General features: G+C 43.0%; 1 protein-coding gene across 1 annotated transcript; it reads right to left on the reverse strand.

Moving 5' to 3' along the window:
* Nucleotides 1-35,429: 35,429 nt before the first annotated feature.
* Nucleotides 35,430-110,916, reverse strand: LOC115082080 (vomeronasal type-2 receptor 26-like). Its single transcript, XM_029586345.1, has 6 exons — nucleotides 110,702-110,916; nucleotides 91,995-92,286; nucleotides 62,507-63,304; nucleotides 47,313-47,540; nucleotides 42,570-42,696; nucleotides 35,430-36,334 (listed from the first exon to the last, which is right to left on the reverse strand). The coding sequence occupies exons 1-6, from the start codon at nucleotides 110,914-110,916 to the stop codon at nucleotides 35,430-35,432; spliced, it is 2,565 nt and encodes an 854-aa protein (XP_029442205.1).
* Nucleotides 110,917-119,734: the final 8,818 nt, after the last annotated feature.

Consider the following 119,734-nt stretch of genomic DNA (forward strand, 5'->3'; position numbering starts at 1 on the left):
GCCATCCTGACTCCTGGCTTTGTCTCCAGTTCCGCTGTCTACTGTCTACCAAGACCACTGAACTGTTCCTCTGATTACGCTTCACCAGTAAACTGCCTAGGTCTGCTTGGTCTCCAGACCTGATCCACCTCACAGCTATGAGTCATGCTGAAGGCCTCCCTTCAGTGAATCCAATTCACCCTCTAGCCAGCTCAAGGGTCCACAGACTCAACAGTTTGCAAGGCCATGGACCCGGTGGACAATCCAAATGTTCAGGCCATCTGTGACATGGCCCAGCAAATTCAGCAGCAGCAACAATGTCTTGACATACTGGCTGCTACTGTGGAGAGGCTGGCTAACCGTTTGGATGCCACACCACTGCCAGCTCCAATGCCTTCTGTGCCAGTTCTAACTCCTGGTCTGTCTGCTTCACTTCACCTTTCCACACCTCCACGGTATGCAGGGGATCCGAAGCAGTGTCACGGTTTTTTGAGCCACTGCTTCATGAGGTTCACCCTGCAACCTGCACATTTCCCTTCAGATCAAGTCAAGATGACTTATATACTGTCCCTTTTGGATGGATGAGCCATGACTTGGGCTTTGCCACTCTGGGAGCAGAGATACTCTTTGTTAACAGACCTACAACTGTTCATTTATACGTTCAAGACTGTGTTTGATGAGCCCGCTCATGTGGCTGCCACCAAATTGTTGCACCTTTGTCAAGGAGGACGCCCTCTTGTGGACTAAGCTGTCAAGTTCCGCACACTTGCAACAGAGTTGGGTTGGCATGAAGACAGCTTGTGCTCATTGCTTGGGGCCTTCCCAAGAATCTTAACACCTTGATAGAGCTCAAAGGATGGATTGATCGTCGGATACAACAACGTGTTCGAGAGGTCAAGCTGACTAAGAGACCAGTTTCCTTAGCTCCTTCCTTCTCTCATCTGTTGCTTCCTTCCATAGAGGCTACTACTACTCATGGTGAAGAACCCATGTAGCTCGTATGAAGTCCCTTGACACCCGAGGAGAGGAGGCACCACTGTTTCCTAGGCCTCTGTTTGCACTGCAGAGGGAAGGGTCACCTGCTGGCACAATGCGGTGAATGGCTGGAAAACGCCAGGGCCTAGGAGTCATCAGGGAGCTGACCCTAGGCTGCACCAATCCCACTCCTCAATGTACTGTCCCCGTTAAACTTGAATACCATGGGGGTCATTCTCTACCTTGGCGTTTATCGACTCTGGAGCAGGAGGAAACTTCATCCTTGCTGACATTGTTCAACAATTGCAAATTGCTGTCCAGCCTCGCACTCCTCCACTTCGGATCTCATTTTTCCATGGAACTCCCCTTCCATGGTGTATTTCTACTAGAACAATTCCCCTGAATCTTCGCACTGGAATCCTGCATGCTAAAGAAATGTTGTTCTTGGTGCTAGAAAAGGCCATTCATCCCATCAACTTAGGCTTACCATGGCTTCAAAAGCACTCTCTGGTCATCCAGGGATACCCTCCAAATAGCGGGCTGGAGTCCGTACTGTTTTTCATCATGTCTGGCCACAGTTCCGCGACCCTGCATTTTACTTCTTACTACATCTCTATCGTTTCCTGACCAATATCTGGAATACATAGATGTATTCTCTAAAGAAAAGACCAAACTCCTTCCAGAACACTGACCCTATGATTGTGCCATAAATTTGCTGCCGGGCACCACACCTCCCAAGGGGGCGTGTATACCTCTTATCTCTCCCTGAAACCCGAGCCATGTCCAGTTACATTCAAGAAAATGTGGACCGTGGCTTTATCCGACCCTCCACTTCTTTTTGTGGCAAAGAAAGATGATTCACTCAGGCCCTGTATTGACTATCGGGGTCTCAACACCATCACTCAACATGACAGATATCCATTGCCACTTATTCCAAAACTCTTAGACTGATTACAAGGAGCCAAGCTCTTCACTAAGCCTGATCTCAGGGGCTTACAACCTCATGAGAATACGACCAGGAGACAAATGGAAAACTGCATTCAACACTCAAGATGGACATTACGAGTACCTGGTCATGCCCTTCAGCTTATGAAATGCCTCTGTTTTCCAAAACCTAATGAACAAGGTAATACGAGATATGCTGCACACTTCGGATATTGTATATCTGGACGATGTACTGATATTTATTTATTTATTTATTTATTTATTTATTTATGGTTTTTATATACCGATCTTCTTACATTATATGTAAATCAAATCGGTTTACAGAGAACAGTTGAATAAGCTTGCTTGTGGGCAATTACATATAACAAAGAACTTTTTTGAGTAACATATTGTACAACTTTTTGAGTAACATTTAAACATAAGAGCAAAAAATACATGGCTAAACATAAACATAAGAACAAGATATACATGGCACAACAAAGTCTTATATGTCTAAATCCAAGGGGAGAGAAGAATAGAGGGAGGGGGGTGGAGGGGTTATATAGTTGGAGCGGAGAGGATGTATAAGAGTTCGTTGAAGCAGCTTCTTAGAAATCATGGAAATGCTTGGCTGAATAGCCAGGTTTTCAGTTTTTTCTTGAATGACTGGTGGCAAGTGACTTGTCTGAGTTCTGGTGGTAGTGAATTCCAAAGTGAAGGACTTGCTGTGGAGAAAGCCCTATTTCTTAGTGGAGTTTTGGATTGAGGGATGATAAGGGTGTCTTGGTAGGCTTTTCTGATTGGTCTTGTTGATTTAATGGTACGGAGTTGATGGGTGAGATATGTTGATGGGTGAGATATGATATGTTGATGGGTGAGATATGATATGTTGATGGGTGAGATATGATATGTTCTAAAGACTTTGCTACACACCGCCAACACATCCGAAGAGTCTTACAAAAACATCAAGACAATCGCCTCTTCACCAAATTGGAAAAATGCCAGTTTGAGCAGGAGTCTCTGCCGTTTCTGGGATATATTGTGTCTTCTACAGGTTTCCACATGGACCCTGACAAGGTAGCAACAATCAAGGACTGGCCTCAACCAATTGGCATAAAATCAATGCTGGGGAGCGAGAGAGAGGTGAGAGGAACGTGAAAAGCCTTGCCTGCTGCCAAGTTGGAGAGAGGAGAACACCTGCGACAGAGCACGACCAATTGGCTGACATCATCACTGCAGGACCGCGGGAACTTCAAAAACCCGCGGCTGAGAGGTCTGTTTGGGGAGCGAGAGAGAGGTGAGAGAGAAACGCGAAAAGCCTTGCCTGCTGCCAAGTCGGAGAGAGGAGAACACCTGCGACAGAGCGCGACCGATTGGCTGACGTCATCACTGCAGGACCGCAGGAACTTCAAAAACCCGCGGCTGAGAGGTCTGTTTGGGGAGCGAGAGAGAGGTGAGAGGAACGCGAAAAGCCTTGCCTGCTGCCAAGTCAGAGAGAGGAGAACACCTGCGACAGAGCGCGACCGATTGGCTGACGTCATCACTGCAGGACCGCGGGAACTTCAAAAACCCGCGGCTGAGCGGCGGCAGCAGACGCCGGCGTGCAGCCTAAGCGCGCGCGCGGCTTTGACCGGCTTCGACCGCCTTCAACGCTACTGACTACCTCTGACTGTTTCGAGTTCACTCGATTGACTCTGCCAAACAGGTAACTTTTGTGAATTCTTATGGGGAAAAAGCGCAAGGCTAGAGTCTACACCTCCTCTCCAGCCCCAAACAATATTGGGCCTATGGATGCCCACGTCAATAGGAAATTGCCACAATGGACAGTGAGAGTGCCACTTTGAAGTGTCCCTGAGTCCAGGCAATGGCCCAATTACACCTCCACAACCCCAGGAACTTCAAAAGTGGAAGGTCTTATCGAGGATAGTCAAGCAAGTGCGAATAGGGAAGAAGATAACTCTCTTCTTCCAGAAAGCCCTTCGGAGGGAACATATCAAAGAACTGTAGATAGACCTACACTAGGAGCTCCATGTAAGATTCTGTTGAGCCCTAAAGAGCCATCAGATATTACGTTGAGAGACTTGTGGAGGATGTTAGTCAGACTAGACTCTAATGTCTCAAATGTGAATGAATCTCTTACTTCTTTAGTAAATGTGAATAAGTCCTCAATTGATGAACAGGGGAAAAAGTTGTTTGAATTGGAATCTGTTGTGAAGCTATGTCTAATAAGGTGCAAAATATCCAAAATGCTGAAAATATGCATATTGTAGATAGTTTATCTACATTCAGAAATTGAAAATATAGAAAATATGTTACGTATTAAAAATCTACGTTTAGTTAACTTCCAATAACGAGGTTATTGTCACCATAGAGATGTTTAGGAAGTTCTAATAGAAAATCTTGCCTATGAGACAGACAAGATCCCAATTATATCTAAGATCTTCTATTTCCCCATTCAGACTAGAAATCCAATAGTTGGAGATCTAGAGAAAAGTCCAGGGATTTCCTCTTTTTTAGAGGAATCTTGGATATTATTAATAAACAAGCGACTTTATTTGTTTCTTTCTCCTTGAGAGAGAGAAGGATCAAGTATTAGAAAAGTTTTTAGGAACAAGGAATGTGCCTTTTGTGGGCAAAGAGTATACATATTTCCAGATGTCTCGAGGCCTACCCAGGCACGTCGAAGACAGTTTCTTACCCTGAAAAGTAAGGTCCTAGAGATTGGGGCTACATTTTATTTAAAATTTCCTTCAAAATGTTATATACTTTTCAGGGAAATAATTTATTTTCTCAGACCCCACACATTTGGAGACATTCCTTGTAGATAAATCTGAGACAGAGAGAGTATAGTAACATCATAATTAAGGCCTAAGTAAATCCATTGACATCCTCTAGCCTTTCAGAATTATTGTTAGGTTATATGATTTATAGTTTGCTCCCCCTTTTATAAGTTCTTGTTCAACATATGTTTGATTTTCAGAAATTGATATGGAAAATTGTATTGGATGTTGTATAACAAGATTTCCTTTTTATTTTGAGATTATGGAAAATGTATACAAAAATTTTCAATAAAGAGTAAATTGAAAAAAAAAAAAAATCAACGCTTCCTTGGATTTGCCAACTTTTACCGGCAGTTCATACCGCAATATTCGCAAAAAGTGGTTCCACTCATGGCTCTTACCAAGAAGGGAGCGAATGCCAAGGTTTGGCCTCTGGCAGCACAACATGCCTTCCAGAATTTTAAAGAATCCTTCCTTCTAGACACTTGTTTACACCATCCATATCCACAGCGCCAGTTCATTGTAGATGTGGATGCATCAGATCTAGCTGTAGGGGCTGTCCTTAGTCAAATATCCAACAAAGGCAAGCTACTGCCATGCTCCTACTTTTCTCGAAAGTTCTCACCAGCCGAGAAGAATTATGGCATAGGAGACAAGGAATTACTGGCCATTAAATTGACATTTGAAGAATGGCGCCAGTGGCTGGAGAGGGGCCCAACAACTATCATCGTTTACATGGATCACAAGAATCTGGAATTCTTGTGTCGGGGTCAACGCCTCAACCCAAGACAAGCCCGATGGTCCTTATTCTTCAGCCGTTTCAACTTTTCCCTTCACTACATACCCGCTTCTAAGAACGTCTGGGCAGATGCCCTATCCCGTACCACAGAGACAGAGGACACATCTAATTCCCCTCAATACATCCTAGATCCAGCCAAGGTCCTCATTGCTGCTACGGATGTAGTTCCCATAGGTAAAACTGTGGTTCCTATCTGCCTATGAAGAAAGGTTCTGTCATGGGCTCAGGATTCCTTGACTGCAGGACCCCCTGGTAAAGCTCGGACCTTGGAACTATTAAACAGATATTACTGGTGGCCTCAAGTCAAGAAGGACATTCACTTGTATGTCAGCTCCTGTCCCACCTGTGCTAGGCAGAAACCCTTGCCTGGTCATTCCTGGGGCCTTCTACAACCATTGCCCTTTCAAACAGAGCCATGGACTCATCTCTCCACTGACTTTATGGTGGACCTATTGCCTTCTGATGGGAAGACTGTGATATGGTTCACAGTTGACAGATTCTCCAAGATGACTCACTTTGTGCCCCTACCCAAGCTGTAGACCACCTGAACTAGCACAACTTTTCACCCAACATATATTTATAATTTATATTTTTATTAAATTTAATCAAATTTAACAAAGCATTGCATACAAGATTTCAGATAAAGTATCATTATACTTCAAGAATTGTTAATCAGGTAATTTCCATTCAATATCTGAAAAATATTATAAGAAAAAGGGAGTCCAATACACAATGGAGCAGTATTTTAAAAGGAAATAAACAATATTATTTTAGCTAAATCACCCTATATAGTGATTCCTGCAGGTTATTTATATATCCGGACTTGAAAGCATATTCAGGAATGTCAGTCCAGATACGTTCGTAGCTACACTGGATCTTGAAAAACATATCTTGCATCTTGAAAGATCAATACGCATTTTGAGGGATATTGTAAAATACATTTTGCTCCCCTACTTATGGCTTCTGGACGCATTTGTAGGAAATTCCTCCTTCTCTCTTGCGTAACCTTGGTTATATCAGGATAGATCCACAATCTATATCCATGAAACATCAAATCTTGATTTTTAAGGTAATTTCTCAAAATAGAATCTCTTTCAGAGATAAAAACAAATGAAACAAATAGAGTTTCCCTAGTTGTTATTACAGTTTCCAGAGTCATTTCAAGGAGTGCTGACACGTTCAAAGATTCTTCTTTCCCCATTTGAATTAACTTCACTTCTTTTTTCTTCTCCTTAGGACTTGGAAGGTAATACATTTTAGACAAAGCCGGTATGGCCTCGTCAGGAAATTTCAAAATGTCTTTAACATAGCTACGAAACAAGTCTCTTAGAGATAGCCCTTTAACTTTGGGGAAATTTAATACACGAGATTAAGATGTCTAAATTCATTTTCCAACCTCTCAATTCTTGAATGATTGATTCTGATTTTACCAGGTTATTTTGGATTTCTTTAATGTTCTCAGTTCTTTGCTCATTCTCAAACATTCTTTTCTCCAAAGTATTAATTTTGGTATCAATATGTTGGAGAATTTCTCTTAATAATGAAGACATATTCTTTATAGAGGAATCCATAGTAACAAACATATTGGAGATTGTGTCCACATTTATTTCTTTAGGTTTTAATAGAGAATGGATACTGGCAGCTACTAACTCTGGCTCACCTCTCCCTGTTGCTCCAAGCTCTCCGTCTTCGCCATCGACCTGGTACTTCAAGGCAGCCTGTTCCCTGGAGCCTCGATCCTCTAGGATCACCGAAAGGGACGCTTCTCCTGCGTCCTTTCTCGGGACCCCTGCTTTAACCGGCGCCATTTTTTCTTCCAGCCACTCTATTGTTGTTGCAGTTGGATACTGCAGGCGAGGTAGTGGACCCTTGGGCTGGCCCACCTAGGAGGACAGGGTAGGCCGGGAGGTGGAGCCACAGGCTGGCGGTGTTCACCCGGGAACCAGGAGCCCCCCAGGAGGAGCCCGTAGGGTCGTGGAACCTTGGGACTTGGGGAATATGCTCAAAGTCCAGTGGCAGGTAAGGCCTAGGCTGGGAGTGTAGTATAGGATAAGATAGTCAGTGGACCGGCTGTACAGGCCGAGGGCCAGCTGATGACAGGGCAGCGGGTGGCAGCGGGAACTGTAACTAACCGGACACTGAGGCAGGGTCTGTAGAATGCTGGAACTGGAGCAGGCTGTAGACTGGAATGGAGTCTGTAGCAGGCTGTGGACTGAAGCAGGCTGTAGGCTGGAAAGGAGTCTGTAGCAGGCTGTGGACTGAAGCAGGCTGTAGACTGGAATGGAGTCTGCAGCAGGCTGTGGACTGGAATGGAGTCTGTAGCAGGCTGTGGACTGAAGCAGGCTGTAGGCTGAAGCACGCTGTAGCGAAGTCGGGAACAGACCAAGGTCAGAGGCAGGCGGCAGGCTGAAGCGAAGTCGGGAACGAACCAAGGTCAGAGGCAGGCGGCAGGCTGAAGCGAAGTCAAAAGGCAGTCCAAAGGTTAAGTCAGGAACGAGGAACAGACGAAGCGCAACTCAGAACTACTAGGCAGTAGTGAACCTCGTTGCAAGGCAAGGAGAAGGAGTCCGGACGCCGGTTATATCGGGCTTAGGGTGTGGCGTCATCAGCACAGGCGAGGCCAGACTTCCGGGAGCTGTGCGCACAAAGTGGGCGTCCTCGCGCGCGCACGAGGCAGCGGGGAGACGGGCAAGCAATGGCGGCCGCCACGTGGAACTGGCAGAGCCGCCGGAGTCCCAGCCACGCGGAACGCGGCATTTCCAGCAGCGGAGGTAGGCACTGTTCAGAGCTAGCGAAGGGGAAGCGGCAGAGACCGCAACAATTGTGGCTTCTGCTGAAGAACCGAGAATCTCCGATGGCTGATCCGGAGCTTCCGGAGCGCCAGGACTGAGGGATGTTTCCGCCACTTGAGACCCCATGGTCTGCCCCACCGAGGTCTCCGCGTTTCCTCCTGCCGGCTGAATCCTGCCAGGACACGCAAACAAAGACTCGATCCTCGGTTGCCTGGAATCCAATGGGGTAGAGGTAATATTTAATTTAACCTTTGCTTTCCGTTTCATGTTTGGCATAGGGAAAATCTTTTCAGGTAAATATCCAAATAAAAGCAAATGTTCAGTCAGAACCGGAGAACGAGATTTGTGCGTCTCAACTATAGGGCGGCCATCTTGGACTCCACCCAACATATATTTAGTGCACATGGACTTCTGCTTCACATCGCCTCCGACCGAGGCTCACAGTTTACTGCCAAGTATTGGAAAGCCTTATGCAAAAAGTTCGGGTTTCAGTTGGACTTTACTTCTGCTTTCCACCTGCAGGGCAATGGTCAAGCAGAATGCACTAACCAGACTTTGAAAGCTTTCCTCCGTACCTTTGTAGAAGACAAACAAGATGACTGGGTGGCCTTGTTACCCTGGACAGAATTTTCGTATAACCACCACTGTCATTCAGCTACTGGTCTTTCTCTTTCCAACTGGTTTACGGGAAACAACTCAAGCCTCTTCTGTCCCTGATTCTGACAGTACCATCTCCGGTGGTGCAACTTATGGCCCAACAGCTGCGAGATCTTTGGGGATCCACTTAGACCAAGTTGCAACAGACAGTCGCTTCCACAAAAAGACATGCAGATAGGCATCGGTGCTCTGCTCATGTATTTTCCCCCAGAAACAAGGTCTGGTTAAGCACCAAAAACATTTGTTTGCAAATCCCCTCCATGCACCTCGCTTCTAAGTATATTGGTTCATTTGTTATTACGGAGCATTTAAGCACAGTTTCTTATCGTTTACGCCTCCTGTCCACCCTAAGGATTGACAATGGGGTAGATTTTCAAAGGGTTAAGCGTGTAACCCCCGAAAACCTGCCCCTGCCTGCCCCTGAATGCACTGAGCCTATCTTGCATAGGCTTGGAGGCGCACGCAAGCCCTGGGACACACGTATGTCCTGGGGCTTCAAAAAAGGGGCATTCCGGGATGGGGCCATGGGTGGGGCGCTGGACTGGGGGCATTCCAGGGGTGGAGCCATGGGCAGGGCCAATGTCTCTTCCATTGCGGCCCTGCTGATGTATGGTGCGCCGGCAGCCAGCGCGCGCAAGTTACACCTGCCCAGAGGCAGGCATAACTTTGACGATAAAGGTTGGGAGGGGGTTAGATAGGGATTAGGGGTGGGTTAGGTGGGGGAAGGGAGGGGAAGGTGGGGGAGGCATAAGGAAAGTTCACTCTGAGGCTGCTCTGATTTCGGAGTGGCCTCGGAGGGAACAGAGGAAGGCTACGCGGCTCAGCGCATGCCAGCTACACAATTGTGCACCCCCTTGCGCACTGTGACCCTGGATTTTATAACATGCATGCGGCTGCGCACGCATGTTATAAAATCAGGCGTAGATTTGTTTGTGCTGGGTAGCGCGAACAAATCTACGCCCGCGCGTATGTCTGAAAACTACCCCAATGTGTTTCATGTGCCATTACTCAAACCTCTGATCTTGTCGGTCTTCCACAACAAACCACCTTGACCTTCCAAAACTGTGGCAGAAGAGACCATTTATGAGGTATGAGAGGTCTTAGACGTACACGTCAGAGCAAATGGGAGTATCTACTCTCCTGGGAGGGTTACGGTCCTGAGAACACTTGGGAACCCGCCTCTAACATTCTGGACAAGAACCTTCTCCACAGGTTCCATCAGGATCATCCTGCTAAACCCAGACCCCTGGGGAGGGGGCGTAGGAGAGGGGGTACTGTTGTGGTCCCTGTCCGCGGAGGTCCATGGCTGGTCTCCCTGCCTACCTCACAGCTGCTCTGCCAATCGCGGCATCCTCGGGGCCCATCCTGGCCTGTTGGGGCCTTCCCGTGGAGCTCCCTCCACGAGGGAGATGCCACCAACTCTCGGCCTCTGGTCCCGCCCCTTAGGCGTGCGTGCGCAGGGTCTGTAAATTTAAATGGACCAGTGCGGGAAACTCAGCTCCGCCCCGAGGGATGACGTCAGACGCCTTCTACTATGTAAACACTGCTGGGACTCTCATTCTTTGCCTTGCAATGGGTCGTCTCTGCTGAGAATTAACTTGCTGTTCCTGACTTCTGCTTGTTCCTGATTCCTGCTCCATTCCAGCTTGTTCCTGATTCCTGCTTTGTTCCAGGTTGTTGAGTCCTGCTCTATTCCAGCTTACTCCTAATTCCTGCTCTGTTCCAGTTTGTTCCTGATTCCTGCTCTGTCCTCTCCTGCTCCTGTTTCCTGCTCTTCCATTGGCTTGTCCTCCTGGCTCCTGACTTCAGTACATCTACTGGTATTCCTGCTTTGCTGCCCGCCCTGACTCCTGGCTTTGTCTCCGGTTCCACTGTCTACTGCCTGCCAAGACCACTGAACTGTTCCTCTGATTACTCTTCCCCAGTAAACTGCCTAGGTCTGCTTGGTCTCCAGTCCTGATCCACTTCCCAGCTATGAGTCATGCTGAGGGCCTCCCTTCAGTGAATCCAATTCACCCTCTATCCGGCTCAAGGGTCCACAGACTCAACAAGCATGAATACAGCATGGGCAGCTGAAGACTAGATTTTCATCAAAGCGCCATGCAGACATCACATGATACATGGAAAGTATGAGTACTGCATACAGCTGAAGAGCAAACCATCAGAGCTCCAAGAAGGTGTCACACTGATTTATGTAAAGTATGAAGACTGCTTGGGCATCTGAAGAGAAGCATAAAGATGACAGTTTTAGAAATAGTATATTGAATCCAATAGATCTGCAAATATGTAACATAACATCAATATGAAGTGGAAAACTGAAAACAACATTTATTCTGGGATCAAAAATGTAATTGAGCGAGGTATTAAAGCTTCTCAGGAAATCTTTCTTATTTGTACTTCGCTGGATGACTTCCCACAGTGTTGAAGGGGTGAAGTACCTTTGGTTTGTTTTAAATGAGCTACTTGCAAAACAAATCAAAAGAAACAAATCAAAGAAAATTATTTTTCACTCAGCTCATAGTTAAGCTCTGGAATTCATTGCAGAGGATGTGATTACAGAATTTAGTGTAACTGGCTTTAAAAAAGGTTTGCATAAGTTCCTAGCAGAAAAATCTATAAACTGCTATTAAATAATAATCAATAGTAGCTTGAACTCTATTTAATGTTTGGGAACTTGCAAAGTACTTGTGAACTTGGATTGGCCACTTTTGGAAACAGGATACTAGGCTTGATGGACTGACCTAGTATGGCCGAGCGGACCAAGGCGCTGTGTTTCAGGTCACAGTCTCCACTGGAGGCGTGGGTTCGAATGCCACTTCTGACATTCTGTGTAGCTTTTAAACAGGATTTCCCTGTCCATGATGCATGGAATCCGTGTTGGAAATCATGGAGCAGCAATGAGAGGGCAGGATCACCTTGCTGTAGGCTGAAATGATCAGTACGTTTGGCTTGGAAAATTGGTAGACATTCCAGTGGAAACACGGAGAGGAGAGGATCACCTTGCTGGTGGCTGAAGGAATCAGTAAGTTGTTGCTTGGGACATTGACATTGACTTTTTTAAAAGTATTGGGGCAAAGTTAACTATTTGGGAATATTATTTAGTGTGTTTGTGTGTTTGTGCCTTTAATAGTCAGTCAGATGGAATAAAACAAGTTAGACTGTTTGCATTTTTAAATAGTCAGTCAATAAGGTAGCAGTAGGTAGTGTGTTTATTTTTTAAAAGTCTGCCTGACTATTAAAGTGTCCTCCAGACTTTTAAAGAGCTAAGTGTTTTATTTAATAAATAACTGAGTGCATTGTATTGAAAAACAAAAAAAAAACACAAAAAAAAAAAAACCCAACAAAAAGTAGCCAGAAGCTAGAAATAAGCTAGGAGCAGTATATACCAAAGTAAAAAAGTTGAATAGTTCAGCTCAGTTACTCACCTTGGAAAGGTGTTGAGGTAGTGTGATTAGGTTTGAATAGGGAACAACATTTGTTAATCAAGGGAGCTGTGAGTGACTCAGGCTGACTAACTAAAGTTAGACTGTTTGTAATTCCCAACCCTCCCACCCCTCACCCACCCACCCCAAGCTCATCCCTTAATTTATAGGCAGGTGCCACTTGCACATAAAAAACCCAAAAATAAAAAACCCCATCAACAAAAACTTTATTGAGAATTCGATCAGACCCCAGTAGGCCACTACCAGACATATAGTGAATTCACTAATACATTTAAAGGAACTTAGACACATTCCTACTCCCATAGCAACCTAAAACTTAACTAGGAACTGATCAAAATTGAGATGAAGGCAGCAGTCCAGCAGCAAGAGGGGGGCTTCCCAGTCTTTTGCATCGAGTGTCACATGTATGATTTTTTACCCACCGGTGAGAAGTTGTACATGTGCACGCGATGCAAAGAGCTCCTGGCTCTCAGAGAACGAGTCCGATCTCTGGAGGCTAGAGTGGCAGACCTGGAGGAGCTGATGGAGACAGAGAGGTATATAGATGAGACCTTCAGGGACATAGTAGTCCAGTCCCAACTTCAGACTGGCAGCCCTGGTGCTGCCTTGGAGGAAGAAGGTCTCATAATGGGAGAGCACCAACCAGATGTAGCAGGAAAGGATCCTGTAGCAAGGACCTGCTCTCTAGGTGATGCATTGTCCTTTCGCACTGAGGATATCTCCCCAAGGCCTACTGCCCAGGAGGGAAGGGTTAGGTCGGCCGTCATAGTTGGTGATTCGATTATTAGGAATGTAGATAGCTGGGTGGCTGGTGGGCATGAGGATCGCCTGGTAACATGCCTACCTGGTGCGAAGGTGGCGGACCTCACGCGTCACCTAGATAGGATTTTAGACAGTGCTGGGGAGGAGCCGGCTGTCATGGTACACGTGGGCACCAACGACATAGGAAAATGTGGGAGGGAGGTTCTGGAAGCCAAATTTAGGCTCTTAGGTAGAAAGATTAAATCCAGAACCTCCAGGGTAGCATTCTCTGAAATGCTCCCTGTTCCACGCGCAGGTCACCAGAGGCAGGCAGAGCTCCGGAGTCTCAATGCGTGGATGAGACGATGGTGCAAGGAAGAGGGATTCAGTTTTGTTAGGAACTGGGGAACCTTTTGGGGAAGGGGGGAGTCTCTTCCGAAGGGATGGGCTCCACCTTAACCAGGGTGGAACCAAACTGCTGGCGCTAACCCTTAAAAAGGAGATAGAGCAGCTTTTAAACTAGAACAAAGGGGAAAGCCGACAGTCGCTCAGCAGCGCATGGTTCGGAGAGATGTATCTTTAAAGGATACTAATGATGCATTAGAATTAGGGCATCCCGACAGTGAGGTTCCAATAATTAGAAAAGTAGTCCAAATGCCTGTAACTAAAAAACTCACCTGAGCTAAAAAATTCTAACTTATCCCTATCAATTAAAAAGCAGAATAAAAATACAATCAAAAAACAAACTTTGAAATGTTTGTATGCTAATGCCAGAAGTCTAAGAAGTAAGATGGGAGAATTAGAATGTATAGCAGTAAATGATGACATAGACTTAATTGGCATCTCAGAGACATGGTGGAAAGAGGATAACCAATGGGACAGTGCTATACCGGGGTACAAATTATATCGCAATGACAGAGAGGAGCAGTCGGGAGGAGGTGTGGCGCTTTATGTCCGGGATGGCATAGAGTCCAACAGGATAAACATCCTGCATGAGACTAAATACAAAATTGAATCTTTATGGGTAGAAATCCCTTGTGTATCAGGGAAGACTACAGTGATAGGGGTATACTACCGTCCACCTGGTCAAGATGGTGAGATGGACAGTGAAATGCTAAGAGAAATTAGGGAAGCCAACCAAATTGGTAGTGCAGTAATAATGGGAGACTTCAATTACCCCAATATAGACTGGGTAAATGTATCATCGGGTCACGCTAGAGAGATAACGTTCCTGGATGGAATAAATGATAGCTTTATGGAGCAATTGGTTCAGGAACCGACGAGAGAGGGAGCAATTTTAGATCTAATTCTCAGTGGAGCACAGGACTTGGTGAGAGAGGTAACGGTGGTGGGGCCACTTGGCAATAGTGATCATAATATGATCAAATTTGATTTAATGACTGGAAAAGGAACAGTGTGCAAATCCAAGGCTCTCGTGCTAAACTTTCAAAAGGGAAACTTTGATAAAATGAGAAAAATTGTTAGAAAAAAACTGAAAGGAGCAGCTACAAAAGTAAAAAATGTCCAAGAGGCGTGGTCATTGTTAAAAAATACCATTCTAGAAGCACAGTCCAGATGTATTCCACACATTAAGAAAGGTGGAAAGAAGGCAAAACGATTACCGGCATGGTTAAAAGGGGAGGTGAAAGAAGCTATTTTAGCCAAAAGATCTTCATTCAAAAATTGGAAGAAGGATCCAACAGAAGAAATAGGATAAAGCATAAACATTGGCAAGTTAAATGTAAGACATTGATAAGACAGGCTAAGAGAGAATTTGAAAAGAAGTTGGCTGTAGAGGCAAAAACTCACAGTAAAAACTTTTTTAAATATATCCGAAGCAGAAAGCCTGTGAGGGAGTCAGTTGGACCGTTAGATGATCGAGGAGTTAAAGGGGCACTTAGAGAAGATAAGGCCATCGCGGAAAGATTAAATGATTTCTTTGCTTCGGTGTTTACTGAAGAGGATGTTGGGGAGGTACCCGTAATGGAGAAGGTTTTCATGGGTAATGATTCAGATGGACTGAATCAAATCACGGTGAACCTAGAAGATGTGGTAGGCCTGATTGACAAACTGAAGAGTAGTAAATCACCTGGACCGGATGGTATACAGCCCAGAGTTCTGAAGGAACTAAAAAATGAAATTTCAGACCTATTAGTAAAAATTTGTAACTTATCATTAAAATCATCCATTGTACCTGAAGACTGGAGGATAGCAAATGTAACCCCAATATTTAAAAAGGGCTCCAGGGGCGATCCGGGAAACTACAGACCGGTTAGCCTGACTTCAGTGCCAGGAAAAATAGTGGAAAGTGTTCTAAACATCAAAATCACAGAACATATAGAAAGACATGGTTTAATGGAAGAAAGTCAGCATGGCTTTACCCAGGGCAAGTCTTGCCTCACAAATCTGCTTCACTTTTTTGAAGGAGTTAATAAACATGTGGATAAAGGTGAACCGGTAGATATAGTATACTTGGATTTTCAGAAGGCGTTTGACAAAGTTCCTCATGAGAGGCTTCTAGGAAAAGTAAAAAGTCATGGGATAGGTGGCGATGTCCTTTCGTGGATTGCAAACTGGCTAAAAGACAGGAAACAGAGAGTAGGATTAAATGGGCAATTTTCTCAGTGGAAGGGAGTGGACAGTGGAGTGCCTCAGGGATCTGTATTGGGACCCTTACTGTTCAATATATTTATAAATGATCTGGAAAGAAATACGACGAGTGAGATAATCAAATTTGCAGATGACACAAAATTGTGCAGAGTAGTTAAATCACAAGCAGATTGTGATAAATTGCAGGAAGACCTTGTGAGACTGGAAAATTGGGCATCCAAATGGCAGATGAAATTTAATGTGGATAAGTGCAAGGTGATGCATATAGGGAAAAATAACCCATGCTATAATTACACGATGTTGGGTTCCATATTAGGTGCTACAACCCAAGAAAGAGATCTAGGTGTCATAGTGGATAACACATTGAAATCGTCGGTTCAGTGTGCTGCGGCAGTCAAAAAAGCAAACAGAATGTTGGGAATTATTAGAAAAGGAATGATGAATAAAACGGAAAATGTCATAATGCCTCTGTATCGCTCCATGGTGAGACCGCACCTTGAATACTGTGTACAATTCTGGTCGCCGCATCTCAAAAAAGATATAATTGCGATGGAGAAGGTACAGAGAAGGGCTACCAAAATGATAAGGGGAATGGAACAACTCCCCTATGAGGAAAGACTAAAGAGATTAGGACTTTTCAGCTTGGAGAAGAGACGACTGAGGGGGGATATGATAGAGGTGTTTAAAATCATGAGAGGTCTAGAACGGGTAGATGTGAATCGGTTATTTACTCTTTCGGATAGTAGAAGGACTAGGGGACACTCCATGAAGTTAGCATGGGGCACATTTAAAACTAATCGGAGAAAGTTCTTTTTTACTCAACGCACAATTAAACTCTGGAATTTGTTGCCAGAGAATGTGGTTCGTGCAGGTAGTATAGCTGTGTTTAAAAAAGGATTGGATAAGTTCTTGGAGGAGAAGTCCATTACCTGCTATTAAGTTCACTTAGAGAATAGCCACTGCCATTAGCAATGGTTACATGGAATAGACTTAGTTTTTGGGTACTTGCCAGGTTCTTATGGCCTGGATTGGCCACTGTTGGAAACAGGATGCTGGGCTTGATGGACCCTTGGTCTGACCCAGTATGGCATTTTCTTATGTTCTTATGTTCTTATGTTCTTATGAATCAGTAACACTGGAGGTTCCTTCACTCAGTTTTGTAGAGATTATCCAACTGGTTCCTACATAAATGCAAGAGGTCAGATGCATGCATTGCTGACCAATCCAACAGTCTTCTAAATAATGCCTCAATAATCTATATTTATTTATTTATTTATTTATTTATTTTACATTTTTATACACCGCAATTCATGTAGCAAAGTTACATATCATTTCGATTTACATTATAACATTAACATGCATAAAAGATTGTGATTACATTGCACAATCTAACAGCAGTTGACCTAAAACTTTAATGTATATTGTCCTTTAGTGTGAATTTATGCTTCACTCTCCATGAGAAATCCTCATGCCACAATATTTTTAAATATTCACCTGAATGTGTCCTTGCAGTGTCCACTTCACCACTGTGGGAAATCATTCAGCAAACTCCAAATTAGAAAGATTTCCTGAGAAGCTTTGGTACCTCACTAGATGACCTTTTTTGATCCCAGAATGAATGTTGTTTTCAGATTTCACCTTCATATTGATGTTATGTTACATACTTGCAGATCTATTGGATTCAATTTGTTATTTTAATGTTATTTCTTAGACTGCCCCCTAGTCCTTCTATTATCTGAGATAGTAAATAACTGATTTGCATTAATGTGTTCAAGTCCTTTCATGAATTTGCAGACTTTTATCATTTCCCCCTCAGCCGTCTCTTCTCCAAACTGAACAGCTCTAACTTCCTTAGCCTTTCCTCACAAGGAAGCCATTCCATCCCTTTTTTCATTTGGGATGCCCTTTTGGGTGCAACTATATCATTTATTAGATGCAGCGACCAGAACTGCACACAGTACTCAAGGTGCAGTCTCACCATGGAGTGATATAGAGGCATTCTGACATTCACTTCCTAATAATTCCTAACATTCTGTTTGCTTTTTTGACCACTACCCTCCTCAATAGTCACAAATTTAACCAGATAGAGAGTTCAGGTAATACAGAAGCACAAACCCAGCCTGATCTTTTAAACAAGGTTTTCAGGATATCTCTAATAAATATGCATGAGATGTGTTTGCATGCACTTCCTATGTATGCAAATATTTATCACACACATTTAGACGTATCCTAAAAACTCAACTGGCTGGGGAGGGTGGGTCAGGACTGGCATGAGTTCCCTGTCTTACACATAAAAATGTGATGACAGAAAAAGTCCATGTAGCCTATGTCGCCTGCCCATCCTCAGCAATTATTTTAAAAATGACTCTGAAGGGACTGAGACTCAAACCTTTGAATCACTTTAGCCTGCTCTGAGCTCAATGCATTATTCATTGCACCACAGAGATTCAAAAGGATCCTTTCCCTTTCTGTGACTTTGGCATCACTTCTTTGATTGTTAAATTAAATTGTAATTAGTGCAATGGAACATTTGCCTATTGATTTAAGCAGCACATTTAAATGAACACCAATTCTATTTCCAATCCTCCCTCCTCCCCCTAGCTGTCCTTTCCTCTTTCTTCCCTTCCCTCTGCCCTTTCCCTAAATGTTAAGTTACAGTTCTATTCTATATATTGGAATTCCTCATCACTGCTTTGATGGCAGCAAGGCAGAAGATCTGAGACTGCAAATGGATCAACGACCCCCAGGCTCTCTCCTGGAAAGTAGCAGGAGTCATGGAGGGCACTGCAGGACAGACACTGCACCTCTCATATGCAAGCCTTGGGTTCCATCTATGAGGGTCATTTTCAAAGAAATTTACCCAGCTAAAAGCAATTTAAACAGATAAGTTGGCTTTCTGATATATTTCCCCTCAGAGTGCTGCTGAAAAACATGCATGGGATCCAGGGGCATTCTCAGGGCAGAGGAGTTAAACCGCACACATACTTGACATTTTGAAAAGTGTGTGTGGCATTTTACCCATCTCCCTCAACCAAAGCAATAGCAGATGCAAAAGTACATGGCTGTCTTAAAAAATTATTCTAAAGTGCACAGGCTAAAAGCAGCAGCCTACCTTGCAACAGTGCTGGCTGTTTGCAAATTCTCCATGTATGTGCATGAGGCTGGGATCCACATTGGGAATTATCATTCAGGAAGAGGATTCTGAAGTCATTGTAGACATACATTGAATTCCTCAGCTCAATCAATGACCAATTATGTTCAGAAAAGAAAACAGAATATTAGGGATTATTTGGAAAGGTTTGGGGAAGAAAACTGAGAATACCCCAATGCTTCTGTTTCACTTTTATGATGTGACCTAATCTTGAGTTTTGTGTTCAGTTTTGATGACCAAATCTCAAATATGATAAAGCTGAACTGGTAATAGTGAAGAGAAGGAGAATAACAATTATAAAGAGGATGGAATCGCTCCCCTATGAGGAAAGGCTATTTATTCAGCTCAGAAAAGAGATGAGAAAGATATGATAGATGAATTATAAAATCACGTATATTTATGGACAGATTAATAGGAAACATGTGTTTACCCTTTTGAAACTGTGCTAGGACTAGGGGATGCTACATGAAATTAACTTGTAGCAGATTTAAAGCGAGTTCTTATTTTTTCAGTCTATGCACAATTAAGCTATGGAATTTGTTGCTGAATGATGTGTTCAAGGCTAGTAGCTAACCAGGGTATAAAAAAGGTTTGGACAAAATCCTTGAGTGTGGGTTCATTAACAATTAATTATTAGCCATCTAGAGTTGGCGTTCACCACCTCTTATTTTTGGAGTCAGCAGCACGATGTGGATTATCCCATTAGGATCTACCAAGTAATTCTAATGACCCAGACTGGACATTTTCTACGAAAGACTCCTGGGTTTGATAGACCATGGTCTGATCCATCTTTACACTTCCTATGCTTTTATGTTCATCCCGTAGTGTGCATCCTCCTGCTATGCAGGCTCCACACTAAATCCTCCTACATGGACAATCTTCTGCTACTTTGCAGTTTGTCTTTCTATCATCAATAATCATGCTTACATACAAATGCTAATTAATAATTCTAATTTAGAAATCTGGTAAGGTTGATGCTTTACAATTTAAGTCCTTTCTTTTTAAAAACACAATCTCAGTTTTATAGTTGACTTTTTAGAAGGTTTGAAATCTTTGCATAACCGTCGAGCCACTTCCCTTCTGTATTTCTAAGCTGTTGCTATTCTTTTGCTCATGTTCTGTCAAGGACTTGCTTGATCAGATTTTTAGGCATCCTGAATCACAGTTCAGATCCTGTTTCTCTAATCCTTACTCAGTTCTAATGTTTATTGGGGTGCAGGGGTCAATGCATGCGGTTCCACCCCATAAACGTTAAATAAAAAAGGAGAAGTTGCTTACTTTGTGGTGGATGGGATCTGAGGGGGACACATTTATTTTTGGACATGATAGTGAAGCAGTCCAGAAATTATCCAGTTACTGTAGAGCATCCTCATTTCAGGATTATAATTGTAGCAAAGAATAAAATGACAAGCACATTCGGTATAAGAAGCATTTGCAAACTATATCTGAGAATAAATCAAATTGGATAACTTTAAGTATAGATCTGAGTCTATAGTAAGGAAAGTTCTGATCACTTACCTTTGTGGACAGTGGCTTCTGCATCTCTGGTAGAGGAGCCTGATGAGTGAGGAGTGTTTAAGCTCATTGATTTTCCCATTTGGGATATGATCCCTGGATATGCAGTACTTGTTAATTGTCTTCTGAATATTTTGACAAATTATGGTCCATTTGAGAAGAATGTCATCATAAATGAAAGCTTTTGAGAGTTGGTGTAGTACACACATAGTCCATTCCCTCTCGAGACTGGAAAGGAGTGCTCCATGGAGTAAACTATTTCCAAAGGCATGCTTTGTATTATAAGGGTAATTTAAAAAAAACAAACTTTGCAAATAGCTATTCACCCAAGCATATAGCATTGATTTATAAACCCTCTGTATAGGTTTGGGTCACCACTGAATTGAGGAGGTGCCTGTAGCAAAACTGATGACCTCTGCCATGCTGGCTGCACCAGGGGGCTGGATGTCAATGCTGGAGTGGCTGGAGCAGGACCAGAGTCCAGGTAAGCATAGAGTCACTTGGTTGAGGCCACCAAAGTCTCAAGATATTCCTGCTGCTGCTGCTGCTGCTGCTGGATCATGAGGGCTAGGTCCAGAATGGCCTGCAGGGTGGATGCCTCAGCTAGATCCATGGCCTTGGCAACCTGTTGTGAGTGTGGACCCTTGGCCAAAGATCCCCACAGGTACCCAGCATTGGAAGATGAGGCCAGATGGGAAGCAGAGGCCAGGAGGAGCTTCACCATTACCAGCCCATGTTCCCCACAGGTTGAGCCCTTGGGTGTCGAGGCCTGCTGCACTTACATGGGCTCTGAAAGAATGAAATCATGAACACAGCCAGATGAGGTGTGTGGCAACCAGGAGCCAGTGGTCCAAGGCAGGCAGTCAAAGATGTTGTCAGATTTTGTCCAGAGGTCAGAGGCAGGTGGCAGAAGACATGGTCAGGACCAGTCCAGAGGTCAGAGGCAGGCAGTATTCATAAAGTGTTGAAAGACTGCTAGGGCATTGCATAGCCCAAAGGGCATCACTGTATATTCGTAGTGACCATCCCTCGTATTGAATGCGGTTTTCCAGATATCTTCGGGTTGGATGCATACCAGATTGTAAGCACTCCTCAGATTCAACTTGGTGAAGATTCTTGCCCCTTGTAGGCGATCAAATAGGTCACTGATGAGAGGCAGGGGATAACGGTCTTTGTGGGTTATGGTGTTGAGCCCTCTGTATCAATACAATGGCATGGACCGCCATCCTTCGCTTCACGGGAGAATCAGAAGTACGAATGAAGCCTTTCTCTAGTTCTCCTTGATATACTCAGACATAGCTAATGTCTCGGGGTGAGACAATGGGTAAGTTCTGCCCTTGGGAGGTGTCATGCCTGGCAGAAGCTCTATGGAACAATTGAACTTGCATAACGGAGGCAAGGTATCCACCTTCTGTTCGAGAAGACGTCTTCGAACTCAGCATACTGAGTAGGCAAACCAGATAGAGTGGTAGACTTCATATGGAAACATAGAAATGACAGCAAAAGAAGACCAAATGGTCCATCCAGTCTGCCCAGCAAGGTTTTACACTTTTTTTTCATACTTTTCTGTTATTCTTGTCCCTTTAAATAATTTTTTTGGTTCTATTTCCCTTCCACCCCCATCATTGTAGATAGCAGTGCTGGAGCTGCATCTAAGTGAAATATCCAGCTAATTTGTTTGGGGTAGTAACCACCATAATAAGCAAGCTACTCCCACGCTTGTTTACCCAGCCTGTGCAATTCAGTCCTTCTTGGTTGTTTGAATATAAATCCTCTTTTCTTCATTCCCCCTGCTGTTGAAGCAGTGAGCTGCACTGGATATGAATTCTAAGTGAAGTATCAGGCTTGATTTGGGGTAGTAACCGCCATAACGAGCAAGCTACACCCATGCTTATTTGTTTTACTCAGAGTATGTAATTCAGTCATTGTTGGTAAATGTCTGAATAAAAAACATATTTTCTTCATTCCCCCTGCCATTGAAGCATGATGGAGACTGCAGGGGAGACTTGATGTAGACATTTCTTCTGGCATCGTGAACCACACTGCACCAACTGCAGGGAATGCCAATCGAACTGAGGTTCGTGGACCTGGAGTCAAGGCAGCCCCAGGATGACTGGATGTGTAGAACATTTTAACATATAGAAGGACATATCCTCCTCATGGAGAGTGCCCATGGTAAGATAGACAGCCACTGTTCAATGAGTGATGAGTCCTGGAAAGTGTTCCCCTTGAATAGAGGTGATGGGAAGACTCAAGTCCAATGGTTGAAGAGGGATATTCAGAAGCTTGAGGATGTCATCCATGATGAAGATGCCACTTGCTCCTCTTATCGCAAAAGCAGTGGTGGCGAAGGAGTGTGCCTCGATGCCCAGAGAGACTGGAATCAAGAGTTGAGGGCGGTGACAGTTGCGCCTAAGCTCGGGACCCCCGCTGGGCTCAAGCATTGCAGTTTTCTGGCCAAGCCAGGCAAAACTTCCGAAGATGTCCCTAAGTGCCACAGTAAAGGCAAAGACCCTCCTTCCTCCGATGAAGACGTTCGGTTGGAGTCAGTCACCCATGGATTACCTCCATAGGTTCCACCATGGAATACAGTGGTGATGCTGGAATCTTGGCAGGAGGACTTGAGACACGCATGGGATGCGGTGTTGGAGAGGGGGAAGCGTTTACATCTAGACACCTTTGCCAGAGACAATGGTCGATCTTCCCGGTGAGGGAAATCAGGTCCTCTAGAGATATGGGAGTCTCACGGACAGAGAGTTCATCTTTGAGAGCACTGGAGAGTCCATCTAGGAAGATGGCTTGCAGACAATCTTCTTGCCACCTGAGCTCAGTAGCCAGGGTCCTGAACTCCACCGTATACTCAGAGAGAGTCTGTGACTCTTGATGGAGGTGGAGTAGATCATGGCTGGCTACAGCTTGGTGACCTGGGTCTCCAAAGGTCTCCTTAAAGAGTGCAATAAACTCAGACAACTTGGAAAGCATAGGATCAGATATTTCCCATAAGGGAGAGGCCCATGCCAGAGCCTTCCCTTCCAGGCAGGAAAGGATGAAGGTCACCTTGGTTATTTCCTTCGGGAACAAGGATGGCTGCATGCAAATTGCATGAAGCACTGATTGAGGAAGCCACAATAGGAGTGTGGGTCCCCATTTTATCGAGGAGGTGCAGGGAGTGCCAAGGATGCTTTGGATAGATGGAGGCTGATATGCCCATGGGATTGGCCAGGGCTGTATCTCGCAGCTGGAAACGGAGCTCTTCCACCAAAGAGGCCAGCGATTCCAAAGCCCTGTGATGTTCCTTGACTGTAGCAGCCAAACCCTGTAGGGCCCTGGAAGTGGGAGACTCTGCTGAGTCCATGGCCACCTGTTGTGCTTGGAGGCAGTCCCTTGTCCTGGGGCAGCAGAGAACAACTCCCTGCTAGGGACCAGGAAGCAGCTGCCCCCAGGGGGCAGAGCACAGTAGGAGATAGAAGTTAGGATGAGCTTCACCACTGGAAGCCCAAGGTTCTCCCCCCCGGGGTGGAGCCCGTAGGGACCCGGGCCACTTGGACTTAGATGGGCCTCCCGGAGAGGTAGTAGAGAGGTGTGCCAATGATCAACAAGGGAGCATGGTCAGGCTTCACACTGTTGGTCTGGAGAAGCAAGGAATACACAAACAGCATAGATGACAACAAGGTACAAAGCCAGAATCAGAAGATGTGGTCAATCAGGCAGAAGACAGGAAAGTCAAGAAACAGGCCTAGGTCAGTACCAGAGAGACAGTCCAAGGGTACTATCTGGGAAGATGAACAGACAGACACAGGAACAAGTCTATGAATGCAGAGGCAACCTAGCACACAATACAATGCTGACGTTGATGGTAATCCTGCCAGGCCATGGATCTCCAGCCACTGTGGACTTGGAAACTGGACAGAATGGTAGAACTCAGGAGTCAGGCAACAGGAGTGAGGTCCAGGGTGAGCAATTGAACAGGACACTGATGTTCCAATTAGCCTGGATGTTCTTGGAACTCTTGAAGTGGGACCTTGAACCCACAGGCTTGGAATCAAATGTTCTTGGCTTCATGGATGTGGAGGCTTGAACCCATGAACTTGGAATCAATTTTTGGGAATGCCAGTGTGGGGGCTTGAACCCACAACCTTAGGATCAAAGTCTCTTATTGACTCTATGGAAATATCAGAGTCTCTTCACCTTAGCCATTCTGCATCTGCTTGCATGACAAGGAAGTGCAAGCAGGAACTTCCTTATGTAGTTCCTTCAATCAGGGCGCACCATGGAGCTAGGACCTGCCCCTGGCCCTACAAGAGGGCAGGCAGTCCACACGCGCGCCACGTTGGGGCGTGGCTAATGCCATGGGAGATGCTGAACTCCGGCTTGAGGCCTGGTACTCAGTAGAAGGCCTGGCGACCACCACCGCGAGGCACCGAGGCCTGGAGAAGCTCGCAGCTGCCACTGGGGAGGCCGACCTGGTACCTGCAGAGGAGCCAGAGAGGTGAGCAGCCCCAGACCGGACACAAAGCACAACATCCACTCTGTTACAGATTTTGATACAATCAGCAAAAATTCAAACCTTCCCTGACAGTCCTTCTACTATGTCACTCACACAAATGTTAAAAATTACCAGTCCAAGGACCAGTCCCTGAGGCACACCACTAGTAACACCTCCCTCCTCAGAAAAAGCTCCATTTAGCATATCCTTTGTAGCCACCCATTCAGGCAGTTTCTAACCTAGTCAGTTACTCTAGCTTCCATGATATTTACATGCAATGGGAACACACAGGACTGACAGCACCAGGCACTGAGTCCTCTTCTTTTCAGCTGCTGTGGGCCTTGGGGTTTCAAGAGTTAATGTAGAAGGCCAATATGATATTGGGGTTGCTCAAGCACCCACAACCATCATGGAACTGTATCCAAAATGTCTCCATTTTATAGCTTATAATTTTTTTCCTTGCCCTCAGCTAGGCCATCTTCATCTACATCTCTCTGCAGACATTAAACTGGCTACAAAAATGTCAGATTAACCTCACATCAGTTTCTGCAGTGCTTTCCTGTTCTGGTGGCTCAGACAGCAATGAAGTTAGTCAATAAAGGATATAGGAAGGCCACGTGACAGTGGTAAGCACAGTAGGTTATCACTGCCACTGACAGAGATGTGATAAATTGCAGGAAGACCTTGTGAGACTGGAAAATTGGGCATCCAAATGGCAGATGAAATTTAATGTGGATAAGTGCAAGGTGATGTATATAGGGAAAAATAACCCATGCTATAATTACACAATGTTGGGTTCCATATTACGTGCTACAACCCAAGAAAGAGATCTAGGCATCATAGTGGATAACACATTGAAATCGTCGGTACAGTGTGCTGCGGCAGTCAAAAAAGCAAACAAAATGTTGGGAATTATTAGAAAGGGAATGGTAAATAAAACGGAAAACGTCATAATGCCTCTGTATCGCTCAATGGTGAGACCACACCTTGAATACTGTGTACAATTCTGGTCACCGCCTCTCAAAAAAGATATAACTGCGATGGAGAAGGTACAGAAAAGGGCTACCAAAATGATAAAGGGGAATGGAAAATTTCCCCTATGAGGAAAGACTAAAGAGGTTAGGACTTTTCAGCTTGGAGAAGAGATGACTGAGGGGGGATATGATAGAGGTGTTTAAAATCATGAGAGGTCTAGAACGGGTAGATGTGAATCGGTTATTTACTCTTTCGGATAGTAGAAAGACTAGGGGGCACTCCATGAAGTTAGCATGGGGCACATTTAAAACTAATCGGAGAAAGTTCTTTTTTACTCAACGCACAATTAAACTCTGGAATTTGTTGCCAGAGGATGTGGTTAGTGCACTTAGTATAGCTGTGTTTAAAAAAGGATTGGATAAGTTCTTGGAGGAGAAGTCCATTACATGCTATTAATTTCAATTAAAGAATAGCCACTGCCATTAGCAATGGTAACATGGAATAGACTTAGTTTTTGGGTACTTGCCAGGTTCTTATGGCCTGGATTGGCCACTGTTGGAAACAGGATGCTGGGCTTGATGGACCCTTGGTCTGACCCAGTATGGCATTTTCTTATGTTCTTATGTTCTTATGCTCCCTGCTTGACTTCTAAAAGGATATGTTTGATTTTTCTGTTCTGTCAGTCTTGCATATCATCCAATCCTAACTTTCAAACCTATCCATGGTACAGGATTTGCATGTGTAAGTAGACACATAAAGATGAATGCTAGTGTTCTGTACACTGTGCTGCAGAAGCTGCATAGTTTAAAAAATCCCTCCTAATTCTGCTCTGAAAATATGTGTGTATGTATCAGTATGCACAAAGCAAAAAGAGGCATACTTTATCTTCCAATTTTATAAATATATGTGTGCACAATTTTGGTGCTTGAAAAGATTATCATTCCAATCTAATCAATACAATTGGCTTAGATCCTAAAACATTATTTAATATAGCCAAAGGCTTAACCTCTGTCAAATCTACTAAGCCGGTCCTTCCTGAAACATTATCAGCCAAAGCCTTTCTTTCAATTTAAAAATTGAAAAACTGTTTAAATTTCATCAGTGTTCCTGACTGGTTCAATTCTCCTCCAACTTCTCCAATTTCAATCTGGGATACTTTTCAGTATGCCTCTTCCTTTGAGGTCAATCAGCTTACAACCAAATCCAATACTACTTTTTGCCTTCACTTCTTTTGTTCCTCTGCCCTTTTTAAGGCTATAAAGAAACTTTATCTCCTATCGTTGCCCAATTAATCAATTCTTCTTTAACTGAAGGTATCTTTTCTTCCTGCTTAAAAAAAAAAAAACCACATTGTATGTCCACTGCTAAAAAAACACATCTTGATCACAATGACCCCACCAATTACAGACCCATTTTACATCTTCATTTTTTTACCAAAATTCTTGAGTCTTTAGTTCTTTCTCAGCTCATTGATTACCTTCAAAAACATGATATTCTTCATCCATAACAGTTTGGTTTCCATCATTTTCTTAAAACTGAACAACTTCTTCTCCTTCTCTTTCACAGATTCTCTCACAGATCCACAAAAGAGGCATAGATGCTGGTTCAATTCAACCTAGTTTCTTTGGATATATCATTCACGTTTGACACTACCAATCATCATATTCTTCTCTATCATCCACAAGAATGTGGTATTTCTGGTACTGTTCTTTGATGGTTTCAATCATTTTTATCTGATCATTCTCAGCAAATCAGATTTCAAAATGAACTTTCTTCTATTTCTTCTATCAAACATAGAGTTCCCCAGGGTTTAGCCCTATCATCTATGTTGTTCAGTGTCTACCTAGATCCTGTTTGCAAGCTTCTTACTACTCTTACTGACTCTTATAAACTTACACTGACAACATTCAATTCATTATTCATATTCATCCCTCCTGGAATGAAACTCTCATTCACATCAGTTATTGTTTCACTGCTATCAGCAGGTGGAGTAGCCTGAAGCTAGAGGCCACTGGAGCTTCATCTATACCAGCCCATGCTCCACTCAGGGTGCACCTTTGGGTGCTGGGGCTAACAGGACTTAGGTGGGCCTGAAGGTTGGATGTCGAAGGCAGGTAGTTCAGCCTAGAGCCAGTAGCCAGCAGGTGGCATAGTTCTATCCTGGACTGGTCCCAGTACAGGAACCTAAGCACTGAGGAACAAGGGTTGACTTGAAGTGATTGAGCAAAGAAAGGACAAAGCCTTAAGAGTCCATGTCCAGAGGATAGGGACGGAAGGTTCGTTGTCGAACTCAGGTGAGGGCTGGCAGCAATCAGGGAGTGTAGCAAGCAACATAGAAGATCTGGACACAAAAGAGTCTTAGCATAGCATAGCCTTCTTTGTGCCCTAACAATGGTTAGGGCACAAAGAAGGCAGGTGTGGTCAGTCGTAGCAATGGTCGAGGCGTGGAAAAGTCAGGCATGATCAGACGTGGCAATGGTCAAGGCACGGAGATGGCAGGCATGGTCAGACGTAGCAATGGTCAAGGCACAGAGAAGGCAGGTGTGGTCATCAGACCTAGCAATGGTCAAGGCACAGAGATGGCAGGCATGGTCAGATGTAGCAATGTTCAAGGAACGGAGAAGGCAGGCATGGTTTGACATAGCAATGGTAAAGGCATGGAGAAGGCAGGCATGGTCAGATGTAGCAATAGTAAAGGCACGGAGAAGGCAGGCATGGTCAGATGTAGCAATGGTCAAGGCACAGAGAAGGCAGGTGTGGTCATCAGACCTAGCAATGGTCAAGGTATGGAGATGGCGTGGTCAGATATAGCAGATGTCAGGCTTGGAGAAGGCAGTCAATGTCGGACGTAGCAGAGGTCAAGCTTGGAGAAGGCAGGCAAGGTCGGACATAGCAGAGGTCAGGTTGGAGAAGGTAGGCAAGGTTGGACGTAGCAGTGGTCAGGCTTGGAGAAGGCAGGCAAAGTTGGATGAAGCAGAAGGCAGGCTTGGAGAAGGCAGGCAAGGTCAGATGTAGCAATGGTCAGGCTTGGGGAAGGCAGGCAAGGTCAGACGTAGCAGAGGACAGGCTTGGAAAAGGCAGGCAAGGTCAGACATAGCAGAGGTCAGGCTTGGAGAAGGCAGGCAAGGTTGGACATAGCAGAAGTCAGCACCAAAAATCAATCAGAGTGTAGATGAGACGAACAAGGAATCAGGAACTTGAAGACAATCAGGAACACAGGACGAGGAAGCACGGAGGCAATGAGTATTCAGAACCAAACAGGGAACCGAGGAGACCTGTTGCAAAGGCAAAGCATCCATGTGAGGCCTGAACATTTATACGTTGAAGGATCTGATGTCAGCATCCGGGTCCGTGGCCAGGTTCCCGCCATGGGCCCTTTAAAAGAGTTACTGATGCTAATGGTGTCTCTCCACGAACCCCGCGAACCCCACGAACTCCACGAACCTCTCCACGAACCCCGCGAACCCCGCGAAGAGGCCCAATGGATGGAGGCATCCTGGATGGAAGTCCTGGGAACTGGAGCAGGACCAGAGGCGTTAGTGGGAGCCCGAGGTCAGAGCCAGTGGCCCACTGCCACAAGCGATGGAGAGCTGGAGCTTGAGGGTTGCTTAGAAAGGTGAGAGGGCCGCACCACGGGGCTGCCACGGGTGGCAAGCATAACAGTCTTGGTTAAAGTATAATAAACTGTCACTAAACATGCCCAAAACCATCTTTCTCTTTCTAGCCCATTCAAGCCCATTAAAGAAACTTTCATCTGCCTCCACAGTCATTCTTTCACAATACAAAAGCAAGCAAAAAGCCTAGGTGTCATAATTGACAATTTTCTTTCTTTCAAACCTCAAATAAAGCAAATCATTCAACATGGCTTTTACAGACTAAGAATCTTTCTTGGTCTAAGAAAATTGCTACATCCTCCAGAATTTTGAACTGCTCTCCATGCATCTATCTTCCCCATCTTAGTCTACTGCAACAGCCTCTATATTGGTCTTCCTTCCTCCACAATCTCTCCCATGCAGTTTTTGATGAACTCAGCTGCACATCTCATCTCAGGTACAAAACGCTATGATCACATCACTCACTGAACTGCACTGGCTATTCCTGAAAGAGTCAAATTTAAAATTGGTCTTATCATTCAAAAACTTATCAATGATATTTCATGTTCCAGGGCAAAAGCAATTCTCAATTTTTATCAACCAGTTCATAAAATTTGCTTGTCACAACACTGCTTCCTTGATGTTTCTTCCACAAAGGTCGCTCAACTGCACACAACTCATGAATGGTCTTTCTCTGTTGCAGGACCCACTTTCTGGAATTATTTACCTCTAGAAATTCAGCAGTGTGAATCTGTTAAAACACTTAGGTCTCTTCTCAAAACGTTTTTATTTCAATCAAGTAATTTTTATTTTACTTGACTGTTTTTGTATTCAGTTTTATGTTATTTATTTGTTTTTAATGAGTGTACTTTAGTCAATATGATTTTTGCTCATTTTTTTTTACCTTTTATTATGTCTGTCATTTCTGTTTGTTATCTAGACCTTCTTGTGATTAGGCGATTTATAAATTTAAATACATCTAAATCTAAATATTGATACATTTGTAGTGGTAATTATTTTATAAAGCATACATGTATATCATTTTGAGTATGCTTACTTGCACGCATACTTACAATAATCAGTTTATTGATACCTCCTTATCCAGTCCACCCACACCCTAACGCACTTCACCCTGAACCCACATTAGTTCACCCAGTCCTCCCACCCAAAAACTGCGCACAAGCATAGTTTCACTTCCATAAGACAGCAGGTGTTAATATAAATGAACTAGTTTAATTATGCATACATGTATATCTCTTCCAAAATAGAAAACAGTGCATGTACTTCTGAATCCCTTCCAGAATGCACCTAGACCATCTATTTTTCCCCAATAAAATCAACACATGAATAGGAAAATGTATACATACACTAGATGTTTTTAAAACAAGACGTTTTTAAAACAGCATATACATGCATACATGCTACTTACACTTGGATGTGCTATTTTATGCATAGAACCCCACTGAAATTCTCTCCTATGTGGGTAAATATCATGAGGGGAATAACCCTTTCCATGGAAGGATAATCTAATTTGTCTAAAAGAACTATAGGCTAGTAGTAGTTTGTATGTTCTTTGGCCAGAAGGGAAGTACATTGAAGTAGAGGATGCATTGTATCTTCGAATGATGAATTATCAGACAATTTATTTACAGTTTTATTCAATTTCATTAATCCATGTCTTTCTATGAAAATGTTCAAAATGCAGTACAACATAGTTGAATTAAATATACACAAACATAAAATAAACATAATTAAAATACTTTAATTAACAAATGAATATACCATCCATACAAAAAATGTATACAAACATAAAAGGCCATAATCTAAAAGATAAGGTCTTCATTTTGTAGAATGGTGAGAGGGAAGTTATCCAAATAATGTTAACCAGCTATCTTTATTCCATATATTTGTATCAGGACAAATCTCCCACTGAACATATTCATCTAAAGTTACCCAGATAAATTTATGTGTGTAGCTTTACTGCTCCTCTGTTTACTCCACATTTTAATTAGCTTGCAGACATATTTTGCTGCTCAATATTTGTGTACTTCACCAAATATATTAGAGATGTGCAGAGGGACCACATACATTACATTCGGTATTCATATTCGTCGGGGGGCAGATACGTTGCATTCAGCAAGGGTGGGCCCCCAATCCATTCATGCTTTCTATTCTTATTCGTTTCCCGGCTAAAATTTAATTAACTATAACCCCCTACCCTCCTGACCCCCCCCCCCCCCAAGACTTGCCAAAACTCCCTGGTGATCCAGCGAGGGTCCGGGAGCCATCTACTGCATTCACGCCATCAGCTGCTGGTATTCAAAATGGCGCCAATAGCCTTTGCCCTTACTATGTCACAGGGGCTACCGGTACCATTGGTCGGCCCCTGTCACATGGTAGGAGCAATGAACGGCTGGCGCCATCTTGTGCTCCTACCATGTGACAGAGGCTGACCAATGGCACCGGTAGCCCCTGTGACATAGTAAGGGCAAAAGCTATAGGGCCATTTTGATTACCGGCAGCCGACGGCTCGAGTGCAGAAGATTGCTCCTGGACCCCTGATGGACCACCAGGGACTTTTGGCAAGGGGGGGTCAGGAGGGTAGGGGTTTGTTTAAATTTGCTCCTTTAGACGGCAGAATAATTTGGTGAAGATTTGTTGTATTCGTGGGAAATCATGATACATTTTGCGACGCAACGAATACAACAAATATGGCCCTATACGTTGCGGATTGCCAATATGTTGCAAACGAATGCACACCCCTAAAATATATACAGTTCATCACTTTCTGCTCTCTCAGCAATCTACTTTTATACCTTTTTGAATACCCGTAGTCTTAACAGGGTTTTTCAACCAGCACTGGAATTAAAACATCCCATAATATCAACAACTTTGTAAAGGTACTTGGAAAAAACACAAAATATACTTGAAAACATGAAAATAAATGAAAATATTTTAAAAATCCCAAAGTAGATCTTTTTGTTAACAGACATTGCCAAAACAATCAGTGCTCTGTATATTGGGAGACTTGACTTTAACATCCCAATTCATCTGTCACCTTAATAAAATGCACAAAATAGTAGGGATGTGCAATCGTTTTTCCCGAATTAGGCAATTTCAATGAAATTGCCTAATTCAGAATGGTTTGGGAGAACTGAAAACGATTGAATTTTTCCCGAAATTTCTGAAAAAATTCATTTTTTAGTTAGTTCGTGCTAACTCCCTGTTAGTGCACAGTAACTCTGCCAGGTTAGTGCGCACTATCGGGAGTTAGCGCACACAAACACAAATATCGGGTCCCTGAAAAAAAAAAAACGAACTGTGTGAAAAATGAAATTCCCATTGGGGGGGGGGGGGGGCCGGCCTGAAATGAAGCCTAACAAGATATTTTTACCCAAAGCACATCTCTACAAAATAGTCCCATCTAAACAGGGTCTTCTTCATATTAATCTTTCAGGATGGTCACAGTGGGTCTTTGTTCAGGCCACATCTTTAACTTCTGTTCATGGGAGGTATTGATTTGAGGGGGGAAGAAGGTCACACAGTTCCCAGGCTAACTCATCTAACGCTGGGACCTCTTCTCCTCTCCTACATAGTGTGACTAAGCCACTGGGATTGATGGAATTAATCCAGCTGGAAGAAGGATCAACTTCTGTGGCCCCTGGTGCTGTTTTGGATTCAATCCTGATAACTACAATCACTCTACATTTAACCAATTAAAGAGAAGACTGTGAAGGAACTTTCCAATCCCCCTATCTACCTTTTCCCCTCTCTTCCCAACCCCTAACCTCCCATAACTCTTAGACATTTTTTTGTTTTACAACTCACTTCATCTTCCGAGGCGAAGTAAGTTGTGCACACTGGCTGGCTGGCAGCGTGCAAGTCACTAGGACAGCACAAAATGACACTGTTCTAGCCGGCACCCGCCCCGCCCCCTGTATCACCCAGACCCCACCCCCAGCCTGCCCCTTTCTGCTGTGTACCTGCAGATACACTCATGGCTGGGCCATTTTGAAAATGCACTCAGCACGCACTCGGCCCATCCACGCACATATCTGTCAGGATTTCCATACGCTGGCATTTTAAAATCAACCTTTTATTGTCTAAGAATCCTTCCCCTCAGAGAAAGGGAAAGTATCTTCAAGTAGCAAAAAACAAGTATTAGTGAGAGGAAAAAAATTAATTTCTTCAAAAATGAGAAAACTCCACACTTCTCTTTAAAAACAACAATATTCCATGTCTTCTCTTTCACTGTTTACTGGGCATAAAGTCAAATAAAGCCAAAGAATTCAACCCTAATTTTAGAAACTCCTCCAAATATCCAACAATAGAAAAACTTTGCATGTCTCAAAAATCTACCAAAAAATCCTTTCTTCTTAAAACTCCCAAACTCTCAAAACTACAAAAATCTCCTGGCTCAGTTCATAATGAAGCAACAAGGACCCTTCAAATGTTCTTCATTTTATGTAAACCGGATTGATTTGTAGTCCCTACAAGAACTTCGGTATATAAAAATTAAAAATAAATAAATAAATAAATGTAGTCAGTCCACCAGGGGAGCAGAAAAGCCACTGATTAATCTTCTTCAGTTGGAAGAAATACCCTTTGCACATGCTCAGGGGTCATTAATATCTCTGAGACACAGCCCACAAAATGGTGGGGTAAATACAGGGGGAAGACCCCAAAATGCAAAAAGAACCACCTTAGATCCTGTTAAACAGAGCATAAAAATAGAAGCAATGGATACAGCCTGCTCCTATTATCAAGCAATGAGGAACATATGAACCCCAAGTTCTGCTGCTGATGCAAATTATCCATGGTCTCAGGGCAGCACAAATTGTGCCTTTATAGCTGCATTTTCTCCTGTTTCCCTCTGCATTATGCAGAGTTTGTTGTTTTTTCTGTTTATTGATTTTTCACTATCAGCATTTCTGATATATTTGTATTTTGAATGTACAAGAGGAAATGTATTTCTGTTTTTCTGGTATTGCATTGCCTACACAGTCTGCCTTCTTATGGTTTCCACTTTAGTCCATGTGTGCATATTTGTGTTGAATAATTTGCATTTAGTGTGGGACTGTCTGGGTTCTTTGTGCATGACCTAGATGAGGTGGTCTGCTTGAGTGTAGGTTTTTCTGTAGGGATTTGTAGCAAACTCCTTGTTCTGCTTTCCAATCTGCAGTTCCCATTGTGAGGTGTATGGGTGATCTAGGGTGCATTCCAGTATTTTTATTCTTGCCTTTTTATAAAATAGGTTGTTGAATTATTGCTGTTCTGTTTAGATGTAATAGGTTTGTCACATTTGTGGGATTTTTTTTTGTTTTTGTTTTTTGCAGGATTTTATATTACTTCACATGCAGTGCCTGGTAATAAAGGACATTTGTCTCTGTTACTGAGATTATACCAGAAATGTAATATTCTGTTTTATATGGTGAACTGTAAGGGAAAGCATCCCGTTTAGCTCTTTACCCATTATTAAGAGTGATTTTGTGGGTATGGAGAATTTGTTTGCAGAAGTGGAGGTGCAGGATTTCTATTGAGTTGTTTCCCATTCTCTATAGAATGTGGTTAATGATAGGCACCAGACCTCAATCTGAAGTAAAAGGAATTTAAACATTTAATCAACAACAACAAAAAATGAAAATGTAAATCTTATTTTGAGTATGTTATCTCATTATATTGAAATGATATTAAACATTGTCCTCTTCTCATCTATTTATTTACTTTTTACTTTACAGATAATTAATTCTACTGTAGTCCTTGTAACAATGTATGTGCATGTTGGTTGCTGCTACTAAAATAATATTGAATATGTAAAATAAGTTTTTAATATGTTATTCAATAAGTAAATGTTATTTTGAAACTGAATAAAGATATCTTGACTATTAAAAAAATGTATAAAAATTAATTATGTTTTAATCAGTGATGAAGTTTCGGTGCAGAATACACATCAATCAAGTTGGAGTGCCCAAATAATTAAAATAATGCCATATTTCACTTATACAAATATTAATCATTCCAGTTTTTTGATAGATACTTTCTGTTGTTTCTGTCAGGCCTCAAAAGAATAATATAGCACTTGGGGATAAAAATGCAGCCCAGCAGTCCAGCGCTGGAGGTCAGGATAGCAAATATCTCCACCACCACCATGTACTTGCCCCTGGTGCTCAGATATGTTGGGATGAAGGACACCCAAACACTGCAGAACACCAGCATGCTGAAGGTAATGTACTTGGCCTCATTGAAACTTTCAGGTAAATTCCTTGCTAGGAAGGCTATGAGGAAGCTGATACCAGCCAGAAATCCCAGGTAACCCAGAACACAGTAAAAAGCAATTATTGACCCTTCATTACATTCAATTAGAATTGTTCCAGTTTCTGACTGCATGTTAAGATATGGGAATGGGGGAGCAGTGCCCAACCAGACACAACACTGTAAGACTTGAAAGAGGGAGCAGGAAAGAACAATAGAGTTTGAGACCCTGGAACCCATCCATTTCCGGAGCTTGCTTCCTGGCTTGTTAGCTTGGAAAGCCATGACCACAGTGATGGTTTTTGCCAATACAGAGGAAAGAGAGATGGAGAAAATAATGCCAAAAGCAGTCTGTCGGAAAATACAGGTCACCTGCCTGGGACGGCCAATGAATATCAAGGAGCAGAGGAAGCAGAGCATTAGGGAGATGAGGAGAATATAGCTTAGGTCTTGGTTGTTGGCTCTCACTATGGGAGTTTCTCGGTAATTAATGAAGATTCCTAGAATAGTTGCACTGATGAAAAAGAAGAAAATACTAAAAAAAGTCAAAGCTATCCCCAAGGGTTCTTCATAGGAGAGGAAGGTAATCACTTTTTGGATGCAGGCATCTTTCATTTCATTTGCCCATTTGTCTTCTGGGCACTTGGTACAGGTGTCAATATCTGAGAAGAAAGAATATTGTCTTAATACTTCATAGATAGCATCAATTTTAGGACAATGAATGAACATATTTCTCTTATATTTAAGAATGCTGTTGAAGTATAGTTTAGAATATCACAGAATTTTCAGTGCTCTGGTATTTCTAAGGCTTAAATATAGAAGCATCATTCAACTGCCATGCACTTAAGCCTTCACTTCTGAGTTAAATCACAGCTGGGTCATAGCCTAACCCTCATATCCCCACCTCATCAGTCTTGCTTGCTTCTTCACTAGAGCTTCTAACCACTCCTTAGGAGTATGGAAACTGTAACTTTGTTGCAACAGGGGTGGACAGTGAAGAAGGGGACTTGGAGGCTGGGGTCACAACAAATTTGTGTTACATAGCTGCTTTTTCTGTAGAATTAACAGTTCAAATTTTAAAAAAAATTCACCAATCACATACCATATAACCATTAAGAGAGACTTTCAAAATTCATGCTGTAAATAGGGAAGTCTCTAAAATGGCATTATACCATTTAAACAATTAGTCACTTTCATTTAGAAAGCATATTTTTTGATGCAAATAAAAGTTCTTGTAAGCAAAGTCTTTGATATCAAGGAACAGAACTTATCCATAATAGTCCAGTGCAGAAATGTAACTTGACTGTAAAGAAGTTGTTCTCTGGCCCTTTCAGGTTAAGTGTAATATTTGCACTTTTGTTCATCTTTGACCTTCCTGCAACATAACTAATATAACTCCAGGAGCATGAGAGAAATATAATTGGCCTTAAATCAATGTTGCAGCAACATTTTGTAACATCTGCAAGGCTTTAAGCAGTTATGCTGGGAGACCAATATACAAAGCATTGCAATAATCAAGTAAGGGCAGCATTAAAGCCTGTGCAATGATTTGAAAATCCTCAGGGAATACCAGGGATTTAAGATTATGTAAAACACATGCAATTTAAAGAACCTGGTGTGGATAACAGTTTTAATGTGTTTCTTGAAAGAGAGGGCAGGGTCAATGAGAACAGCTAGACTTAACAACTGGAGATACTGGCACCACAATTTATTTTTTTTTTAATATGGATAGCCTGATGAGGCTGATTCAAAATATTACATTGAAACACTAAAATATCAGTTTTGTGAGTTTAGGAATAACTTGTTGTAAGTCAGCCTACAGAAATGCAACAAGCAACCAGTACATTTATTTATGTTCTTTTTTATACCGAAATATAGCTGGGTGCCTTCATTCCGGTTTACAGTGTAACAAATTCATTACATTGAACAGATATAAATTATAAATTATAGTACAATACAAAGAGCAAATATATATATAACATCTCAGCAAAAGCAGAGTATAACATGTTAGAATACCATAAAGGTTTAATTTTGCATAAATTTATTGTACAGAAGTGTTAGGGTTCAAGATGATGGTTGAAATTGGTAAATATATATTATATCATTCTGTGTATGATTGTCTAAACAACCATGTTTTTAGTTCTTTTTTTGAAATTTTTGGGATCTTTGATGGAACTTAGGTATCCTGGGATAGAGTTCCATTCTTTTGGTCCGGCTATGGTTTCTTCCCATGATGTCCTCATCTGGATATATAAGTTTCTTCCCATGATGTCCTCATCTGGATATAAAATTAAATGTCACCAGCATACAACCAGTATCCTGAACAGAGCCCAGCTAAATATATGCAAACTGGAGACATCTAGATGTCAAATAAAATATCAGAGAGAGCTGATCCCTGCAGGACATGGTATCCAGGGGAAGAAATGGCAAAATATTTCTTCAGGCTCTTTCCTGTTGTTGATGTCCAAAAAAATAGGAATGGAACCAACTGAGGACAAGTGTGAGAGATTCCACATGCCTTGAGTTGGTACAAAAAGATCTGTTGATCAATGGTATCAAACACAGATGAGATATCCAAAGCCATCAGAAAATATCTATTGCCAGCATTAAGACCACATCTGAGACCATCAATTAAGACTAGTAAAATCTCAGTGCTTAAGGCCTTCCTAAAACCAAATTGTGGATGGTCATTAAGAAAGTTATTAAACTGTTTTAAGAACAAATGATAAAGCAGTTTAGAGATAAAGGAAAGGGAGGAAATTGGCGAGTAATGTGCAAGATCAAAAGGTTGGAGAGTTAGCTTTTTCAGTAAAGGTCTTACTGATGCCTATTTTAAGGCTTGAGGGACATGATATTCCCTTAAGAGCAGTTAATCAGCAATGTCAATGAAAGAGTAATAGTATCTCTAATTACTTTTAAAGTACCTACATTGCATGGTTTTAGAGGATAAAATTTGGGATTTAAGGTGGAAATGGCATATGAAACTTCACAAAATCAGTCCCAGTTAACATCACCATGGTTTGTCTACTGGCATTAAAAACTAGGTTGGAACATTGATAAAATGTGTTAAATTTTGGCAGTCTTTTCTAGTAAAAAAGACATAAACTTAGTGCCAACAATAGTTACTGGTTGAGCTATCTGAATCCAGCTCATGGTGGAAGTTAAGGTTCAAGCAATATCAAACAGAAACTTAGGTCTATTACCAGCAACTTTTAATTATGCAAAAAACAAAATTTTCAACATTACTATCTATTAGAGATGAGCTTCGTTTTTTACTGCCAGGTCGTTTTTTGAGTCGGACGCTTCGGGGTAAAGTTCGTTTTTCCTCGGATAGGTTTTTGGAAAAACTAAACGGGGAAAACCGAAACCGGCCCAAAAAACAATGCAGGAAGATGAAGCTCAAAAAACCCCACCCCAAGCATTAAAAGTTACTATAAAACCCCAATCATATCAATCCCTCCCCAAGACTTACCAACATCCCTGGCAGTCCAGCGGGGTCTCGCGAGCAATTTGTCCCTCCGTGCCCGGCGTGCCTGCCTCGCTCAAAATGGTGCCGATAGCCTCTGACCTACTATGTCACAGGGGCTACCGGTGTGATAAACGATTGCACAACTCTACTGTCTATATTCATTCCTAGCAATTCTTATATAAGGCATGAAGGAGTAGCCTAATGGTTAGAGCAGCAGTCTACAAAAGCAGGATTCAAATACCACTGCTACTCCTTGTGACCATGTGAAAGTCACTTTATCCTCCATTACCTCAGGTACAAACTTACTGGGTCATTCATAAAAATGCGTTATGATATTAATGCATGTGTTATTCTTCATAATGCATGGCACACATGCAAATTTTTGGAAGGTTGGGATCAGGCAGGGGTTGGATTTAGTTAAATGAGGAGTATTATTGCAAGGTTTTAATGCCAGAAATAACACCTTTTTTCCTGGTGTTAGGCTGTGCGATATGTCCAAAAAAGGCCATAATGCAATTTGCGATAAGGTTTTTGGAACGGCATTTTGACCATTTCTGGGCTTGGGGGAGGGGGAGGGAGGGAGGGAGAGTGAGAGAGAGAGAGAGAGAACCTCTGGGGAGTGCCTCCCTGTGTGCACCTATTTATATCTCTATAGGAGGGCCATCTATAGGTTGAGGTGAGATGGTAGTGGTGGTTTAGGGTTTAGGGGCTAGTTTTGCATGTAGAGTGAGACATATGAACAGCACAGTACACCTTAGTGAAGATGTGATATCATTTGGAGTGAGGAAAGTCTCACAAAGATGAAATTATGTACTATGTTATCTCATCCTAGCTTGATGGTACCCTGTTGTAGAGTCTATCAAGCTAGGGTGAGAGAACATAATAGAAATTTCATCTTTGTGAGACTATTCTCACTCCCAGTGATGTCAAATCTTCACCAAGATGTGTTGTGCTTTTTGTACATCTCACTCTACATGTGAAACTGGCCCATAAGGTCAAAACTGCCATTAACACCTCACCTCAACTTATTAGATGGCCCTCCTATACAGATTTAAATACTTAGCTGCTATAAGCACCTTGTAGGTTCTCGTTCTTTCTCTCTCTCTCTCTCTCTCTCACTCTCTCTCTCTCTCTCTCTCTCTCTCTCTCTCATAGTGAAAGATGCAAAAAAATAGGGATTATTGCATGGTGTGCTAAATTTACCATATTACTAAGTTACCACATAGCGTAGTAATTAAAACATTTCCATAAACACACCTCTTTTTGTTATTAACACTTTTTGCTGAATCTGTTAGTTTGTGAGCATCCTGGAGATAGACAATATCTACTATACTTAAATATAATCCACTTTGAAGTGCCAAATAACAGAATTAAAAACAAGTATGTCCAGGGATTCAGATCTAACTTTATGCCATGTATATTCATATTTAAGTAGCAACCGTCTCAATGCATGCACGGAGCTCAGTTGAAAACCAGGGTCTTTAGTCAAAATGTGATTTTTAAAGCTTTTAAGAGGTGCAGATTTATCCAGGGCATTGTTCCCAATCTTGCTTCAAGATGAAATTGCAGCACCAGCATTTCCTGGATCATACTTCTCAAGTTCAGGGGCAAGAGCTTCCTATAAATGATCAGTGTTTACAAAGCCTCTTTTCCTAATATCAGTATAAATATAATTTGATATCTGTAGTGACAACTGACAGGGACAGCAGAATGAAATAAGATGATGGTTAGACCAAAGGAAGATCTGACACCAAGGCATTGGGAAAAGATACTTACGAATTAAGAATTAATGAATACCAAATCCAGAGTACGGTTTAATTTATGAGTGGACTTATTGACAATTTGTTTCAAGCCTAAAGAGGTCAATGCTTCCAAAAAATGTTCACAGTTAGTGGACAAAGACAAAGGGCCGGATTTGAAAAACCCTACGCGTAAATCCTCTGAGGGGTTACGCATGCCGGGCCTATTTTAAAAAGGCCCGGCGATGCATGTAAAGCCCTGGGATGCGTGTAAGTCCCAGGGATTTACTAAAGGGGTGGTCCGGGAGAGGGAAAAGTTAGGGGAAGGGGTGGGAAGGTCAGGCTAGAGGGAGCGGGGAAAGACAGCGTGGCTCGGCGCGGGCAAGGTACACAATTATGCACCCCCTTGTGCATGGTGACCCCGATTTTATAACATGCGTGTGCCTGCATGCATATGTTATAAAATCACGCGTCCATGTGTGCGCGCTGGGTAGTGCGCACACATGGACGTGCTCGCGCACCTTTTAAAATCTACCCCAAAGAGTCAATATGTAAAATGAAATCATCCAGGATAATCTTACTATTTAAATCAGATTTTGAATTTAGCATTTTTTCAAAGAATACAGAACAGTTGGGATTTAAGAACCTTGGGGGGGGGGGGGGGGGGCGGGAGGCATATGTCAAGCAAATGCTGAGCTCTATTGAAGATAAAACCAACATCTCTCCAAGAATTTCATGATAAAATTTCCATATTACTAAATCCACCAACAGATCCCTTAGCAAGTAGGTGGGAGACCAAAACAAAACTTGTGGGACATAAATGGGTCAATAATGGCACATCTGTGTCAAGCAAGATTCAGTAATACAATGAAAATCTGGCATTTCCACAATTATCAAGTCAAAAAGTATAGAGACTTTTTTCTTTACAGATTGGGCATTTATGAGAAATATAGTCAAAGCTGCATGTGCTGATAGTAAACTAGAATAACATGTAATCAGTGTTAAGACAAGATGAAGGCCAAGATGACCTACCCAAGATTGTTGAATACAACCCTCCATACCTGCCTTGCCTATGACAACTACACTCACATAGAGGTTGTTAGAATCAGTAGGAATGAAAGACGGATCATCAATTAATGGCTCTCCACAACTCATCATGAACAAAGGAGCACACAAAGGAGCTCCTGTCATCACCACTTCCACAGTACCACTAGCAACCTTTCTGAAGGAAAGGCTTGTGTGTTATTTGTCATTAATACATTTTAGGCATTTGAATATCTTGATCTTAAACCACCTTTCTTTCCTCTTCCGTAGGTCTCTTAGGTCTCTGAGTTCAGACCCTTCATTTCTGATTCACCTTTCATCCAGTGAAATGCCTCCTTTCCAAACACAAATAAGATATTGCCATACAACACATAACTTACAGTATTAAGCAGCTAAGGTTCAATAATGCAAATTTCTGGAGCCACAAAAATGGATGGCTAATAGGAAAATGATGGGCCTAGCCATTTAATCTCAAGTTGCAAAGAAAGAAAGATATTCAGCCTAATCTGGGGAATAACTGGACATTCCCCATAGAAGCTGTGTCTTCTGCAAAATCATTTGTACACCTCTGAGTTTAACAGGGCAGGAGCTTTTATGAATAATCTATATCCATGGGCACTCTGCAGGTTACATTATATCACTCACCGATTTGATTGGAGATCTCTCCTTCTGAACAGGGAATGCAGTCATAGCAGCAGATGGGCTTTCCTTTCCTGGTTAACTTCCTGAATCCAGGAGAGCAGCTCTGACTGCATTTGGATTGAGGAGGTGTCTAAATATGGAGAACAATATGGAGAACTTGATAACATTGAGCTGTAGATTTTAAAAAGCAGTGTTTATGAGTCAATTTAAAAATGTTAGTTTTTTGAGCACATGACCCAGGAGCTCAGCAGTACACCACAGTGAGGTTTGAATCATATTTCGATTAAAAAATTATATATATATATATGGAACAAAATTTGACATGGAATCTGGGCTTCAGGTTTATTTATAAATGCCTTAAGTATCGTGCTTCTCAATTGTGCAGGATGCACCTTACACAGTGGTAGTAATGACGGCAGAAAAAGACCAAATGGTCCCCCAGTCTGCCCTGCAAGCTTCCCTAGGTAGCAACTGATACTCCATGCAGGCTACCCCCATGTTTCTCTTAAAGGTATTAACTGCTGTTCTGTGCAGTTATCCCAAGCTTTATGATAACCCATAAAACTTTCATCTAGCAACATTTTTTACAGGGTGATGATCTTCCTTGAAAATTCAGACAATGCTGCTTGCTGTGCTTTACTTAAGAACTTATGCCTGTGTTTTTCCCTTATGCCTTAAAAATTTTTAAATTATTATTAAAATTATTAGTGTGAATCAGCAGCTCTTTCCATTATCTTTAAAATTCCTCTCTGGTGGTAAGAAGCAAAGTATAAAAATTATGGCATTCAGGTGATTCCTGTATTGCCTACTTTTTTACTTCAAAGTTCACCTGTTTACCTCATGGAGATGAAATTAATGTTTTTTATAAAACTGGAATCAGAGGTAGAAAAACTCGGCCCCTGCACTGCATTCCATTTTCTCTGCACACACAGTAACTGAAGTTGGGAAATGATAATTTTAACAAGAGGAGGGTGTCCAACTCCGCTACACAAGAGGCACAAACAGCCCTGGTTTTCATGGTATCTGTAATGAATATGTATGAGATAAATGTGCATGTGCTTCCTTCATTGAATTCAAGTCTATTGCTTGTATTTCATTGTGTAAATCCAGCAAATCAGGCCTGTTTGTGCCTCTTGACACCAGAGTTGGCCACATTTGAACTAGTAGATTGAGAAAAGATAAGCTAGAACAATGAATTCCATCCCCCTTCTGGGGGATCCCAAACAGTCAATTCTCAGGATCTTTGCAATGAATATGCATGATATAAATATGCAAGCAATGGAGTCAGTGAATGCCAATCTATCTCACACATATTTATTGTGGATATATGGATAACCTGACTGTGGGTCTCACAGGAAAGGTTTGGGAGCCACTGAGCTACAAATCACAGAACATCACATTTCTATAGAAATACTTTACATCAATGGAGGGATGGAGCTCTGCATGGCATTTCCTGATAAAAAGATTTAAAAGACTAACTGGAAATAACCTGACTGGAATAATTTCTATTGGAGCAAAACATAAAGTAATTGTATGCTTCAATAAAGGTTTTATGGAGATGGTGGAGTTTGTTGAGATTATCGTGCAAATGTTTAAATAACTGCCCACCTTCTGTCTAATGCAATCTCCACTTCAACATCATAATTTTCTCTGCTGGGAGAATTCTTATCTCTTGTCATTCTTTCTCTATTTATTTTTATTTGATTTATATTCCACTTAAAATAGGAACAAAGTAAATAAAGGCAAAAGTAAAAGACAACAATTAGATAACAATTAAATCAACAGATACAATTTAAAACAAGTACTAATCAACAATCATTTTAAACAAACAAGCAAACAAAAATTTTTCTACTGCAATACCTTCCCTCTTTACTCCTTCTGCAGTGTCTCCAATGAAGAAAGGGGCAGGATTGATTTCCAGTTACTCCTCCCTTGCAGGCTACATTTGAAAATGCTGCTGGCCAGTACTAAGATTGGGACAAGTAATGTTATGGCTCTATCGAAAAACAGTCATGGACAGCAAGATTCAGCAGGGAAGGAGGGACTGGGGATCGCTCCAGCCACATTTTTCATCAAAGAGCTCATGGGCAGATTAGATAGGCCATATGGTCTTTTCCTGCCATTCTCTACCTATGCTTCAATAAAGAAGTTAGGAAGGCCACAGGGGGATGTGTCCTTTTTAAAAAAATTAAGGGCTAGATTCATCATTGCCTGCAGAATGATGAGCTGCAATGGTAAAGGAGTGAGGGCAAAAAAAGGGGCGGGGGAGATAGTGTGCTGCCGGCCGCATCACGGCAGTGCGGTTTCGCCTGTTGCGATGCGACCGTGCTGCACACTATCTCCCCCATAGTGTCACGCTAAAAGTTGGTGCTATGCCACCACCCCATTTCCCTAAACCCCTCCCAAACTCCTCCCTAACTCCATCGCTTTCCCTAATTTTTATTTTACCCCGCAATAATTGGCTGTCGCAGCTTGGAAATGACCCTGTAAATTTGTTAGCAAATAGTCTGCAATATTTGCTAATAGTTCTCATTATTTGGATATTTCGGATGGGTTGAATTTTGGTTTGGTTGCAATGTACCAAATCAAAGATCAACTCACTTGTGTTTTACCTATCAAAATAAAACTAAATAAATTTGAGGAAAAACTAAATTTCTTTCCATATATCTAGAATTGTAATCCAAACAGGATTTTGCATATCTCTGGAATTTCTTTGTTGAATTTTCTTTACCATCTTTGACTCTATGAATTGTTTCAGTAAAAGTCTATTTTGGAATTTGAACAATTGCTTTTAGCCTTTTCTGAGAGTAAGTGCTTTTGATAAAAAAAACACCTTTTAGTTTTCCTAAGCTCTCTATTATATTCATCAAAATTTGCCATGCCTATCTTTAATGTTACCTCCTTTCACAGGGCTCTCCTAATTAAGGGACCACATTTAGATAGTGAATATACTGAGAAATTTGCTACAGCTCTGGAATTAGGATTTTTCCAGGGGGTTCGGATGGGGGTCAGCACATCTGACAAACCCAAGGAGAACACACAGAGTTTCTCAAATGTATTTCTCCACAATGTTAGTATTGTTTCTAAACAAAAACAGATATTAATGATGAAAAATATATGCATTAAAATATTTCAAAAATCAGGAAAAAAAACAGTTCTCAGTGCAGGAGAAATTAAAAATATACAGTTACGTACTCTAAATAAGTAAGATTGCAAGAAAACTGGAAAGACCTCTTTTATCTTAGAAATATGGTCAATTCCTTAAAATCCTCTTCTTCCACAGATCACCTTTATCACTATAACTGATTGATGCCTTCAGCCTCCCATACAGACTTCTTTATCCCGTGGAATAGGGACAAGTGCCATCCAGATCCCTTCTGTAAGATGGATTCCTCCTAGAACCACTTAAGAGAAAAAATGCACACTCTTCCACCAGAGAGAAAAAGCAATCAACCCTCTTCTTTCCTGAATCTAAGGAAGAGCCACATCCCATAGCTGCTTCTCTCTTGCTTCTCTCCATTGATATCTCCCCCTAGTGCTCACTGAGACCCAGATTATGGGAAAAAAGGTCCCTTTCTATGGGGATGAATCAAGCACACACATAGGGGTAGATTTTATAACATGCGCACATGCCTCCATATGCCTGCAGTTCCTGGCACGCGCACACGGAAACACTGATTTTATAGCATGTTATAAAATTGGTTGGCTGTGCACATATATGTTGGTATACAAAAAACCTAAATAAATAAATAAATAAATAAATAAATAAATATATGAGCTGGATTTTATAATCCATGTGTGCATGTGCGTGCGGTGCATGCAAGGGGGGGGTGGACATATCAATTTCCATGTGAAGAAGCAATCTGGGCTTCCCCAGCTCCCTAACCCACTGCCTAACCTTCCTTCCCCTATCCTCCCTAGCCCCTAAAAATCAACCTACCTAGTCAGAAGTTTTATTTTATTACTTCGTGCTCCTCAGGAGCAAAGTAATTTACGTGCACCAGCCGGCTGCTGGTGCACGCTACCCCGAGACAGCGGCTAATGGCTGCTGTCCTGACTGGCTGCCCAGACCCATGTCCCGCCCCTTTGAAGAGGACCGGCACTTGTGCGCATTCCGGGGTTTATGTGCGTGGCCAAGCCCCTCTGAAAATTTGCCTGGCATGCTCAAGGCCCAGCCACACACGTAAACCCCGAGATTTACTCATGCAGCCCTTTTAAAAGCTCCCCCATAATTTCTTACTTTCACTCATACTACCAGAAATATCTAAATTATGCAAATTAGAAAGGCATGGTGGGCATTACATCAGAATATTTTATTATTCCAGATCCTTTAAAATTAATTCCCATAATAAATCTGCATACTAATGGTCACTCTGTGCTTCCCTTATTGAATAGGTCTTAGTGGGTGCAATCATATTTAAAGCCTGTTTAATTCACTATTCCTGGTGTTAACTAAAGAACTCAAAGCTTATATTATATTTAATGGGGTCAGCTTGACCATGCATCTAAAATTCTTTAGACATCTATGATCCTCAGGACCAGTGGAAAAAAATATAAATATTCCCTATCTTTTTTTTTTTTTCAACACTATTTACAAACTCTATCGCTGTGTTATTTTAGTATGGAGTATAATTTATGGCAGTCAGTCCCCCAAACTGCATTCCTTCTCTCCATTTTATAACACCATGTGGGAAACCTGCATGGCTCAGTGTCTTCTTTCATGCTCTAATGTAACGTAATTCTGACCTGGTTGAACGCGCTCTCCCACACGATTGCTTCCTCATCAATGATGAAATCCTGTCCCAGAGGAGCATTAGGGTTGTAACTTCCAACTATTTCATATTTCATTGTCCCATTAGGTAGAGCAACCAGATTCATAATATTGAAGCCAATGTGCCCTTCTCTATTCTCATTAAAAGAGATCTCTTCACCCAGAAGGTTCTTAAAGTGGACGTTCTTCAGAAAATGATGAAGCTAAATGATGGGTAAATTGTAGTTAGAATAGCTAATTAGTGGAAGGCCACATGCCTAGTGTCAAGCAAATACATTAGAATCAAATCTGATTTTCCTATTATGAAGAGTAACAAAGCATAAACAAAGGATTATGCACACTAATACATGTGGAATGCATAGTCTGATAAAAAAAAAGTGAAAGGAGATATGAAAATGGAAAAGAAGGAAGAACAGGAACAAATTCATAATCTGTGAACAATTGAAATACAGCTTAAATTTTGGAGGGAAATTTTGAAATGCTTCCACCTAACTGACTAAAAAATAAAATTGGAGCTTGGGCTAAGTTTCATGGCTGTCCCTATCTTCAGTGGGGGCGATTTTCAAACTCTTTGGCCATTTTTTATCCAGTTTTTCTTCTAATGTTCAAAGTGAAAGTGCAAGCACTCTGTCATTGTGAAAAAGGTTGCAAAGTTCCCATGCACATTTGCATTTGCTTTTTCTATGAGTGCTTCTCCCCGGAAATAGTGCATGCAGATTTGAAAATGTGCCGGGAAGGATGACTAAAATAACATCTCCCCTTCCAAGAAAGGCTACGCAGGTCAAAGAGACTAGGCCAGTGGGGTTTTACGAGGTTTGTACAAGTTCCTGGAGGAAAAGTCAATAAAGCTTTATCAGCCAGGGGCTGGAACATCAAATAATATCATTTTGTGTTGTGCTGATTCATCATTGGAGGTTGTTGCCTGAATTTCATGTCATTGTGGTAAATTTTATTTTCTTTATTTTGATAAACAGTTTGTGCTATTTCTGAATAGTGCATATTTTTTTAAGATAACAGAAAACTCAAAGAAAGCTATTGGTATCCCAGAGAGAATAATGGGCTTGATGGAGGCTGGTCTGACCCACTACGGCATTTCTTATTCTTAAATTCTATGGGGTGGATTTTCAAAGGATTACACACGTATATTATGTGCGTAACCCCTAAAACCCACTCCTGTGCGCGCCGAGCCAATTTTGCATAGGCCCAGTGATACGCGCAAGCCCCGGGATGCGCGTATGTCCCGAGGCTTGAAAAAATGGGCGGGGAGTGGGTGGGCTGGAGGCGAGACTGAGGCCTCCGGCACAGCAATCATGCTGGGGTCTCACGCACCGGCATTCGGTTGGCACGCGAAACCTATGCCTGCTCGGAGGCAGGCACAACTTCGACAACAAAGGTCAGGGGGTGTTTAGATAGGGCTGGGGGGCGGGTTAGGTAGGGGAAGGGAGGGGAAGGTGGGGGGAGCAGGAGGGAACAGGGAAAGCCATCGGGGTGCCCCTAGGGCTCGGCGCGCACAAGGTGTACCCTGTTGCGCATGCCGACCCTGGATTTTATAATATGCACGTGGCTACGCGCGCATGTTATAAAATCGGGCATAGATTTGTGCACACCAGGTTGCACGCACAAATCTATGCCCACGCGTAGGTTTAAAAATATGGCCCTATTTGCATTATTTTCTTCTCCTGACCTAAACATGTCTCTAAAAATACATGTGATATGGAATTCCAGAGGAACTTTAGCCACATAAAATGTAGATCATTTTCAGACACAAATTATCTGGCTACACTATGTACATAGTTCTGGCTCTTCCAATGACCCCTAACATCCCTCCAGCTCTTGTCAAACTGGTTAACTACTATTACTCTGAGTTCTCTTTACTTCTCAGTGGACATGAGATCTAACTCATTTTGTGTCCCACTCCCTTTGTTTTCTGTCTCTCTTTTGACAACCCAGACGCATACCTCTTGCAGTTTTTAGTAATGAGACTTAGCTCCGTGGGAGGTCAGTTCTTCACTTCTCTACTTCCCACATTGGAGGCACCTTCATTCCTTAACTTCAACTATCATAGAGGCATTTTAATTTCTGTTCCTCCCCAGCACCAATCTTTTATAAAATATTTACTTGATACTAAGGGATCCAAGATGGCGATGTAGCTGCATCACAGAAAGCGTCGCCTCTTACTTTTGTGGTTTGGAATATTTTTCCTATCTAAAATAATGCCGCATTTGGCCCGAAAAAGAAGGGTTAAGGAGCGTGAATTGTTGGAGACCCCTTCGGGAACCCCGAAATCCGGACCGATGGACACCCATGTGATTTTTGGTCTTATCAAACTGGGAGGATGTCCGGAGGAGAAGGGTTAGGACAGCCTTGATACAGCAGACCCTCTCCAGAACTTTGAAACATCTATGTCCCTGGTACTTAGAACGCCGCCAGAAAACCCCGCAGAGATCAGGGAGGCTCATCAGGAGTCGATTCCGACGTGAACCGATTATGTCACCAGTTCTGGAAGAGCGAGGGCAGAGGTAACAGCAGTAACTGCAGTGGAGCCCAAAGCTTTCAGAGATAGTGGGAGGAGCTCAGCGGGAGGAGAGAAGCTGACATCGACGGATCTAACAATTGGAAAGTTAGGAAAGGATCAACGAAGGAAAATCATACCGATGGTGAGACCTACAGATATAACTCAAAACTATTTGGGAGACTCTAGTAGTCTTAAATGAAAATATCTCTCTGCAAATAAACCCTGTTATAACTAAAATGGAAGATTTGGATAAACAAGTTAAAATGTTGCAAGAAGATAATGTTAAACAAGAACTTGTTATGGAGTTGGTTCAACAAAATATTGGGAACTTAAAAGATCTGTATTTGAATGTGATAAAGGAAAATCAAACACTGGAGAAAAGACTAGAGAATTTGGAAAACCAGGCACGAGGGAAAACCCTGAGATTAATAAATTTCCCAAGGGTGCCATTGGTCTCGGCTAGAGACATGTGGGTAAAGTATGCACAAGAGATTTTGAAATTTTCTAACCAGACAATGCCACCGCTGACAAAAATGTATTATGTGCCACCGTTAAAAGCAAAACCCAGCGAGGACCAGGAATTCCAAGTACTTTCTCCTTTAAATATATTGGAGATATTACAGACATCTGATACTAGCTCCGCATGAACTGCAACATTAATTGTTTCCTTCCTGCTGGACTCGGTTAGGGATTTAGTAATGAAAACATATTTTAGAAATATAAATGTAATGGGTCTAGCGCCGGCCTCCAGTGCTCTGTGCGGCCGTGGCTAGACCCATCGGGGTCCGGAACCCTCCCCGCAGCCTCCAGCAACTCACCGGGACACTACATCAGGCAAGCTAGGCCGGCCCTCCCTCAGCGCGAGGACCGCCCACCCCGCTGACGCCACCGCCGACGCTGCTTCCGGCTACCCGCAGGCCTAAAGGCAAGGCCCCGACCACAGGTGACCCTTTTCACTGCCGGATGCCGACCTCGCTGGACCCCCCTCCACCATCCGACACCTCCAGTGCTCCGCGCGGCCAGCACTAGACCCATCAGGGTCCGGAGCCCTCCCTGCGGTCTCCAGCAACTCACCGGGACGCTCCATCAGGCAAGCTAGGCCGGCCCTCCCTCCGCGCGAGGACCGCCCACCCCGCTGATGCCACCGCCAATGCTGCTTCCGGCTACCCGCGGGTCTAAAGGCAAGGCCCCGATCTCAGGCACCGCACGCTGTGCGTCATGCGCCTAAGGAGCGCGACCAAGGAGCACCCACCCTGCCGCTCTGCCGCATGACAGGGCCATACTGGGCCATACCGCTGCTTGATCCTTCCCCACACCTCACGGTCGTCCATCCACTCCATGAATCCAGGTGTCTGATAAGGTAACTTGACAACAAGTGCACTCGACCATAAGCAGCAACAAGACTACACACCTCTGGTGACTTTTAATCTCCCATTTTGTCGCTAATGCATGTACCACTCATAACTGTTCTTGAATCACCTGATTCCGTTGTATCTGCCTTAACTGACAACCTACCATTATTACCATTATTGATTTATGCCTATATACTATTTGTGATTGCACATTCATTGCTTACTTCCTCCTGCCATCTCTCCTCGCCTATTTTCACCGCCCGTACCTCCTCAGCCCCCACGATGGCCGGCGACTCCAGCCTCCCCATCCCACGCATCCATCACCCATCCCGTAGAGCACATCACACTACCCTATTCAGCCTGATCACCCAGCGCAAATCCCTCCTCCTCCCCATCCTCATCTCCCCACTCACTCAGTTCCTAGGTCTCACTACCCTCTCCATCATGCTTCTAAATGTGCAGTCGCTATCCAAGAAAACTGTAATATTATCTGACTTACTAGTTGATCACAAGCCAGAAATCTGCGCTGTCACAGAAACCTGGCTTAAAGACTCAGATATAGTCCTTCTCAATCAGCTCCCCTCTGACACCTAAGACATTTTTTCCATCCCTAGACCCAAGAAACGAGGCGGTGGTCTCCTCTTAGCTGCCAAAAAGCACATGAATTTCAAGCCTGTAAAAATCAACGCACCACACAAAATAGAGATTGGGCTGTTCAAATCCCTGGAACTCCAGGTCTGCCTAGTTTATGCTCCCCCCCCCCCCCCCGAGCAATCTAGAACACAATCCCTCCCCCCTTATTGAATTCATTTCCAACAATATTAACAGTGATGCCCCTGCCATTATCCTGGAGGATTTCAACCTCCATGTAGATGCCACCCCCCGCTCCTCATCCTGTGAAGCCATCCTCAGCTCACTCGATGCCATTGGCTTTACCCAAATCATCTCATCCCCCACCCACAAAGCAGGGCACACCCTAGACCTCCTCTTTGTTAACTCCAGTATTCGCCTCTCCACTAACCCATCGTGTACCCCTGTTCCATGGTCTGATCACGCTATTGTCAAATCCTTCCTCTCTATAAAGACACCCAAATCCCATGACCTTCCCTCCAGCACATCGATCACCTACAGAAAATCCTGCCCTAGCGAGGACCTCACCTCAGCCTTTGCTAGCTCTTCGTTTAAACTTGATTGCTCAACCCCTAACACAGCTTTAGATTCCTGAAGCCACATCACCTTAGATATCGCAAATAAACTGTGCCCTATCAACACACATGAAATTAAACCATCTGCAAAAAAGAAAAACCCATGGTACTCATCAGACCTCAAACGAATGAAATATTTATTTATTTTTATTTATTTTTAGCTTTTATATACCGATCTTCTTGCATTGGATACAAATCAAACCGGTTTACAATGAACAGTAAGAACTTGGCGGTGGGCTTTACAAAGAACAAGATACAACTAAGCAAAACTTTAAGTAACATAGTGTGCAACTTAGGTAACAATTTAAAACTTAAATAATAATTTAAACAAAACTTAAATAATAATTTAAACAGATTGAAATCACATAGCTCATATGAGCTCAGGCAAAAAGAACGTACATGGCGAAAAGACCCATCCCCTCAAAATGCGTCCATATTCATATCCTCACTACATCTCTACAGGCTAGCCACCCTCAAAGCTAAATGAGACTTCTACGCCCTAAGAATCCAATACTACAAATATAACCCTAAAGCCCTCTTCACCTATGTGTATACCCTTACCAAATACACATCCCCCCTATTCCCGACAGCGAAGCCAGCAGCAAATGTGAAGAACTGGCAAGCTACTTTCATGACAAAATTGCAAACATCCTCCTCCAATTTCCCCCGACACCCCATTCGCTCCCTGTTAAACCAGGCACTGTCCCCTTTAACAACCTTGAACTCATCTCATCCACTGAAATCGCATCAATCCTTAAAAAGATGAAACCCGCAACTCATCCCTCTGATACTATCCCAACCAAAGCCCTTCTCTCCATACCCAACACCATCTCTAAACCCATTGCGGATGTCATCAACTGCTCCCTCTCCTCTGGCATTGTCCCCGACCCACTCAAGCATGCCATGGTCAAACCACTGCTCAAAAAATCCTCACTAGACCCAAAGGACCCTGCCAATTTTCATCCTATCTCCAATCTCCCTTTCATCTCAAAAGTCATGGAGAAGGTCGTCAACTCGCAACTTACAGAATTCCTTGAAACCCACGACCTACTCCACTCCTCCCAATTCGGCTTCCGCAAATATCTCAACACCGAAACCCTCCTACTATCCTTGACTGACCACTTACTCAGGGGAATGGATCAAGGTCACAGCTACATTCTTGCTCTACTGGACATTTCAGCAGTTTTTGATACTATAAATCACGTAATTTAGGCCGATGAGCCAGAAAGGCTTTCCTCTTCAGAGCAGTGGTTTTGGCAAAATCAGGAACTATTGTAATCGAATGACCCTGATATTGTACAGGGGAGTTATTCTGAGCCGCGGTCAGAATCTCGAGAACTTGAGGGTAGCGAAGGACTTTGAATATGATTGGTCTCGGGTGCTGTAAACCACATGGAGGCTTTGAAGGGATTCGGTGAGCCCTTTCAATTTCAAACGGGTGGGTGTACTTTACCTTCAAACAAGTTGGGATCAGCCATTCTAAAAAGGCCAGCACATCGGTACCTTCAGCCCCTTCCGGGATACCTAAAATCCTTAGATTGTTTCTACGATTTTGATTTGAAAGGTCCTCAATTTCTTTTTGCAGCTGCGCCATTTCTTTATTAATTTTAGGAATGGCTGCGACCAAAATCAGCAGAGAGGAAGCTTGCATCTCAACGTCTTCCAGGCGAGTCTGGAATGTGATTACCAGCTGCGATAATCCTTGTAAGTCGGAACGGATAGCCATCATAGCTTCTATGTTATGTTGTATAAGGTCCTTAAGTTGTTTTAATTTGTCTAAGACTATTTCAGCCGACGCCATGTTTTTTGTAACTGCAGCCTTCTCCGGTGTTGGAAGGTCCTGCTTGGTGCGTTTCGTTCCAGCCGCAGCCGCAAAAGTGGCTTCTATTTTATTAGATTTGATAGAGGACATTTTCCGCTCGATGATAAGCCTAAAATTTAACCGGTGGAGGCGGGTTGTGGTAGGGTTCGTCGAGATCGTTAAAGAAGGTCTGGCGGAGCTAAAGGATCAGGCAGCCATCTTGAACGCTGCTCAGGAGCACCCCCTGGGAAGTTCATTATTATATTCTATACTCCATCTCAACAGTTGAAATTTATATCAGATAGAGTAATTCCTAATACAGAAACAGCTAGTCCAGATGTATCTTCCCCTCAGTAAACTGAGAAGTTCTATAATTATAAAGTTGTAAGTCCAACTACAATTCTTTGATAGTAAAAATATGTTAGCAGCTCTCATGAGTAATTGGATCTCCCCACATATTGAGGACTATGTTATACAACCAACTAAGAATGTAAGATTATGTGTTGACTAAATTTGTCATGTCCTACTTTGGCTAAATTATGGATAACTGGTTGTTATATTTTCTGTTCAGTCAAGATTATTTGATTGTTAAATGTAATAATCTCAAAAAATTAAAAAATAAAATAAAATATTTTTTTTACACCTTTTCACTGGTATCTCAGAACAAGTTACTTTCAGGTACAGTGGGTATTTCACTGTCCACATAGAGCTTACAATCTAAGGGGATCATTTACTAAAGTTGCCTTGGTAATCTAGTGTGGGCTAAGTACCTCTTAGACTCTGGACCTAGTGGCGGACCTTTTCCAAAATTAAACATCCAGCTAATATCTTGCTTTTGCCCTGTTTTAAAAAATGGCTACTGTCAGGCCAAAGCTTAGTTGTAGCTCCAGGATCCCACTAGACTACCAGGCAAGTTTGGTAAGTCTGAGGCATGTGTTTGGAAGAGTGGACTAGAGTGGCAGCTGGTGCCACATGGGTTTTTCTGAGGCTCCCGGAGACTTTTAGACTTATGCAGATGTTAAGCCACATATTATGTCCCTTTAATTCACTGCCTTGGAGTATCAGGACCTGTGCCAGTGTCCTAATGCTTCTGGGGAATATTAGCTACAACTCCTGAATGGTAGCCAGCTTTCATAAAAATAATGTGGCTTGTGATTTTTTTAGGCAAGCTGCATTATTTTATTTATATAAAATTCACTATTCATGAACTGTTTTGCATGCATTAGCATGCAAAGCAGCTCATTACAATTTTAATGTTAATGGAGAAAATCTAACATAAGCTACATATGTTATTGTTATGCATTTTCTACATATTAAACACTGTTTAACACACATTAAACACCTTGAGGTCAATATTCAAAGCACGTTCAGTGCTATTTACCTAGATAAGTGTAACTTATGTGGCCAAGTAGCAACCACTGAATATGTACTAGAGATGTGAATCGTGTGATCGATCGTCTTAACGATCGATTTTGGCTGGGGAGGGGAGGGAATCAGATCGTCGCGGTTTTATTTTTGTAAATATAGTGTAAATCGTAAATCGGGGGAGGGCGGGAAAACCGGCACACTAAAACATCCCTAAAACCCACCCCGACCCTTTAAAATAAATCCCCCACTCTCCCGAACCCCCCCAAAATGCCTTAAATTACCTGGGGTCCAGAGCGGGGGTCCCGGTGTGATCTTTTACTCTCGGGCCTGCGGTGTGCTGTAGAAATGGCGCCGGCGCTACCTTTGCCCTGTCATATGACAGGGCAAAAGTAGCGCCGGCGCCATTTTGCACAAAATGGCGCCGGCCGTATGGCAAAACGATTCGACTGCAGGAGGTCACTCCCGGACCCCCGCTGGACTTTTGGCTAGTCTTGTGGGGGTCAGGAGGCCCCCCCAAGCTGGCCAAAAGTCCCTGGGGGTCCAGCGGGGGTCCGGGAGCGATCTCCTATGCTCCTGACGTCGGGGGACAAAAAACAAAATGGTGCCGGCGCTACCTTTGACCTGTCGACAGGGCAAAGGTAGCACCGGCGCCATTTCTACAACGCACCGCAGGCCCAAGAGTAAAAGATCACACCGAGACCCCCGCTCTGGACCCCAGGTAATTTAAGGCATTTTGGGGGGGTTCGGGAGGGTGGGGGATTTATTTTAAAGGGTCGGGGTGGGTTTTAGGGTTGTTTTAGTGTGCCGGTTTTTCCGCCCTCCCCCTTTCCCTCCCCCTTCCCCCGATTTACGATTTTTGATGATAAATCGGGGGAATTCCTATTGTATCGTGCTTCTAACGATTTTTGACGATTTAAAATATATCGGACGATATTTTAAATCGTCAAAAAATGATTCACATCCCTAATATGTACCTACATTCAGTGGCCATTACTTAGCTACATAAATCACTTATACAGCTAAAAAATGTTAGCAGCATTACTTGATGGTGTGTAGTGGGTGGATCGGGGCAGAGTGAGTTAGTCATACAAGTTATGCAGCTAACTATTGATATTCGGTCTTAGCTGTATAAGTTATACAACTAACAAGGTTATTTATCATTTTGAAATAGGGCCTTAATGTGTGCGATAAATAACACAACTTCCACATTCCACCCTTCCAGTGGGAGGGTTTTGGGTGGAGTTAATGGAAATGGGGGCCATTAGCATCTGAAGCGATACAGCAATGCAGGATATAGTGCCAGAAATAACTACACCTATTTTTCAATGCATTGTGCTTTTGGTAGTTGTGTTACGGCAAGAATATTTTTAGATAATAAAGAAGAGGCGCAACACCATATATACGCCTTACCTTAAAATAAATTTGCATAAATTCTCAACCAATTCTAGAAAACTATTTTTTATAAAAGAATCGTTTTATCCAAGTCACATCAGAGCCAAGGTGTTCAAAACTCAATAACCCTTCAAAACTCAATAACCCATCTCTTGCCTCTCAATAGGCTGCAAACAGTGTCAGAAGGCACACCAATACATCAAACATCTGCTAGTTGGCTGTGCCCTACTTTTTATACTTTTTTTATATACTTGAAAACATTTTACTTATCTGAATAGAAATGTCCCAATCACAATATGAAGGGCCAACTCATAAATTCATCCACACCACAAATGTTGATACAGTGTACTTTTTATTTCTTCATTAATAGTGCATTTTCTTTTTACAAAACCTGACACAGGCCCAACCAGCAGATGACTTATGTATTGATGTGCCTTCTGACACCATTTGTAGCCCATTGTGAGGCAAATGACAGGTTACTGAATTTTGAACACCTTAAGTCTGATGCTTTGTCATGGATAAAAAAAAGATTATTTTATAAAAAAAATATTTCTAGAATTGGTTGAGTATTTATGTGAATTTCTTTTAGTTAAGGAGTACATATGGTTTTGTGCCTTCTTTTTTTTTTTCTCTTTTTTAGATTGAATAATAACAGAAGTCTCTGCTTTTATTATACATTAAAATATTTTTATGAGAGAGAGAGAGAGTCTGAATAGAATCAGTTTGACACTCTATACATTTATACCACTGTAGAGGGGAACTTTGAATCAGGGTGGGTTTTCGATGTAACAGAAATATTCTGAGGTATTCATAGTAATATTGACATCACTAAACATTTGTAGTCATTATAATGGATGAAAAGTATAACAAGAAGAGTTGATTACTACATTGCTCTTTTTGCTTTATTTATATTATTTTGATACATCTATTGGTAAGCTCGATGAGCCATAGAGCAGGTCTCAACTTATCCGGTTATAACTTATATAGCTAAGTAAGGATATACTTATTTGTGAATTTTCAACAGCTTAGCCATTCCACTCAATATACCTTGTAACTTAGCCAAATAAGTTATATCCACCTAAGGGGGTCATTTTTCAAAGCGATCACACGTGAAAAGGGACTTTTCGCGTGCGATCACTAAAAAGGGGCGGTGTCAAGACCGGAACAGGAAGAGTCAGGGCGGCACTGGGGTGGATGCCGCAAAGACAGCATGGATGGCGAAAAGGTAAGGAGCCTTTTCACTGCCTATTTCGCGCCCAACTACACTATCTTTTATGATGGCGCTATTGGGTATGAAACCCAGCAGCAATCACACCTTCGAGATGCAATCGCTGCCAGCTTTTGCAGGCCTGCCCACTGCTTTGCCCCCCTGTACCACACGATTCACGATGCCGCGGTAGATTAGAAAATCTAGGCCTTTTACCCCGCTCCTAACCCGCTTTCTACTCACTTTCTGGCCGCGTTAGCCCTTCCTGTGATACACAATCCCCTTTAACCGATTCTTACCGCCTTTTTAAATCACCGGGTAACCCCTTCCGCACGCGGCATGTATATTAAATGTAAACGATCAAATTAGCTATTCCCTCCCATACAGTAACGCGCGCCCCGACTATCGCTATTTTACCCTGCCGTTTTGCTGCGCGTTTAACCTGCTAACTTACCGCCTACCCTTACCCCTGCGTTAGAGGCAGGGGTAATGGTAGACGGCAAACTTTCCCCCAAAAGGAAACCTCTAAAAACCTAAAATCCCCTCCTCCCCTCCTCCTGAGGTGACTCATTACTTTTTGTTGCTTTCTTACCTTTTGTTGCTTTCAGCTCCTTCCCTTCTCTGCCGCCCTCCGGCCTGAGCACCCGTCAATTTAGGCACTCCAGCCAATGAAAGCACATAGACGGGCATGTGTGACGCACGCCATGACGTCACGCGCGCCCGTCCATGTTCGCCCAAATTGACGGGCACTCAGCCAATGAAAGTATGCTTTGCTTCACTCCGCTTGCGCCGTGACTGGAGAGGGCACAGAACAGTTGGCTCTCACCTGACTTCGCAATTTGATGAGGGCCGAGCCAGGAGAACTGGGACCTGCATGGGGGGGAACGCTGCAAGCCGCTTTCACCGCCGGCTGCCCCCTCCGGAGGGTGGCAGAGAAGGGAAGGGGCTGAAATCACAGAACAGTGGGCTCTCACCTGACTTCACAATTTGATGAGGGCCGAGCCAGGAGAACCGGGACCTGTGCGGGGGAGGACAGCTGCAAGCCGTTTTCGCTGCCGGCTGCCCCCTCCGGAGGGTGGCAGAGAAGGGAAGGGGCTGAAAAGCAACAAAAGATAAGTTGGCACATGTCGAGCTGCTTCAGGAGGAGGGGATTTTCGGTTTTTAGGTTTTCATGGGTTAAAGTTGGGATCCACTTCCTGGTGCCTGTCATTTCAAATATCATTTGAAATGACATTTGAAATGACAGGTACAAGCGCACCCAGGATACTGTATAGGTGCTGTATTAAGCACCTATACAGTAAAATGGGTTGCGCAGGCCTAATGCTTCGCCTAACGCTTCGCAGATGTGGCTTGCATTTGCAAGCAATTTAAATAGAGTATTGAGCGGTATGTGAACAGAACAGTGCGTGGGGCAAACGAGGGTGCACCCGGCACTGCCGCACTCTTTCTAACGCGTCCTTGCTGTATCGAGCCGTTAAATAGACAGCTTTGAATATTGACCCCCTTATGATGCTTTGTAAATTATCTCCTATGTTGTACCTGAAGTAGTGTAGGATGAAGTGATTTATTTCAGCTCACAAGGAGTGTCATCAGCATTTGAATCCTGGCTTCCATGCTTCTCATGCTGCTGTTCTAACCACTAGGCTATGCACCCACTCCTCTTCTGCTCTTGTCACACTGTGACCATGAGGGCTGAACCTGTAGTATTTACAGCACCCAGATTCCCTGTAGTATTTACTAGGGATGTGAATCGTGTGCCCGATCGTTTTAACAATCGGGTTCGGCTGGAGGGAGAAAAAAATCTGATCGGTAGAGATGTGAATCGGAATCGGTTCCGATTCCGATTCACATCGCTAATTTTTTTTAGTGAGGCCCAAGCCGATAAAAAAAACAACCCACCCGACCCTTTAAAAGCGCCCCCTTAGCTTCCCCCACCCTCCCGTTCCCCCCAAAACATTTTAAAATTACCTGGTGGTCCAGTGGTGGTCCCGGGAGCGATCTCCCGTTCTCGGGCCATCTGCTGCCACTCATAAAAATGGCACCGATGGCCCAATAAAAAAAAAACCCACCCGACCCTTTAAAAGCGCCCCCTTAGCTTCCCCCACCCTCCAGATCCCCCCAAAACATTTTAAACTTACCTGGTGGTCCAGTGGTGGTCCCGGGAGTGATCTCCCATTCTCGGGCCATCAGCTGCCACTAATAAACATGGCGCTGATTAGAGATGTGAATTGTGTCCTCGATCGTCTTAACGATCGATTTCGGCTGGGAGAGGGAGGGAATCGTATCGTCGCCGTTTGGGTGTTTAGAGTATCGTTAAAATCGTTAAAATCATGAACCGGCACACTAAAACCCCCTAAAACCCACCCCCGACCCTTTAAATTAAATCCCCCACCCTCCCCAAATGCCTTAAATTACCTGGGGGTCCAGCGGCACACTAAAACCCCCTAAAACCCACCCCCGGCACACTAAAACCCACCCCGACCCTTTAAATTAAATCCCCCACCCCAAATGCCTTAAATTACCTGGGGGTCCGTAGCGGCGGTCCGTAGCTTAAATTACCCCCGGGTCCGTAGCTAAATCGGGGGAAGGGGGAGAGCAGGAAATCCGGCACACTAAATCGTGGTGTGTTCAGCTGGCGCCATTTTGCAAAATGGCCGCCGCAAAATGGCGGCGGCCATAGACCAATACGATTCGATGCAGGAGGTCATTCCAGACCCCCGCTGGACTTTTGGCAAGTCTTGTGGGGGTCAGGAGGCCCCCCCAAGCTGGCCAAAAGTTCCTGGGGGTCCAGCGGGGGCCCTGGAGCGATCTCCTGCCGCGAATCCTTTCCGTACGGAAAATGGCGCCGGCAGGAGATCGACTGCAGGAGGTCATTCAGCGAGGGTTCCGGACCCCCGCTGAACGACCTCCTGCAGTCGATCTCCTGCCGGCGCCATTTTCCGTACGGAAACGATTTGCGGCAGGAGATCGCTCCAGGGCCCCCGCTGGACCCCCAGGAACTTTTGGCCAGCTTGGGGGGGCCTCCTGACCCCCACAAGACTTGCCAAAAGTCCAGCGGGGGTCCGGAACGACCTCCTGCGTCGAATCGTATTGGTCTATGGCCGCCGCAAAATGGCGGCGGCCATTTTGCAAAATGGCGCCGGCTGAACACACCACGATTTAGTGTGCCGGATTTCCTGCTCTCCCCCTTCCCCCGATTTAGCTACGGACCCGGGGGTAATTTAAGCTACGGACCGCCGCTACGGATCCCCAGGTAATTTAAGGCATTTGGGGTGGGGGATTTAATTTAAAGGGTCGGGGTGGGTTTTAGGGGGTTTTAGTGTGCTGGGGGTGGGTTTTAGGGTGTTTTAGTGTGCCGCTGGACTCCCAGGTAATTTAAGGCATTTGTGGGGGGGGTTCGGGAGGGTGGGGGATTTAATTTAAAGGGTCGGGGTTTGTTTTTAGGGGGTTTTAGTGTGCCGGTTTTCCTGCCCTCTCCCTTCCCCCGATTTACGATTTTGTTGACGATAAATCAGGGGAATTGGTATTGTATGGTGGCCCTAACGATTTTTGACGATTTAAAATATATCGGACAATATTTTAAATCGTCAAAAAACGATTCACATCCCTAGCGCTGATAGCCCTTTGCCCTTTCCATGTGACAGGGTATCCATGGCATTGGCCGGCCCCTGTCACATGGTAGGAGCATTGAATGGCCGGCGCCATCTTTAAAAATGGTGCCGGCCGGCGCCATCTTTAAAAATGGCGTTCTCGAGCCGACGTCCCGAGAACGGGAGATCGCTCCCGGGACCACCACTGGACCACTAGGTAATTTTAAAATGTTTTGGGGGGATCGCGAGGGTGGGGGAAGCTAATGGGGCACTATTAAAGGGTCGGGTGAGGTTTTTTTTTATCGGGCCATCGGCGCCATTTTATGAGTGGCAGCCGACGGCCCGAGAGTGGGCGATCGGTCCCGGGGCTTCCACTGGACCACCAGGTACATGTAAAAAGTTTTGAGGGGGTTTGGGAGGGTAGGGGAAGGTAAGGGATTAGTTTTAAAGGGTCAAGGTGGGTTTAGGGGTTGTTTTGGTGTGCCGGTTCCCCCCCCCCCCCCCAAATAACTCCCTTTAGTGGACACTATCCCGATTAATGATTTTTTCACAATAAATTGGGGGAATTTCTATTGTATCGCACTCTTTAACGATTTTTGATGATTTAAAAAATATTGGACGATATTTTAAATCGTCAAAAAACGATTCACATCCCTAGTATTTACAGCACCCAGATTCCCTTTCATATTGTGCATTCTTTTTGTCATAATAATAACATTTCCCTAACAAATGATGTTACCTTCCATGGCACATGATCCAATAATCTCCATCTTTCTCCTTTCCATGTGGTGCTGTTTCTAGTATCAGACATGATCATGTCATGCAGTGCATGTGCCAGGGCATATACAGCATTGTACACACTATAGCTGCTCCCAAAATATTTGGTGTGACAGTGTGAGTCTAAGGATGATGTTTCATTAGTTTTACAGGATCTTCTGATGATTTTGGGGCACCAACTGTTACATAGCTCCCTCCACCATTTCTGAATTATTTCATCACTTGGAAGCAAGAAAGGATTCACCTCACGGACAAACTTTAGAAAGCTAGGAATGTTCTTCATTTTCAAAGTAAATGCCAAAGTGTTGTTTTTCACCATTGCATCCAGTGGATAGGTCATGGCAAAGTCTAACTCGGCTGTGATGATAAAGACCTTGCCAGATGTACTCATTATGTATAAATTCCTATGCAGATCCCAAATATACTTTCTATTAGCATAGACAATGATCACATTAGTTGATGATGTATCTATTCTCTCATTAATTTTCTGTATCTTCTCTGGTTGGTTGACATTGATGTGACTGAAGATTTCTGTGAATTCGATGCAGCCCCTGTTCTGCTCAATCCCTTCTTTCAGGACCTGGAGAGCCATCATGCTGCTGTCATCATCAGGTGCAATGATACCCACCCAGGTCCAGCCAAAATGCTTCAGTACCTTGACTATCCCAGCGCAGAGAGACAGCTCACTGGGGATGGTCCGATAGAAATAAGGAAATTTAACAACGTCACTCATAAAAATATTCTGTGAGGTATAGCTGATCTGCTGAGAAAGAACATATTGAATTCAACACTGTCTTTGTCACTGTGATATTATATTTTAATTCACATATCAAGTAATCACATATTTAAAACATAATGCTACCCTGAATGGTAGAAGACCAAAAGTGGGAGATGAAGGGTGTAGATAAGGATGGCAAGATGGGGAATGAGTTTAATACGGAATTTGGCTTTCATGTATTTTGTTAATATGCTTTTTGTATTTTATAATACTGTGATTTCTGGGCTAATAGTCCTAGATAGGGTCCCGGGAATCGCATATCAACCACAGCCTTAACTAAGTACTCCCCTGATGTATATTTATTTGTTTAGTTATTTAGTTAAATGGTTCTTATATACCTATTATACACACCTTGATGGATCTAGGTGGTTTACAATTAACATACATATAATCAATAAAATAATCAAAGATAAAGCAAGCAAAGGAATAGCAAAGGTACAGATAACTTAAGGCACTTCTAAGAAAGAATTAACAACCCCCCAGAGCTAATTTATCAGAGTGCTCAAGTTTCCCTGTTTGTGGGATGGGGAGAAGGAGAATATTCTTCTATGCTCTGTGCATTGCTTTAAGTGAAATCCCAAGGTATAATATACAGCAGCAATAATCATGCTGGAGACTGTTATGGTTTCAAATATAACTTTTATTGATGACTTATGCAGTTGATGAAAATGTTCTTTACAGAGAAGAAACGGCTGAGGGGGGATAGGATAGAGATCTACAAAATCATAAAAAGACTTGAACAGGTAAATGGATAATAGACAGACTAAGGAGAACTCCAAGAAGTTAGCAAGTAGCACATTTAAAGCAAATCAGAGAAATTATTTTTCACAACACACAATTAAGCTCTGGAATTAATTGCCAGAGGATGTGGTTAAGGCAGCAAGTTTATCTGGGTTTAAAAAAGGGTTGGATAAGTTCTTGGAAGAGAAGTCCATAAACTTCTATCAATCAACAGGGAATAGCCAATGTAAGTCAGCATGGCTTTACCCAAGGCAAGTCTTGCTTCACCTCGGGCCAAGGGTCCACAAATCCTAACACTGTTCTGCAAGCACTAATATTCGCTAGCACAGACTATTGTAACACACTTTTCCTAGGATTAACATATACAACACTAAGACCACAACAAATACTACAGAACTCGGCTGCCAGAATACTTACTGGAAAAAGCAGAAATGATCATATTGTAGAGGGCTGAAGGCTTCAACCTGACAGAGGACAACCTGAAACTCCTGCCAAAGAGAACTCCATGTACCAGAATTCCTCACTTCATAGAGGGTCTATGGCCTGCAGTACAGTTCCGGAAAGATCCTACAGATCAGATCCGGAAAGAAGAGCCTACAGATCAGATCCAGAAAGAAGGCTTTTCTTGACAACCCGGGATCTGATCTGGAACTTTGCAGGCAAGTATATTGGGAATTTTAGACCGATCCATTAACACGGGATCGAAGGGGGCTCTGATCAAGCCCTGCCAAGTGGCCGAGTAGGAATCAGAAGATTCTAGGTTCTGAAACCCCACAGCGGCTTGGGAAGTATTAGTTTCTTGTTGTATGAAGGAGAGTGTCTGTCTGTAATCAGACACAGAATCACTGCATTTTCAGCTGAAGGTACCTTTAGGAAAACATTTCTACTGTGGTAGATCGGTTAGAGAAATTTCTTTTTGTGATCAAATGCATTATTTCTTTTGATCTACTCTGGTGATGCAGACTATTTTTACTTAAGGAAAACTTATTAAAAGTGATTGTGAATTATTTATCTGTATATGTGTTAATAAATGTGTACTGAACAGCAGCAGTTAGCCTGCGAGGCTGAACATGTAGCTTGCAATCTGTTTTTTTGTTTGTGTCAGGTTTCTGCTGTAGTATAATGCATTACAATTGTTATGCACAAAGAGCACTAGGAGCCGAAGAGTTAACAAGTTTGGCTGGTCAGAGGCTGCTTCTCAGCGGGAAAATTTAACCCCTAAAACATTTCTCTGGTACGTTTGAGTTTTCAAATTATTAATTAAGGATTGTGATGTATGTAGCTGCTATCTGTGAATTCCAAGCACATGTACCAGGGATTTTTTAAATTGTTTTTAATTGTTTAAAACCCTAATAGGAAGAGATTTTTGGTTTACAGATGCTGCACAAGATCCTTCATTACTTATTCCAGAGAGTTAAGATATTTTAGTTTGTTATTAAAGTAGAGATGTGTTTCCTGCATTCATTGTATAAAAAAGGTAAACTTCGAATGTGTCAATTATAAGTAAGATACTACTTATAATATTTCCTTGATTACTCACAAGATGATCTGGCGAGGTTTACAACCAGACCATTGCATATGTCATTTGACAGACATAATATGATGGACATTTTATTATAGCAGCAAATTCATTATTACAGTACAATGTAATTATAAAATGGTAGTGCGTTCCACTGCGTGTCAATATGTCAGTACGTAGTGTGTAATGCATTTCATTGCGTGTCAGATATTAGTGCATTCAATATGGCTGTGCGTTTCAATGCTGGCGTTGTTAATCAGAAGTTTTCATTTCACATATCTTCCATCCCTTATCCTTCCCTTGCTCCCTTGCCTATTCACTTGATACATCCACAGGTTAGTCAATTATTTATTGTTTTTTTCATCAGCCTATTGCAGGCCTGTACAATAAGAATATTGTCTAATACCATGTTAATTATTGTTCTTACTTGTTTCCTATATATTATCTGTTATTTAAAAGTTCTGCATTATATGTAATGCTATTCAAGCAAGTTTAATTGTTCTTTATATAAGAAGATCGATATATATATATATATAAAAAAACCCAACAATAATAATGATAATAATGACTCAGGCAGTTACATTGGAACGCATGATAAAGTATGAACTCTCTTTTGCTGACGCAGTTTATTTTGAAGCTGTCTCTGGGAAAATTAGAGGAGAAATGATTAAGAATGGAACCTTTGTTAAAGCTTTTCTTGGCTAGCAGTAGTTAAATATGCAGGGCAAGGAACCGGCAAGATAAGACAGCCAAGCATGCAGTTCTGACTGTGGGAATTATAGGATGTCGGTTGTAAAAACACAGAGCAAGAAAGGAATAATGCAGGGTCCTAAAAGACAAAACAGAATTAAACTGGCTAGGATAGCAAACAAGCTCTTAAATCCACCGATCATGGAAAATCAAGCACAGAATCCGTTGGCCCATCCCAAGCACTATTCCACTGCTGGACAGGGACGTGTGCCATCTTGACCATGCGATCAGTGATGTCTTGGATAACCTTGCTTTGGTCATCTACCTGCAAACAACAAGTGGAGAGGTTAAATGTTCTACAAACCCTCCTTCCTGGGCCAGAAGGTAATCTAAAACCAGTCTATTCTGGTACACGACAAATTCCGTCTCTGTCGATGATGGGGAGTGTCCTCTGGGTATTGACTGGTTGAGGAAGTAATCTCTCCATTCCTCCCTGAGGGGGCAGATGAGTATCACTGGATGGTCCCCGAAGGAGGCTTTAACTTCCCCTGTTGGTTGAAATCTCAATGTGGTCTATAGTTTACACAGTAGGTCCCGTCCGATAAGGAAAACTGGACAATCAGGGACGTGGATAAACTGGTGGGATACCATGGTCCCGCCTACTTGTATAGTTCATTCTTTCTGCAGAGGGGCAGTGAGTACCTGACCTGAGGCACCCACTATAGAAACAGTCTCTTTCGTCGGGGGGGGGGGGGGGGGCGATTGGTGCAGTAATGACAGATCGTTGGCCTCTGAGTCCAACAGGCCCCTGATTTTGTTGTGTTCCCTCATGGATTTCCACCAGAGAGTCAGTGGGGATTCTTCCCTCCCGGTCTCTTCAGGCTGTATGCTCCTTGTCGCCTCCCCCGCCATCTGCCAGTGGGGGTTGTCCGATCTCCTTCCTCCTCGGCCCTTTTGTGTCGGTGCAGGTCCATTTTTGTCGTTAGTATTCACTGCAGGGCTCCCGTATTTCTTTTGCCATTCTTCACAGTCTCGCTTCCAATGGCCTTCATTTTTGCAGTACGTCTGATTGTCCTCGAGAGCGGCGGCTAACAGTCACTTTCTCCTTCATATGTCTACTTGCTTCTCTCTTTTCTCTTCCTCTCTATTTCCACATACCTGGTCTGCTATAGCTTTTACCTGGCTGAGGCTCATGCTCTCAAAGCCTTCGGCCTTCTGCAGCTTCTTTCGGATGGGTCTCTACTATTAAGTTCCTGGTTGCAGGGACTGGCCCTTTTCTTCTCTTCCTAATCCCTGTTCCCATACATCTCAAAATACGATGACAAAATCACAGTCCATCTGGAAATTGAATAGGTGACCTGCACCTGGAGGCAAATTAGATCAGACGATGCTGAGAAGATGCAAAACATTGCTTCCTACATACTTGTAAGTTTGGCATTGGGTTAATTCAATAAAGTCAACCTGGATCTGCAGGCTTTAGGTGTGCAGGAGTGATGATCAAACCCTTGGAAGCCTTGTACCAATTACATTGCAAACACTAAGAACATATGGTAATAGCCAGAGCCCAGCCCCCACCAGTGGTAAAAGAACATAATTGCAGTATATATATATATAATGTATATGTGTGGGCCACTACTTTATCATATGGCCGAATCATAATTTCATCTTCGGATACTACAGCATTTCCAGCAGAACGTATCCCATGAATGATTTGGCTGCTCCCATCAGTGAATAAAGTACAAGCTCTTTGCCAGGGTTGATCCCTCAGGTCTGACCCACTGGAATGTATTTTATTTATTTATTTATTTATTTATTTAAAGATTTTTTATATACCGGGGCACGTTAGAAACATTACCTCGGTTCACAATGTAACGTAACATAGCAACAAGCTTTACAATAATTTAAAGTATAGTAGCGAGACAGATAACTAAATCAACTTGAGAAGAATGGTTAAATAAATAATTCGAGAGGAGATATGGTTAAATAAATAACTCTAAGGAGAGCATAGGAAAAGGGAAATTTTAACTATTAACAGGGTGGCAGGGTGTAGACGGTGTAGAGGGAAGAGGGGAGGGTGGTAGGAGGGGGAGCAGGGGTGTATGAAGAGGCAGGGATGAGAAGGGGGGGGAGTCGGGGAATTATTAAGAAGGGTAGAGGCGTGTCAGTCTTTGGAGTACTCGGTTAGTCAGGGTATGCAAGTTTGAAAAGCCAGGTTTTAAGATTCTGTTTGAATCTTTTATGGCAAGGTTCCTGGCGTAAGTGGGGTGGCATTTTGTTCCAGTCATATTGGTCATGACTTCTTCACAGTCATGGGCAACTGGTTCAGGTGCCGGCATAAGAGTAGCCGGATTCAAGTTTTTGCTGTCTAATATTTGAATTTCAGGTGTTTCACACAATAAAGCTTGATACTTGACGAGACGTGAATTAGTCATTCCATTTTGGTCCATGAGTCTCGAGCAGTCCCCGTACAGTATGGGGAGTTGTTATCTGTAAAGTCTGACCAAATGTTAATTTAACAGCTTCAGGTATCAATAAGCATGCGGCAGAAATGCTTCGAAGGCAACCAGGCCATCCTTTAACAACATATACCATTCCTTTTGACAAATATGCAACAGGTCGTTCCCACGATCCAAAAGTTTGAGTCAATACCCCAATGGCCATGCCTTTCTTCTCATCTATGAACAGATGAAATGGTTTTGTTATATCATGTAGCACTTGTGCCAAATCCGTATTCAATCATGGCTCAAGTTTCTTCTAGTTCCAAATGGTACAGTGTTATTGATCTCAAAGATGCTTTCTTCTCTGTTCCAATAGCAGAGGAATGTCAGAAAATGTTTGCCTTCACTTGCAAAATGCACAAACTGGAGAAAAGCAGCAGTATACTTAACTCGCCTACCCCAAGGATTTAAAAATTCACCCACTCTGTTTGGGGAGCAACTGGCCAAGGACCTGAAGATGTACCGGATAACACATGGGCCAGTTGTACAATATGTGGATGATCTCTTGAAATTTAGGGAAGCATACCATGAATGTGCAGTATCAACCCTATACTGGTTGAAAACTTTGTACTCGAAAGGGTATCGTGCGAGTAAAAAGTAAGCGCAAATTTGTGAAGTAGAAGTGGAATATTTGGGTTTTCGTCTCAGAGAAGGCACTCGTCGACTTGGAATCTCTCGTACTAGTTCTATAAGAGATCAACCTGTACCAACTTGAAAAAGGAACTCCATATGTTTTTGGGAGCTGCAGGATATTGTAGACTTTGGATTGCAAACTATGCAATTATTGCTCAACCATTATATGAAAAATTACAAGGCAAAGAAGCAGAATCTCAGCCCTTTCAATGGGAAAAACAAGAATTAACGAATTTACATCAACTGAAAGAAGCCTTGATCTCACCCCCTGCTCTAGGGTTACATGATATAACAAAACCATTTCATCTGTTCATAGATGAGAAGAAAGGCATGGCCATTGGGGTATTGACTCAAACTTTTGGATCGTGGGAACGACCTGTTGCATATTTGTCAAAAGGAATGGACAATGTTGTTAAAGGATGGCCTGGTTGCCTTCGAAGCATTGCTGCCGCATGCTTATTGATACCTGAAGCTGTTAAATTAACATTTGGTCAGACTTTACAGATAACAACTCCCCATACTGTACGGGGACTGCTCGAGACTCATGGACCAAAATGGAATGACTAATTCACGTCTCATCAAGTATCAAGCTTTATTGTGTGAAACACCTGAAATTCAAATATTAGACAGCAAAAAATTGAATCCGGCTACTCTTAGGCCGGCACCTGAACCAGTTGCCCATGACTGTGAAGAAGTCATGACTACAATACATTCCAGTAGGTCAGACCTGAGGGATCAACCCTGGCAAAGAGCTTGTACTTTATTCACTGATGGGAGCAGCCAAATCATTCATGGGATACGTTCTGCTGGAAATGCTGTAGTATCCGAAGATGAAATTATTGAGGCTCAACCTCTTCCCCCAGGAACGTCTGCACAAAAAGTTGAACTAATTGCCCTTACTCGAGCTCTGCAGTTGGCATAAGGAAAAACTGTAAATATCTATACAGACTCTAAATATGACTTCCTTATAATTCAAGTGCATGGAGCATTATATAAAGAATGAGGTTTCTTGACTGCAGAGGGAAAACAATTGAACAATGCATCAGAAGTACGTGAATTACTAGACGCAGTTTGGCTACCTCGCAAGGTGGCTGTAATGCATTGCAAAGCACACATCAGGAAATCAAACCCTATTGTCATGGATATCAGAGAGCAGATGAAGCAGCAAAAAAGGGCAGCTCGGGAACCCTTCCAAGCAGCATTAATTGCATCGAATCATCAGGCTTCAGGCAGCAGTCCTGGAGCTCATCACCAACTACACTGCTTTCACTCTTAAACTCTGGGCAAAACAAAATACCAAGATTATGACTGCAGTGTACCAGAATAGACTGGTTTTAGATTACCTTCTGGCCCAGGAAGGAGGGTTTGTAGAACATTTAACCTCTCTACTTGTTGTTTGCAGGTAGATGACCAAAGCAAGGTTATCCAAGACATCACTGATCGCATGGTCAAGATGGCACACGTCCCTGTCCAGCAGTGGAATAGTGCTTGGGATGGGCCAACGGATTCTGTGGTTAGTTTTCTATGATCGGTGGATTTAAGAGCTTGTTTGCTATCCTAGCCAGTTTAATTCTGTTTTGTCTTTTAGGACCCTGCATTATTCCTTTCTTGCTCAACAGCCTTCGTTGGATGATGGAGGACATTCCTGAACGAAAAAAAAAAAAAAGCCATGCAGCTCCTGTCACTGTACATGTATTCCTCTGAGCCTATAGAACCTGTTTAACCCATTACCCTGGGCCATCTTCCCATACATGACAAGTTCGGGCTACAAAGGGGGGTGGAGCCAATAGGGCCCATCCATCTCAAACCCGTGAAGAAACCATCAGACTGTTTGGGAAATTAGGGCCCTCTGAGAACTCAAATTGCTAATTTTTCTTGTTTCTGTTTCTTTCAGCTCCACAGGTGCATCGTGATCATGTGATACTTTTCATAGAGAATGATAAGTATCAAAGGGGGGAATGTAGGGGGCTGAAGGCTTCAACCTGACAGAGGACAACCTGAAACTCCTGCCAAACAGAACTTCATGTACCAGAATTCCTTACTTCATAGAGGGTCTATTGCCTGCAGTACAGTTGTAGTTAGGACATTGAGAAACTCTCTGTCAGCACGTTATGTCTGATAAGCTTTCACAAGTCTGTAACCTAGAATAGAACAATGGATGTATTATGTGAAGGGCTATATTGCTGCAGACTCACAAATTCCTTTCCAGAACTGCAAGTCTCGACAGCCTCTCCTGCAGAAGTTTCACGAAGGTTCCAGGTTGTCTAAGGAGGGGGTCAATAGCCCCTCAGCCGGGATATGCTTGCTCAGCAATGCGTAGAACGCATGTGTAAAAGATAAGAAATGTGGAATGTATAAAAGCCAGCTCCTGAAGGGGAGGGGCACGCAGATTTCTGACCCATTGTTCTCAGCTGTGTCTTGCATGCAATAAAAGTCTTTCTATGTACAGAGCTTATGACTGAGCATCCATCAGCATACCTGCCTTGGTCTCGGTATCCACTAAATCCAACATTCTCAAACAGCACAGGATACCCATCCTAAAGGACAGCAACTCTGCAATGTTTGCCACAAGACATAGCAGCCATGCAGACAAGCGAGGTTCTGAAACCTGAAAAGACCTGAAAGGTTACAATTCAGCATGTAAAAATACCATTCTGCTAGCTTGTGTCATCACAAAGTCAGAACTATTCAATTCAGTTGTGACTTTCAACAACATGTAGAGATATGACACCATTCTCCTATTCCCAATCCAGCCTTCAGAATGTCAGACCAGCATCCTTGTATAGCTTTCCTGAGAAGCTAACATAAACATTATGACAGCCCAAGTGCCAAGGCTCTCATCATCTGTACATGAGAGTTACATTTTTGCTTATCTTGGTGTAGAAGGGCCCCGTTATGCATGATTGTGTGCAACCCCTATTTGATCTGCTAGCTTGCAATGACCTGTGAGAGGTTTGAGATAGCAATGCTATTTCACATGTGCTTCCCAAAAGCCTACAAGTCAAGGACTGCTAGGTGAGCACTGTGATGTTAGCACTGCCTCAGAAACAGCTGAAAATCGACCACAGAAAGTGATCCCTATAGCAAATACCAAAAACCACACCATCCTATCTGTTCACCAATTGTGTATAAAAATTGTTTGTGTAGGGGGCGCTCTTGAGCGGCGACCAAGATGGCTGCCTAACTTTTGTGCTCTGCTTATCATTGCATTTTTATCTGGGACCTTTCCACTATACTGATACCACTCGTGAGACATCGATTATTTTCCGACTTCTGAAGATGTCCTCCACTAAATCAGGCAAGATTGAAGCAGCTTTTGCTGCGGGGACTGGTTCAAAACGGCAGAAACAGGATCCACCCTCACCAAAGTCGCGCCACAAAAATCAATGGCGTCGGCAGATATAGTGCTCCAGGAGTTGAAACAGCTTAAGGAAATGCTACAGCTAAATATCGACGCGACTACAGCTATAAGGGGTGAACTTCAATCAGTTACCCAACAAATGTCTACTTTTCAGGTACGTTTGGAAGATGTGGAAGCGCAGGCCTCCTCGTTGTTACTAACATCGGCAGCCATTCCCCGCATGACGTCTGAGATAGAGCAGCTACAACGGGATATGGAAGACATGTCAAATCGCAATCGCCGTAACAATATCCGCTTATTGGGCTTACCCGAAGGAGCTGAAGGTTCTGACGCAGTTGCCTTTATCACACAATTCATTCCCTCGCTTCTCAAAATTAAATTCGACCAACCTTTTGAATTGGAAAGGGCACACAGGATTCCCACTAGACCGCTGAGGGACAGTCAACGGCCACGTCCTCTTATTTTCAAGGTGCTCCGCTACCAACAGGCCCTAACTATCCTGATGACAGCCAAAAACCGAGTTCCCACTCAATATCAAGGTAATAACATCATATTGACGCCGGACTTTGCGAAAGCTACTGCGCTAAAACGGAAACAATTTTTGGCATTACGTCCGCAACTGCGATCTATTGGGGCTCAGTATGGTCTTTTGTACCCGGCGCAGATGCGTGTTACTCACCAAAATCACACGCAAATTTTTCATCAAGCGAAGGCTCTGGAAGATTTTCTGAGGTCCCGAACGGAAGCTGAAATGGTTACCTGAATTGTCTATTGTAGCTCCTTTGGAGCGTTGACCAACAAATTTTTCACGGGTTTTTGTTTCTCATATTCCTATCTTATTATCAAGATCTAATTTTTCCCTATATATGGGTGGTATCCCATGGTCCAGGTTCTTTTTGTGCCATGGTCCCAGACTGATGCTTGCTTAGATTTTTTTTTTATCATGCGATATAGCAGGTCCTAGGTTGGGATAGCCTCTGGCGTGACAAGAGGCTCATCTTTTGCATTGCAGCCTTATGGCATCTTTGCTGTTATTCTTGTTACTATGTTCTACCTGTTTTATTTTTCTGATATTTTTTCTTCATTTTTTTACTTTGTTGTGTGACAACACTAATACGATGTTGTTTTTCCTTCCGATGGAGAGTGGGACACCAGCCTGCCATAATGTAGTGTGTTTGCTAATCAGCCCATTACAATATTTACATTTTTGCAAATGGCGTCAGCAATTACTCATATTACCACCGTCTCCTTGAATGTCAACGGCTTTACACACCCCATAAAGAGGAAAAAGATCTTAACCTATCTGCAATCAGTGCGAACTGATATTGCTTTTCTTCAGGAAACGCATCTTTCTTCGTTAGAGTCCCCTAAACTCCGGCAACAATGGGTTGGTACTGTTCTTTACAGCCCAGCAATTGCTAAAAAGAGAGGAGTTGCTATACTGCTCCACAAACGCTTGGAAGCTGAGGTAATCCACCAGACTGCAGATATTGATGGCAGATGGATACTAGCTCAAATCCGGATTGCTGGTCATACCTACACTTTATTGAATTTATATGCACCTAATACTGATGATCACCTTTTTTTCCAAACAGTTTTTGCTAACATTTTGAATGTGGAGAATTCACCGGTTATTGTTGGAGGCGATTTTAATCAGCCCTTGGATCCTTTTTTGGACAAAACTACTTCTCTCCGGACGTCCCTCTCCAAATCTTGCAAGACGTTGCGTTATCTCCAAGATTTCCATGGTCTGGTAGACCCATGGCGTTTGCTCCATCCCACCACTAAGGATTACACATTCTACTCATCTCCACATTCATCTTATTCTCGCATAGACTATTTTCTTATTTCAAAGTCTTTGGTTTCATCTATTGAATCAGCTTCTATTTTTCCTATACTGGTATCTGATCATGCTGCAGTGGAACTGTCTATCCGTTTGCTTTCCCCAATTCAGCTGGACAGGACATGGCGTTTTAATTCAGCTTTATTATCTGAACCTTCTTTTTGTGCAGATCTCAGCCATAAAATCATGGAATTTTTCAAATTCAATGAGTCACCGGACATTCTTCCATCTACTCTCTGGAATGCCTTCAAAGCCACACTTCGTGGAGATATTATCAGCTATTCTATCAAACTTAAGAAAACTCAAAAGGCTGCCCTTTCGACTTTGCATCGCGAGGTTGAGGGCCTGGAACAGCGGCATATTGCTCATCCTACTACAGCTTCTCTTACTTGCTTGTTAAAGGCCAGATACCAATATAATCAGCTCTTAAGTACGCAGGTTCAACTCGGCCTGAATCACACTAAAGCGTTGTATTATGCTGGGAATAACAAATGTGGACATATGTTGGCCACCTACCTCAAAAAACGACAGGACAAAAAATGTATTACCTCGATCCAATCTCCACAAAACAAGTTGTTGACATCTGATTCTGACATCCTTGCTGCTTTTCGTTCTTTCTACGAATCACTTTACCAATCTGAACTAGTTGACAACTCACCGCAGTCCCGTATTCAACAATTCTTTGGTACATTAACTCATCCCTCCCTCACGGAAGATCAAGCTACAGCTCTGGATACACCTATCACGCAATTGGAGATTGCCTCGGCGATTTCCTCTTTAGCTCGTGGAAAAGCACCCGGACCAGATGGTTACAACTCTGACTTTTATCATGCCTTTAAGACTGATCTGGTTCCCCATTTACATGACTATTATAAGTCTTTTCTTACCCATACTACGGGGACCTCTAGTTTTACTGAAGCATGTATCGTGGTGTTGCCTAAACCTGGGAGGGATCCTAATCTTATTTCTAACTATCGTCCAATCTCTCTTCTCAATACTGACTATAAAATCTTCACGAAAATCCTGGCTACCCGTTTATCTCAGGTCTTATGTTCACTCATAGACCCTGATCAAACGGGTTTTGTTAAAGGACGACTTATTGCTAACAATACTCGAATATTTCTGCATGTTCTTCATCATTCTTCTTCTCAACCTCTTCCTACGGTGGCGGTCTCACTTGACGCTGAAAAGGCTTTTGACCGGGTCGAATGGTCTTATCTTTTTGACACTCTTAAATGGTTTGGAATTGGACCTACCTTTCTATCTTGGGTGCAGTTTCTCTATACCTCTCCCTCTGCTTTTCTTTATATTAACAATCAACAATCCTCTTCTTTTCTGCTCCACAGGGGAACTCATCAAGGTTGCCCTATCTCTCCTCTGCTCTTTAACTTAGCTCTAGAACCTCTGTTACTGGCCATCCGTCAATCTCTTGATATAAAGGGCATCACCATTGTCAGTGAAATATTTAAACTCTCTGCTTATGCGGATGATGTCCTTCTTTTTCTTACTGAACCAGATACTTCTCTCCCCTCTCTTTTCAGGCTTATTCAATCCTACTCATTAATCTCTGGATATAAGATTAATTGGCATAAGACTGAGTTACTCCCTTTAAATCCTATGGGCTCTATGGCAGACTTGTCTGGCTATCCCATTAAGAAAGTGACCAATGGTCTTAAATACCTAGGTATCCGTTTTTATGGAGACATTGTTACTACCATTGGTTATTGTGAATCCCATATCTTGCAGATGATCCGGGAGGCTACTTACAAATGGTCGCCCCTATACCTTTCTTGGTGGGGAAGACTGGACACCATCAAGATGGTTTTGGCTCCTAGGATCACATATATATTGGCTATGATTCCAGTTTTGTTCTCCAGAGACTTCTATCAACATGTAGACAGCATGCTGGCTCGATTTCTTTGGCGGAACAAAGCTCCACGCATAGCATTGCCTAAACTGAAAAGTTTTACTCAGCATGGCGGGGTTAATTTCCCAGATTTTTACCTATATCATTTGGCCTTTATCTTACAGCAAGGATACCATTATCTTACATTTGAAAATCATACCTCTGAATCACCTAGATGGTTACCTATTGAACGTTGGTTGATATCGCCAGCACCGCTGGATTTCTTTGTGGGGACGCCACTCAAGTCCCGGGGTGCTGCACATCCTATAATAGCCACTTTGCATACAGCCTTTAACAAATTGGATACTCAACGGTCAGGGGTGACGCCTCCCTGGAGTGCTTCCCGTTTTGCTCCCATTTGGAATAACCCTAAGATTAAAATTAGTGGGCAGCCTCTCAATTGGCCTGTCTGGAAGCGTCATGGAATATGGTTCATATCCTCATTATTCTGTGATGGTTCCTTTGTCCCCTTTGAGAGCCTTCAGGCTCGTTATGGGCTTCCACAAACTCAGTTTTATGCCTGGTTACAGCTGCGTAGTATTCTTTCTACTGTTTCCATAGATTCTATTTATATCTCTCTGAATCCATATGCTTTTTCCTTTTATCAACAATATGGTGGCCTTGGCCATTTAGCTTCCAGAATTTATAAGTTGCTGAAACAGTCCAGGTATGCTGATAAGGTTCTTGGACTTCAATCATTATGGACACAGGAACTTAATCTACACCCCGACCAAGTTAATTGGCCTTATATATGGAAAACGTCGGCTCGCATATCGCTATCTTCCAGTATCACACAGACATCTTATTTTGTTCTTCATCGGGTTGCATGGACCCCGTGGAAGCTATTCAGGGCCGGCCTACTATCCTCCGCAAACTGCTGGTCTTGTCAAATGCCTAACAGTACGCTATCCCATGCATTATATTTTTGCCCTTTTGTTTTTCAATTTTGGGATAAAGTATGGAAGGTAATCTCCCTTATCCTGGACATCTCCCAACCTCACACCTATTCTATTATTATTCTAAAAGGGGCAGATCCGTCTCTTACACTTAACCTACCCAGATGTAAATTGTTAGATTTTTTGCTCTCAGTTGCGTTACAAAATGTTATGGCGAACTGGAAGAGGAGTGATATGCTTTCCGAGCATTATTGGTGGAATTCAGTTTGCATGTATAGTAAATATGAAAAGGCCATGGCTATTAAATTTCATAGATTATCCTCTTGGTGTCAGGTATGGAAGCCGCTTGACGATTATGTAGCGTCGCATTCATTGTAATATGGGCTTCTTCCTCATGTTCTTTTTCATATATAAAATGATTGTTATCTCTCCTTGCCTCATCCGTCACATGGCGAGTCACATTATGTTTCTCTCCTTTGTATTGTTTTCTTATTTGATTTTTGCTTTTCTTATCTGATTATTTCCTTTTCCCTTTCTTTTTCATCGGAGATGGATATTTCCTTTTTATGACTACAAATGTGTCAGTTGGGTTGATCATGCCCCTGATATCTGATTTGTTTTTCTCTTCTATGTTCTATGATAGGGGATGACTCCCCTGAGCATGTATTCCTCTCTGATTGTTGTTTATGGTTTTCTTATTTTTTCTGTATTGTCTGCTGTCTTAATTGTTAAAACTTTCAATAAAAATGTTTAAACAAAAAAAAAAAATTGTTTGTGTAAATATTAAATTTATATTGTAAATTTACTTTTTTATATTTTAAATTTTTCTTAAACAAATTTTTTTATGGAATGGGTTGCTGGTTTCATATCCAGGACTACTTTGTTCTTAAAAACAACTTTTTATTGAATGGGTTGTTGGTATAACAGCTGAGGCACTGCTGACAGCTGCATCTTTGCAGGCCCATCCAATCTACATATGTATATATTCAAATACACAGATGTCAGCAAGGGAATCTGGCTGTAAAATGTTGAGTCTGTGATTGATGATTGTAACTGTCAACTTTTAGCTTCAGACTGTGTCTTGAATCAGCTGAGCTATAAGATATTTCTATGACTTATAGAGCACTTGGCTCCATACGTAGACCCTGCTGGGGTTCCATCATGCCTATGCCACTATTTCACCCACATGTGAGGGCTAGAGCAGAATCAAAGGCATAGCTGAGACAAGCAAGAAGGTGCAAGCTACGGCAATCAATGTACACTATGTTGGCAGTCCTGTATGAACACTATGGTGAGATGTGACTCTTTGAGATAGACTATCACAATGATAGGCCTCCCACATTTCTTTGGTGTTAGGTTTATTTAGTGTCTAGTGTGTCTACACTGTCTATTACACCTATTGCTCTATTATCATGATATTGCCAAACTAGGCCTAAGTGGTTTCAGTTACACACTGACCCAGTCAGAGAACCTGTGAGTAAAAGAAATATAGAGATGAGCCAATTCAAACCACTTTACTGAGCTGTCTTCCATGGAAGGAGAAGTAGTAGATGAGGACTAACAGGCATAGTAGTGTTGTATGAGGCTTTTCTACTGATTCTGGCTGACAGTCCAAGTGATTTCACTGGCTTCTGCGGTGAAACATGGAGGAAATTCAGATAGATCTGGAATGACATCTACTGGGATACCATCCTGTAGAGCCAAATTATAGAATATACAGCAGAGCAGCATGATCTCAGCGACTGTGGGCAGGGCATAGTTTAAAGCTCTCCCTGTCTTGTCAAAACAGTGAAATCTACTTTTGAGAACATCGAAGGTGCATTCTATGACACAGCTGGTAGAACATAAGGCCATCATTGTATCTCATCTTCACCAGCATGTTGGGAATAGCAATGGGCATGAGAAGCCATATCCAGAATCTTCTGCAGCAAAGAGATAATGACTGCATCACTTACACCACTGTGACTTTGTGATAATGCTGCCAACTCCCAGCATGAAGTTATACACTAGAAGCTAAGCTCTACCTTAACATGTGCCTTAAAAAGTTATTTCCAAAGCCTAAATCTATGCTGCCTTTTACTTTGACAGTATATAAAGGCAATAACACTTTCTTATGCCATGTCAGATCTTCCTGAATTGAAAACGAAAAGTGCAGTTTGTACACAAAAGAATGAATTTTCAAAGTCCAATAGTTGCTGTCCCGGGGAAGCACATACCGGCAGCTGGCTGGCACCTGGAAACTACTTTTGCTCAAAAGGAGCAGTAAGTAGAAAAATAAAAAAAAATTCAGGTAGCTAGGTAGGGGTTAGGTGTCAGGGTGGAGAGGGGAAGGGAAAGAAGAATAAGCAGGGGAGTAAAGAAGTTCCTTCCCAGTCTGCTACTTAATTGGAGCAGACTGGGAGGGAATTTGGAGAGGCCATATTGTGTCACCATGCATAATATTCCAAAATGTGGCCCCCCTGTGCATGCTGCCCATACATATGTGCACAGATTTTAAAATCTAGTGCGCATGTGTGCACGGCCATGAGATTTTATAATATGCAGATGCCCATATGTCCATGCTACTCACAACCAAGCTGTTACTATACGTTTCTCACATTCCTCCAACGCTGAAGCTGTACATCAGAGCTGCTACACATGTCATTGCAGAAAGACATCAACCTCAGTATGTTCTCAAAAAATACACTTTTGTCTGACATGACACAGTGACTAGGATTGGGACAAAATTCACAGCCCCTAGCTTCTGTAGAACTCATGTACCCCCATGATAGTCAAGACAAACTCCGGATGGCATCCTGGCTGACAGATTAGTAACAGTGCACACCTGACCTGGTAGTCCCTGTACTGTTGTCACAAAACAGTTTTGGTTGACAAGTGACATTTCAACATCTCCAAGAGAGAGAGGAATTAAGCAGCCACTTGCTTAAAATTAACAAGTAGAAAGTCTGTATTGCTTGGTCACACACAGAGCTTTGCATCAAGTCTATTGTTTGAGCACCCAACATTCGCATGCATCTCTGGCAAGGAGAGAGAAAGCCAGGCTCAGCACTATGGTGTGTTCACCTAACTGCACAAGCCAATTGTTATATAACTGATGCAGTCACATCCACGACAGCCTCCCAGTGGCAGTGGCATATGCTGTACATACATAGACATAGAGGGAGTAAAGAAGGAAGCATTTCTCTTACCTACAAACCAAACGTCACTTAGGAGGCTGTCTTCAAAATGTTCAACAGGTCAGATTGCCTAAGTATAAAGAAATCGTGCACAGCTCTCGTGGTACCTGGCGACCATGTCGAGGATGCACAGTTGAGCATCACAGACCACTTACACATTGATGGAGTGGAAGAGCCTTCTGTTGCAGTAGATCTCCTCCCTGCCATGGGATGGGATGATGTGCAGTCTATAGCTCCAAGAACTTTAGGAAAGTTGGAAAAAGCATAAAACCCTCTCTTCAAATCTAGCAAGTCCTGACTTTTGGAGGGAATCTTATGCAATGATTTTTGCTGTTATGACCTGGCCAGACAGTGGGAAAAAGAGGTTTGGTAAAATCCCTTGATTATTCCAACTGTTACTTGGAAGGAACCAGATGCTACCAAATGCAGGATGCATAACAGTGCAGAGCCCGGTATAGCATGGAAACTTTCTATGACTGGATCAATATCCTCTCTGAATTCTTGATACATATCCATGATAGCCTGAAAGTTAAGGTGATACCTGATAACCTCATGTTTCTCTGGAATACCCAGCACTGTGGTTCATGGATGAAAGATGTGCTTTCGGAGGAGAGGAGAGTGAAGCTAGCATGCTGGGAACACTGAAGACCAGTTTTTGCTTTTGGGAGCACTGAGAAAGAAAAAAGAACTTACTCCTGGCTGAGGAGAGGGGAGGTCTGGGCTGAGAGGGCTGCCTCCCAGTGACATCAACAGGTGCCTTGGGACAGCATAAAACTAAGGGCTCTGCGGCGTGCTGACTGAGGAGAGGAGAGTGAAGCCAGTGTATTGGGAATACTCAAGACCAGTTTTTGCTTTTGGGAGCACTGAGAAAGAAAAAGTAACTTATTCCTGGCTGAGGAGAGGGGAGGTCCGGGCTGAGGGTGGCACCCCAGTGATGTCATCAACAGGTGCCATGGGACAGCATAAAACTAAGGGCCCTGTGGCGCGCAGCCGCCGGCGTCCAGCCAAAGCTGCACACCCTTGGGTAAAATTATGGGAAGGAAACGAAAATCTAAAACTTGGACTTCCTCTCCAATAACCCCTTCATCAAGGAGATTTGGACCCATGGACTCCCATATAATACATATGGGTGACTCCAATGTAAGGGATGATTTAGAAGGGAAGTTCCATGTCCACAGAACCCCCCTTACAACCGATAATAGAAGGTATTGATGTGGCTAAAGCTGTTATAAACCCTCCTGCTTTAGCTATCCCAATCCTAGATGGAAGTGGGAATGCAGCAGAAGGGAATATAAATTTGAGATCAACCGTGAGTAATTGCATGATCCCATGTCCTTCGATAATCTCTGAATTAGTAAATGAAGGTGAGGAGAATAATGTGGAACCAGAGAATGTATTGTTATTGGATGTATGGAGGTTATCAGCAAAAATTGATAACAAATTGTCTAGATCTTTATCTCAGGTACATATTTTTTGAGGATTTAGAATTTAGGGCCAATAAGGTAGAACAAGTTGTTCCAATATTGAACCCACAGGTAAATACTTTATAGGCCACTAATATATCTTTTATTAAAGATCATTTAATGTTGCATAATCAGATAGAATTATTAGAGAGTGAATTAAGATAATTTAATCTACGATTATTGAATTTCACAATTTCAAGACTATTGTTGTTGCGCATCGTGGTCACGTTTGCACAGCGACTGGCCCTGCTTACCTCGCTACTACTTCCACCAGCTCCGGGCACTCCTCCTCCACAACTGCAGCCAGTTCACGGTGTCCCCAGCTCCCCCACTCACCATCTCCCATGCAGGCCTCACAGCGGTACTCCCGTCTGGGCTCCGCGTCCTCGGCCCCACCCCTAGGCATGTGGGCGGCCGACGTTCAGCCCTTTAAAGGGCCAACAGCAGGAAAACCCGTGGGGTACCTCTCGGTGACGTCACTCAGGCCAGATATATAAGGCGAGGCTCTGCTTCCTGTCCCTCGCCTTGGCAATCGGGTCAAACACTAGGTGTTCTAAGTTTGCCTTGTTCCAGTGTCTCTTGTTCCAGTGTCTCCTGTTCCAGCATTCCTTGTGCCAGTATCTCCTGTTCCAGCATCTCTCTGTTCCCTGGTAGTACCCTCCAGACTGATCTCACAGTACTGATCATTGCCTGTTTCTGACCATATCTGAATGCTGCCTGGAACCGACCTCTGCCTGCCAATTGACCATGTCTGACCACTGCCTGGAACCGACCTCTGCCTGTCCATTGACCATGTCTGATCACTGCCTGGAACCTGATCTTTGCCTGACCTGACTATGCCCAGACTGATCACTGGTACTGACCCTTGCTTTAGCTGATCTTTCTGGACTGATACTCTGGCCTTGATCCTCACTATCCACTTGGACACTCTCTTCTGGCCTTCCGTGACTTCTGGACCTTCCTACTTGGACATTGACTGTGCACCCTTGTTTGTGGTGGGCAGTCCCCTGTGCTTCCTCTCCAGGAGACCCTGTGAGGCCCACCTAAGACCAGGCAGCCTGAATACCCAAGGGCTCAACCTGCAGAAACCCCGGGTTGCTACTGACGAAGCTCCATATAGCCTCTGTATCTTCCTGTGCTCTGCCTTCTGGTGGCAAGCACTCTCTGGGTCCGACCAGAGGGCCGTGCCAATCCTGCACCAGGCCAAGGGTCCACCTCTAGTGCAACAATTGTTGGCTATCGAATTAAAAAAAAAATATGTTGTTGAAATAATGTCTTTTGAAGTAGAGAAAATCCCAATCATATCAAAAATGTATTACCTGCCAAAAAAAAAAAGAACGCTCCAAGTACAAGAGGGTGGCATTGATATATTGGAAAGTCCTGAGGTCTCCACTTTTTTTTAGAAGACTCCATGGATAATATATCTCCTAGAGCAGCACTTCTCAACCAGTGTGTCGTGACACACTAGTGTGTCGCCAAACACTGGCAGGTGTATCACATCTCCCTGTGTCCCACTGCCCGTTGCACTTCCCTTCTCCCTTTTTCCAGCCCCCTCGGGCCAATTGGAAGCCTTCTTTCTTCCTACCCCCTTTGCCCAATGGGAAGCTTCCTTCATTCTGCCTGCCCCCACGCAGGCCAATCGGAAACCTCCTCTCTTCTACCTACCAGTGGGAGTAGGAAAAGGGAGGAAGCCTTTGATTGGCTGGTGAGGCAGGTATCAGAATGCCCGGGAGTGGGGTGGGAGGAATAGAAGTGTTGAACTCCTATGAAGCAAGGCCGCCATGGGAGCCCATTCCCATGGTGGTGAAGAGGAAATCCGACCCCGACAAAGCAAGGCCACCATGGGAGTCCATTCCCGTGGCGGCGAAGAGGAAACCTGACCCCGGCCGAGGCCACCATGGGAGCCCATCCCCATGGTGGTGAAGAGGAAACCCGACCCTGACGAAGCAAGGCTGCTACAGCTTGTGGTGGTGAAGAGGAAATCGGAGCCCAACCGAGGCCACCACGGGAGCCCATCCTGTGGTGCAAAAAGAAGGCCTGCCGGAGTAAAGCCACGGCGGAACTGAAGCCCATCCCTGCAGTGAAGAAAGAATATGTTTTTGGTGAGAGCGGGTGTGTCTGAGTGTGAATGAGTGCCTGGGTGAGAGATGATGTGTCTGTGTGTGCATGAGTGCCTGGGTGAGAGCTGGTGTGTCTGTGTGTGCATGAGTGCCTGGGTGAGAGCTGATGTGTCTGTGTGTACATGAGTGCCTGGGTGAGAGCTGGTGTGTCTGTGTGTGCATGAGTGCCTGGGTGAGAGCTGATGTGAATGGGTGCGAGAGCATTTGTGTGTGATTGAGAGCTTGCATATAAAAGAGACCATGAGTGTGATTGAGAGAGAGACTGGTCAGGAAGATGACTAGTGTGCATATGTGAGAGAGAGACTGGTAAGGAAGATGACTGGTGTGAGAGAGACCGAGTCTGGTCATGGGGTCTAATTGGGGGTGTGAGTGAGTAACTGGTTGTGGGTGCTAAGGAAGAAGACTGTGAGGACAGAGCTTCAGCAGCCCTTGCTGTTTCTGGTATGTGCTATTGGCCTGGAAGGGAAAGGAGTAGGAGAGTTGCTGGAGAGGGTGAGTAAAGGTGGCTTTTTAAATTTATTTTTCTTGATTGACTGCCATTTTAATTATTGGGTATTATGCGATGTCTGCTGTTTTGAAATATTTTATTGATATTTGGACTTGTTTAAATAATTTTTTTGAGTTTTTAATTGTTGGATATTATTCTGTTCAGCAGCTGTTTTGTAACATTTTTAGTATAGTTTTACAATTATTTCTGTGTGGGGCTCTATAGTAGCTTGGCTTATTCTGTTTTCCCAAAAGGAAATGTATCAGTGTTTAGGGCCTGGTTTAATAGTTGTATTTCTTAGATGGATTTTTTTTTTTACCAACATTTGTAGGTACATCTGTTTTAGTGTGTTCCATAGTACAGGAGTAACTTTGTGCGGGTTAGTTTGTGTGCATTATTGCAAATCCTGAGAGTCTGTTAGGTGCTATGTTTCTCTTTCCATTTCTCCAGGTTTGCACAGAATTCAGAGTGGCTTTTTTGGTTTTCCATTCCAGTTTCTGTCTCCATATTTATTTATTTATTTATTTATTTATTTATTTTTTATAATTTATTCTTTATTGATTTTAAATGTCATTACAAAATAAAATCACATTTATTTATACACAATATAGGAAAATTATTATAGCAGCCCTAATTGTTATGAATCGCGGTGGCGGCAAGCTCCTTACCTGCGCGGCACACCGCCGTGTTTCTGATGATGAGGTGCTGGGTCGAGGGCTCGGGGCCGCAGTTCGCGCCGCACAACATGGCCGTGGCGTCATCTCCCTTCCGGGTCGCTGGCTCCGCCCCCTCCAGGGACGACGTGGCAGCAGGGAATTCGCTGCAGGAGTCTTTCCTGCGCCGGGATTGGCTCTCCCCTGGTGTGCCAGCTGGTGGGAACTATTTAAAGGCAAGGCCTGCACCTCATACCTTGCCTTGACTTCTTCTGGGCTCCTGGTTTGTTCCTGATTTGGTTCCTGCATCTGATCCTCCGTTTTTACTCCTGTCTGGCTGTGGTTGTCTTCTGGTTCTCGATTCCTGACTGACTTCGGTTTGTTCTCTGGCTCTTGACCCCTGGACTGGCTCTGGTATACTCTCTGGCTCTCGACCCCTGGACTGGCTGTGGTGTACCCTCTGGATTTCGACCCCTGGACTGGCTGTGAAGAATACTTGGTTTTTGACCTCAGCTCCTCAGGCTCCATTTCGCCTGGACTATTCTTTTCTGACTTCACGACCTGCTGGAGGCGCCAGCTCACCTTTACCTTCCACAACTCATCCAAGACATTTCGGATCTCATGACCTGCTGGAGGCGCCAGCTCAGCTTTATCTTCCACGATCCATCGGAGACGTATCAGATCCTACGACCGGCAGGAGGCGTCAGCTATCTAGACCCCACGACCTGCAGTAGACGCCTGCATCCAGATTTCCGGTCCCTCCATCTGAAGAGAGTTCCAGACGAGACCTCGCCTTCCAGCAACCGGACATACGTTCTTCGCTGGACTAAGGGTTCACACCCCGAAGCAGAACACTAATTCTCTAGGGAATAACAAATAATGCAGAAGGAAATACTAAAACTACTGCTGTAATTAACAGATAATGTGGGGGCCCTTCATTTAATAATAATAATATATTAAACAAAATAGAGAGAATTGGGAGAGCAATTCTACCTATCTTATTGGGCTAACATTGATGATACTTCATTTTCTAAACATACGTGACTCTTATCTCTCAAAAAGTTTTCTAAATGTGATGGTTGTGAAAAAATACATTTTTCCCCCTGATAATTTATAAAGCATTTACTGGGGTACTTTAGAAAAAAAGTTGCCCCAAGTTCTATTGCTCTTTTTTTAAGGGCCAAAAATTGCCTTCTCCTAACCTGAGTCGGTTTGGAGACATCGGGAAAGATAAAAACCTTATGCCCACAAAATAATATGTCCTTATTTCTTAAAAATCTTTCCAAAATAATCTCCTTATCTCTTTCTGATATAAATGACACAAACATAGTTGCTCTTTTATTTATCATATCCACTGATTCCTCCAAAAAGTTTGAAATTTCTGGTGACCCTACCCCATCCCTCCCAGGGGTTTCTCCCTTTTGGAAAGGAAAATAATAAATCTTGGAAACTGCAGGTACCTCGTTCCACGCTAATACTTCCTTTACATATTTAGAAAACATCTCGAATGGAGATAATAATCTTATAAATGGAAAATTTACAATACGCAAGTTCTTTATACGCATTACATTTTCTAAATTTTCTACATTGGAATGCAAAATAATATTATCAGTTGTATGCAAAACTTCTAATTTTTTTACACTCTCAATTTCCATATTCACATTCTGAACAGAAGTTTCTATATCATTTAAATGTGTTCCCTGCTCCTGTATAAGTATCTTATTTTTATTAACTAATGCACCAAGAGAGATATTCATCTGCGAAACGTTAGAATCCAGTTTAATCATCATCCTCCACAAATCCCCCAAAGTCACATTGGTTGCATCTACGGCCTGCAGCCTGGCGCTATCAATGCTGGGTATTATGGTATCCACTCCTGCTCCTTGCTGTATTAGCTCTGAACAGGGGGAACCTGAGATATTCAATGGTTGAAAAACAGGTTCAACATCACTTACTATTGCTGTCCCTATGATGGTTTCTCCTGATGTTCCTGGTGGGGGCTGAAGAGGTGTTGGCCTTGTGCCAGGACTCAGAGAGACTTCCAAAAAATCTCTCCTACTGTCCTCTTGTGGCAATATCTTGTAGATGTGAGCATCCATAGGCCCTGATCTGGATATAGCCGGGGAGGATGTAATGACTTTGGCCTTCCTTTTCCGCCCCATACAATTCCAGTAACTTCCAGCGATTCAAAGCGATCAAGCCGATCAAAGCTAAAGGGGCGCACGCGGCTTAGGTGACGCGCCGGCGGCTGCATTTCACCGCAGTCCCGCGGTCTTTTAAACTCACGGGCGCAGGCGAGTGATGTCACAGGCAGAGGCTCACAGGTGCGGCAGATTTCTTAATTCTCTCCGCCTTCTCTCACTGGGCTGCTGTGACTGCTCCTTCTCTCCCACTCTCTATAGCAGATCAGGCCCCGGTTTCCACCGCAGTCCCGCAGTCTTTTAAACTCACGGGCGCAGGCGAGTGATGTCACAGGCAGAGGCTCACAGGTGCGGCAGATCTCTTAATTCTCTCCGCCTTCTCTCACTGGGCTGCTGTGTCTGCTCCTTCTCTCCCACTCTCTATAGTGGATCAGGCCCCTGTCTTCATATTTATAATTTGTGTTTTTTCTGTACTTGATGAAGGTCGGTTCTGTGTGTGTGACTGAGATGAGGTATTTTACTAGCATGTAGGCATTTGTATCAATCTTATTTGTTGTGTTTTCTCAATAGAATATGCATTAGTGGTAAATTACTGTCTTTTCATAAGGAAGACATTGTGCCTGGTAGTAAAAGGAGTTTGTTTTACTTTTACTGGGATGTCATCAGAAGAACCAGAATATCTTTTTTGTATGGCGAGTTGTACAGGGTAATGCCCTAGATCTGCTCTGCACTCATTGCTGGGGGTTGAGGGGATTCCTGTGGATGCAGAGTGCATGTTTACATTTAGTCCCGTGATGGTCACATGTTCAGTGTGTCACGCATGTGAGAACCATCTGTCAGGTGTGTCCATGCCAAAAAATGATTGAGAACCACTGTACTAGAGCAACGCAGTTAGTTTCCTTTTCGTTAAAACAGGATAAAGACTTGTTCTTTTCAAAATATTTCCAAAATAAAGATCTTACATTTTGTGGGGAAACGATACAAGTCTTTCCCAATGTTTCCCATGCAACCCAAGCATGTAGGAAACATTTTCTCTCTTTTAAACAACTAGCCCTAGATATAGGAGCTAGTTTTTTCCTTAAATTTCCCTGTATGTGCCAGATAACGTATCAAAACAATAAGTTTGTGTTTCTAGATCCCTCACACTTGAAACATTTTTTAAGGGATAAGTCTCAAAAATAGTTAAATTAAGGTTTAAGGTTGTAAAAGAAATAGTAGACACACTGCTGGATGGAAGTCTCCTACTCCCCCTAGATGTGTGCTAGATAACTGTTTAAAAATAATATGTAATGTTTGATTTGTTATAATTACTGGAATTCCTGATTATATCATTTTTGTTAAATGTTATAACTCAATAAATAATAAAGAAAAGAAAGCTGTGCTTCCTGGGCCACCTTTATGCCCTTCTCTATGGCAAGCCCTGCTTTGGGCCAGGGCACTCCACCAGTGGGACTTGTGGCTCTGGCTTCTGTGCCGGTACTTCCCTAGGAGACAATTGAACCTGCCTTGCCTGTTGTTGTAGCTGTTCTTGTTATTGAGCAGCCTGGAGCAGCCAGTGTCCCACTACTAGTACTCTTTCCCCTAAAACCGTAGCTTTAGGAAGAAAGGGAAGATAACAAAAGATGTTGTAATTGGGCCAGCAGGGCTGTGTAGATGTGTCTGAGAGAAGGCCTTTTTTTTGCCATGTGTAATAATAGCAGTGATAATAGCCACAATCCATGATATTGGCCACTATGGCACGATGAAAACTTTTTTTTCCTCTTCCACTAAAAATAAAGGTGTTGTTATTCTCCACGTTAAATCCTGTGTTATTATGCATTATTTTACCGCAAAATGCAATAGAAGTCCCTCATTTGCATAATTTTTCTGGTTGTGCATACTCATTATCATATTTGCATTCCAGCATGCAATGTGATAAAGATTGCACATTTAGTGTATTAGACCCCTTTTATCACATGTTAGGGCTCTAACGCGATTTGATGAATGACCCTGTAAGTTTGTACCTTAGATAAAGTAAGGTTAAGTGACTTGCTGAAGGTCACAAGGAATGCCAGTGACAGAAGACTCATCTGAAGACTGCCTCCATGGTTCACAGCCCACTGTTCTAACCAACCACTAGGATTCTCTACCAAGGACTCTGGGAGAACTGTGGGAAGTCAGAGACCATGTTTTTCAAAGTTGGAACCAGAACTCTTTTTCTCCACAACAGACCTAAAAAAAATGTCATGGAATTATAGTTTGGGACAGACAGAGCAGGCCATAAATATTGGAAGAAGAGCATTAAATATTGGAGCTGAGGAGGCTGCGGAAACTGTAAATCAAGGGAAAACCCCTAGTGCTCAGTAATGAGCATATCCCATATTACATTATAGGGATATGCAGAGGGACGCCATACGTTGCATTCGGGATTCGTATTCATCAAGGGGCAGATACGTTGCATTCGGCATACGTTAATTCTTATTCATTTCCTGGCTAAAATTAAATTAACTACAACCCCCCACCCTCTTGACCCCCCCCCCCCCCAAGACTTACCAAAACTCCCTGGTGGTCCAGCAGGGGGTCCGGGAGCCATCTCCTACACTCATACCCTCGGCTGCTGGTATTCAAAATGGCGCTGATAGCCTTTGACCTACTATGTCACAGGGGCTACCAATGCCATGGTCAGCCCCTGTCACATGGTAGGAGCAATGGATGGCCGGCACCATCTTGTGCTCCTACCATGTGACAGGTGCTGACCAATGGTACTGGTAGCCCCTGTGACATAGTAAGGGCAAAGGCTATCAGCGCCATTTTGAATACTGGCAGCCAACGGCCCGAGTGCAGGAGGTCGCTCCTGGACCCCCGCTGGAATTTTGGCAAGTGTTGTGGGGGTGAGGAGGGTCCCCCATACTTTCCAAAAGTCCCTGGTGGTCCTGTGGGGGTCCAGGAGTGATCTCCTGCACTCGGGCTGTCGGCTGCCAGTAATCAAAATGACGCTGATAGCCTTTGCCCTTACTATGTCACAGGGGCTACCAGTGCCATTGGTCAGCCCCCGTCACATGGTAGGAGCACAAGATGGCGCCGGCCATCCATTGCTCCTACCATGTGACGGGGTTGACCAATGGCACCGGTAGCCCCTGTGACATAGTAGGTCAAAGGCTATCGGCACCATTTTGAATACAGGCAGCTGAGGATGTGAGTGCAGGAGATGGTTCCCGGACCCCCCGCTAGACCACCAGGAGTTTTGGTAAGTCTTGGGGGGGTCAGAAGGGTGAGGAGTTTGTTTAAATTGGCTCCTTTCGATGGCCGAATAATTCGGCTAAGATTTGTTGTATTTGTGGGGAATCGTCATACGTTTCGCTTCCCCACGAATACAACGAATATGGCCCTATACGTTGCGGATTACCAATTGTAGGGAATGAATGCACACCCCTATTACATTATGGAGCATGGGCCTCATCTGTCATCAGAGGGAAGGACCATTACCTAGCATGGATCATGTGGAATGCTCAGTTGTGTTCAAGGACTCTTTGAACTTTCCAGTTTTATTCAGAAAATCTTTGTCTACAACTACATCAGAATCACCCTGAGAAGCAATTCCAAACACCATGCAGAATACTTCATTTCAAGAGGTAAAATTTCAGTAACTGTTCAAATTCTGGGCATTACTGGGGGTGTGGTTAAGTCACAAGATGAAAGCCATCTTGGTAGTGTTAATGTTTTCACTATGAGTCAGCTATCAGCAAGCATAAACAATCAAATCTAGACACCGGGCTAGATGGCTTATATGTAGGTAGCCATGCTTGTGCCCAGAGAGAATGGTCCAACTTGTTCCATCCCTCCATGCCTATGTACTATTCTCAATGTACAAAACTCCCCCTCCTTATCCTCAATGTTAAAACACCAAGGACTTCCACATATTCATAAAACTGGATATCAACACAAATGTTTCCCAAAACCTTGCAATCGATAGAGCTAAGCATCAGCTTCTCCTGCAGGCCTCCCAATCCACATTGTAAATCCAGTTCCTTCCTGGATCTCTTCATTCCCTGTATACTAAAGCAGAGATAGGAGGTACCATTCAGGCGTGAGCACTGGTGCTGGCAGCAGGACTATCATATCCCTCCTGATGGCGTGGATGTGGATCCTGGCAGCTCTAGCTCTCCCTCATTTTCTTCTCCCTGTTTATTCCAAATCCTTGATTCTTTCATTACTTAAACTTACTCTTATTCTCTTCCTTTTAACTGAAACCTCAGGATTCAGATTGACTCCTTGAAACAAATTCAGACTCAGTCATATCTAAAAAAAGATCTGAAATGTTGAGGATAGATTTTGCACTGGTTTCAAGCTCTTTTATATTAAGGTAGTTTGGAATTAGTATAACCTGAATAGTTATTTATTCTCTATTTTTCCAACTGTTTTCTCTAAATCATCATTTTGATTTCTACAGTTAGTCAAGTTTTAGTGTCTCTAAATAATAATTTGGTTTCATTTTGATAAAAGATGCTGCTCTGTAGGGATGCGTTATGCAGTGAGGTGTAAAGTAAGATTGAGAAGCCCTCTCACCTGTGGGTAGTGGTATATCCTGAACATGTTGGCAATCTGACTTGATTCCTCTGAAGAAAGTCCTTCTATTATAGCAGCCAGTGTACCAGATGTTTCACAGCTGTAGTTAGGGATCAAGCTGTCCATTCCAGAAAATGAATTCATGGCAGCAAAAAGCGTAAATACTGGATTGTTATAAGGCTCGTAAATGTGGAACCCCAGTGTCAGGTCAGGTAAGAGATCCTTATTGTTCTCAATCTCCTCCACTGCAGAAACAAAGGCCAGGAAGTTGTAGTAGTTTACTGGAAGAAAACTGTAATGACACTAAATGTCAGGTAATTTAAAATTGTCACTCAACTGAATGATAATTAAAAACATGGAAATGAATTGTTGACTTAAGTGAAGTGGATGGGGTCCTTTAGAACATCTACAAATTGATCTGATAACAAGTGAGAATGTACAACTTTAAGGATCGACCCAAAAAGCAAAGCAGAAGCTGATCCAGGTGGCTGTATAGCAGTAGAAACAAAGAGAATCGGTAGTTGGAAAAGCCCTTTATTTATTGATGCCCGATGTCACAATGTGCAAATGTTTGTTGCTTGACGGCGCTGACTGCAGACCTTGTTTGGATTGCTATTGATGACTGCAGACAAAATACAATTGGTACTCTCTACAGGTATTAGATGAGCTTATATATGTTATTGTGACATTGGCCTTGAAGATATCAGTCCTGTCTTAATTGATTGCCCCTGAGGCAGCTCTATGTAAGAGAGCGAAACTCGGCCAGAGTCGGGCATCAATAAATAAAGGGCTTTTCCAACTACCGATTCTCTTTGTTTCTACAACTTTAAGGATCAGCACATTTCTTGACTTAAGTGAAGTGGATGGAGTCCTTTAGAACATCTGAAAAATTGATCTGATAACAAGTGAGAATATACAACTTTAAGGATCAGCACATTTCTTTCCTTTCTCTCTTTCTTTCTTCCTTATCTCCCCTCTCCACAGTTCCTGCTTCTCTCATAGTATAGCTACCATTCCACAACCTCCACATGAATAGCTTATCCACATGTGCTTGGTGCTAAACCCAAGACTCCAGTTTTTCTATTTCTCTATCCATCCATACTCTATATACTCATGTATAAGTCATGAAATTTAAGTCTTAAAATTCATTTTAAAAAACCCTTGTGAAGATTTTATGACCTTCGGAGTGAGGAAACTCACCCAAAGATTATATTTGTGCAATGTTCTCTCAACCTAGCTTTATGTTACCCAGGTAAAGAGTCCATCAAGCTAGGTTGAGAGAACATTGCACAAATTTCATCTTTGGGTGAGTTTTCTCACTCCGAAGATCATCAAATCTTCATAAGAGAGCACTGATCTGTTCATATGTCTCACTCTGAATGTCAAAATGGCCCCTAACCCCTACCCTCCTACCTAAACCTCACCTCAAGTAACTAGGGGGGCCTCATATAGAGGTATAAATACCTACCTAGTATAATGATATTCTAGCTAGTTTGTCTGTCTGTCTCTCTCTCTCTCTCTCCTAGCTAGGCTGTGTCTCCAACAGCCAAAAATGCTATTTACAAATTTGTGAAGCCAGCCCACTTGGCCCCAAACTCCTCTCCTTTTTCTGATTTTCATTGCACCATGCATTATGGTGCGTTTGCATGCGTTTAAGGTGCTTAACGCATGCGAAAATGCCATATAGCACTTTGATAAATGACCCCCTTAGAGTCCAAAGAAAAACTTTTTTGGTATTTTTTTATAGCGATTTTAGAAAGGAGCAAAGACCAACAGTCTAATTAGAGAATCCCCAAGCCCAACTCAGCCATTGTTTTATTTTTATTTATTTTATTTATTTAACAGCTTTTAATATACCGGTGTTCGTGCGAGCACATCGCGCCGGTTTACAATAAAACTTGAGAAAGGATGAGAAATTACAATAAACAGGGTGTGGGGGCTGGAGCAGGAGCGAAAAAAAGGGGGGGGGAGAGAGAGGGGGGAAAGGAAAGGAGGAGAGGATAGCAGCTGAGAAAAAGGTAAAAGGAACGTAACATTACTCACACGGTGACTAATGTGGGGTCGAACAAAGAAGAATTATAACATGTATGGCGTAGAGGTTATATAAGTAACTTATTTACAGCATTTATGACAAGTTAAGGGGTAACTTGCTTAGTATTTGAAAACAGGTTGTACATTTTGATATGAATTCACAATCTTACAGTTTACACAGTCTTACAGTTTATGGAGGAGGAGGGTGTCTAGGGTGCGGAAACGGGTGAGGGAAAGGTATGGAAGGGTGGGGGGGGATGCTGAGGGGGGGGGGTGGGAGGTAATGTCTGAGGGGGGATTCAGGGGTTGGCTACGAGGGGTAGGTTTCGGGGTAGGCCTGCCTGAAGAGCCAGGTTTTAATGCCTTTTTTGAAATTGTGTAGTGAGGGTTCAAGACGGAGGTGTGTGGGGAGGGAGTTCCAGAGGGCAGGGCCTGCAATGGTGAATGCTCTTTCTCTGGTGGTGGAGAGGCGGGCTGTTTTGAGGGGGGGTGTGTGGAGGGTGCCTGTGGAGGTGGATCTGGTGTGGCGGGTTGAGAGGTGGAAGTGGGGCATTTCCTTGAGCCAGGAGGAGTTGTCTTTATAGAGGGATTTGTGAAGAATGGTTAGGGTTTTGTATTGTGAGCGGAATTGGATGGGCAGCCAGTGTAGGTCTATTAGGATGGGTGTAATGTGATCTCTTTTGCGTGTGTTGGTGAGTATACGAGCCATGGCGTTCTGAAGGGTTTGTAGTGGCTTGATAGTGGAGAAAGGGAGGCCTAGTAGCAGGGTGTTGCAGTAGTCCACTTTGGAGAAGATTGTGGACTGTAGGACTAATCTGAAGTCTTGAGTGTGGAGTAAAGGCTTGAGCTTTTTAAGGATCTGGAGTTTGTAGAAGCCTGATTTAAGGAGGGATTTGATGTGAGGTTTGAAGTTGAGGTGTTGGTCAAGTGTGACTCCCAAGTCTCTAACGGAGGGGGGCAGAGTAGGGGAGATGTTAGGGGGCAGTGGCGTGGAGGAGGAGTCTTGTTCGGGTTCTTTAGATATATAGAGAAGTTCGGTCTTAGTTGCGTTAAGGGCAAGGTGGAGGTTGGTTAGTTGGGAGTTGATGGAGGCAAGGCAGGATTCCCAGAAAAGGATGGTTTCATTGAGTGTTTTCTGAATGGGTATGAGTATTTGGACATCGTCAGCGTATAGGAAGAAGTCCAGACCTAGGCTTGAGAGTAGGTGGCAGAGGGGGAGGAGGTATATATTGAAAAGGGTAGAGGATAGGGAAGATCCCTGGGGTACGCCTTGTCTGAGGGGAACGTGACAGGATTCAAAATTATCCAGTTTTATAAGGTATTCTCTGTTCGTGAGGTAGGAGGTGAGCCAGTCTAGTGCTGTGTCGGCAATGCCTATCTCTGTCAAGCGTGTGATCAGGATTTGATGGTTGACAGTGTCGAAGGCTGCAGATATATCCAGTAGGGCCAGTAGGAAAGATTTACCTTGGTCTAATCCAATGAGTATGGTATCAGTAATGGCTATAAGGAGATTCTCAGTATTACGGCCTTTCCGGAAACCAAATTGTGATGGGTGCATGAGATTGTGATCCTCGAGGTACTCGGATAGCTGGGTGTTGACTACTTTCTCGAGGACTTTTGCAAGGAAGGGAAGGTTGGAAATGGGCCGATAGCTAGCAGGGTCGGAGGGGTCCAGGGAGGGTTTTTTTAGGAGGGGTTTCACAACGGCAAGTTTGAGGGGATCTGGGACTTTGCCATAGGAGAGGGAGCAGTTAATGATATTAGCTAGGGGTTTGGCAATGGTACTGGGTATGGAAAGGAGGGTTTTGGAGGGGATTGCGTCTAGGAAATGTGTGGCTGGTTTCATTTTTTTAAGGATGGTCTCAATCTCTAGTGTGGAGGTTGGGTCGAAGGATTTGATACTGGTGCTAATGTGGTTTGGGAGGGGGGAGATAGAAGTTGGGTTATGTGGGAAGCGTACGAGTATGCTGGATATTTTATGCTGGAAGTATTTTGCAAGTTCCTCGCATCTTTCTTTGGAATTTTTTTCCACAGAGGTGGGGTGAGGGGTCTTAGTGAGGTTAGTGACGTAGGAAAATAGGGCATTGGCGTTGAATTGTAGGTCATGAATTTTTGATGCGTGGAAGTCCCTTTTGGCAGTGATGGTGGCTTGCCTGTAGCTGTGTAGTGACTGTTTATACACTGCTTTGTGTTGGGGAGTAGGATGTCGGCGCCACAGGCGTTCTTTTGAGCGGAGGTCTTGTTTCAGGTTTTGGAGGTCGTTAGTGTACCAGGGTTTTTTATTTTTTTGTATGAGGGGAATTTTTACTGTAAGCCAGCTTTTTTTTACTGTAAGCCAGCTTCTTAAGGGGTTAGTTAAACAGTTTATAATCCATCAAAAAGACTGCATGTTACGATTCCTCCTGTAGTTGTGCCACAGGAGGCCTCTTACCTTTCTCTGGAGGCCGCTCCGAAGCCAGGGCCTCGCCTGAGCAATTGTCTGGATCCTGCTCCATGCCCTGGGAGGCCTTCGGTGTTGTTCAGGGCCTACTCGAGGCCTGCTCCACTGCAGCCTGGACATTCTGGTTTGGGCCATGCCCTTCTCCCTAGGGGCAGGCCCGTGACTTCTCTCCATTCTTATAGAGCCAGCAAGGGGCAGCCCATCTGGACTCCTCCCAGGGAGTTGCCTGCTTATAGCATTATAAAAGGATCTTTACTTTAGTTCCTGTTTGCCTTCGGATCGGATGCCACGCTTGTCCAGGTTCTCCTGTGCTGATCCAGGTTTCCTCTGGTTTCTTTTATTGATGGCTCCATGTCCTGTGTCTGCTTGTTCCTGATGTTTGTTCCTGATCCTGATGTTCCAGCCCTGTTGTTCCTGACTGCTGGTGCTCAGTATCCTGCTCCTGACTGCCAGTGTGCAGTACCCTGCTTCTGACTGCCGGTGTGCAGTACCTTGTTCCTGATTCTTCAGTACCTCGTACCCTTCCTGCGCTGGCCCTGCTCCCGTGTATGTAGGACAGGGTGGTCCATGACCAGATCAGTGGTACTGGCTGTGTAGGGCACCCTGAGGGACAGTGCCAATGTCTAATCCTCCCTAGTCATCGTCCTGACCCAAGCCTTTGTCTACAGTACCTCGTTTCAGAGTCTACATCTACAGCACCTGGTTCCAGAGTCTACGTCTACAGTACTTTGTCCCAGAGTCTTCGTCTTCAGTGCCTTGTTTTGGTGCCTTCTACGTTTTAAGATCTTCGTCTGCCCTCATCTTCTGTCCAGCCTGCCGCCTTTTGCCGTTACCCAGTGGCAGGTCCGAAAGGGCTTGGAACGGTCGGAGGACTGTTCATTGACCAACACTGTGTTGCTGATCATCATGAGGTGGGCAGGTCCGGTTGAGGGTCAGACATTCAGTTCTTATCTTTTACCTTGTCCTGCTTCTGGCTACCCATGCTCGCACCAGCTTACATCCTGCGGTGTGTCTTGGGGCTCCTCCCTGAGTCAAACCATGGCTCAAGGGCTCAAATCACCTGCTTTAGAGGCGACCGCGCTCCTTGCGCTTGAACACTGCGGGCTGCAACATAACACATAATACCATCAAAAATCAATTTAAAACAGTACTTATCTGCAGGCCAGGAATGTCATTAATTTTGGACCAGTGGTCTCACTCAAAGATCAAGAAATCAGCAGAGGGAAAAAAATGATGTAACTGTCCAAAATGATGAGTCACATGGGAAACATTAAGACAAAGGTTAAGTATCATGATGTCAGTTCCAAACATACAGAAATCACCCCTAAAAATGTTCAGATCTAAATCACATTTAAACCCCCAGGACGCAAATATTTCAGTTTATAAATCCATGACTGCTCCAATCACAATAACTGTCAACTCAGGTCACTACCCCACCAGTGTGGAACACTTAATCCATGACAAAAAAGTGAAGCTTGTGAAAAGAATGGTGCATTTCTTCACAATTAGCTACCAACCATATATTTAGTTGATTGTGCATTAAACATGAGAAGTGTTTGATCATACTTGTCTTAATCATATGCAATGTCTTCCCCTGAAATCATTTATGTGATCATCTGACTGTGGTTGCATTAGATGTTGAAGCACTCTATTCTAACATCCCACAGGAGGAAGTCATTTTGGTGGCCACTCAAGTTTTGGAACAATGCACACAACCTCAGTGAATACCATATTTTTATTTCTTTATTAGAGATTGCTTTAAAGAAAAAAATGCTTTCAATAAAGTATTTTACCAACAGGTGTGTGGTACAGCCATGGGTGCTACCATGGCCCCAGATTTGGAAAATCTTTTTATAGGCTCCTTTGAGGTCCAATGGCTGTCCGACTGTCTTTTGGGTCCCATATTGTTATTTGGAAATGTTATATTGATGACTTTTTTTGTTTTATGGAAAGGTCCAGACTTTTTTGACAATTTTTTAAGCTGGTTGACCTCTGAATTGTCAACTTAAGTTTACAAATAATAAACATTCTCACAAGATATTGTTTTTTTGACATATTGATATGCAAAATGCCTTTTGAGTTCATGAGTATTCTATATCGCAAACCGGTTAGCTGCAATATCCTCCTGCATTTTTCTAGTATTCACCTCAAAGCTTAAAAGAAAGTTACCACTAAGCCAGTTTCTATGACTTCACTGTCTGTGTTTCTCAAGTGATTTTAAACTTCAAGCACAATCCCTTTCCAACAGGTTTTTGGAAAGAATACAAAGAATACAGTACAAGACACTATGCACCATACACAAATTAATACACAACGAAAACGCAGACTGGCTGAACACAGCCCTTCACGTACACATCCCCAACAGAAATTTGAGATCAGCCAACAAAGCGCTTCTGACGATTCCATCAGTCAAGACAGCAAGACTAACACAGGTAAGAGAAAGGGCTTTATGCTTAGCAGGACCCATTTTATGGAACTCCATGCCGTTGGAATTAAGACTACAAAGAGAAAACAAAACTTTCAGAAAAAATCTGAAAACTTGGCTATTCAAACAAGCCTTTCAAAAAGAGAAGGGAGAATAGAATCCAGGGAAATGCAAAGCTTAAACCAGGTAAGTGCAAGGGACAAAACACCCACGCAAACAGAAATCACTAAGGGTGTATGTTTTTTTTTTTTCATAGAATTCATCAGTAAAGGATAAGTTACTTAAAGAATGAGTCCTTGACTCAAACTGCTATAGAATCAAATGGGACATGATAGTGTTCACTCTCATTTAACAACTAACATTAATTAAAACTATGTTACCGAACATTATGGCACCTATGTAAACTGATAGAGGTTAATAGCATTTCTTTTGTGCCTTACTGTAAACCGTTGTGACGGTACCCACCTTAACGACGGTATAGAAAAAGTTTTAAATAAATAAATAAATAAAAGAGGATACCCAAGATCTTGAGTTAGAAAACTCTTTCTGCGAACCCTCAGTAGTCATTGAGAATGGTTATTTTACCCCAGACAAATGAGAGTACATCACACTTTACCTGTGTGCTTCCATTTTCCTCACAGGTTCATGCTATCCACAAATCCATTTTATAGAATTGGAGGATCCTTCAAATTCATGGGGTGTTTGAGTTACCTCCCAGAATTATCTATACAAGAGGTAACAATCTCAGAGATTTACTTGTCCCTTCAGACTTCTCCCAACAGCCGATCCAGCATGGAACTCATCCTGCTGGTTTTCATCAGCCATGTTTCAAGACTACTTATTTGATTGTAATTTTGTAAGATTCATAATTGAATCATAAGATTCAATTAAAAAACTTTACTTCATATCAGTCTTCAGATGTGATTTACACGATTAAATGCCTATGTAAAAACATCTACGTGGTGAACACATTGCACATGATTAGACATATAAAATTGAACACCGCTCATGTTTAATGCACAGTTGACCAAATGCACTATTGGTAGCTCATTGTGAAGAAATGCACCATTCTTTTGACAAGTTCTTCTTTTGATCACGTGTTTCCACACTGGTGAATTGGTGACCTAAATTGACAGTTACTGTGATTGGAGCAGCCATAGATTATAAACTGAAATTTTTTGGTCCTGGGAATTTAAATGTGGATTTAGATCTGAATGTTTTTTTGGGGTGATTTATGTATGTTTGGAACTGACGTCATGACACTTAAACTTTGTCTTAATGTTTCCCAGGTGGTTCATCTTTTTGGATGTGTTATATCATTTCTGATGTTTTAAAGGAGGCAGTTTCCCTTTGCTGCTTTCTTAAAATTTGAGTGAGATCATCAGTCTGATATTAATGGTATCCCTAGCCTGCAGATAAGTTTTAAATTGATTTTTGATGGTATACTAACTGTATTATGTGTTATGTTGCAGACCACGGTCTTTTTGATGGATTATAAACTGTTTAACTGTCATCTGATATCTACTGGTAAGTTGGGCTAGACAAACAATTGACTACTGAGTCATTGGCCCTATACAAACAAAAATTTTAACGCTTCGACCATGACTCGCATATTGAATTTGTATCTAATATTATGTCTATAGGACGGTAATATACATTATTTACTTCTTACCCTCAGGAAAATGATATGTAAAAGGTAAAGTAGAGCTTCTTACACTGCCATCACTTAAAATAAAGGTTATTGAATGTGCAAAGGAAACCAATAAGGGGCAGATTTTCAAAGACCTACGCGCATAGGGAGGTTACCCGTGCCGGGCCTATTTTCAAAAGGCCCGGCGGTGCGCATAAAGCCCCGTGACACGCATATGTCCTGGGGCTTTTTTGAATGGGCGGGCATGGCCGAGGACTCCGGCACAGCGGCCAGAGGATTGTGGCTGGCACAGCACTCTAAAACAAAGGTACAGGGGGGGAAGGTGGGGGTGGGGGAGGAAAGTTCCCTCCGAGGCCACTCGGAGGGAATAAGGAAAGCCAGCTGGTCTCCCCGAGGGCTTGGCACGCACAAGGTGCACTAGTGTGCACCCCCTTGCACGTGCCGACCCCTGATTTTGTAACATGCGCATGGCTGCACGTGCATGTTATAAAATCGGGCATACATTTGTGCACGCCGGATAGCGCGCACAAATGTATCCCACGTGCGTACCTTTTAAAATCCTCCCCAAATTGTGTAGCTGAGAGAGAATTTGGCACTAGTGAAAAACTCATAAGAAACTGAAGAAAACTAATGAGGCTAAGCTGCAAGAAATGCCAAAGTCAAAGAAAGTGGTACATTTCAAAGTTGTACCTTTTGATAAAATGCAAAAGGATTTGAATGACTGGATAATGGAATGGAGGCAAAATGGTTACATTCAGCTATGGGTGCTTGAAATAGCAAAAGTCAAAAAGTATTCAGCAACAGAAGCTACGACTCAATTTACAACATTGGCTGGTTTATGTATGCGGTTCATGAAATGATATGGATTGGGCCTTTGTCAACAAAGATCTTGCAGAAACTGCCTAAAAAGCTTGATGAAAAGGTCTGTTTGTTCTATGAATTCATTATTAAGTAGAGAAAAAGAATGACTTTGATATGAATAACATTGGCAATATGGACAAAACACCAATGGCATTTGATATGCCTGGCAATTGAACTGTAACAGACGTTGGTGAGAAGACCGTATTTGTGAAAACAGCCGGTCATGAAAAGATGGCAGATTGCACAAAACTGCGCCTTGTAGTAATTTTCAAGAGGAAAATGATGCTAAAATACATAAAAATTCCAGCAGGCATAACTGTTTGTGTTCATCCTAAAGGCTGGATGTATGAGGAAGGGATGAAATTGTGGCTATGAGATGTATGGGATAAGGGACCAGGCGTGGGGGCTAAGAAAATGCCCATCACTATAAGTGTAGGATATGTTCCACGTGCAAATAACAGAGGATGTTATAGGGATGTGCAGAGCAAAATTTTATGTTCATATTTTTTATGTCCGAAAGGGGGTCCCACTTGCGGCCAATATGGACATAAAAAAAATCCAATGAGTTGGGTATATGTACATATGTGCAAAAAAAAAATTTAAACCCCCTCACCCTCCTTAATCCCCCCCCCAGACTTACCACAACTCCCTGGTGATCGAGCGAGGAGTGAGGACGTCATTTCTGCAATCCTTGGCGAGAAGCATGTGACGTCGGTGGCACGTCGAGTGACGCGGCGTCACGCGAACTTGCCGGGAATCACGTGACGTCGGCGTCACGTGATTCCCGGCTCGTTCGCGCCGGACGGCTCGTTCGGCCCAAAAAGAACTTTTGGCCAGCTTGAGGGGGTCAGGAGGCCCCCCCAAAAAGAACTTTTGGCCAGCTTGGGGGGGCCTCCTGACCCCCCCAAGCTGGCCAAAAGTTCTTTTTGGGCCGAACGAGCCATCCGGCGCGAACGAGCCGGGAATCACGTGACGCCGGCGTCACTCGACGTGCCGCCGACGTCACATGCTTCTCGCCAAGGATTGCAGAAATGGCGTCCTCACTCCGCTCCATCACCATGGAGTTGTGGTAAGTCGGGGGGGGGATTAAGGAGGGTGAGGGGGTTTATATTTTTATTTTGGCTCAACAATCGCGATTTCCCACATATCGAACATATCTATGTTTGATATGTGGGAAATCCGATCGTTTATGTCGAATCAATTTTTTAAGTAAAAAAAAAAAATGAGTTGCGTTTCACTAATGCGGTCAATCCGAATGCACACCCCTAGGATGTTAAGGATGATGCAAAGAAAATGGCAACCATGTAAGCAGTGATTCCAGGTGGTCTAACATCCCTATTCCAGCCATTAGATATCTGTCTCAACAAGCTATTCAAGGACCTATTATACAATACATGACAACAATGAATGTGTTCTGGTCAAAAAAAGTTAATGAAAGGTGGGAAGCTGATGAAACCAGACATTGATTTGTTAGCAAAATGGGTAAGGATGCTTGGGATTTAATTCCACCAGCAATGATCAAGAATTTGTTGCTGAAAAGCTACGACTGGTTCAGAAGACAATGTCACCTAAAAAGAAAAAGATGAATAGCATTGAATAATAATACAACAGATGGTGATAGTGAAGTCGATGTTTATACTGATATCACTGAAGAACAGTTCATCATCTATTCGGATATATTGACGATGAGCAATCGGATTTTGAATGGTTGAATAAGACACTTAGTGCACTTTATTAGTTTTGGAGGACTTGAATAAGAATGTTCTTCGCTATTTAATAAATAAATTAAAGAGATTTTCTTAAGTTATTAAATTAAAATGTTTCTTATTATGATTTGACCTTTATAAAATTCTTCACTTAACTGTAGAGTTTAAAGTAATATTTACCGGTAATTCAATAAACATATGGATTATCAGCTTGATCCAAGATCTTGGCCTATGTAAAATCTGCCAAAATTATCAAATTCAAAGAATTTCATAAGCCCCTTATGTTTTACCCTCAGCTTATCTACATGTCATAGTAAATTTCCTAATTTTTGGCCCCAAAACTGCCCACGACTTATCCATGAGATACACAAGTATATGTGGTACTCTTTTGCATTAAACATCCATATGGATGGACAAATGGGTGACAAACTGAAGGATAGACACACACAGTGGTTGAAAAATGCAAACTTCTTTTTCCCCATAATACATCCATAAAACTGTTCTGATATTTGTAAGTAACATCCCCCAATATATGCATTGTTTTGGGTCTGTCTCGTCGTGTTGTGATACGTGAAAGTGAGTGCCAGCATTATTTTGCGTCAATATTTTATAGTTTTTATTATTTATTATATTTTTGCTTTGTTGAATTATTAATATTTTTAATTTGATTGCTTTGTAGAGATATTTTTACTGTTTAAGGATAACTTTCAAAAAAATCTGCAGGGCTCCATATACTGAGAAGAGATATGCAGGGCTCCATATACTGAGAAGAGATCCACTATAGTATGTTGTAACTTGTGCATAACAAAATACAAAGATTATAAAATGTCTAATTCCACCCCCTAACATACACATGTATGTTTGATTATGCAAGAATAAATGCAGTGCATTGGAAACATGTACTTCAATGCTTTGAATGTGCATATTTTTACTACCTAACTTATAAACATGCAAATGTATCTTTTATGTGTGCAAAAACTGATAGCTTATTTGCGTAAAAGCTTATTTATGCATTTATGTAGGTATATTTTTAAATATACATGCATTATTGAAATCACCATTTTGCTGATACCTCCACCAGTTCATCTAGTCCTTCTCCAGGTCAACAAGACCATCCTAATTTTTCACCCTGAACTCTTTCCAGTTCACCAAGACTTCCCACCCAACCAATAGTCTGATATCAATTGCATGATAATTTCCAGGTGTAAAAGTCCACTAATAAGTTGTCAAATGTTCTTGTAGATGCAGATAAAATAGCAACTTTTCACCTAAATTTGTCAGGCTGTGGTAAAAATTGCAGAAATATGGTGCATTAGCATCCTGCGATTCAAAAAAGAATGGGCATTGTTGGAAAAATTGACAAAATACTGCAACACATGTAAATAATAATATCACATTGTGCAATACTCTTTCATGTCACATGATGCATTGTTGTGTCGTTTTAAGTGTCGTGCATAATTTTACATATGCACATTATTTTCTTTGTTAATATATTCAGGCTTCCTGCAGCTGCCTCTCTGAAGGTGTTTTAGGAATTAGAGCAGGAGAGGAGTTTGGTATTGGTGAGTAGTTGTTTCATAGTTGGAGGAGGTCTATATTCTATTACCTGAATGCATTGTCCTGTTTCTTGTTTATCATCTGTTTACCTTTACCTTTGTCTATTTTGTTTATCTATGTGCAAAAGAAAAGGGTTAGTTTCTGTGCACTTGTCTTTTTTGTCTGTCTGTCTTTTTGTGTTGAGGGGAGGAGCTGTGAGGATTGGACAGATGTGGTCAGGAATGGAATAGTGAGGAGTGGAGTTGGGGAAGATAGAATGTGGAAGGTGTGGGGAGAGGGACGAGAGGCAAAAGGAGAGGAAGGAGGAGAGGAGTGGTAGGAGGAGGAGTAGGGACAGTAGTAGAGATAGGGAGGAGGGAAAGGATAGAAGGAGGGGGAGGGGGTAGGAGGAGGAGGACAAGAGGGTAGGGCTAGATAGAGAGGACAGAGTGTGAGGGAGTTGTCAGTATAGGTGCAGGAGGAGAAGGAATGGAGGAGAAAGAGGAGTGACACCACCTCTCCAGAAGTGAAAGTGGCAACCCAATCCTCAGGCAGCCAGGCAGCAGCACATCTACATGTAAGTACCTACAAGTTCTGTGTGGAGGATAACAAGCAACTCATTACTGGGGTCCTGAGAATTACAACATGATCTTCTGCAACTGGGCTACAAAGACCACCAGATCTCCAGACAATAGACCATCAACATGAGCAACTGGTAACCTACAGATGTAATAAAGCTGTTCCTGCCTATTCATTATCAAACATCAATGATGTATGTGCCAAGCTTACCCCTACCTGCTATTGAGTTGTCAGAGTCATTACTACTCATAGTAGATTCTGTACACCAGCCAGCCTGACAGACATGTAAATGTATACAAACAAAAAAAATCTCACTTGATCAAATCAAGATGTATGAAGAAATGATTTTTAAACAAAGAGAATGACCATCCTATTTCACAACAAGAAATGCTGCCCTTTTAAGTGCGTGGAGGCAACAATACACAATAAGCAGCCTAATGTCCAAAAAGCAAGTTTATTGTCTAAAATCAAAATATGCAATGAGCCCGACTCCAGCCGAGTTTCGCCCTCTTTCAATAGGGCTGCATCAGGGGAAATTGCATAAGGTAATCTTAAATCTTCATCATAGAGTTGTGAATAAAACCTGTGCAAGGTACATAATTAGGATCCTGGTTCAGTATATAACAGTGCTTTTCTGCAGAGTAAGTATTCAGGATATTAGTGGTACCAAACACTACTATCTCTTTGAGAACCTGATGAAAACGCCAGCGCCGGCGTACTGCTTTTGGAGGGAGTGAAATGCACGCCAAAAGGTGGTGTCAATCAGAAAAATGGGGTGTGACTGTAAGATATCGCGATATCTTACAGTCACACCCCATTTTTCTGATTGACACCACCTTTTGGCGTGCATTTCACTCCCTCCAAAAGCAGTACGCCGGCGCTGGCGTTTTCATCAGGTTCTCAAAGAGATAGTAGTGTTTGGTACCACTAATATCCTGAATACTTACTCTGCAGAAAAGCACTGTTATATACTGAACCAGGATCCTAATTATGTACCTTGCACAGGTTTTATTCACAACTCTATGATGAAGATTTAAGATTACCTTATGCAATTTCCCCTGATGCAGCCCTATTGAAAGAGGGCGAAACTCGGCTGGAGTCGGGCTCATTGCATATTTTGATTTTAGACAATAAACTTGCTTTTTGGACATTAGGCTGCTTATTGTGTATTGTTGCCTCCACGGCTTTATTAAGCAGCCTTCCTTGCTGTTTTGTTAGGCCCTTTTAAGTGCAACATTTTAATCATCAGTCATTCTAAAAATGAAATGCACAGATTAAGATCCACCAATGTGCAGTCCAGTGGGAGCACTGAGAGGATAGGATAGGATCATTTGCTGGTGGCTGAAAGGAATCAGTAAGTTTTGCTTAGGATTTTTTTTTTTTTATTGGGGAGAAGTAAACGGGGAATATTATTTAGTGTGTTTGTGCTTTTAATAGTCAGTAAGGCAGCTAATAAACAGAAGTTAGTGTGTTTGCATTTCCCAACCCTCCCACCCCTAGCTCATCCTTTAATTTATAAGCAGGTGCCACTTTCACACTAAAAAAAAAAAAAATCAGCCTTTTAACGTCACTTCACTTCATGAATTCCCCACACCTTATTTTGATTATGCCCTGTAGGCCACTATCAGACATATAGTGAATTCATTCATACATTTAAAGGACACTAATTAAACACATTCCAACTCCCATAGCAACCTAAAACTTAACTAGGAACTGAACAAATTTGAGATGAAGGCAGCAGTCCAGCAGCAAGAGGGGGGCTTCCCAGTCTTTTGCATCGAATGTCACATGTATGATTTTTTACCTGCCGGTGAGAAGTTGTACATGTGCATGCGATGCAAAGAACTCCTGGCTCTCAGAGAATGATTCTGATCTCTGGAGGCTAGAGTGGCAGACCTGGAGGAGCTGAGGCAGACAGAGAGGTATATAGATGAGACCTTCAGGGACATAGTAGCCATGTCCCAACTTCAGACTGGCAGCCCTGGTGCTGCCTTGGAGGAAGAAGGTCTTGTGATTGGATATTATCAACCTGTAGAAGCAGGAAAGGATCCTGTAGCAACGACCTGCTCTCCAGGTGATGCACTGTTCTTTCGTGCTGAGGACATCTCCCCAAGGCCTACTGCCTAGGAGGGAAGGGTTAGGTCGGCCGTCATAGTTGGTGATTCAATTATTAAGAATGTAGATAGCTGGGTGGCTGGTGGGCGTGTGGATCACCTGGTAAAATGGCTACCTGGTGCGAAGGTGGCGGACATCACAAGTCAGTTAGATAAGATTTTTGGCAATGCTGGGGCAGATCCAGCTGTAGTGATACATGTGGGCACCAATGACATACGAAAATTTGGAAGGGAGGCTCTGGAAGCCAAATGTACGCTTTTAGGTAGAAAACAAAAATCCAGAACCTCCAGGGGAGTATTCTCTGAAATGCTCCTATTGCAAGCTTTCCTTGGTAGTATCTGCTGCACCATCCTGGTTACCCCAATGTATTAGCCAGTTTTGCTTGATGTATTTTACTTATGAACCTTGCCATAGAAGCAGTCCTGTGTTATTTTCTTAATGTCTGTGCTCCTGTTGGTTATCTCTAAAAACAAAATCTACTTTCTTTCTACCCTCACCCCCCTCCTTCAATGCAGAGAGAGATGTTGTAATTACATTAAAATCATCAAGGCTTATTAGTTAAGGGTAGTAATCCCATGCCTTCTGTTAAGGGTATTAACTGCTGCTTTGTGCAGGTTACTCCAATGCTAATCAGTTCACCAGACCATAAAATTTGGGGCCCTCATTGGTTGCTGTTTAAATCCAATTTCCCTTTACCCCTGCCATCGAAGCAGAGAGAAATGTTTGTGTTGTACCAAAGTATCAAGGCTATTTGGGTACTAACTGCCACACCAGCAAGTTACCATGAACACTTTCTTCATTCCATTTAAGATTTGGCCATAGAATCAATCCTCTCTTTTTCCCTCACGTTTGCTTATTTTCCCTTATGTCTGCCCGACCATGGAAGTTGGGGCCCTCAGTGATTGTCTGAATCCAATTCCTCTTTTCCCCGTGCTGTATAAGCATGGAGCAATTTTGTGTTGTATTAAAAGCATAAAATAATATTGGTAAGGGTAGTAATCTCCATGCCTCCTGCTAAGGGTAGTAACCGCCGTACCAGCAAGTTTATCACATTTTAATCCTCTAGCTTTTAGAGATCCACAGTGTTTATCCCATACCCCTTTGAATTCTTTCACTGTTTTCTTACTTACCACCTCTTCTGGAATGGCATATCAGGCCTCCAATACCCTGTCCATGAAGAAATATTTCCTGACATTGGTTCTGAGTCGTCTCCCCTGGAGTTTCATTTTGTGACCACTGGTTCTATTCTTTTCTTTCCACTGGAAAAGGTTTTAAGTCTATACATCACTGAAACTTTTTAGGTTTCTGAAGGTCAGTATCTTCCCTGCATCTCCTCTCTATCTGAGTCTACATATTCAGATCCTTCAGCTTTTCCTCATAAGACAACTGATACAGACTAAACACCATTTTTGTCACACTTTTCTGTCTCTATCCTTTTTGAGATACAGGCTCCAGAACTGAACACAATACTTCAAGTGAGGCCTTACCAAGTACTCGTACAAGGACATTATCACATCATTTTTCTGTTTGGTTATTCCTCACTCTATGCAGCCCAGCATTCTTCTGGCTTTAGCTACCACCTTATCATATTGCTTCTCGATCTTCAGATCCTGAAACACTATCACCCCAAGATCCCTCTCTTGGTCCATGCATATCAGTCTTTTACCCCCCATCACATACTACAGAGTCATGCATCCCAGATGTCCACACTGTTGCAGGTCTTAGTATCAACCAAAAATAAACAAACTTTACTTTCTATCCCTTAAGAAATGATGTTCACTAAGATATTGAACAGAACCAGTCCCAACACCTAACCCTGTGGCATTCCTTTTAATATGGCTCTCTCTTCAGAGCAGGTTCCATTTGCCATTACATGCTGTCTCCTATAAGACAACCAGTTTGTAATCCATGCCACCACCTTGGAGCTCATGACTAAAGTGGTGGCATAGCTTTATTCACAAGCCTGCTATGTGGGACTATATCAAAAGCTTTGCTGAAATCCAAGTAGATCACATTTAGCATTCTTCCTCAATTCAATTCTGAAGTCTTGTCTCACAAATCTGCTATATTTTTTGAAGGGGTGAATAAGCATGTGGATACAGGTGAACTGGTAGATGTAGTGTATTTGGATTCTCAGAAGGTATTTGACAAAGTTCCTCAAGAGAGGCTTCTAAGAAAACTAAATGTCATGGAATAGGAGGAGATATCTTTTTGTGGATTACAAACTGGTTAAAAGATGGGAAACAGACTGTAGGATTAAATAGTCAGTTTTCACAATGGAAAAAGGTAAACAGTGGAGGACCTCAGGGATCTGTACTTAGACACATGCTTTTTAATATATTTATAAATGGTCAGGAAAGAGGTGCGATGAGTGAGGTGATCAAATTTGCAGATGACACAAAATTATCCATAATAGTTAAATCACAAGCAGATTGTGATAAATTAAATGAGGACCTTGAGAGACTGGAAAAGTGGGCATACACATGGCAGATGAAATATAATGTGGACAAATGCAAGGTGATGCATATAGGGGAAAAACAACCCATGCTGAAGCTACACGATTTTAAATTCCATTTTAGGAGTCATCACCCAGGAAAAAGAAATCTGGGCATCTTAGTTGATATTACATTGAAATTGTCAGCTCAATCTGCTGTGGTGGTCAAAAAAGCAAATAGAAGGTTGGTAACCATTAAGAAGGGGATGGCAAATAAAGCAGAGGATGGCATAATGCCTCTGTATCACACAGTGCTTAGACTGCACCTTGAATACTGTGTGTAGTTCTGGTTGCCGTATCTCAAAAAAGATATAGTTGCACTGGAGAAAGTATAGAGAAGGGTTACAAAATGATAAAGAGGATGCAACAGCTCCCCTGTGAGAAAGGCTAAAGATGTTTATGCTGTTCATTTTAGAGAAGACATGGTTGAAGGGGGATATGAAGAGGTCTACAGAACATTAAAGGTCTTGAATGGGTAAATTTGAAACACTTATTTACTCTTTTTGGATAATATAAGTACTAGGGGGCACGCCATCAAGGTAGTAAGTGGCACATTTAAAAACAAAATCAGAGAAAATTATTTTTCATTCAACACACAATCAACATAAAAATAAATGTTAACAGATATTAAAATTTGATCATGTGGTTTCTAAGACTTTACCTGGGCATTTTCTTCTCATTATTCCTGAACAGTGAATATTTTTAATGACAAATAATATATAAGCAGTTTGTGATTTGGAGCAGTGAACACTCAGATCATTATTAACCCATTGTATCCCCTTGTAAAGTGGCAGGTATATTTGTAGGTGATGACAGTGAGTACTTCTTAAAAAGCTCACACAAAGGAACTGAGCCATGATGTTACTTACCTGGGAGTTGCTGTTATTTTGGGAGAAGATGTGAAGAGTCGTTGTTCAGTTGGATGAAAATGATCCACATGTATAATTCCCCCAATAAGAACATCCCCAGTTCTGTGGAATCCTTTTAATAACCACCTGCGGCGTTTTGATGGACATCGACACTCAGTGACCTTCCACAGGTCATCATAAAGCATCAATAACATAAGAATCAGAAGAATTCCCATCTTTCAAGTTGTAAAATACAATATACTATGGTAATGCATTCCCTTCCTAGTCTATACTTAATTGTTGAGCATACTGAAGGATGCTCTACAGGTCTTGCTGCTCTTTGAATGAAAGAGAGAAATGAATAAATAGAAAACTCTCTGTGTGGACGTAATAAGTGAAAACAGCAATGCTGACAATGAGGTGAACTCTCTATTTGTAGATGAGATCCAGCAGCTGTGAGGACAACATGTGAGGCTTATTGGACGCTGTTGCACAAAGGTCCCTCCTCAAGAGAAATCTTCTCTGACCTGCATATTTAACATTAAATATAAGTTGTTTTTAAATATAACCTTACAGAATGCCTTCATTAACAGAGAGACAAATATTAATTTGGTTGGAATGTTTGATGAGAAGTAAATAATACTAATTAACAGCATTCTGCATTGAATATGTGACATCAGGAACTACTGGATGTCTAATTTCTTACAAGACACAGCCAAGGTCACTGCATATAACACAAAACTTTCAGACTTCACACATGATTTATCATATCATTTTTTTTACTGGAATAATGGAGGAAGGGAGGAAGATTCAGAACCAATGTCAGGAAGTATTTCTTCACGGAGAGGGTGGTGGATGCCTGGAATGCCCTTCCGGAGGATGTGGTGAAGACCAGAACTGTGAAGGACTTCAAAGGGGCGTGGGATAAACACTGTGGATCCATAAAGTCAAGAGGCCGCCAATGAAGAGTGGGTGACTCGCCAGAATGATGGCTACTGCCTGGAGACAATACCCTTATTAAATAAACATACACATGCTTACTGTGACTCCAACATCGCTCTAAGCTTCAACAGCAAGAGGAAATGTGGAAAAAAGGATTCACACTCACAAAGAGGGGAGTAGCTGGCTTGTTACGGCGGTTACTACCCCAAATCAAATAAGCCTGATACTTCACTTTCAATGCATATACAGCATAGTTCTCTGCTTCAACGGCAGGAGAGAAGAAAAACTGATACTTCACACATCCAGCAGAGCTCTCTGCTTCAACGGCAGGGGAGAAGAAAAGAGGGTTCGCACTCACAAAGTGGGGAGTAGCTGGCTTGTTACGGCGGTTACTACCCCAAATCAAATAAGCCTGATACTTCACTTTCAATGCATATACAGCATAGTTCTCTGCTTCAACGGCAGGAGAGAAGAAAAACTGATACTTCACACATCCAGCAGAGCTCTCTGCTTCAACGGCAGGGGAGAGGAAAAACTGATACTTCACACATCCAGCAGAGCTCTCTGCTTCAACGGCAGGGGAGAGGAAAAACAACCAATAAGGGCTGTATAACATAGTCTGGGTAAAACAAATAAGCATGGGTGTAGCTTGCTTATTGCGGCGGTTACTACCCCTAACTAATCAAGCTAGATATTTCACTTGGATGCAGCTCCATCACTGCTCTCTACATTAAAGGTGGGGGTGGAAGGGAAATAGAACCAAGAGCTAAGAGAAACAGATAAGTATGAGAGAAAAAATGTGTGAAGCTTGCTGGGCAGACTGGAAGGGCCATTTGGTCCTCTTCTGCCGTCATTTCTATGTTTCTATGTAATGTATTGCTTATTTTCTAATTATTGTAGTTTATTTATTTAGCTCATTGCTGTATGGTGTCCCTGTGGGATAGCAGAGTAATCTTCACAGGCTGGAAGCAGGAACTACACTGACTCCAACCTTTCCTCATGCAACTTTTCACTTTATTATAATAATCAGCATACAAACAATAGTAGATTGCCTACCTTCCAGCAGTGAACTCTCACTTTAGCTTCCACCAGAGAGGGTTCAGGAACTGATTTCTCCTGTTCCTAGTTGGGTTTCAGCTCTTTTCCCACCCACAGAGCTCTCTCTCTCTCTCTTCATGAGTGTAAAGGTGGTCCCGGCCTGTGGCCTGGTCCCACACAGGTAAAGAAGGAATATTAGGTTCATGTCTTTACAGTCCCATTATTAAAGATCTATTAATGACTAATATATCACTTTTTATTCTTGGCTATCATTTCACCTAACCTAACAGTACTAGCCTTGAGCATTCATTTAAAATTAAATTGAAAAATGTAACAAATAAGGCTAATTCATTTCATTTGGGGAGGCCCAAACCAAATCTTTCTTCAGGTATTTACTGCCAAATGACAGTGTCCACTGGGGTCATGCTGGAGTGAACTAACTCTGGCATATTCATTCTCGCAGACGGCGCCATTTTGATGTACTGTATGTGTATGGCATTGCCATAAATCAAAATGGCACCATCCGCTGGGGTGAATACGCTGGGGATAATTAACTCTAGTGTGACCCCAGTGGATGCTGCATTTGGCAGTGAAGAGCCAAAGAAAGAAGACATTGGATGGGGCAGCTCCCAGGCCTAGACAAAGAGGCCTGGGTCTGACCCTGGGCCAAGGCCCAGGTGTTGGGACCCAGCCTCTTGGCCGAGGCCATGGCATCAGGTCTAGGGCCAGGCTGAGGCCCTGGCATTGGGACCTGTCCTCCAGCTCTGGGTCAGGGCCCTGGCCTAGACCAAGGCCCCAGCATTTGGACCCAGGCTCCAAGTTGGGTCAAGGCATCAGTCCTGCATCTGGTCCGAGGCCCCAGCATTGGAACCCAGCCTCCAGGTCAGGCTGAAGCCTTAGCTTTGAGTAGGCCAAGATCGCATCGACCTTGAGGAGGCCAACGTGGTGGCTAGCTACCGTGTCCTTGGCCTACAGAAGGCCAGGTAAGTGGGGTCCAGGAGGGATCGTGGCCCTAGCATTTTTGCTGGGGGAGATCCCAGGAGGCTTCTTTTTCATTTCTGGGCTATTTTTTTGAGAGGTGGTTTAATTGTTTGAATTGTTTTTTCCTCACAAATGAAAACAAATCAAATAATCCATAAGGTCCAGCATGGGTAGGGCTTTGAAAATCTGCCTCTGATTTTTTCTCTGCACATCCATACATTGTAGCACAGTGAAACATTTCTTGCTAACATCCTTAATTTTGAAACATCCCTTTGCTAACCTAGTCCCTTGACTTTATACCCTTCAACTTGATTGTTTCTGTTCTATATTTGTAACCTTTCCCACGCCTACCTGTGCTGATGTGTACAGTTCTGGCTTGTCCCTTGCCTTCTTCAGCTATCCCACCTCATAGCCCCAATGGAATGCCTTACCCTTATGCATCTCCTAGTCTTCATCATCTCTGGACGAACCACAACATGTGTAAGAAAGATGGCCTTGAAGCATTTAGAAATGGTATCAGACCTTTTAATAAGATAGCCTATGAGATGAAAACTTTGGGACAGATTTTAAAACCTACATGCACGGCCTACATTTGTGTGAGCTACCAGGCATGCACAAATGTACGCCCAATTTTATAACATGCATGCGCAGCCGCGTGCATGTTATAAAATCAGAGGTCAGCATGCCCAAGGGGTTGCACACTAGATCAGCTGGTTTTCCCTATTCTCTCCAAGGCCGCTCTGAAATTGGAGCAGCCTTGGAGGGACCTTTCCTTTCCCCTCCCAACTTCCCCTACCTGTCCCGTCCCCCAGCCCTAAAGAAACCCCCCGAACCTTTGTTGTAGAAGTTATGCGCACCGGCCGACTGCTGGTGAGCGGTTCCCCGGCCCAGCGGCCCTGCAGAGGCCTCTGGCTATGCCCCTGCCCAGCCCATTCTTCAAGCCCTGGGACTTCGCATTTCCCAGGGCTTTATGCGCACCACTGGGCCTTTTGAAAATAGGCCCGTGCGCGTAACTCCCCCCCCCCCCCGCACATAAATCCACCTGGATTTATGCATGTAAGTCTTTTAAAATCTGCCCCTTTTCTTTTGAAAATGTGCCCCTCCATCTGGACCTGGTTCCCAAGTTAAAAGAGTCTCTAGCACATCATCAACCATATATATAGATGAGTAGTTCTTTCAGTCTTTCTTGGCAATCTTTATCTTGAGCGAGTCGTCTGTGTCTTCCACAACCCAACGAGGAGGACATGCAACTCTGAGTAAGTCTTTAAAGTGAATCACTTAACACTGGGGCTTCAGGAGGTGGGTCCATGGGTCCCTTGACACAGGAGTGATGTGTCCACCCTTTTTCCTTCATTCTGATTGCAGTTTCTGTGGTCAGCAAGATCTGAAATGGTCCTTCCAACTTAGGTTGCAACTTTTATCAGCACCCAGTCTCCTGGCTGAAACTGGTGCACCATGAACTCCAATGGAGGGTCTGCACCAATAGCCCTTTGTGCCTTAAGTAGGACAAAGAAGAAGAGAGTACCAGTATATAGTTTTTCAAAAACAAGACTTTAGTTTCAAAAGTGGGAATCTCCCCCCTCCCCAAAGATATGGTAACCCAAACATCATTTCATAGGGAGACACTCCTGTGTCTTTCCTGGGGTGGATCCTTACCCTTAGCAAAGCCAGGAGCAAGCACTTAGTCCAGGGTAATTTAGTCTCCAACATTAATTTGGAAATTTGTTGTTTCAGGGTCTGATTCATTCTTTCCACTTTTCCGGATGATTGGGGATTCCAGGGAGTATGAAAGTGCCAATTGAGCCCTAGGTCTTCCATAATTCCATGCAAAACCTTGGAAGTGAAATGATTCCCTCGATCTGAGTTAATATTTTCCACCAAACCATACTGTGGGAGAATTTGTTCCAGAAAAACCTTTATAAGTCCTTTGGCCATAGCTGATGGCATCCCATGAGGTGGTCCACTATCACTAGTAAGAACTTAACTCTCTGAGAAGGGGGCAGTTCAGTAAAATCTACCTGTACACTCTGAAAAGGTCTTAAGCCAGGTGCCCTTCCTCCTGGCGAGGTTTTTCATAAGATTTTCTTATTTATCTTTTGACACACTGAACATCGTTCACATATTTGCTTTGCCACTGTATAGAGCCCTATGCAGCCATATTTCCTTAGAATTGTATCATAAAGGGCCTGAGCTCCCCAGTGGCTTCCATGATGTAAAATTGCCATCATTTCTCGTACAACTGGCTTCTTTAACATCTGACGCCCACCTAGAAGGAGCCAGGCTCCTATCTCACTTTGAATTGCCCCTATCTCACTGAGTTTTGTCTGTTCTTCTTCACTAAATATTGGCATAGTTTTAACAGGAACCAGGGCAGGCACCAATGTACACAGACGTGCTTTCTTTCCACTCTGCTGCTTTCTTAGCAGCTTTGTCTCCCAGCCTATTTCATCTCGCTTCTGGAGTGATGGACTTCTGATATCCTGGCACATGAACAACGGCCACTTCTTTTGGTAGCATTAAATGCTCCAGCACTTGGGTGACCAATTCCTCATGCACTAATTCCTTGCCCCTGCTGCTTATCAGCCCTCTCTCTTTCCAAATTTTTCCAAAAGTATGCACTACACCAAAGGAATAATGTGAGTCTGTGCATGTTGTTCCTTCCCCTTTCTCCATCAGCTGCAGTGCTCGGTCCAGAGCATACAGCTCACAAGTTTGGGCTGACCAGATGTTAGGTAATCTCCCTGATTCCACTGTCTCTGAAGTTTCCCCATCTACCACGGCATACCAGTTATGTCGTTTTCCCTGAATAAATCTGGATGAGCCATCCACAAACAGCCTCCTTCCTGTGAAGGAGGCTGTTTTTACTTTAGTCTGCTACTCAATTATATCCAGACAATCCTGTGCTATATCTATCTCCCCTCCCTCCCCTTCAAAAGGAATTCTGTGGGGTTTATGTTCTCATCTGTTGTTAAAATCAAATGATCTTTTTCCATTAGATTTGCCTTATACTTCAATATTCTGGAATCTGTGAGCCCCCTTTCAGCCCGCTGTGTTAGAATGAACCTGCCTGAGTGTGGGGTGCTCACTACCAGTGCTCCCCCAAAGGTGAGCTGTCTGCTTTCCTCCACTAACAAAGCCATTGCTGCTATGGCCTGCACACTCACTGGCCATCCCTTAGATACTGGGTCCAATAACTTAGAAAGAAATGCACCTGGATGTTTCTTCCCTCCCCAGGTCTGTGTGAGGACTCCTAATGCAGCTCCCTCATTTATGGTTACAAATAAATGAAATGGTTTCTCTAATGATTGCAATGCTTGGACAGGAGCAGTGATTAAGTCTTTTTTAAAATCTTCTAATACGTTCTTCTCCTCCTTTGTCCATTGTAACTGTTTCCATCTCCTATTAATTTAGCATACAGGGGCTTCGTTTTCTGAGCATATGAATCTATCCATAGTCTACAATATCCCACCAGCCCTAGGAATTTTCTCAATCCTCACTTGGTATTTGGCACTGGCTGTTCTGTAATTCCCTGTATCCATTCAGGGTATATTCTCCTCTGTCTCTCACTAATCAAATGCCCTCAATATTTTACTTCTCTCGCTACATATTGCAGTTTTGTTTCAGATACCCAGAGACCCTGCTTGCCCAGGAAATTAAGTAGCTGGTTTGTGGTTTTCCTCACATTGTCTTGCTTTTCCCCGAGAGTAACAAGTCATCTACGTACTGTAATAAATGAGTCCCCAAAGTTAGGGGGAAACCTGTTCCAAAACCTGTCTGAACAAGTTAGGAGATTCCGTAAAACCCTGGGGAAGACCTTTCCACCTGTAGTGCTGCTTTCTCCCAGTGTGAGGGTCTTCCCATTCAAATGCAAACATGTCCCTGCTGTCCTCGGCTAATGGGCATCTTTGAAATCTATTGCACTAAACCACCTGCGTTCCTGGGGAATTTTGCTTAGCAATGTATACGAGTTCGGGACTACTGGATGCCTAACTTGTACTATTTTATTCATCTCTCTCAAATCCTGTACTAACCTATAGGTGCCTTCTGGGTTTTTTTACGGAGAGGATTGGGGTATTATATGGAGACATGCAGGGCTCAATCTGCCCATTTTGCAACAATTTATTAATCACTGGCTGCAATCCTTTTCTGCCTTCCAGGGAAATAGGGTATTGTCTCCTACATCCTGTCCCTGCTCCCTCTTTTAGTTTAATCTGCAAGGCTGTTGTCCAGCCCTCCCTTAATTCCATCTCGCACCCAGGCCTCTGGTTCTATTTCAGCTTCATCTTGGGGCATAAGTGGGTTCATGTGGATGACCAATTGGTCTCCTTCCACCTGTATTTGTACTCCTAATTTAGTTAACAAATCCCTTCCTAATACATTACACCCTGCCTCTGGGATGTAAAGGAGATTTCCTTTTACCTCCTTTCCCTGTCTCTCTATATTTGTTTATTCTAACACCTTAACAGAAAATTGTTCTTCCTTTACCCCTGAAACTGTCAGTTTTTGAGGCGTTATATTGACTCCTACTGGTAAGTCTACCCCTGAGGATCTAGCGGCTCCTGTTTCAACTAAAAAGACTATCTCCTCTTTTTCTGGTCCTACCTCCAAATTTACCAAGGGATCTTGGCAGGACTTAAAAGTAAGTAGCCCCTGACCCCCTATTCACTTTCGCCCTCCATCACTGAGAAGATTATTTCTTCTCTCAGTATTTGGGGACATTCTCTCTTAAAGTGCCCTACCTGTCCGCAATGAAATCACCCTGCCTGGTTAGGATCCTATCCTTCTCGGGTTTCCTGCTCGAGGGGATCCCATCCCTCTTGAACCGGATGGGGCGAGGGGATCCCATCCCTCTTGACCCCCTTTTTCCAGGGGTAGCGAGCCCCTGGACTTTTATTGAAGTTTCCTTGCCTGGAGTAGTGAACTCCTGGACAGAAGCTTTTTTCTCTCTGGCCCCGGGATCCCATGCCTGTTGGCCCAAGGGAACCTTTTTCTATGTTTTCTGGTGGGCGAGTAGGGTGTTTTTTCATTATTTAATTTACTGTATTTACCATAATCCTTGCTTTCTGTCTCAGTTTCTCTTCTTCTCTTCTTACAAACACTTTCTGTGCTTCCTTTTATAGCTCCTCTATAGACTTCTTTTTCCACCCCCTCTATCTTCTGTAATTCCTTTTGAATGTCTGGCCAGGACTTTGTGACAAAATTTATTTTTAATAATCCCTGGTTTATGAGGTAATCTGCTATAAAGACAGAATATTGTCTCATTCTGGCCCTGATGTATTCCTGGAATGCCGAGGGGGTCTCATCACGTTCCTGTTGGGCTGCAAAAGCTTTTGCTACATTTTGGCTTCTAGGCACTGCTTCTTTTATTCCCCTTACTATCAGGTTTTACAAATCACTCATATGACCCCCTTCCTGCTGGTTCATTATTATTCCACCCTGGGTCCTGGATGGGATATTTTTGTTCTGTAGTAATGTATTGTCCTTGGTGTTCCCTCTCCCAAATTTTCATTCCGGCTGCTCTAATCATTGCTGTCTCCTTTGCTATAAACAGGATCCCCATAATTGACGTTAATACTCCCCACATATAAATATTAGCACCTAAAAACTGATCCACCTGGTCTGCCATCCCTGCCGTGTCTTCAAGTAAGGATTTCATTTCCTTCTGGAAACTTCTAACTTCTGTTCTTGTAAGTGGGCTACTAATGTACCCAATCTCGCCTCCCCCCACTGGCACTGGGTTTGAGCTTCTCAATTTTCTCTGACTTTTTACTCCTCCCTCTGAGTCCTGAGTCTGTAGTTCTGGGAAAAGGATAAAGTTCCATATCTTTCTTTAACAGTTGTACCTCCTTTTTTTTAACACTGGGGGTTCTCTTTCCCTATCCCTTGACCTTTGCTCCTCCTCGTCTTCTAGGTCCCTTTGTGCCGCAGCTGCCACTCATTGTCAAGATCATCCTGCCCTGCCAGTATCAATCCTTCTCCCCTCGTCTTGGTCCTAGCACTATTACCTGTGTGCCTGCTTCATAAGCAGAAGGGGCATCAGGAAGAGTGGTATTAGGGGGTGGATTCCCACCGACTACTGGGTCAAAGGGCAGT

The sequence above is a fragment of the Rhinatrema bivittatum genome, unplaced genomic scaffold (assembly GCF_901001135.1).
Source record: "Rhinatrema bivittatum unplaced genomic scaffold, aRhiBiv1.1, whole genome shotgun sequence".
Classification (NCBI taxonomy): domain Eukaryota; kingdom Metazoa; phylum Chordata; class Amphibia; order Gymnophiona; family Rhinatrematidae; genus Rhinatrema; species Rhinatrema bivittatum.

What these genes read in the sequence shown, in the direction of transcription:
- LOC115082080 (XM_029586345.1), bottom strand. Translation starts at nt 110,916, where the DNA reads ATGGGAATTCTTCTGATTCTTATGTTATTGATGCTTTATGATGACCTG. An exon ending in GGGAGAGCGCGTTCAACCAG is followed by an intron (nt 42,697 to 47,312) that starts GTCAGAATTACG and finishes CTCCATATTTAG; the next exon opens with ACACCTCCTCAATCCAAATG. An exon ending in AGAGATCTCCAATCAAATCG is followed by an intron (nt 36,335 to 42,569) that starts GTGAGTGATATA and finishes CTTTCTTCTCAG; the next exon opens with ATATTGACACCTGTACCAAG.